A 144,179-nucleotide genomic window follows, 5' to 3' on the forward strand; every position below is an offset into this window, starting at 1 on the left:
AACTCCTCACTCTGACAACGACCGCTACGCGGCGTTACGGTCAGATGGTCCTTACGGGACACGGGAACTGGTCAACAGTCTACGACGACCCTGATAAGGTACGTTGACCCCCGTCACCCGGGTACTAAAATTTGGCTCGCTATCCAACACCCTCTGCTTCGCGCAGCTTCCCCTCAAAAAATAATTTGCCGACCATCCGGAAGTCCGTCTTGGCTAGGGAGTGGGGGACTCCCTGGTGGGCCTTGCAGGGGCCCACCCGAAAGGGTATAAAGCGTTTGCTTAGTAAATCCATGGTTGACAACGCACTGACGCTAATTATGCTGTTGCAAGTCTAGCGGAAGTAATGCTTCACATCGCCGATCAATTCCCCAACCAAGATTACCCTCCTTGACTGGGGACTTGGGGGACTTGTACCTACATGTGCCAGCACGAGCATAATTAGCTATAATGAGCCACGCTCATTGTACCGCCAGAGGTACCGACTGCCGCCAAAGGGATGACCTGCGAAGGCACGGCCAGGCAAGCTTCCGCTTAAGCCCTGGACCGCCCCCAGATCAACCCTGACGCGCCGCCACGCGCCGCGTCAAGATTGCATCAGAAGCTCCAGACGCTGGGAATCGAAGCACATCAGTCCCACATCGGAAACAAGAGGAAGATCAACCTCTTCCTCAACTATAAAAGGTTCTCTCCTCTCTCCTCATTAATTACGCAATTACTACTCATTTATTGTTATGCTGTCCGTATACAGTGACTGACTTAGGCATTGGAGCAGTGAAGACCGCCCAACGCGGTCTCCCTCTGACGCCCTGTCTATCGTGTTGCAGCAAACAGCAACCATCCAATCTTCGGAGTAGCGGTCCGCCCACCGGACCCGCGTTAAACAAGGAATCAGCTACCGCCGGACTTAAGCATTAACACATTTGGAGGGTGAGTCATTATGTTTGATTTTTGAAAAATTCTTTTATGCACTGGCAGTTGAAATGAACCAGCAAATCCAACAAATCTCAGTCATTGATATTTACATGCAACTTTTTTTGAATAACAAAAAAATATACTTAATGTTTATTCAACGGCCTAATTCTGTTGGTGCAATTGCACGTTAGTGCACTCAATACTATCTATTTATTTTTATCCAAACTATTTCTTTATGAGTCTATTCAGACTACCATTGTATTTATGTCATGATCTATCAGGATTGTCAACTCAGTTTTGGTGGGACCGCAAGAGAGGTAAAAAGGGTATGCACTGGTTGAAATGGAGTTCTCTTTGCTTAAATGAAAAGAATGGAGGTCTGGGTTTTAGAGACTTTATGGAGTTTAATCAAGCTTTGCTTGCCAAGCAGTGTTGGAGATTGCTTTCTTCGCTGGATTTACTGGTTTCTTAGATTTACAAGTGTAGATATTATCTTCAATCTTCTTTTTTAGAAGTAAGGGTTAGGAGATCTTGTTCATTGATATGGAGTCACTACTATGGGGGGGGGGGGGGGGAGACAATTGTTGCTTTCTGGCTTGAGGTGGAATTTTGGTGATGGTACTTCTATTATGATCTACCATGATGCATAGGTGCCAATCCCATACTCTTTCAAAATCATGTCTCCTCCAAATCTGCTTTTTAATTGCCCTGTCTCTAATTTAATTTCAAATGGTTCTGGGCACTTAGACTAATTTCAGTGTCCTTTTGGGAGTCAAATTAAGGTGGCAACTATCTGTTCCATTCCATTACCTATTACACCTTGTTCAGATAAACTAATCTGGCACTATACAAGAGAAGGAACTTATATTGTGAAGAGTGGTTACCAGCTCGCTCAAACTTTCAGTGTCCGAGGTGAAGGACAAGAGGGAAGATCTTCTAATCATGTAGATTTGGTTTGGCAGGTTATGTGGAAATTAAAAATTCCAGAGAGAGCAAAAGTTTTTCTTTGGAGAGTTATTCATGAAATCTTGCCAATAGCTTTGTTGCTACACCGTAGGCATCTTCTTGTTTCTTCAATTTGTTCTAGGTGCCAAGGAGAGGAGGAGACTGTTCTACATGCCCTTTGGTCTTGTCCAAAGGCTAAGGAGGTTTGGAAGCTTACTCCTTTCAAGAGTATAGTGGGCAGCGGACACTTTGGGACTTTCACATCAGTTCTTTGTTTGAATGAATTGGGTTTGGCGATTCTAATATGTAGAAGATTTGGCAGGCTCGCAATGATGCAATTTTCAACCACAAACTAGTCAGTCCTCACTTTCTTTATGCTCAGGCTCTTCATTTGCAGTATGATTTTCTAGAGAAACAGCCACAATCTGGCTACCCTTCTAATAGACCTACTGCTTAGGTTAGATGGACGCGACCTTCTTTTCCTTTTTCTGAAACTGAATGTGGATGGTATTGTAAATGATGTACGTGGTTTAAGAGGATTAAGAGCAGCCCTCTATAATGAAAATGGTGATTTAATGATTGCGGTTTCAAAAGGGATGAAGGGTGGTTTTTCTGTAAAAGCTACAAAATTATATGCAGCAATATTAGGCATTCAGACTATTATCCAAGCAGGTTTTCAATCGACACAAATGATTCTGGAAATGGATGATTTGGGAGTGATTAATGATTTGAATGCAGCAAATATAAATTGGTCGGTTCAAGGTGCTTTGGTTGAGGAGGTGCTTTGGTTGTTTGTCGACGGTTGGATAGAGCTCTTGCCCTTTCTGTTCCAATCCACCTACGATGTGCCGCCGAAGGTTCAGGAATGTTCCTTCTTGATTTTTGCTCAGCTCTCGTACTTCTTCACCCCATTTAAGGAGGAATTACACACCCTCTTCTTGTACTGCTTGAGCTCCTCCAGAAGGTCAGATGAAGTTAAGATAGCTGTGTTTAGTACTGTGGTCAATTTCATTCGGTGTTTGCCCTACTCTGAAGATCAGGAGATGTTTCACTACGTCTTGATAGAAATGATGAGAACAGTGATGGGGAATTGAACAAAGGGAAGGAGATCACGGCACAGGAGGCGATCAAGTTGTTCATTGAATTGGCCGGGACCCATCCGACATTGCTTAACCACAGGGGACAGATCAGCCAGGCTATGTTGCAGATTGCTGAAGCCATAGATGTCTCTGAACAAGGGACGAGGCACTTGGCCATTGAGTTTCTGATTACTCTGGCCGAGGCCGGAGAGCGTGCACCATGGATAATGAGGAAGTGTCGGGAGTTTGTTGGTCTACTTTTTCCCATTTTAATGAGGATGGTTTCAAATGTCAAGGATGATCCCTCATGGCATACAGCTGAGACTGATGATGAGGATGCAGGTGCAAGTGGCGATTACTGTGTTGGGCAGGAGCGTTTGCATAGGCTTGCCATTGCCTTGGGTGGCAATAACATTGTTCCAATTGCGTTAGAACACTTTACTGCCCATTTTGCTGCACCCGAGTGGGCCAAGCATCATGTAGCATTGATTGCCCTTACTCAAATCGCTGAGGATTGCTCTGAGGTATCAACCTTGCACTGATTTTTGTTATTCATATATCCTGCATAGAATTGAAACATATTGTCACTGGTCTTTTTAATGAATCGACATTGAAATAGTTATCAACTCATGAACTTCACTTGGCCATGCTGCATAATTGGAAAGACAGGGCACTGTGAAAAATAATTATTTTTGTTTAAGTAAAATGGATTGCAGAGAGAATTGTGTGTTGTATTATTGATAATAGGAGCCCTTTATATAGGGAATTACAGAGTACAAGAAAGGTAATAGTATCCGATCATAACTAAGATATCTAGAACCTTCTCTATTACAATTCTAACACTAAACCCTAGTTTGAAAAGGCAAACAAGATGTCGACATCCTTCAACACTCCCCCTTGTGCCGCTCAAACTTGGTGATAATGCTTTGATCGTTACCTCATTAAAATCCTTGCCAGGTAACAAAAACTTTGTGAGACAAAAATAATTATGGTCAAAGGACAAAAAGAGCACAACACATCCTTCACTCTTCGAGATCGAACATGTAGACATCATACCTCCCCCTGATGTCAATATCTCCCCCTGATTGCTACAATCATGGGAGTTCGAATAACTTTCTTAATCCGATACTCTTCACTTATTTCTCAAAGGTGGATTTAGGTAACGACTTAGTAAATAAGTCTGCTACATTATCCTCAGATCGGATTTGATTTACTTCAATATTTAGAAGCGCTTGTTGTTGCTGATTGTAAAAGAACTTAGGCGATATATGTTTGGTGTTGTCGCCCTTGATGAAACCTAATTTCATTTGCTCAATACAAGCTGCATTATCTTCATAAATGAATGTAGTTTCATTTGTGGTAGACTTCAAACCACAAATTCCTCAAATATGTCTAATTACAGACCTTAGCCATATGCATTCTCGGACGGCTTCATATAGAGCAATAATCTCTGCATGATTTGAGGAAGTAGCAACAAAGGTCTGCTTTGTAGACCTCCAAGATATCGCAGTGCTTCCCATAGTAAAGACATAACCCGTTTGGGAGCGACCTTTGTGAGGGTCAGAGAGATACCCTGCATCAGCAAAACCTATCAAGACATCGTTGTCATTTTGATGGAGGGGAGGAGGAAGACATCAGCCACCATGGACGGCGGCGCTGACGTCAACATTACGGAAGGTGGCATTTTGCCTTGTGGGATCCGATCTCATACTTCCGTCATTTTTTTTTCTCTCTGTAGGGATAAAACAAGCCCATATCTATCTTACATCTCAAGTATCGAAAGATTGTCTTTATACCAGTCCAATGGCGTTGCGTTGGCGCAGGGCTACATCTAGCCAACAAGTTCATCACAAATTAGGTGTCCGGTCTTGTATTGTGTTAAGTACAATAATGCGCCTATTGCACTTAGGTAAGACACTTCTGCCAATTAACACGTCTTCGTCATCATCCCTGGGACAAAACGTATCCCTCTTAGGGTCAAGACTACGGACGACCATGGGAGTGCATCTTTGACTTTATCAAAATTCAAAGCATTTATTAACATGGTATACAAGTTCTAAATCTATACAAAACCGTGTTCTCCCAAGGTCCTTCATCTCAAACTCAGATTTTAGGTGTTCAGCAGTTTCCCTTAACTCTCAAGGGTTCCAATTATGTTTATCAACATAAACCATGACAATTGCAAATCTAGAACTTGTCATGAAAACGCAGGGGCATAGTTCATCATATTCCTTCCCAATCAAGTAGTCACTTTAGTGAGCGTTGCACCCTCATTGCAAATGCGCTCCGTGATCAAGAGCCACTTGATTTGGGTAAATGAAGTCCACAAGAACCTTCATTATATTCCGTATCTAGATCCCCATAGAGATACGTAGTGACCACATTCGTAAGCTGCATGTTTAGTTATTTGGAAACTACCAAACTGACAAGGTAGTGGAGTGCAATGACATCCATTACGAGAGAATATGTCTTCTCGTAGTCGATTCCAGGGTGTTTTGTGAGAAGCCTTGCGCCATAAGGCGAGATTATCATCTCTTTTTCTCACTACGCTATCTAACGAGTACCTATTAATGTCAACAGGTTTTATGTGAGGAGGTGTTGGCATCTCAGGCCCGAAATCCTTCCTCTTCGTTAGTGAATCCAATTCAACCTGGATCACATCTTTCCATTTAGGCCAATTTTCTCTACGTTGGCATTTTTCAACGGAGTAAGGTTCGATGTCATTGGTCTCAATAATTCCACGTCCTCATGTACACTAGTGTAGTTCGTAGAGATCTCTATATTCTCAGGAATTGGTTCTAACATTCAGGCATTCCCCAACGATGTCTCTTGGACATAACCACAATCCAGAATATTCTCATGAGACAGATTTTGAGTATTAATGATCAATGGATCAAGTTGTGCCAAACTCGCTTTCTTCCTAGGGCGAGAATCCATCGAACCTATGGGTCTCCTACGCTCTCTAGCTGAACCCATGGCCTATGACGCCATTATGCCACATTGTGGCGTCACTATACAACCATCCATGGTGGGGGTGCCGTGCCCATCTCTTCTGGGTGGCGCCATGTCCTCTTGAGAGGACATCTATCCTTGCAGGCATGTTTGCAGCAGTTATATGTGATCTCGTCACTTTTAGGGGATCAAGATGAAACATAGTGGGGACAGACCACGACAATTCCTATCGTTCCTGTTGAACGTTGACGTTCTAATCTCCCCCTAACGATGGGAAGAATGTCTCATCAAAGTGACAATCCGCAAATCTAGCGAAAAAAGAGATCGCTTGTCAAGGGTTCTACATAGCGGACTTATAGTTGGAGACTCATGTCCAACACAAATATATATATATATATATGCATTTGTTACAATGACTCATGTTGATGCGTTGTGGCGGCGCAATTGGCACATGAACCACACACTCAAATATGCATAAGTAAGAGATATTAGGCTCGAACCCAGTCACTAGTTGTAACGCAAATAAAAGTTGAGTAGCTGCTATGAGTCGTAGACGAATTAGCATAGTTGCATGTGATATTGCATAACCCAAGCGGAAATATTGGTGCACATTACCAATGTTTGGGCTACCATCGTAGTCGTTTAATGGTGGCTTTTCCGCGATACCAATTGGGTGTGTACATGGGAATATGATACTTGATATCAATACCCAATGATATGCAATAGTCATCGATGTAAACTCTCTAGCATTTTCAAGTTGAATTGACTGAACGGGATGATCCGGGTAGTGAACCCATAGCCATATGTTCTGGGCTAGGAGTTCATCATAAGCATCATTACGAGTGGATGATAGCGCGACACGTGACCAGCGTGTCTGCACATTAACCAACACCATAAAACATCTAAGTAGTCCGTAAGTTGGTTGAATCGATCCACAAAATCCCCTTGGATTCTATGAAAGAATGGAATTATTTCTTTAGTGTCCTTTGCATAGGATGGTCTCAATCCTAAAAAAAAACAGGCTTTACAGAATGAAAGATTTTCCTTTTACTTTGAGAAGTAGAGAGAGGAGCCAAGTCTCCATACATGGAGTCAAAGCCATGATTTTGCCGCAGGGGGATCATGGCGCCGGTGTTGGCCGGCAAGTGGTGCATGGCGGCGGCACCCAAGGTGCAGCGGCGGTGCAATGCTCTCTTTGAATCGACTTTTGATTCTCAATTCTCTTCGTTCTGAAGAAGAGATGTCTGTGTGAAGTCTTTAGTATCACAGATCATCATATCATGACCTGGGTGTCCCAAATGGTCGTGCTAAAGCCTATATGTGTCAGAATCCCATAAGTCATCTCTCATGACATGGTTAGATTCAATAACTCGAATAGTGGTTGCATACAACCCACTAGAGCGACACATAAGTTTCTCTAATACTCGTTTATGTCCGTAGTCATTAGAGGTGATGCAAAGGAACTCCTGTCCATTCTCACAATGTGTTTCCACATGAAAACCATTGGCTTTTATATCTTTCAAATAAAGTTCGAATTAAGGTATGTCCAAGACATTAAGTAAAAAAATCGACACTTTATTAATAGCCAATGATTACAGCAAAGTTTCTTTAACCAAAGTCTAATCCAAAATGAAATCAAACTTAGACAGATTGTAGTCACTCAATCCGTTCAATTACTCCAATCAAATATGACCAGGATGTAGAGAGAGATGTTGGTGGAGCGAGGCTTTCTTAAGTACCACTAATCTCAATCACTTTCCTAGACATCATACTTCATTAGATGTGCCACTTGAGAAAGAATTAATACAAAATTGTCATTGATTGATTAAGGCATAATTGCCATTACGTAATTCTTGGAAAAATAAAAGACTTCGAAATAAATCACAGGACCTTATAGCATAGACAGGGAAGGTATTGAGGGTTTTCTCAATCAATTGTTCTTCTGTGATAGTTTTTCACAAGCATGCATCAATGTCTGATGCGGAGAGCTTCCGAACAATATTCCATAACTTTGTCAAAGTTAGAGAAGCAGAGATGATTCTATCATGCTTCTAAGTTCGGAAAATTGTGAATGTTTTTAAAACATTCACGAAGCGCTATCCAAAGGTTTCTAGCGCTATCCTCATTCATGTACTCAAACTGGAGTGTCATCTCCATGTGGCGCTTCATCAGGGTAAGTGCCCTGGAATTATCTATCTCAATTTGTGAGTCTTGAGCGGTTCCTTTAGAACAGGGCTCTTGGATTGTAGGCAATAAATATCTCGTGCCCGTAGAATCCAATGGAGTAAAATCGAGCTCGTTCAAGTTTGACATCCTAAAAAAGGGTGAAACAAGAACAAATTAGTTTCGGAGTCAATGCTTCCACGAAAACTAATATAAATAAGATTTCCGAGCTATGCTACCAAGAAATCGATTTCCAAGAATATTTGGATTAGATCGAAACAATGATGTTTTAATATGGTCACAATTTGATACTTGCGGATGCTCTTAGTTCGAATGAACACTCTTAGTTCATTGATTACAAACGCTCTTAGTTCATTTAGCATGAATCCCCACAATTCCGCTTATTAAATACTCGAACCCATATTCGTTTATTTCAAATCCTGCAGCAAATAAAGGGATTTAAAAGACAATAAAGCAGGAACTTTAATCTCAAAAACATACTTGTTGATTCAGGGTTTGAGTCACGCGCGTGTTGATGCAGGCATGATGGAGCGAAGCTAACGAGGAGATGATGCAGGCGTGATGGAGCGAAGCTAACGAGGAGATGATGCAGGTGTGATGGAGCGAAGCTAACAAGGAGATGATGCAGTGAGGCTTGCAGCGGTGGTAAAGCTTCAATCCCAAGCTAGGATTGCAGTGGTTGTTCGATCCTCAGCTAGGATTGCAGTGGTTGTTCGATCTGAATCTAGGATTGCAGAGGCTGTTCGATCCTAATCTAGGATTGCAACCAGTTTGCAATCCTGGTCGTGGTAGAGGGCTGGAACGCAGGGCTGCAGTGAGTTGTGGGGCAGCAAGGTTGCAGGCGCAAGGGAGCTTTGCTTGGCTGGCTGGCAGGCGCACGGGCGCGCTGGGTGTGAGGTAGGAGCACAGGGGTAGTAGGGACGCTGCAAGGCAGCAGCGCGCAAGGGCAGGCTGGGCGCAAGGCGCGCTGGCAGGCGAGAGTTGGGCTGGGGGCTGGGTGCGTTAGCTGCAGGGGCAGCAAGGAGGCTTGCGGCTGGTGGCTGGCGTGCAAGCGGGGCAGTAGGCGGCCCGCTGGGGCTTGCGCCAGGGCTAGAGGTTGCAGGGAAGCTGCGGCAGGGAGGCAGCGGCAGGGAGGTGTAGGGTTTTTTTCGGCTAAGGCTTGAAGCTATAGTTTTTGGTTTTAGGGTTTTTTTTTTTTCTTAGGCTTGGGTTAAAGCTCGTGTTGATAACCTGTTTAAGTAAAATGGATTGCAGAGAGAATTGTGTGTTGTATTATTGATAATAGGAGCCCTTTATATAGGGAATTACAGAGTACAAGAAAGGTAATAGTATCCGATCATAACTAAGATATCTAGAACCTTCTCCTATTACAATTCTAACACTAAACCCTAGTTTAAAGAGGCACACATGATGTCGACATCCTTCAATAATTTTGTATTTGATATATCCTGCATAGCTCTGAAAGTAATGACCTCATATGTTGTAGTAACAAATCGAGCTTGGACTAGTTGTTAACTCATAAACTTCAACGTGCCCATGCTGCGTAATTGGAAAGACGGGGCACTGTGAAAATACATACTAATCAACCAAAATAAAGATGATTGTCATGTATGAGATGCACGCATACTCGTATTACTATTCTTGATGCAGTTTCCAAGTGGTCTCTTACTCACTTCTATATCAATAATGTGAAAAGTTCAGCGCAGCAAAGTATTCATTTTGTTTATGCATCATACCACCTGTTGCAGTGAAATGTATTCAAGTTATCTTATTGTATATCTTTTCTTGTTTCTATTCGCTGCAGGTAATGATAAAAGATTTGGAGCAAGTGGTGGCAATGGTTTTGAACTCCTTTGAACATCCACATATTCGGGTAAGGTGGTCAGCTATTAATGCAGTTGGCCAGTTGTCTACTTATTTGGCCCCAGACCTGCAAGTTCAATATCATCAACAGGTGTTTTCTGCACTGAATGCCACTATATATGGTTTGCAGAACCGTTGTCTGCTGCTAAGTTAATGTCTGACAAGATTGTTTAATCCTAATCGGGAATTTTTGACTGGTGATGATTTTGCTTCTTGCCATGCCAGTTTCTATGAAGTAATGAGAATCTAAAAGTTCACTTTTGAGTAAAGAAATTGACAGCTTTTTGTGTTAGACAACATTGGTTTTTGTACTTGGGAACTGTGTGGCTCTGGAGGATCATTTTCTTTAATTGGCTCATTTCCGGAGTTCTTTTTGTCAGATGTTATTTGAAGGAAGCTTGTCCTTTTCTTTTGCTAGGAAATCAATGGCTAATAATTGTTACTTCATGTAATTTGATAACTGCAGGCACATGCTGCTTCAGCACTGCAAAAATTCATTGAGAAATATGCTAGGATATCATGTCACCTTATTTGGATGAAGTGGTTTCCCAATTGGTTGTACTTCTGCAGGTAATTGCTTATATAAACTGTACCACATTGATGATGCAGGACTTGCATGTTCTTTTGAAGTACTATTTTACATGTCTCAACTTTTATGTCTTATGCAGAGTGAGATACAAATGGTGCATGTAGAAGCATTGACTACTTTGGCATCAGTTGTTGTTTCATTCCGGTATTTTTTCTCAATAATGTGTTCTTCTAGTTCAATGTTTGTGTTGTGGATCGGATGATTCAATTGGATGGTAATGGGATCTGCAGGACCAATTCCAAAAATACTACGAAGATGTCATGATTCCCCTGTGAGTTATGTTGTTGGATGCCACTAATAACCCGGTTTGGTCCAAGTCCGTGGAGTGTATTAGCCTGGTTGGTATGGCTGTTGGAAAGGAGAAATTCAGGTCCAAGTAAGTCATTTATATGAAACCACTCGTTGCATCGGTGCTTCCCAATTTTGGAATTTACATGAGATGTGTATCTTGCTACCAATGGTTATTGTTAGGACGGATTTAATTTTCTTCTTCATGCATATTTATTGCACATAGTATATTCTGTTTTCCAGATGAGAAATTAAAACTTGAGCATCTTCATTTTTACTTGACCTAGAAATCTGCAGCTGTTTTGTTTTGTTGGGTTGTTGAAATCGGCTAGTTAATGTACATACGTACCAAATGATGTTTAAGCGGTAAACTTCTGTAAGGTCATGGAAGTGCTGATGTCTTTTCAAGGATCTCAAACGGAGTCAGATGAACCAACTGCAAGTTGCATGCTACAGGTATTTTATCTTAAAATTACCCTGCTCAGAAAGTGCAATTAATACCATCTTATAACAGTTTATCTACATTGTTGTAGATATGCGCTGACCTCTGCTAGTGTTTAGGACAAGATTTCCTTCCGTACATGGGTGCTGTTATGCCTCCTTTGCTTCAGTTTGTTCAAATTAAGCCTGTTGAAACCGTTACCTCCGCAAATGACAATAGTGATATGGGTGAATCTGATGATGAAAGGTTTCAATTTCTGCAAGTTCTGTATTTGAACGCCTTCTGTAATATGCTTCCATGTGCCTGAACAACCTGTTTATTTATTTAAACCTTCCATCCTCTTTGCAAGCAACCACACACAAGTTAACGAGTCCAAGTTCACATGAACCCTGCATGCCATAAAAACTAGTCTGCATGGATAACAACCATGGCCCTTAAAAAAAAAAAAATATATATATATATATATATATATATATATATATTGTTTGTAGAGCTCTGTGAAGAGTGGATGGTTACTGAGTTTATAAGATGTAGCAATATTCATGCTTCCCTTTGGTTCTTGATGTCATGCTAAAAGTTGGTCTGTGCTACAGTACGAAAACAATTACTCTTGGAGATAAAAGGATTAGAATCAAGACTAGTGTATTGGTGGAAAAAGTTACAGTATGCAATTAGCTGTGTTGCTATGCTGATGAACTGAAGGAAGGATTCTTTCCATGGATCGATCAGGTCTGTCATAGTGTAATAATAAGTTTTCTTGCCAGGCCTTCAATGATTGCCAGGCCTTCAATGATATTTCTAAAACGGGTCATTTAATTGCAGGTCACCCCAACATTAGTTCCACTTATATCTTATATCCATGAAAAAGTGAGGAAGTCTGCTGTTTCAGGTAGTATTCACTGATGATGTTAGATGGTTTTATTTGCTCCTTCATCTTCATATGTCAGTAGAGGTTTAATTGGTAAATCAATTTTTTTCCCTCTAGCAATGCTGAAGCTACAGCTTACTGCAAAGTTAGCTGTAGACAGAGGGCAAGCACAAGGTTGTAATGAAACGTATTTAACGCAATTGTCTGACTACATCGTTCGAGCTCTGGTAGAAGCATTACCTAAGGTGATTTACTGTTTGTCAATTATACCTTCCTGATCATGGTGAATGATATGAATCTTTTTCTGATTCTTTTTGTTTGGTGCTGCCCTACTTAGAGAATGCAATTTGTGTGCAGGAAGATGATTCTGCAATCTGCACAAATATATTGGATGCTATATATAAATGAATGCATACAGGTCTGGATGCGCGCGCGCACACAGTGGCGGATGCAGAATTGGAACCTTGGACAGGCTGGATTTCTTAAACAAAAAAAAAATTATATATATATATATATATATATATATTATGGAGATTCTCGACGGTGCGAGAGAATTTTATTAATTTTAAAAAAAAGCTAGTCAGGGGGGACGTAGTGAGCCTTACCCCTCAAATGCATATCTATACAAAACTAAAAAACAAAATCAACAATCACCTGGTCAGAAACCACATTTGAACTTGAAGACTCAACATTTGTTCTTTTAAACATGTCAATGAATTTTGATCGCTTCGGTTTTGGCTCATGATTTGACATTTTACCCCAAGTCTCTAACACCTATAAATTAAGAAATTAATTTTGAATTAACTACTTTTCATAATAACTAATTTAACAAAAACAAAAGCCACAAGTTTATATGCACAATGAAAAGAAAAGAAAAAAGTACCTTGGAAAGCATTAGATTGTAGCTACTCTAATAATGGAGTCCAGAAGACCAGAAGTACTTCCATCCTGGCATCCTGCAGAAGATCATACATAGATGCACACCTGAACAAGAAATTAAAACAAAGAAACCCCAAGAAAGCAGCGAATCTTGAAGTAGAAAAGGTGCAAATCTTCAAGTCACCGAATCAGCCCACAAATCTAACTCAAATTCCAAGAAATTGAAACCGAAGACGAATCCTTCACAAGACGAATCATCCTGACTACAGCCTACCTGATTTCCAGTCTGCAACCTTCATTCTTCAATCCACAAAAGCTTCAATCCAAATATCCAATACAACCTACAAAATTGAATTTCACATCAATCCTTAACCCTAAAAATTGCCCCAAATTGGATTGATTCAATTAAACAAAATTGAACTTACAAAATTGAACTTGATCAGTTCATCAGTTGATCTCTGACTCTCTGAGAGAAGTGGAGAAGGGAGAACCGGCTGAGCCACAGGCGGCGAGAGGAAGAGGAAGTGGGAGAGAGTGAGACTGTGAGAGACGATTGTTGTAGACCCGTAGTCGATGAGTAGACTAGTGGATTCGGGAGAGCCGGCTGAGCCGCAGGCGGCGAGAGGAGGAGGAAGTGGGAGAGAGTGACTGAGTGAGACTCAGAGACTGTGACTTTGTGAGAGACGATAGACGATTCATTGGAGATGAGAGGTGACCCATAGTTGATGTCGATGAGTAGAGTGGGGAGTTAGTTCGGGTCGGCTATTGCGAGCTGGACAAACCCCAATTAAAAAAAAAAAATTCATACAACTATTTTTTTTTTTTGGGCTTCAAAATCTCGTATGCATGGATCCGCCACTGCACACACACACACACGCAAATGCATGCAGTCTGGATCAGAAGTGGATGTTTGCAAAGATGCAAAAGTGCGGACGCAGCTCAGGGCAGTGTGGATGGTGCTGGTCTTGCAGTGCCGATCCAGGCCTCCATCTTTAGTTTCTTGCCCTTAGACTTGTGTCGATCTCAAAGTCGAGATTCAGGTGCATGAAATTTTGGGTGAACTTCCCATGTGGACCTTCAACCTCGATCACTTTTTCCTCCATGATGGTGACGCCATCCCGGATGTTAGTGGTCTCCGAGGATAGAATCTGCACACCATCCGCACCGCCCTGAGTCCCGTCTGCATTTTTGATCAGGTTCTGACATCTGCTTCTGATCCAGCCTTTTATGTATGTATTTTTTGTAGTTGAACATAAGACATCTCATCATGAACGTACATTGGATATAAGTATATATGCAAGATAGCACATGCACAACCAAAATGTATGGTCAGAAATCAAAATCGCATTCTTAATCCTGAAGGGCTTGGTGTGTTGCCTTAATTGACCACAAGGGACAAACAAATCTACACACATACCTGGTTGGATGCTGGGAAAATGTTCGCTTCCCAAACCTAAACTCCAAACATGGGCAAAATGGTGCAAAGATTGGATGAGAATTTGAAATTAGAACATACATATTAGGAGTTTTTAGGGTTTTCATTTTGATTAGGTCATATTATTACCATATAGGAGAATTTCATGCTTGAAGATGTTCAAAAGGAGTTTTTCTATTGGAATCTCCAAATTTACTCACTTGACCTCTATGCCTTTTACACCTCCTATCAAATTTTCAAATACTAAATTTACTCATTAAACCTCACTAAAGTTCCTCAAATAACCTCACTCATATAATTTACAGACAAACTAAGATCTTTATAATAAAAAACTTAGTCAAACACAAGGTATTGAGTTTTAAAAATTAATAAAAAATAAAATAACGTGAACTATTATGTGATTTTTTATAATTTATTTTTTCTTTTTTAACTGTGCCCAAAAAAAAATCAATTTTTCTTAATGTTTCTCTATTTTCAGTACCTCATGATTAATTATTTAAATATTTTTTATTTATTTTTATTTGCTAGCTCTTTTTTTTTTCTTCTTCTTTTTTTTATGACAGGACCCGCCCCGGATTTCACCCTGAAATCCGAAGTGGACCTGCGGGGGCCCACCTTAGAAGAAATTTTGCCAAAAATTTGGCAGAACTTCCCCTAAAGTGGACAACCCAAAACCTGTAGAAAGAAAATTTACACTTCTAAATCACCCATCCTTATTCTCCTGAAGCCACCCTGCTCCCCCAAACAACATCAACCAAAATCATATGACACAAAACACAACTTAAATAACATTAATTTCCTCAGGTAATCAGAGCAAATCTAATAGCAAGGGTGATCAAGGAAAACCTAAATCAAATAAAAACGCGGAAGCCACGCTGTTGTCTATGCCTCAACTCCAATGTACGCCCGACCTCAACTAATTTCGCCTGCAAACTGGGCATTTGAAACCGAAGGGCCCAGGGGAAAGTAATTGAAAAACACGTTAGAGTGAGTGGACAAAAATAAATAATTTAATATGAAAAAAAACAAAATAAAACTTCATACTTTCCCACATTTTTTTATATATATATAATCCGGATGCATGCAACATTTATAAAACACTTAAGAAAATAATCCGGAAAACGTTGAACTCCAAAACACCGACTAGCCCCGCTAGCCACAACAACAGAGTAAAAGATTGAAATTTCAATACTCGAAAATATAAGACCAGCCCCGCTGGTTAAGAAAACTCAGACTAGTCCCCGCTAGTCAAAAATAGTATAAGTAGGAGAAGATGATGGCCATACGAATGAGCCTCCCAGGCTCGGGTGATAGCCTCCCAAGCTAAAGTACTCCCATTATTCTCGTAATATACCCTTACGCCACTAAGTGTAGCGATAGGATACCGGGCTACAGAATTACTGTCACACAGACAATAACCTGCGCCACAAAGGCGGAGGGTTACGGTGATCCCATCACCGCGCCACAAAGGCGGAAAAATCAATGCTAGCATGATAAAATCACCCCTCAGTATGGCACAAGGAAACATAACCGAAAATCCAGTAAATCCAAAATACATAAGGCTTCCCCCATCTCTCGTAAAAGAATTTCCAACGACGTGTCCCACACGCCAAAAGTATCTCCAAATCAATAACAAAAAGGTGAGAAATAATAATAAATCGTAATCCCCGTAAACCGAAACAAAACCAATTCTGAAATCATCATCAAGGCATTCCCAATGCCAAAATCGAAAGTCGATAAATAAATAGGAAAGATCAACAAATCAACGGCGTGTCCCACACGCCAAAATATTCTCGGGTCAATAATGAATAAGCAAGGAAGTTCAATAATGAACTAATATTACGTTTTGGAAAATACCCTGGAAAATACTTTATTGAAAAACAACATAAATCATAATTTCAAATCCGAGCATAACAAAATTAATATCCGTAATGCACAACCTGTATAAATCATAAATACTTCATGAAAATCATTATTGAAAACAAATCCATGAGATAAATCGAAATCAAATTCCGAAATCAATTCATATGCTCGGAAAATAATATGTTAATTAAATAAAGCATTAATTCAAGAAAATAAACGCATGCATCATTATTTAAAACAAAAGTCCACTCACGGTACTATTCAGGCGATCACGCATACGAGTTCCTTCGTCGAGCAATAGCTCGGTACATCGCCCTGCACACAATTATATTCCGTGAATAGTTATTCAACAAATTAATACGATTCCTAAATCAATTCCTCATAATTACATCTCCACTTCTCCTCGGTTGCAACCCAAATTATACCACTAATACCAATTCGTTTATTTAAAGGTTCCAAGGCAGAACCGAGAGATATCCGACGGTCGGATTCTCGTAAATCGATAATCGAAATCCTAAATTTTCAGAAATTCATAATCGATTAAAAACTTCTCCAATTCCAACCAAATTCACATATTCAACCTCTACAAAAATTATAGGATTTAACTAGCTAAAAAAAAAAAAGAATTTAAATTACTGTTTAAACGCCACCACTGTTCACGAACCGCACTATTCACGATTGACACTGTTCATGTGGCAGCCAACTCCTCCTCCGGCCACCAAATTTCAACCACATAATCATCTCAACATTCTAAGCATTTTTCATAACTGTGACCAAGTGAGAAAATACGTGCTCTGATTTTGCCGATGAACACAAACCCGGAAATCTCCAAACCCACCAATTTGGAAATCCTTCAAATTCACCTTCCAAACGTGGAAATTTCAGCTAGAAGTCTTGAGGGAAGATGATCAGTGACTCGAGGCGCTTCTAATAGAGCCGATTTCCCCGCCGGAGATAGCCGAAAACTGGAGAATTTCACCGGAGAAGCAAATTGCTACAGTAACAATGATTGCATAAATTTGGGGTTTTCCGGCCAAATCACCGATACCCACTGATACCATCGTATGGAGGAGGAAGAGACGGTCCAAGGACAACTGGAATCACGTCAATCGGACGCCGGACGGTGAAGAAATCGGAAAAAGAAAAAGGGAGGGCGACGCGGGGGAAGAGGGAGAGGAGAGAGAGAGGGTCGGGGTAAGTTCTGAAAATGGGAACTTATCTCGGTAAGTTTCCTTATATATAGAGAGTTACCATGAACAGTAAATTCACCTTTTCACTTATAACTTTCACATACGAACTCCGATTTTTACGTACCACATATGCACGCGCTCGGTTTAAAGTCCTCTACAACTTTCATGAAGGAAATTTTCTCAAATTTTGACCCGAACAAAAAGTCAACTTTTAGGGCCACTAAAAGTATTGAAACGATAGTAAAAGTGAAAATAGTTGTCGCTTACAGTCCAAATGACTAGTAAACGGGTAAATTAAGATACGGGACGTTACATTTTACAAATATAATGGATAGATTTAGATTTAGGTCATAATACAATTTATTTTGTTCTCCTTGACCAATATGCGTTCAATATGCATAAGATACATTTGTATCTTAGTCATAATTTTATTGATGAATGCTTTAATGAGTATGTAGTGAAATTGGAAAATAAAAATAGATAGGGAAAATAATAAAAAATGCAATCTAATATTATTGAAGTGGAAAGTCTAGAGAAAATAAATATAACAATTTTTTTTTGTATAATTATTGTCCTTAATAGTCATTTTATAGTAGGTTATATACGTCATTTAATAATTCATAATAGAGTGAGGTCAAATGAGCAGATTTGGAGATCCCAATAGAAATTCTCGTTCAAAAGTTAATCTGTTACAACAAATCCATTTATTGTCGAACAAAAAAAAGTAATTGTATTAAAAGAGCAAAATTATTGGTCAATAACCCACAATTTAAATTTTGGTTTGGGAGAAAATGTAGCTCCTCGAAATGAAGTGTTATTTTGGTTTTGTCCACCAAAAGTAGTACTTATAGCTTTGGCAAATCCATTTTTACGTGCCACATTATTTCTTCTTTGCATTGCTTATTTGTATCATTTCTTTCAGCTCTTTGGATCCACTCCAGATGCAAGCCTTGTCAAATCCATCAAGGAGATAAAGCAGGTGATTACTCCTCGTTCTAGTAAGAAAAGAGAGAGCAGAAAGGACCTAAGCATATGATTTTGATGATGAGGAAAGTTATGCGATGAAAGTGGAAAATTAACAAGAGGACCAAAGTTTTTGATCAAGTAAAATAGACACATAATTATTGTAATTGCATAATTTGTTTGCTTGTAATTCCTAATTTAAATTTAGTTATTAAGGCAAACCACACCCTCAAATTATTGTCATGGTTGGAACTTGGAAATAGTATTTTTATCAGATAATAAGCAAAATTTCTAATTAGATGATTTTTTTTATAAAAATTTGTCTAATTAATCAACACAATTTACCGTTAATGATTTTGCGTTTGTTAAACAATAATTCTTTTTTTATTTTTTTTATTTAATTTTTTTTCTTTTTTCAATTATTGAACAGTGACCTCTTCATGAGCTACCCATACTTATGCTGTGAAGCTTATGGTTTATATTGGGATAGCTCGAATTGAAAGGATTGCGGAATGGTGGGAATTAAAAGAAAAAGATAAGTGGGTGGGAATTCAAAAATAAATGTAATAAATGACCCACCCACTATGTCTGGAGAGCAGTTATAGGCAGTGAGAATGTTTTTCATACAACTACCATATTTTTTATTATTTTATTTATTTATATTATTTTGTTTTCTATTATGCAATTTACTATACTATCTCTATTAATTATATTTCATAGATTTTTGATATATAAGGGTTAAATTGGTGTAATGATAAGACTAAAAAAGAATATTTACCAAAAATATACGATCCTTTCTTAAATGGACTCTATTGCGGACGAATAAAAAAATGGTTTTCACTCTCAATTAACAATGAAATTTCTAAAAAAATTATATAGATGTTTTAGGGAATCAGAAATTGAGAGAAAATCGATGTATATTCTCATTGATAATAGGGGTCTCTTTATATACAGAATTACAATACATAGAGTCTGAATCATACAAGGAAAGATAATCTCAAGATTCTTCTAATTAAATCATATTACCACTAGGTCAAGTAATCTAGAGTTTGAGCCAAACACAAATTAGGGTTTTACTTTAACACTCCTCCTTGTGTTGCCCAAACACGGTGCTTCTCTCGTTGCCTCGCTAAAAACCTTACCGAGTTACAAAAACCTAGTGGGACAAAAATAACCTCGGTCGAAGGGGAAAAAGAGCACAACACACCCTTCACGCTTCGAGACGAACATGTAGACATCTCCCCATGATGTCTGTGCCTCCCCCTGATAGCTACGATCATGAGAGTTTAGATAATTTCTGCAAGTCAATTTTTGCCACATGTTTCTCGAACGTGGATTTAGGCAATGACTTAGTAAACAAGTCTGTCACATTGTCCTCAGATCGAACATGGTTCACTTTGATCTTGAAGAGCTTCTGTTGTTGCTGATTGTAGAATGATAAGAGCATATTTATGCGATGTTAATAGCGTTAATCTCCATACTTTCTTTGTTAGTTTAGTGTATTTTCTAGTTATTCACTTTGTTTATTCGTTTTATACGTATCTTGGAGTAAAGAAGAAGAAAAGAAGTAAAAGAGGGATTGAAAAGTAAAATCGGGAAATCTGCCTGTGCAGATCAGTTAACTTCGACAGAGCACTGAGACCATCTCATAACGATCCAGAGGATTGATGGATAGCCTCGGATGTCTAGTTTCTGAATCTTTTTACGGCTCATCAATATCATTTTTTTAGAGGAAGTTATGGCCGATTTAGTATAAGAGGTCAGGCTGCGCGTGAATCTGAGGTTGGACGGAAATTTATGTTTCGAGGCCCAAATCACACCAAGAAGGCCGAGGACGAGTTTGTACTTCATATTCCGACTTCTGATGGACAAATGGCCTGATGTGAATGGTTAGAATAACTCATCAAGTTCAAGAGCCAATAGGAAAACTCCACCTGAGCACGTGAACCCTAATTCTTTTAGGTTTTGGACTTCCTAACCTCTAAGCATATAAAAGGAGATCAATCTGCAGCAGCTCTGGCTCTCTTCTTCTTCCTCCCTTTTTCATTATTTTGTGTTTTTGATTCCAATTATGTGTAACTAAATTTCCAGTAGTTAGGGGGCAGTTGAAGCCCCTAGACATGATCCATAACATGCTTTGATATTCAATTTGTTTTCCAATTAATAAAGTTGAGGTTTTGTGTACCGATTTTTCATTGATGAATTCTATGTTTGTGTGCTTTGGAGGCCTACTTAGTATGCATGCAAGCGTTCTAATACTTTGATTGTTTGATGCCTGGATCGATAGTTGGATTCCTCAAATTGTCTAGAGAAGTAATTGGTAGTTTTCACTAGCAAGTAAACAAAACCCTAGGTTTAGCAAGGCTCTAAGTTATTTACGATGTCTAGTGATTGCTCAAACTCTTTTCAAACTTAATGATCTCTGCATGTTTAATCTAATAAGCGTACCTTTAGGTTGCATTGCTTGGGAATAGTCTAGGTGTAGAGCACTTCCTGCCTAGCTTACAAAGTAAGAAAGAGTAATAGGTTGTGTTCAAGCGTACCGAGCCAATCTGAGTGTCTTCAACTAAATAATTGGTAGCAAATTGGACAAAGTGTGTTGTGTGTGATTGTTGGGGGTGGATACTTCCTTCCTAGCTAGTTTCATCATCTTGATATCAACCAATCTCAAATCTGTCTCATTTTCGTTTCTCCTTCTGTCCTCTGTCTTCATGTATTTTACTTTTATAGTAAACGAAATCCAAAAATTCCCAAATTTTGTGTGCTGGACGCCTTACGTGTCTAGTACGTCTCTGTAAATTTTCATATTTTTCTGGATTGTTTTGGTTAGGTTTTTAGTTTGTTTTTCGACTACTGTTCTGCAGGAGCTGCAGTCACGTTTTTGTGATTTTTCTTGAAGCACTTAGTTTAACTTAATCCTCTGCGAGAGACCCTTATTTCTCTATACTACGATTGACATATTTGTAGGAGAATAAGGAAAATCAATAGCTTTAAATTTAGCTATCATAGAAGAATTTAGGCGATATGTGCTTGGTGTTGTCGCCTTTGATGTAGCATTGCTTCATTTGTTCAATGCAAGTAGCATTATCCTCATAAATGCTTGTTGGCTCATCTGTGGTAGACTTCAGACCACAATTGCTTCGAACATGCGTAACTATGGATCGAAGCCATATACATTCACGAACTGCTTCATGAAGAGTAATAATCTCTGCATGATTTGAAGGGGTAGCGGCTAAGGTCTGCTTTGTAGACCTCCAAGATATTGCGGTCTTTCCCATGGTGAAAACATAACCAGTTTGGGAGCGACCTTTATGTGGGTCAGAGAGGTACCCAGCATCAGCAAAACCTTCTAAAACACTTATATCGTTTTGGGATGGGGAGAGGGAACGTAGTCCACCATGTGTGGTGTCCTTGGCACTTGATGGGTCCAAATCCATCGTCTCTGTATAGGGATAGAACAAGCCCATATCAATAGTACCACTCAGGTATCGAAAGATATATTTAATACCTGACAGGACCCGCCCCCGAATTTCACCCTGAAATCCGAAGTGGCCCTGCGGGGTCCACCTTAGAAGAATTTCTTCAAAAAATTTGGCAGAACTTCCCCTAAAATTGACTACTCAAAACCTGGAGAAATGAAATTTACACTTCTAAATCACCCATCCTTATTCTCCTGGAGCCACCCTGCTCTCCAAATCACAACATCTTCCAATTCACATTACACAAATCTCAACTTAATAACATTAATCCCACAGGTAATCAAAGCAATTCTAATAAAAAGGGTAAACAAGGAAAACCTAATTCAAAGGAAAACACGGAAGCCATGCTGTGACTATGCCTCAACTCCATGTATGCCCGACCTCAATTAATTTCGCCTGCACACTGGGCATGTGAAACCGAAGGGCCCAGAGGAAAGTAAATAAAAACATTAGCGTGAGTGGACAAAAATAATTAATTGAAAAGATAAAGGATTTTATACTTTCCCACATTTATTCCTTTAAAAACTCGATGCATGCAAGAATCGTAAAATATTTGTCTTTAAAAACAAGAACCTAGTAAAGACAAGCTAGCCCCGCTGGTTAATTAAAAATCAAACTAGCCCCGCTAGTCAAAATAACATAAAAGTAGGGGAAGAAGATAGCCATATGAATGAGCCTCCCAGGCTCGGGTGATAGCCTCCCATGCTAAAATACTCTCATATACTCCTGTTATATACCCACACGCCACTAAGTGTAGCGATTAGGATACTGGACTTCAGCATTACTGTCACAAAGACAGTAACCAGCGCCACAAAGGCGGACGGGCTTCGGTGATCCCATCACCACACCACAAAGGCGGACATCAATGCTAGCAATGACAATAGTCACCCAAAGTATGGCAAAAGAAAATCCGAAAACCACATAAATCCATAAACCTTCCCCAAACTCTCACAGTAAGCCGAAAATATCATCGACGTGTCCAACACACCAAAAGTATCTCAAATCAATAGCAGAAAGGCGAGAAATAATAATAAATCATAATCTCCATAATTCGAAACAAAACCAATTCCAAAATTATCATCAAGGCATTCCCAATGCCAAAATTGAAAGTCGATAAATAAATAAAAAAATATAACTCCATCGAAATCCCATTTCAAAAATACTTTAAAAATCTCAAATCGACGAATGAAAATATAATATAAAATTCCAGAAATCACCTCGGAAATATATTCGTCGAAAAATCAATATAAATTATAACTTCGAATCCGAGGATAACAAAATTAATATCCGAAAATCACAACCGGAATAATTCATAATCACTTCATGAAAATCAACATTGAAGGTAAATCCACGAGATGAATCGAAATCACTACCGATAGCAAATCATCATATACTCAAAATATAAAAGATGATAATTAAATAAAGCATTACTTTAAGAAATAAATGCATGCATCAATATTCAAAATCAAAAGTCCACTCATAGTACTATACAGGCGACCACGCATACGAGTTCCTTCGTCGAGCTATGTACATCGCCCTGTACACAAATATATTCCTTGAATAACTATTCAACAATTTAATACAGTTCCTAAAATCAAATCCTCATAATCACATCTCCACTTCTTCTCGGATTCAACCCATATTATACCACTAATACCAATTCGATAATTTAAAGGTTCCGAGGCATAACCAAGAGATATCTAACAGTCGAATTCTCGTAAATCGATAATGGAATTCTAAATTCCGGAAATCTCATAATCAACACAACTTTTCTTCAATTCTAACCAAATTCACATTTACGAGCTCTATATCAAATATAGAATTTAATAGGCTAAAAATCAAAGCCAGAAAAATGCCCTACACGCCACCACCACCGCCATCTCCAATGGCCACCAAATTTTGGCAGCAGCACCTACTCAACAAACCCAAAAACTTTCTCAACTATGTCAAAGTCAGAAAATGAGTAGAAGTACCTCAACAATTAAGGAGAAGTTTGAACCCGATTTGTGAATAGTGACCCAGAATTTCAAACCTTCGATTCTTCCTTCTCGCTTCAAATCGTTGTAAAAGGTTCATGGAGCATCATCTACGTCTCAAGGCACTTCCAATGGACTAAGGATTACCGCCGTAGGTGGCCGGAATCGGGAGATATCGGCGTTGACTCAAAACTGCTACAATAACCGTCCTCTTCTTCTCGTTGCTGCACCTTCTATAGTTCAAATTAAGCTACCAAACGAACCCAGAAATGAAGATAAGAAAGAGAGCTTTCCAATGATAGCTTATGCGTTAAAATCCGTCACCGGATGAAGAAGGTGTTATGGCCGGAAGAAGGTGAAGAGGTCGGAGAGGAAGAGAGAAGAGAGAGAGCTCGGTAAGTTTCTGGAAAAATAGAAACTTACTACAGTAACTCAGCCATTTATAGACAAATTACCATAAACAGTAACTTTGGTATTTTAGCCATAACTTTTGCATACGAACTCCGATTTTTACTTATCATATATGCAACGCTCAGTTTAATGTCCTCTACAACTTTCATAAAGGAAATTTTCTCAAATTTTGACCCGAACAAAAAGTCATCTTTTAGGGCCGCCTAAAAGTACCGAAACGACAGTAAAAGTAAAAGTCGTTTACAGTCCAAATGACTAGTAAATCGGTAAATTCAGGTTCAGGACGTTATAACACCAGTCCAATGGAGTCGTGTTGGCGCATAGCTATATCTAGCTAGCAAGTTCACAGCGAATGAGATGTTTGGTATTGTGTATTGTGCTAAATACAATAATGCGCCTATTGCACTTAGGTATGGCACTTCTGCCTCTAGCACTTCTTCATCGTCATCTTTTGGACGAAATGGATCCTTCTTTGGATCAAGACTACGGACAACCATTAGGGTGCTTGAAGGCTTAATCTTGTCAGTGTTGAAACGCCTAAGCATCTTTTAGGTATAAGCTGATTGATGAATCAGGATACCATCTCTACGGTGCTCAAGTTCCAAACCAAGGCAAAACTATGTATTCCCAAGATCTTTCATCTCAAACTCAGATTTCAAGTGTTCAGCGATTTCCCTTAATCTTTAAGGGTGCCAATTATGTTCATTTCATCGACATAAACCGCTACTATTGCAAATCCGAAATTTGTCCGTTTTATGAACACACATGGGCATAGTTCATTGTTGACATATCTCTTACCAATCAAGTAGTCACTTAGACGGTTATACCACATCCATTTGGATTGTTTCAATCCATATAGTGACCCTTTCAATCTAATCGCAAAGGCGCTCCGTGGTTTAGAGCCACTTGATTTGGGTAATTGAAGTCCATCTAGGACCTTCATGTATATTTATGTATATAGATACGTAGTAACCACATCTATAAGCTGCATGTTCAGTTTTTCAGAAACTACCAAACTGACAAGGTAGCGGAACATTATGACGTCCATTACGGGAGAATAGGTCTCCTTATAGTTGATTCCAGGGCATTGTGAGAAGCCTTTCACCACAAGGCGAGCTTTGTACCTTACAATCTCGTTTCTCTCATTATGCTTTCTAGCGAATACCCATTTGTGACGAACTAGTTTGGTGTTGGGCTATATTGGTACAACTTTGCCAAATACCTTTCTTTTCGCTAGATAATCAAGTTCTGCCTAGATCACATCTTTCCATTTTGGCCAATCAGCTCTACGTTGGCATTCATCAACTGAGCGTGCTTCGATGTCATTGGTCTCAATAATCTCATGCGCCACTGAATACGCAAATACATCATCAATGATGATGGAGTTTCTTTCCCACGTCCCATGTACACTAGTGTAATTTATAGAGATCTCTACGTTCTCAGGGATAGGTTCTGACATTGAGGCGTCCCACAATGACATCTCTTGGACATAACCATAATCCAGAACATTCTCATGGGACGGATTTTAAGTATCGATGATCAAAGGATTTGTTTGTGCCTCATTCGCTCTCTTTCTAAGGCGAGAATCCTTCGAACCAATCGGTCTACCGTGCTTCCTTGCGAGACCTGCGGTCATAGAAGCCACATCATTACTATTCTGGGCAATGGCACCATCTCTTGGTGTCACAGGAGTGGCGTTATGTCCATTATTCGGGACATTAATCCTTGCAGGCACGTTTGCAGCAGGTATGTGTGATTTCGTCACTTTGACAACATCAGAAAACTCATCAGGCAGAGTGTCTGGGCAGAGTGTCTGCTACGTTCTGGAGCTCGATTATTCTTCGCACTTCAAGTTCGGACTGTGTGGTACGGGGATCGATATGAGACATATATAGTGGGGACAGACCACAACAATTCTTGTCGTTCCTGTTGAACCATTGTGTTCTTATCTCCCCCTAACAATGGGAAGACTGTCTCATCAAAGTGACAATCTGCAAATCTAGCAGTAAAGAGATTGCCTATCAAGGATTCAAGATAGCGGATGATAGTTGGAGATTCATAGCCAACATAAATTCCCATTCGTCATTGTGGACCCATCTTAGTACGCTGTGGCGACGTAATAGGCACATAAATAGCACACCCAAAAATGCGTAAGTGGGAGATATCAGGCTCGTACCCAGTCACTAGCTGTAACGCATAGTAAGATTGGGTTGCAGTGGGTCATAGACGAATTAGCGTCGCTGCATGCAATTTTGCATATCCCCAAGCAGAAATGGGAAGATTGGTGCGCATAACCAATGTCCGTGCTATCATCTGTAGTCGTTTGATAGCGGCTTCTGCGAGACCATTTTGGGTATGAACATGGGGAACTGGATGCTCTACATCAATCCCCAGTGACATGCAATAGTCATTGAACATTTTCAATGTAAACTCCCCAGCATTATCAAGTCGAATTGATTGAATAGGATGGTCAGGGTAGTGAGCCCGTAGATGGATAATCTGGGCGAGGAGTTTAGCATAAGCAGCATTTTGAGTGGACAACAGCGCGACATGTGACCAGCGTGTCGATGTATCAACCAATACCATAAAGTATTTAAAAGGTCTGCATGATGGTTGAATTGGTCCACAGATATCCCCTTGGATTCTCTGTAAGAACTTAATGAGTATTTTAGGATCTTTTGCGTAGGACGGTCTCGGTCCTAATTTCCCGAAGGAACAGGCTTTGTAAAATGAGCGAGGGGCCTTAGAAGTAACCAATGAGGATTTTGGTTGGGCATGAGCGTCTGTAGCGCTATTGGAAGCAAAATGTGTAACTACATCTCCCATCATGGCGTTGGAGCCATGGGAATTAGTATGTACGGCGTCATGGCCATTGGGAGGAACAACCATGGCATCATGCTCATGGTTGGCGCCATTTATGGCATCGTCACGAGGGACTTGGGCGGCCCTATGGCTTCCCAAGACAGCTGCAGCGCCAGATGCTGCAGTGGCTGCTGTCTTACTAAGTCCGGGAATCAATTTTCGATTCTTGCTTCTCACTCTGAAGAATGGATGTTCGTGTGAAGTCTTTAGTATATGGATCATCATATCACGACCAAGATGTCCTAGTCGGTCATGCCAAAGCCAGTATGTGTCAGAATCCAAGAGATCTTCTCTTATGATATTATTGGATTCAATTGGTCAAATTGTAGTGACATAAAGTCCACTAGATTAACACATAAGCTTCTCTAAGATGCGCTTCCGTCCGCAATCATTAGAGGTAATGTAAAAGAACTCTTTTCCGTTCTCATTATGCGTTTCAGCATGGAATCTGTTGGCTCTTATATCTTTGAAGCTTAATAAGGTTCGATTTGCCTTAGGAGCGTAGAGAGTTTCAATGACTTTAATCAAGGTGCCATTTGGAAATAGGAATTGGGTCATTCCATGTACTTGAACTAAACCTAATGGCCTAGCCATCGTAGTCATAGAGGAATATGTAGGCAACATCTCTAAGAATAATTGCCTATGTCGTAGAATGATGTGCGTAGTCGCACTATCCGCAAGACATTGTAGTTCATCCATTCCTAAAAGAAAAGCTCGTAATTAAAAATGAGTCATAAAGAAAAGAACTCAACTTTTATTAATAAGTCAAACGGAATTACATCACCATTTCTTTAACCAAAGAAAATCTAATCCAATAGACTAGCAAATGCAAAACAATGGCGATCATCCAACTCCTTTCAGTAATTTCAATGCACAAGTGACTAGGTGAGTAGAGAGATGTCGGTGGAGCAAAGCTCGCTTAAGTACCACTTATCTCAAAACATTCCTAGACATCACACCTACATTGAGTACGCCTACTTTGAAGAAAGATTAAACCATTAGCATCTACTAAAAATTATATGGCAATTGCCTACATCTCTTGGAAAATAAAAAGACTTAATCAAAATCACCAGTTTCTGGTGATTCTTGAAGTCTTCCATCCTTAGATCGAGATCGCCATCTTGATCTTCTTGTTCCATGTAATTTGCCTCCCTTGCTTCACGATACATCTTGTATGCGTTTGCAACATTTTGGGATGCTTTACACGCCCTTGCCTCTAGGTAGTCCACATCTGAGACAAGCATCATTATGGTCATGTTCCCTTGATCGAGGAGCTTTGGGAGTGCTTTGAGGACGGTTATTGCCTTTGGTGGCGTCACCACCATAACCGGAGGCTTGGCCTCTTTCTCTCTTCACACGTTTTCCTCCACGGTTTCGTGCACGCCTATCATGGCGGTTTCCTTCCTCTTTGGGGCGAGAATATGGACCAGAACATCCAGAATTATCCCTATTCTTAGGGTTTCTCTCCTTCCGTCCTCCCTTGGAGGCGCGACTATAATTAGAGTCCAGAATTGACTTGGTTCCCACGGGTCTAGAGTTATAGTTCTTCACAAGTATGTTATCGTGCTTTTCAGCTACGTTCATGGCACCAATTAACTCATGAAATCTTGTGATGCATCTAGCATTGACATCAATCCGATAGTTTTTAGCTACCATCAATGCAGAGATGGGGAAGGTGGAGAGAGTCTTCTCGATTAACATCGTATTAGTGATTTTCTGTCCACAAAAGTCTATCAAAGACTTGATATGAAGTGCTTCCGAATTGTAGTCAAGTACAGACTTGAAATCACAGAAGCGAAGGCTATGCCATCTCACTTCTAAGTCTGGAAGCAGGGAATCATGGACGTTGCCAAAACGCTGCTCGAGTTCTACCCATAGTTTTCTTGGGTCTTCCTCATTGAGGTACTCATTTTGGAGCGCGTCATTCATGTGCCTTGCCATGAGAATGATGGCTTTTGCCTCATTAGCCTCTCTCGTAGCTCTATTTGCTTCAAAAGCAGCAGCTTGTTGAGGAGTAAGCACGTCCTGACTTGGCTCTTGGATCGTACTCAAGATCCCATCAGCCTTAAGATGCTGGCGCACATGACGGACCCACTTGTGGTATCCTGCGCCTGTTATCTCTAGTAGAGTGAAGCTTAACTTATTCAGGTTACTCATCCTGAAAACAACAAGAAAATAGGGTTAGTTTCGGAGCGAAAAAGGCTACCACGAAAAACTATAAAATTTCTGAGCATAGTCGCTTCTAAGAAATTAGGGATTTTTTTAGCGTAGTCGCTTCCAAGAAAATCAGATTCCAAGAGGGGTTTTGGATTACATTGAAACAATGATGTATGTGATCGATCGTTTTTCTTCTCAACAAACTCTAAGTTTGGAGGACTCTACAAGCTCCAAGCTTGGACTGAGCACAAGCCCCCATAGTTCAGATTTTGGTCTCCCCTATGAAGAAGAGAGGGGGGTGGGTAGAAGAAGGGAGGTTGGAAGTCCTCGAGAAAAGTAGAAAAGAATAAAAAAAAAACTTTTAAAACAGGAACTTTTAGAAAAGTTTACCTTGAAAAATTGCCGGAAATCTTGACCGGAAAAAGTCGCTGGAAAAAGGTTGACCGACGGTGTTGACCGATCTATTGATGTGGCACCGGTTGCTGACATGGCAGTCTGATGCTGACGTGGCAGGCTGACTGGGTGCTGATTGGAGGCTGATTAGATGCTAACGTGGCTCAGCTGCTGGGCTGATCTACTTCCGCTTCTGGGCTTAGGGCTTGCGTCTACTGGGCTGGGTTGACTGAAGCAAGGTTGAGGATGCAGGCGGCGGTTCGATGGTGCAGTATCTTCAGGCGGCTGGTTCCAGTGATGAATTTTCCAGTTCCCGGAATCTGGTGGTGGAGTATGGCTGCAGGAGGCGCTGAGGAAACCTTCGAACCAAGCAGAGAGATTTGCGTCACTTCAGGTGGCCGGTTTGGTGTTTTTCCAGCAGGTTCTGGTGGTGGCGTTACCAGTTCTGGACTCTTGGAGTTGAGAGCTTTAAGGTGGGCGGCGGTGGTTTCTGGGATTTGAAGGCTACGAATTTAGGTTCTCAGAGTTAGGGTTCCGGTGGTCATAAGACTAGATAGTCTTTGTATGGAGACTGATATATGTAAGAATGTGGTGAGTTCAGTTATTTATTTATTTATATTTATTTATTATATATTTATGGATTAATTTCAGTTTACCCCCCCTAAGGTTTGGGGGTGACATGTCACCCCCTCTACTCTCAATTTTCAATTTTTACCCCCCAAGCTTTCCAATTTTAATCAGTCGTGTCCAATTTCTCAGATTCCGTCCAAATTGGACATTAACTCTCACGATCGGACCCACTTTAAGGGCTAAAATAGTCACTTGAAGACAGAAAAAAAATTTAACACACAAAAAAAAAAAAAACTTTTTCTTCTTCCTTCATCCTCCTATCCCCAATCTAACCTTGATTTCCATTCACCTCCCTTCGAAACTCCAACTCCTCCAAACCCTAGATTCCCAATCCCCAAACGCTTCTTCCTCTACCTCAATCCCACAAATGGACCGGCCGGACTCCTCTTCCAACGGCGACGACGATCGCCAAAACCTAATCGAACAGAAAGAGCGCAAGCAGCGGCAGCTCCCCAGTCCTCGATCCACCACCACTTTCCACATCTACGACGGCGATGTTGACCACCACCGCGACATACGACGTCGTTTCGCCACCCTCAAGCTCGGTGACTTGTTCAACAAGCTGTTCCTCATCTTCTTCAACTTCATCCCTCTCGTTGTCCTCATCCTCTTTTCACCACCGACATCAAGAGCCTCTTCTTCTCCCACCTCTCCGTCCCTCTCTCCGATTCACTCTCTGATAAGCTCCACAAGTCCGAATTACAAGTTGTCTTCTTGCTCCTCCAGCAGCAGCTCGGTCTCTTCGACCTCAGGAACCAAACGCATCCCAATTCCACTTTGAATCACTCCAATTCTGAAATTCAGGATTTCAAATCCTCAATTTTGAGGCAGATTTCGTTGAATAAGGAGATTTAGCAGGTGTTGTTAGCTCCACATAGCTCCTGGAACTCATCATTGGAATCTGGAGATTTCCGAGAATCTAAAGCCTCAGCGATTGCTGCAGAGTAGTGGACCAGCGGTTTTCAGAGAGAAGAACAATTGAGTGGAAGCCTAATTCCGATAAGCACTTGTTGGCGATTTGTGTTTCGGGCCAGATGTCCAACCATTTGATCTGCTTAGAGAAGCACATGTTCTTCGCAGTTCTTCGCAGCATTGCTGAACTGGGTTTTAGTGATTCCTAGCTCTAAAGTGGATTACCAGTAATGGTGATTCGTAGCAAAAGCCCATTCATTCTGCTATTGAGTCTTCAGGAATTGATAGAGTAATGGTGGTCATCAACCAGTAATAAACTTTATTCATTCTGCTATTGAGTCTTCATGAATCGGAGGTGGGTCTTTGGGGCAGCCCATCTGAGATGAGAGCAAGAAGAAGAAGAGGATCTAAGGAAGAAGAAGAAATGAGTTTTTTTTTTTTTTTTTTTTGCTTCAAAATTTTTCTGTCTTGAAATGATTATTTTAACCCTTGAAGTGGGTCTGATCGTCAGAAGTTAAGTTCAATTTGGACGAACTCTGAGAAACTGGACACGGCTGACTGAAATTGGAAAACTTAGAGAGTAAAAATTCAAAATTGAGAGGTTTGGGAGTGACATCGTTAAACCTCAGGGGGGTAAACCGAAATTGATCCTGACTTTTTCTTTTAAATAGCATTAGGTTTAGCACATTCAGTGGTCATAGGGTGAGATAGTCTTTGTGTGGAGAAAGAGGCATTTACTATCCTTGACATGACCATAACAACGAAACTCAAAACATATCATTGAGATCCCCTTATACACCACTCACCCATAAGCTACTTCCTCAACGTCTACAAAGGGCCTAAGAGGTTTAGAAAGATCTACTCAACAGACTCCAGCAAATTTGCCCCTAGTTTGAGCAGTGGTCGCCTGGTTAACCTTTACCACTTCACTAAGGAGATTACCTAGTTTAACCACAGTAGTCTTTGAAATACTTCACTGGAAGATCACAAAGTCGCACCCACAAAGCCATTTTGCAAATGATTTCGGTGAGGGTCAAACTCAGGTCTCCATCTCTGAACAACCAGAGTTTGTCCAGCCAGAATCCATGGGCCACCACACAAGACAGCATTCATGTCCTCCTCAAGATTGAATTTCACAATGACGTAATTATATGGGAATATCAATTAGACTCCAGCCCCCTTTAAGCTTCCATTTTCTTTGTAGCCCTTTTAGCATAAACATCAGAATTAGGTTTCCCCATTAGTTTCACAACTACTGCACAACGCCAATCATACTTTAATTTGTTATGAACTTTCTGAGAAAATGATACATTAGGTCCAGGCTTACCAGCAGTATAGGAGCAATCTTCATATGTCATTTCAAAGTCATCCAACACAGTTTGCTTGAATCAATCCACCAGGTTCTTCAAGGTGCTTGCATAGCAGATCAGCGTCACATTGGTGGTTGTCTTCTGGTATCCAGATCTTCCATTCTCATGGCTGCCAAATCAGAGCTCAATTCATCCCCATTTTGAATCCGTTTGTGCTGGAATAGGCACTACCTTATCGAGGTAGCCACAAAGTTCTGAACAAGGTTCACCGGTACTAGAAGAGTACAGGTCCACGCCGCGAAAGTGAGGTCAAGGTATTGTACCAGTTACTTTCGTAGAGAAAAAGAAAAGTCAACCGTGAGGCGCATTTTTCTTCACACAAGGCATTTACATATTGCAACATTGAATTCACTTCTAATAGGTACAAAACTTTCTAGAAGGCATTTACATATTCCATCAACTCCCTTTTCCTACTGGAACTAGGAGTGATCCTACTCGCTTTTCCTACGTAAATTAGGGAGTGATCCCTGCTTTATCACCTCGACTAGGTGCATGTGACATGGCTTCATCTCGAAGTGGTCCAGATATCTGAAACAAAAGATAAGCAACAAAAGGATTAAGAGTGTCTGTTTCCCACCTATATCCAATGTACGATCATGAAATACCATACATTCAGCTATAAAAAATAAAAATAATATACAGACCTGTATGCATTCATTTAAAGCATCCAATATTATTGCAGTGATTTCTCTATCAGTTTCCTGCTCAAAAATTGCACTCTCATACTTCAGTGGCACAAAAGACAAACATATCATGAGAAGATTCAGAGCATTGCGCCATGATCATGAGTTCATGACAAACAATAAGCAACCTGATGTGATGCTTCCACCAGAGCTGGAAGGATGTGGTCAGACAATTTCTTTATATAGGTTTCATTACATCCTTGGGATTGTCTTTTCTCTATAGCTAACTTTGCAGAAAGCAGTAGCTTCGGCATTGCTTGAAAGACAACAGAAATAATTCTTTATCAAGATATGGATCAAAACCTCCACTGACGTATCAAGAGGAAGGAGCAAAATAGGAACATCTAATATCATCAGTGAATACTACCTGAAACAGCAGACTTCCTCACTTTTTCATGGATATAAGATATAAGTGGAACTAACGTTGGAGCAACCTGCAATTAAATGACCCTTTTTAGACTCATATGATTGAAGGCCTGGCAAGAAAAGTTCTTATTACACTACGACAGACCCGATCGATCCATGGAAAGAATCCTTCCTTCAGTTCATCAGCATAGCAACACAGCAAATTGCAAGCTGTAACTTTTTCCTCCAACACACTAGTCTTGATTCTAATCCTTTTATCTCCAAGAGTAATTGTTTCCATACTGTAGCACAGACCAACTTTTAGCATGACATCAAGAACCAAAGGGAAGCATGAATATTGCAACATCTTATACACTCAGTAACCATTCACTCATCAGGGCTCTAAACACAATTTTGTTTTTTTAAGTATGGAGGTCAAGGCCGTGGTTGTTATCCATGCAGACTAGTTTTTATGGCATGCAGCTAAAGGTTCATGTGAACTTGGACTCGTTAACTTGTGTGTGGTTGCTTGCAAAGAGGATGGAAGGTTCAAATAAATAAACAGGTTGTGCAGGACTTGCAGAAATTGAAACCTTTCATCATCAGATTCATCCATATCACTATTGTCATTTGCGGAGGTAACGGTTTCAACAGGCTTAATTTGAACAAACTGAAGCAAAGGAGGCATAACAGCACCCATGTATGGAAGGAAATCTTGTCCTAGACACTTGCAGAGGTCAGCGCATATCTACAACATTGTACATAAACTGTTATAAGATGGTATTAATTGCACTTTCTGAGCAGGGTAATTTTAAGATAAAATACCTGTAGCATGCAACTTGCAGTTGGGTCATCTAGCTCCATTTGAGATCCTTGAAAAGACATCAGCACTTCCATGACCTTACAGAAGTTTACCGCTTAAACATCATTTGGTACGTATGTACATTAACTAGCCGATTTCAACAACCAAACAAAACAAAACAGCTGCAGGTTTCTTGGTTAAGTAAAAATGAAGATGCTCAAATTTTAATTTCTAATCCGGAGAACAGAATATACTATATGCAATAAATATGCATCAAGAAGAAAATTAAATCCGTCCTATCAATAACCATTGGTAGCAAGATACATATCTCATGTAAATTCCAAAATGAGGAAGCACCGATGTAACGACTGGTTTCATATAAATGACTTACTTTCTTAGCATCATCCCTGAATTTCTCCTTTCCAACAGCCATACCAACCAGGCTAATACACTCCACGGACTTGGACCAAACCGGGTTATTAGTGGCATCCAACAACATACCTCTCAGGGGAATCATGACATCTTCATAGTATTTTTGGAATTGGTCCTACAGATCCCATTACCATCCAATTGAATCATCCACAACACAAACATTGAACTAGAAGAACACATTATAGAGAAAAATACCGGAAATGAAACAACGACTGATGCCAAAGCAGTCAATGCTTCTACATGCACCATTTGTATCTCACTCTGCATAAGACATAAAAGTTGAGACATGTAAAATAGTACTTCAAAAGAACATGCAAGTCCTGCATCATCAATGTGGTACAGTTTATACAAGCAATTACCTGCAAAAGTACAACCAATTGGGAAACCACTTCATCCAAATAAGGTGTCAAGATATCACTAGCACATTTCTCAATGAATTTTTGCAGTGCTGAAGCAGCACAAGCCTGCAGATATCAAATTACATGAAGTAACAATTATTAGCCATTGATTTCCTAGCAAAAGAAAAGGACAAGCTTCCTTCAAATAACATGGCCTTGACAATAAGCATGTCTGACAAAAAGAACTCCACAAATGAGCAAACAAACAAAATGCCAGCATATTCAATATCCTCCAGAGCCACACAATTCCCAAGTACAAAAACCAATCTTGTCTAACACAAAAAGCTGTCAATTTCTTTACTCAAAAGTGAACTTTTAGATCCTCATTACTTCATAGAACCTAGCATGGCAAGAAGCAAAATCATCACCAGTCAAAAATTATTAGGATTAAACAATCTTGTCAGACATTAACTTACCAGTAGATGACGGTTCTGCAAACCATATATAGTGGCATTCAGTGCAGAAAACACCTGTTGATGATATTGAACTTGCAGGTCTGGGGCCAAATAAGTAGACAACTGGCCAACTGCATTAATAGCTGACCACCTTACCCGAATATGAGGATGTTCAAGGGAGTTCAAAACCATTGCCACCACTTGCTCCAAATCTTTTATCATTATCTGCAGCAAATAGAAAAAAGAAAAGATATACAATAAGATAACTTGAATACATTTCACTGCAACAGGTGGAATGATGCATAAAAAAATGAATAATTTGCTGCGCTGAACTTTTCACATTATTGATATAGAAGTGAGTAGGAGACCACTTGGAAACTGCATCAAGAATCGTAATACGAGTATGCGTGCATCTCATACATGACAATCATCATTATTTTGGTTGATTAGTATGTATTTTCACAGTGCCCCGTCTTTCCAATTACGCAGCATGGGTACATGAAGTTTATGAGTTAACAACTAGTCCAAGCTTGATTTGTTACCAAATAACATGTGGGGGTCATTAGTTTCAGGTCTATGCAGGATATATCAAATACAAAATAATTATTTTTCACAGTGCCCCGTCTTTCCAATTATGCAGCATGGCCAAGTGAAGTTCATGAGTTGACAACTATTTCAATCTCGATTCATTACAAAGAACAGTGACAATATGTTTCAATTCTATGCAGGATTTAGGGTTGATACCTCAGAGCAACCCTCAGCGATTTGAGCAAGGGCAATCAATGCTGCATGATGCTTGGGCCACTCGGGTGCAGCAAAATGGGAAGTAAAGTGTTCTAACGCAATTGGAACAATGTTATTGCCACCCAAGGCAATGGCAAGCCTATGCAAACACTCCTGCCCAACACAGTAGTCACCACTTACACCCAAGGCAATGTCATCATCAGTCTCAGCTGTATGCCATGAGGGATCATCCTTGACATTTGAAACCATCCTCATTAAAATGGGAAAAAGTAGACCAACAAACTCCCGACACCTCCTCATTATCCATGGTGCACGCTCTCCGGCCTCGGCCAGAGTAATCAGAAACTCAATGGCCAAGTGCCTCGTCCCTTGTTCCAAGACATCTATGGCTTCAGCAATCTGCAGCATAGCCCGGATGATCTGCCCGTTGCGGCTGAGCAACGTCGGATGGGTCCCGGCCAATTCAATGAACAACTTGATCGCTTCCTGTGCCATGATCTCCTTCCCTTTGTTCAATTCCCCCATCACTGTTCTCATCATTTCTATCAAGACGTCGTGAAACATATTCGGATCTTCAGAGCTGGACAAACACCGAATGAAACTGACCACCGCACTAAACGCGGCTATCTTAACTTCATTTGACCTTGTGGAGGAGCTCAAGCAGTATAAGAAGACGGTGTGTAATTCGTCTATAAACGGGGTAAAGAAGTCCGCGAGCTGATCGAAAATCAAGAAGGAGCATTCCTGAAGCTTCGGCGGCGCATCGTAGGAGGTGGATTGGAACTGAAAGGGCAAGAGCTCCGGCCAGCCTTCGCCGCCCAACAACTCTAACTCTGCGGAGGCGAGCTCCGACACGGCGTAGCAGATGGCCTTCGAAATCGATGTTCGGGTGTCCTCGCGTTGAATACAAGATAATAGAGTATGTTTGAGGGTGGATATGGTGTTAGGAGAGAGTCTTCGCCACAGGTCACCGGTGAGTAGTTGCTTCCGGAGGAGAATGGAGCACATGGCTCGGGTCTTATCGTCGGGAGAGACCTGGAGAAGCTGAGCGAGTTTGAGAGAAAGCGACTCGTGATCGGCTTGCTTGCAGATGTTGAAGACGAGCTCGGCCTCGGACCGCTTCTCGGAGGAGATGAGGTCGGAGATTAGGGTTTGCAAAGAGGAGGGGGAGGAGATTAAGTGGGAGATTACGGTTTGGAAAGTGGCGGCGGGCTCAGGACCGAGAATGGCCGCCAGTTGCTGATGCTCAGTAGACTCCGCCATTCCAATACGCTGACGGAGAAAGGAAGAAACACGAGGGGAAGAAGAAACAAGAAGAAAGAAAGGAAAGAAAGGGAGGAGGGAGGGAAGGAAAAAGTGTTTGAGATTTCAATTAGGGAAAATTTTGTAACCAGTATACCAAATAAAGACCACTAATAATTTTTAGGGTTATTATCACAAATGATATCTGAATTTTTCCTCGATGGTACCTGAACTTCAATTTTGATCACAACCAGTACCCAAACTTTTCGATTTTATTTTAAATAGTACCTAAGGCCACCTTTGGTCACTATTCCGGCTAAAAAACCCAAATCTAAAAAAATCAAAAAAAAAAAAAAAGTTCAAGGCAAGTCTATTACCAAAAAAATCATCACTATATATGATCACAACCCTTGAAATCATCAAAAATCAACACTATGATCGCCTCTCATGCTGTTTTTAGTCAGAATAGTGATCGGAGGTGGCTCTAGGTACCATTTAAAATGAAATCAAAAGGCTCGGGTACTGGTTGTGATCAAAATTGAAGTTCAGGTACCATCAATAAAATTGAAGTATAATTCAGGTACCATTTGTGATAATAACCCTAATTTTTATACATAAAGGTCGCGTTTGTTTGCCTGGATTAATAATTGGATAGGACTAACAAAATTCCAAGCTAGTGTTTGGTGGTTCAGTTTACTCAAATGATTGGAAATTAAATCTTGTCAAGGTAGGATATAACTCTCCTATTGGAGAGGTGGGAAATGCACAATCATACAAGATTATAACAATGGGCATTCTGGATCTTGACCAAATTACCACCATCCTTCTTCAGTCAAAATATGAACACCGGCCAGCCTTGTATCCTCCTCAGTGCGATCTGATCTAACCCAAACATCCCACGCTCAATCCCTCTGTCTCGGGCAGCGGCGGCAGGAGCTCGACATCCCTCTCAGTCTCTCTCTTCCACTGCGTCGGCCCACTAGCTGCACTGAATTCGACTTCAATTTGCCTACACTCAACGGAGCTATCCAAAACGAACGAAGACCGGAGAGCTGCGACGTTGTGGCTTTGACCTCAAAGAGAAACCTCTGCCGGTGTGTTGGGCTTGAAGAGTGAAGCTTTGGCGGTGGCTTGGAGGAGAGTGAGATAGAGAAGGGTCGGGTTGGCTGTGGAGGCCCTGGGTCAGGGTTAAGTTGGGGTAGAGAAGAGGAGTTGAGTTTGCATCTGAGTATTGGTGGTGGTAGAGGAGGAGTTGACAACAGATCTGGTTTTTTTCCATTCCAGCTGTAATCCTCTTATACCAAACACATGAAAACATTAAAACAAATCTAATCTTATCCTAATCCAATCCAATTATTATCTGAATCCATTCCTATCCTGGATGCCAAACGTGGCCAAAGTTCTAAACCGAGCATTTTGGTACACAAAATCTGAAAGCCGACCCACTATTCGTATAATTCGTTAATGACGCCGTTAACTCTATGTCATTAGTCATTTATTTAAGGGTAATTTAGTACTCTTTGACTCTCTCCTCTCCACAAACCCAAGTCACCCAACCACCTCTGATTAGAATTTCGAATAGATTTGTAGAGGACAACGGTGCTGAGTTCGGCCGGTGGGATTGACCGGAATAACAAGATCTCTGAGACTCCAGTGGTCTTGAATGTCTACGACCTCACCCCTATCAACAATTATTCAGTTTCATTCGGTCTCGGAATATTTCGCCCCAGTATTGAAGGTTTGGGTTTATTTTTGTTCTTCATGTTTTGGTGATCGATCTGGGTGTGGTTATGTATTGGTTTTCAATGTTTGCAATGGTTCTGAGAATAGGAAAACAATACTGGGTATTGTTAATTATGATGGATGCATCTATATTTTGGGCCAAGATTGGTACTTTAAACCTTGATGTAATTGAATGGAACACAAAGTGGTTAGAATAGCCCTAGATTCCAAGGTGGAGCTGTATGGATCTTCTGGGTCTTGAAGTTTTCACCTTTTTCAAGTAATTTAGTTTATGGGTCTTAGTTTACATTTTTCAGTATTGGTTTTCTTCTGGGACTCTTCGATCTTCTGGGACTATGGGGTTTATGGGTGTAGTTACTTTACAATGAGGTGGGTTTGAGCTGAGGAATAGAGAAGAAAATCTTATAGAGTTGTTTAGAGGTTTTGATCCTTGGTTCAGCCTATCTGGAAGTTGATTATGGCGCAGAGAGGCCGGGGAGCAGTGGCTAGGCAGTTGGCGAGGTGGTAGTCGAGGTCTTGGGTGGCTTGGTGGCGGAGCGGATCGGGGAGGACCAGAAGAGGTGGTGAGTTGGAGGATTTGGGTGAGTGGATTTTGGGAAAAAGATGAGGGGATGGTGGACGACGGAGTGGACGGAGTGACGATGATGGTGCTATAGTGGCAGGAGAGGAGGTGGTTGCAGTGGTCCATCCATGTGGCAGAAACTGATGATGAAAGGGTGGTGCTGCTGCATGGAGCAAGTAGGTGTGTGTGTGTGAGAGAGAGAGAGAGAGAGAGAGAGAGAGAGAGAGAGATGGGTGGCAAGAGTGAGAGAGAGAGAGAGACTGATTTACCCCTCAATTTATGCCAGGTAGCAGAGGATGAAACGTCTTTAGTGACGTCGTGTTTAGATAGTGGGTCGGGTTTCAGATTTCGTGTACCGAAATGCTCGGTTTAGAACTTTATGTATAGAAATTATTAGTGGCCTTAGTTCGTGTACTGTTTGCAAAATTTTCCCTTTCAATTATATATAGTAGTCTTTCTCCACACATGCTCTACATGTGCAAGTTATTATTATTATTTTTTTAGAAAATAAAAAAAGAAAAGAACGGAGTTAGTTATTGTAGAAAAAAGATAATAGAGAGAAAAGTGGGTTGTGGATACTTTTTATTTTATTTTTTTAATAAAAATATATTTTGGAAATATCTTAATTATTCTTCTAATTTAATTAATTCTCAAAGTTTATTAATCTTTTAGGGTCATTTATGTTAAAATTCTAAATTTTGGCTAACAAACCATGTTCTCTTAATAATAGTATAGATAATACAAGATAGGCGACAAGATAAGATACATTGACAATGGTTTTCCATAATAGATTAGGATTTCTCATCCCTAGTTGAATACTAATATGTAATTTGTTTTCTACAATAGATTAGGATTTCTCATCATAGTTGAATACTAATTTGTTTTCCCATGTAGATTAGGGTTTTCTATCCCTACTTGATAAGAATATCGGGGGGCTTAAAAAACTACTATACTCCGTGGATAATTACGTAGGAAGTTTTTTTATTTTTTATTTTTTATTTTTTTTGTTAATTTTTTTTCTTTTATTAGTGAATTGATCATTTTATCTTTCTCAAATATTTCAGTTTAAATATTTTTTAATAGCCCAGTACCATTTGGTCTTGTGACATAAGTTTCCTTTTTGTAAGTGGGAGGTTGTGAGTTTGACTCACAAAAAGACTAGTTATTAATATGATAAAAATATATATATATATATATATATTTTTTTTAATATTTGAGGGATATTTTGATAAAATTTTTCTGTTTTGACTGACAAACTCTATTCTCTTATCTATAGGGGAAATGATCATTTACCCAATTTTAGGCACCAAATTGCCCACTTGCTCCACTAACATTTTTTTAACCTCATTTACCCAAAACACTCTAAGGGATTATTTCCCTAATACCCAATTAATTTTTATTTTTTTATTTTTTTGGGACTTTTTGCCCTCTCCTTCTTTCTCACTTAGAGAGAGAAGTCATCCTCCGCCTTGCTGTGCTTCGGTGACCAGTGGCCGGCCGCGGTCTCACGCGACCGGTGACCGGAATCCGGCGACCAGTCACCGGAATCCCAAATCCGACTACCGGACTGGTGACCAGATTCCGGCGTCTGAATTTATTACCCCCCAATAATTTTATTATTGCCCCCCAATAATCATATTATTGCTCCCCAATAAACTTGTTATTGGGGATCAATAATTAGTGAAAAATGAAGATGTTTTGAATTTTGAAAGCTTTCGGAGGTTTATCCATATAAATAATTTTATTATTGCCCCCCAATAATCTTATTATTGCCCTCCAATAATTATATTATTGCCCTCAAGTGAATTGCATAAACTCCCAAAATCAAAATGAATACACTAGAGACACAATTGATCAATTTATATGTTTAATTGTACATGTTTTTTTTTTTTCCTTCCTCATTCTCGGAGCTCAAAGTATACAAAAAAAAAAAAAAAAAGTATTCTGGGCACCCATCGGATTGTGAGGCCAGCTGTTTTTTTCGCCGGTGCTTCCCAGAAGACAAATTGGAGGTCGTGACTGGATTGGGAGGCGGAAGATGCTACCGGGGGTTGGAGAATTATATATAATTAGATTTATGTTTTAGGGAAGAGGATGCAGGGTAGATAAGTATGTCATTCTCATAAAATAATAATAATAAAATAAAATAAAATAAATAAACTAGTCTCTTCTATATGCCATTGATCCAGAATAACCCGTTCAAATTTAGCAAGAAAAGGTAAACAGTTCGGGTGGGAAGGCAATAAAAGGCGCAGGATCCTAAAACATTTGGGCCCAAAAGGCCACGCATTAGTCTTTACGATACGATCACATTCAATCCGGAAAATCTTTTATCTCGGAAGTTCATTCCTGCAGTCTCTCCCACACCATGGACTCAGGATCCGTCCACAGCGAGAATCCGGTCCAAGCTGAGCAAGAGACCCACACTCAAGGTATGCATGCTTTTTTGAGCTTTTTGGGTTTGTGATGAGGATCATCTGGAATTTCGTATCTATATTATTCTTTGGCTATGTTTTTGTGTCCCAAAATTCTGATTATGTATTTTCTTTTGGTTCATGTGGTTGAATTTTGTTCATTTTGGATAATTTAGGGTTTATGGTCGGTTGGGTTTAGTTCCACAAAAGTCCCGAGTAAAACTTTGGGTGTCTCTTGCGTTGGTTTCTGTCGTCCAGCGGCGCCCCAACGCTGACGAAGGCTCTCTGCCTAGTCGGAGTATGGTGGTTGCAGCCAGGCGGCTGGTTTTTATTTTTTATTAGGGTTATATATTTTTTGTTAGGTTTTTTGGTTACTGTTAATAAGGCCCAACTCCTTTGAGCTGGGGTTGGGTCACGTTGCGATGCCACGGTTATGGCGTCATCCGGGGGACGATTAGACTTATGTTTGGTTTACTCTTGTGGTCAATCTGCTGATATGCGATCCTTGCATGTGGTCTTGGTAGTTTTGAGACGTGGTGTAGAAGAGGACGTAGTCTTTTATGCTCTTGATTATAGGATTTTACTAAGAATCTCGGGTATATGTGATTTAAGTAGCCTTGTAAATGGGCATATAGTGGTTATAGTTCAGCCCTTATTGGCTCATCGTACCTGTAACTGCCTTCTCTTTGGGGTTTTGGTCTATGTCCGAACCCCAACCACCCCCCTCCCCGAATGTATGATTTCCGTGATTGAATAAATTTCTTTTTCTCTGAAAAAAAAGGGTTTTTTGTCTGTTTGCCAAGCCTGAAATGGAACAAATTCATTCTTTGCTGGGAATAAGTCAGATAAAAATTATGCCCACTTGTAAAAAAATGGCTAAGGACTTCAATCTAAGCTTGAAGCAGTGGTTCTTGTTAAGTTTTCAAGTGTTTGAATGAGAGAATAGGAAAGATAAGGCCTATGCTTAAATTCATATACTTCCTTATATGCTTCTCAAGCTTATGCTGGTGCTCCAAACTCTTGGAGAAAAAACATAGCTCTCGTATGGGTATGGATCCCCAGGCGAAGTAATCATACCAAATAGGGGTTCTTCCGAGTATTTGTCTATTTGGCTTAATGTTGCAACTTCATACATGTATTTAAGTCTCTGTTGCAAAAAAATATTTAACTGTTCCCCTTGAGATGCTTCTTATTTCTTCCCCAACACTAGTACAGTAAGTACTCGAGTCTTCTAATTAGGTGTGTTTTTGAATTTTGTTTTAGGGTTTGTGCTGAGGATTATGTGAGTTTTTCATCTATAAGTTTCCTTGATAATGTTTTCTACCTTGTATTTTTGTATCAACATTCTCCCTTTAGAAGATATTTACTATTGGTCTATGTAGGAGGTAAACTCAAAGAGAAACCCACTGACCAGCAGGGCAAGTATAAGGACCTAAAAATCTACATAGAAGGTATGCTTTTGATCTTTGTTTTAGGGTTTATAATGAATATTATCTGGACTTTCATAACCATCTTTTTTGTGTGGTTAGGTTTTATACCTATACTTCTGTGTATTAAGATTCTTCCTTTGGAATAAATTCACTTTTGGTTCTTGTAGAGAAAGAACTCATAGGGGTAGAACCCAAAGAGATATACAAATTTCACCTGGGACCAGATGACGAGAATCTAACCCTGCGGATTGATAAGGACCTGTTGATTCATATTCAAGGTATGCTTTTGATCTTTGTTTTGGGTTTTGTGATGAAGATTATCTGGAACTTTGTACCTATATATTTCATTAGTTTTACTTTAATTTCAACTATAATTTTGTGTATGAAGTGATTGAAGTCTCTTCCTTTATAATATATTTACTTTTGGTTTATGCAGGAAAAGAAGTCAGGGTTGTACAACTCAAAGAGAAATTTAGACGCCCCATAGGATCAGCCTGGCAGGGCGAGAATCCAGCCCAGCAGATCAATAACGAGATCCATAATCCAGATTTGTTTTATGGTTTGTGATTGACATCATCTGGAATTTTATGCATATACTTTTATTTTGTTGCATTTTTATTTGTGCATATCAAGCCCTTTAGAATATATTTTACTTTTGGTTTAAGTAGTAGAATTTTGTTCATGTAGGAGAACATCATTATTTTATTTGATTAAAATAGTTTTTAATTTATATGTTAGGAAAAAGCTAACCAGTATCTTTAAAAATAAATGGTACAAGTTCCTTCTCCAGCAATAACAAAGGGGACATTAAATGTCCATAACCGCTAGCACATAATCTGACATTGAAGAATAGAATACGGTACCTGCAAAAATGACTCATTGATTTATAGAACGTTGCAGAAAGAATTCCATTACTTATGTGTTCGGTTGTGCCCCACCCACATCCAAGTTTGTAATTAGTAGTATGTGCTCCAGAGTATGAATTGATGGTGGTAGAGTAGGGAAAATAAGTTTGGTCTTTTTATAGTCTGGAAAGCTTGGGTTCCAAGTTCTATAATCATACATTTTCTCTAATAATCACAATCATCAAATTATGGTCACTTGAGTGGGATAGTTAGCCAATTTGAGTTGGGACTTACTTCCTTGGCTTTCAACTTCCTGATCTCCACTAGTCCATAATTTCACTCTGGTCATTTGTGTATATAGTTACCATTTTAATTGACCAGTCTCCCTGCCCTCAATTTTAGGTTTGCCTAGAGGTTATCTAGTTTTGATCTGCAACGTTGTAATATTGATATGTTTCTTAACAGCTTTTGCAAATCATCCGGCAAAGAGGTTCCGTTTTGCAGATGATGATGATGATGATGATGATACTGACCTGTGTCACATATCTGGTATGCTTTTGATTTCTGTCTTGGGCTATGCGAGAAGTATTGTATGAAATTTGCTTGGGCTCTGTGTGTTGAGGAAAAGAAAGTGTTGTGTTTGTACTTTGTAGTGGTTTGTGTATGAGAATATCTCTCTCTCTCTCTCTCTCTCTCTATATATATATATGTGTGTGTGTGTGTGTGTGTGTGTTTGTTTTTCCAGATTGCTAATTGAGTCTAATTCTCAACAAAATTTCATTGTTAAAGTTTTGCTTTTATTTTTGGGAGTGACTATCCTTGAAATCTAATTGCTACTAATTTTTTTCCTTTCGTTCTGGAATACTTCATTCACTTTTCTATTCGAACTTGAATTAGTGCATTTCCTTTTTGCAGTATCGTGGTATGACTTTCCTAATGGCTAATACATTATTTACTGCTTACTTGATGGGAATAGTAGTGGAGTATTGAGTAGTTGGCTTGATGTTTAACAACTCTGAGTAATGTTGGCTATTTTTTTTTCCTTGCACTGGACTTATGATGCAGATGGTCCGAAGATCAAGGTTCGTAAGCTGTCATAGTATGATCAGCGCCTCTGTTGTTTTAGGGTAGCTTTGTTTTGACCTGCTTTTTATAAAAGCTTGATCTATTTCTTCTTCTGTTCTGTGCTGTAAGAATGTCAATAATTATGTTGTTCTGTGTCAACTGTAAATTTGTAACAGCAGTTGCATTTTGACTAGGTGCCTTGAGAATACGTTGGTGCTTCTATGTTTTCTTCGGTACAAGAAAAAAGAACAAGGCTATAAAGAGCCTCCAACATCCTAAACCCAAACCATTAAAGACGAGCATTAGCAGCAGACAAAGGAAGAGAATAAATCCAAGTAGCAATACCAGTAGAGTGGGTTGCATCAATCAGAAAATTTGCTTCACTCCAGACATGATTTTTTTTTAATCAATACATAGTAGTTTTTCATTCATCTCAAGCCAAAATGACACGAATACATACCTTTCATTGCCAACACAACGGGCAAGTAAGAAAGTGGCATGCTAGCACCATTGATTATACAATTAATGCTCACTTATTAAAAGTGAGCCTATAAAACTACGAAATAACATAGACCCACCCAAAACATAAAGAAAATAGTGATTAGTTGAGTCAATCTTCTGTCTCCTAGATCCCAAATGTGAAACCTCTTAGGATTTGAACTCATCACATTGGCCTTCATATTAGAAATTAGCTTGAGTACCTAAATTGGTTTGGACACCCATACTGAATTGGAATTCCAAATTGATCTGGACACCCAAACAACTGAGGGCACCCAACACTGGTGCCTTGCTCCACCAGTACTGCCACTATCTTCCGGTCAACGCCAACGTCGTTAAAGTGCATTGCCGCAACGTGCAACAGTTGTGGTCTTCTCCCTGCATCTAGACGTAACCTCCCCATGGCGTGGCCATCACATTGGTGCCATTGAGCTTGAGCGCGTCGTGAAGTGTGTCAAAAATCTCCGACGGGATGAGCTTCCATGACATGAAGACATTGGCGGCGTTTTGAGCATCGTGGGCGGCAACCAGGATCAACCCTGAGCCTAGGCGAAGCAGGCCCAGGCCTAGAGCCTCAAATTTTAGGGGCCTAAAAAAAAAATATATGTAAACCTGTAGATATATTTTAGGGGCCTCAAATTCCAAAGGTCTTATGTGCCATGTTGGCAATCCGTGTGACCTTGCTCTTAACCAATCAGTGCACAACATCGGGTCCTATAGATTAGAACTCCACTGCTTTTCTAATTCCATCACAGAGCAACTCCCAACCCACACTCTCTCTCAAATCAGGTCTGTGTCCAGGTCAAGCAAAACTGGGCTTCAATTTCCGGTAGGTAGGATCGCCTGGTTTCTTAAGTCCTGCCAATACGCCGAGCGTGTCGGCGCTAGAGCTCTGGTGTATCTTTCGGCTGTCCTTGAATACCTGGCTGCCGAGGTGAGTTTTAATTTTTCTTAATTTGCTCAATACTTGTTCAATTGAGAAATTACGGTTTCGGGAATTGGGGATCTGGATTTTAGGGATTTTGTATTTGTTTTAAATTAATTGGTTTTCAAATCGGGAGTTTGGGTTTCACATTTCTAAGTTTAATTTTGATATTTGTAGCTAAAGATTGGAAATTTGATTTTGGGTTTAAGGTTTGTTGAAGGGTGGAATGATGTTGATTTGGTTTTGTTAGCTTTATTTTTTGATGGGTTTTGCATTAGATGCTTAAAGTTTTGATCTTTAGGTTTGTGCTGATTTGGTTTATGAATTTGAGAATTTTGGTTTTGGAGCTTGCTGGCAACACAGCTAGGGACAACAAGAAGAACCGTATTGTACTGAGGTGTACAATCTCAAATCAGCTATGGTTTCTTGTAGAACCACCCTATATACTCACAGATGTAATATGTATACAAAGGCTATGTTGGCCGTTTCTATCTAAATTATGCATCATAAAATATCAGAATTTGCCCTTTTCTATTCTCAACATTACGAGTTTTACTTTGTTCTTTGATGAACTTGCAATTGCCCAAGGCATGTAGCAGTAGAGTTTCGGGGCCTCGAATTTTTTCTTGCCTTGAGCCTCCTTGAGCCTCCAAACTCACAGGGCCTGCTCTGGCTGCAACGCCGGGGATATTTTGAAAATTGAATTGGGGAAATTGAGTAATGGAAGTTGGAGTGAATTAGGGTATAAGAGTGAGAACCTGTAAGGCATTGAATTAGGGAAGGAAAGGGAAAAGAAGAGAGGGAGAAAATAGCAAGAGAAGCCGCCTCTACCTTTCATCCCCGCCTCCAGTTACTCCAACTTTAGGGTTTCAACCCCGGCTTCATCGACACCGTTGGCCCTGCTGTCTCCAAGTTCAGAGTCAGCGACGCTGTTTGCTCAGTCGCAGCTGTAACGCCCCAAACCGCACCTCACCAGCTTGGGCACGTCACAGTGTCGCGGGGCTCTAAAATATAAACTGAAAGCTCGATTCACATTCTAGAGGACCGCTAGGCATTTTGTTAGAAAACTTTTTGCAAAACACAACGGAAGCTACCAATGTTTTTGAGGTGAAAATCCTTGAATCGTTAGGCTCAATTTGTTCGTCTAGACTTGAAACTGAATGCTCACTCAAGAGGTACAAAATTTAAGGAATAAGAATTTAGCTAGATTTGACCCAAGAATAGTTTCACACAAGTTCCGGGACACAAAGTTTGAGAAATGGAAACCAAAATAAAGCCCAGAAGGTGGTTTACCAAACTTGTTCTGCACACCCAGCTCCGTCCGCCATTGTCCCGTCACCAGTGCACAGTACCTGCATCCATACTGTTGTAGGGGTGAGTTTTTGTCCTCGCTGCTCAACAGGAACTCTACCTCAACTAGACTCAAAACCAATAAACAAATATTTGGGCTGCCCAGTATGAAAACATATTTAAACCAAATATTTAAAAGAACGACAAACTTTAATGTTTTTCAACTTGAAAACCGATGCATGATGCTTATATAAATACGGCGCCAAAACCAAGTATTACCTGATGGCCGGTCCCATAGACCCACTACAAGACCTTACCTCAAATTTATTTATCACCAGGTAAGCGTAGCGAGAGCATCCACTACCTAGCTACACACACGTACCGGGCCCGTTATTACGATCGGAATACCCGGACGACCGGCGTAACTAACCCTCCGGAGGTTAAGGGGATCGAACCCAAGGAAGTCAGAGCCACCCTTCGCTCTCAAGCCATCACACATTTTCTCACGGATTGGTTAGTATGTATTGCATTTTACATAACCAAACCATACCACTTATCATGCATCACATTAATAAAAATATAAAAGAAAATCACCAACCGAGGAGAGTCCTGAATCCCTACCTGGATTCCGATGCTTTCTCTCACGTACTTCGAGAGTTGCGAACCTTCTGTTCCTCGGGTAACTGAAGTCCTAGATTTCGACATTCCGATAGTTAATAACTTTTGAATAGTTAAACGAAATCTCGACGATTAGTATATCGTCCAAACCAACTTTTCCTGGTTTTACCAGGAGTTGACCAAGGGTTGACCACTTTGACCATTTGACCATGTTTGACCAATCGAGGTAGACTCGATAATTACCTAAATTATTGAACATTGACTTGAAGTTACGTTATCGACCAAACATATATTGAGTGCACCCGATTACTAAGGCCACCCAATACATGTATAAACATTAATTTCTTTCCTCACTTATTATCAAACCACGAAATACACAAGCAAACCAATAACGACTTTACTAACGAAAGATCTCGAATTTACTTAACCGTTTTGCCGCATAGTAATTCCACGGAATTTACTATGGACACCCAAGCTTTATAGCTTCACCATATTTTTGATTTTTCCACAACCAATTCATTAATCATAACAAGACTCAATCCACAATTGCAAAAGCAGCAACAGATTCCACAACTTAGTCAAACTTACTTCCTAATTCAAAAATAAACTCTAAACACCCAGATTAGGACACTCTGACCAAATCGATAACCAGAGGAGCTCCAATTTCAACCGAGCTAAACCAAACTCATTTCAATAGCTTCTGATCAATACAACAAGAACAAAGCTCTGATTCAAGGTACATAATTACCTTTGAAAACGATTCCAGCCATACTTAGTTTCCTAAAACACAGCTGGAACTGGGTTAAGGGTGAACTGATGAGTTTGATGTCCACAGCCCAGCAACATTCATGATCTTTGGTCTGTAAGTGAAGTCGAGCGAGAAACAAAGCCCAGCAATGCCGGAAAAGCTACCGGCGTCGAAGAATTTCGACGGAGCCGAAGTCACCCAAGAACGAAAAACATCAAAACTTAATCCAATTCGTAAACTATGTACACAAACGTGTAGAGCATGACGAGGGGATAGTTTTTCATACCACTTGCAGCTCCGACGGTGGCTGGAAATTGCAGAACTCGCCGGAGAGACTCAGACCTTCTCACTGACATTTCTCCCTCCTCGTCCGGTGCATGGGCAATCGAAGACCATAGGCGTGACGGCGGCGACGAGACGAGGCGATAGACATAAATTTCTCGGCCAACGGTGGCCGGACGAAGTAGCGCTGGTCGGACCCTGTTGCCGGTTTCTGGGTTTCGTTTCGGGTCAGAGAGAGAACTCTGATTCTCTCCTCTCTCTCGATCCTTCTGGATCTCCCAACAGAGCACACATATATAAATAGACTGACCCCATTTAAGGATGAACGGCTAGGATCAAGAGGTGGAGTCGGTGGATGGCTAGGATCGCGCCATCTGTTTCCTATTTTCGTAATTTAATTTCTAAAATTCCTCAACTTCGGAAAATAGTAAAAATAATAGTTCGGGTCACCGGAAAATTCCCCGAAAATTTCCACGAACTCGTCGTGACGTGTACTTCATTATCCAACTTCTAAATTGAGAATTTCACTTCACGAAATTTTCTGAAAATATTCTCGAGTACTTTAACTTTTATCGAAATCGATAAGTAAATTATCGAACTATTTCACTTAAGCTCGATAAATTTTTCCGGGGCTCACAGCAGCGCTCGGGTCTTTTGCCCAGTTCATCGTCGTCGATCAGTCACTTCGTTGAGTTTTGAGTTGCGTCTTGGTTATATACGCAACTTTGATAATTATACTTGAGTTGAATTTGATTGCGGTTTGATTGTGGAAATTTTTGGTGATGGAAGGTTTGGAGTGCCGGAGGGGTGTAATCTAGTGGCTGCTGGGGCCACAAGCTATGTGGCCACCATATGAGTCCCAGAGCTACCAGCGTTGAGGAGAGAGATAGAAGAAGAAGAGGTAACAACAAAAGAAAAAAAAAATTAAAAAAATATATATATGTGAGGGTATAATAGACATTTTGGCGAAAGGGAGGCCACGTCAACAATTTAACTGAGATTTTGACAGAGAGTTAACGGCAAAAATTTATTGTGTGAAAATTGAGAGTTGGAGGAACATTTTGGTGAAATTGAAATGTCGAGATTCTATAAGTATTGTATTCACTCCCCTTTGAAAAACAAGTGTTAGACTAAAAGTGCACCTATCACTATCTATTATTCAGTTTGCAAATTGGATTTGAACTTTGATCATAAATAGGAGATGTATGTCAAGTACAATACCTAGAAACCTATTGAGATAATTAGATCAGCTCATGGGTTAGGAATCCATTAGTTCAATTGCAATTGTAATCCAAATTAGTGTTGCATTAGGCTTCTTGTTATTGGTGACTTGTTTTCTAAGAAACACTTTTATGGGAGGATTCTTAGGATCATTAACCTATATATATATATATATATATATATATATATATATATATAGATGGTATTGGTCCCTGCTCTCTCTGTAACAAAGCATAAAGTCCAGAAAGGAGCTTGAATCCAGAGTTGAGGAGAAGATCAATCGTAGTATCGTACTCGTTGTCAAGGTCAATTCGTGCAGCTCCAATGGCTCCCAACACAGAAGAAGGTTAGCAAAATAAATCTTGTATTTTAGTTCATATGGTGTTGATTAACATTAAGTGTGTTTATATTCTTGTGATTGATCATGGGATTTGATTTGCTCATTCAGTTTAACAATTGGTATTAGAGCATTAGGTTTTCACAAACATAAATCAATTTTTGGAAGAACCAAAGTTTTATTTTCAGCAAAAATTTACAAAATCTTGTTCTAAACCTTGCTAAAGAAAAAGGCCACGAGTGGGCCAGTTTTCAGAAAACCTTTTCGGCCCAAAACCCGCAGGCGCTGATCAGGACCCAATCCCATTTAGAACTTATAGGAGCATAAATGATACAAATATAATGTGGAATCCTTTACACTTTTCTTAGTTATTTCCTTTAAAAAGTCAGTTTTAACTTTGTTTTCTTTTTAGGTAGTTCGTGGAGTGATTCAAGAGAAATAAGAGCTTAAAGGGAGCAACGAGGCTATGGAACATAAAGTACTGATGTAGAGGACTAATTTTCATCAACCTTTTGGCCAGAAATTACAAGGGAAGTCCACGGAAATTGTTGTGCAAAACAGTTGCTGCACAGCAGAAAACTGCAGTTTCAGAATCAGCTTTCTGGGAACAGTTTTGAGGAGAAATTCTTGCATCCTTACAGCTGCACGTATGAAGAAAGGACCAGCGAACCTTAAAGACATGATGTTATACTTCAACAAGAGCCAAAGAACTGGTCAGAAGTGTCAACGAGGCAGCAGGAAATCAAATGCAAAGCAGGCTTCCCGATAAGGTAGAAACTGTCAGGTTTTCACGAAGCTTTTTGGGAGATCTTTTCCGGCTATTTAATTGAGTTTCTCCAGAAATTTGTTTATCAATATAGAAGATATGATTTCATAGAACATGTAGGAGTCAAGAACCATCCAGAAACTTGTCAAGACGAAGTCGTTTCTTGTCCAAGAATGAAGCTTCAGAGTCAGAAATCGAATCCTAGTCGAAACAGGACTGTTTGGCAGAAATCTTTTGTGGACGAATTTTGGGTGCATTTTTGGAAGGTTATTGCTGCTGCAAATATGAAGGAGAGTCCTATAAGGATTCCTCAAGTTTTTTAGAAGATTATTAAGGCTTGGAAATCATTTAATTGTGCACCAATCAGAGTAATCCTCAAGCAACTAGGGGAGGCTTTCAAAGCAGAATTGGAAAAGGAAACTTGGGCAGTGTTTCTCATACACATAGGGCTTCTGAAAACGTTGAAAATTACCACCCTACAGAACCATCTTCTGCCCTAAACCCTAGCACACAAAGTCTTGAAATTCCCAAGTCCTCCAAGAGCAAAAACCGTGCACACCATCATCCATCTTCATCAAGCCTTGCCGTGTACCATCTTGAGGGGGGTTCTTGCGTTCAAGGCTGCCTAAAAGTGAATTCGTGGCTCTCATCTTCTGCCCTTTACCGTTTTTATTTTCTTGTAATTCAAACTTATATGTTTCTAGTTGTGAATTTTGAGACAATGTGTGGCTAATCTACTTTTGTTAGGGGCGAGGTTTGAAGCCCCTAAGATATGTTTTTGACAATATTTTGATTCCTAGTTTCGTGATTGCTTTGTGGTGAAATTGTTTATTTGGTTTTGGTTTACAGATAACTCTTGCATGTTTATGTTTTATGAATGCGCACATAAAATATTATGATCATGTGAGTGGGGCTAGAAATAGGTATTTTAATCTCCTAAAAGGTTAATAATGCTTGTTTCAATGGTAGTAAAACCTATAGGACAATAGGTGAAACCAAATAAAAAGGATTGCATGCTAGGTAGGCGTTCCACACTAGTTTTGCGTACTTGTTCAATCAAACTTCCACATGTGATTAATGCTTAGAATAAATTGTTGATAGGATAGCGTTCTATACCTTGATTGTTTATTCTAAAGGCTTAGTAATGGTGCGTTCATCTTGCTTAAGTAATCTAGGGAAGTAATAAGAACTTTTGCATGCGTTCATGGTTTGTTCTTGATTGAAACCTTTTTCACAACTTAGTAATTGAAACTAGGATGATAAATTTGTCTCAAGCATATTTTGGTGGTGGATTTCCGAGTTCCTAACATCTTCATCCATATCTTTCAAAACCCCAAATCAGTTTCATTTTGAGGATTGCAGTGCCCTCTTCTATCCCCTATCTGTCCCTCCATCTTTCTCTCTTTTCTTTTTGTTGTGTGACGTTTCTTTTAGTGTTAGTTTTGTTTTGTTTTGTTTTCTTTTGTTTGATTAATATAGTTATCCTCAATCTCTGGCATCGAACGATCCTTGCTTATCCTTTACTACTGACGACTACATCATTGTAGGGTTAAATTGAGCGTCTATTTTGGGCGTATCAAGAACCCTGCTGCAGATGACCGTTATACTCTAACGATCATGTTCGATTTGGGGATTAGGGTTTTTGGTCCGAGATTGAAAGCGCAGAGGATGTTATGTCCTTATGGAATTCAAGACTCCAATCGCTGCGGATTAAGAAGCGGAACTGATCGATTGCTGCTTTTGGTTAAAAATTCATGCTTCTGCGATAAATTTTGCAGCGAATTAAGAATGAACAAGGTTAGAATTTCTGGAAATTCTGGTTTTAAAATTTGGAATATTTTTTATCATCGTAATGTACAAGAACAATAGAGGCATTCCCGGCGTGCACCTAGGCTCTAGATGGTGACCGGATGAAACTTAATTTTCAGAATTTGTTTTTGTGATGTGATGGTTTCCGGAATGAGCATGTTTTGAATATCTTGATGTCTTGATATGATTGTTTTACATGTAATGAAATTTCTATATATGATGATCCATGATGGTATAATATGACATGTGTTTAAATTAATCTCCATGTACATGCTTATTGTGCTAAAATGGCATATTGAATAGAAATTTTTTTTCATGATCTGAGAATTTAAAATGTTTGAAGGATATGTTGCACAAAGCAATTTTCTGTCTATTGTTCAAAATTCATTAAGATGAAGAAAGTTCAAGAACTTGTTTTTTTCTTGTAAACTGTATATGTATATTGTCTTCCAAAGAAGTGTGAGCTATATGGTTTAGAACGTGAAACAGCATTATGCATAATTTTGAGTTCAATTTTGGATTCTATGGACTTTTCATCTGTCACAAAGATGTTGATTGTCTTTAGAATAACATGAATTCACTGCTTGTGGCATAATGATAAAGAAATCTTCAGAATATCCTGTTATCTACTATAAAAGTGATATTTGATATTGATTACAGTACTTGGGGCTACATTACACTACTTTGGTATTGTTTTTTATTGCAAATTGTTTTTGTTTTCTGCTTGTGTGTTTATATGAATTGCTTTAGAATTAACACATGGATGCAGAACATTTTTTGACAAAACTTGTTTTGAGAACTGTTAAAACTAAAACTTACACTTTTCTTTTGTTTTGCTCCCTAGGAGTCACCTACATGAATTTGAATAACATCCAGATGCTTACTGGATCCAACTTTAAGGCCTGGAGGAGTGGTGTAGAGTTTTATCTCATGATGCATGAAAATATGGACTTATATTTTACTGATGTAGAGCCTTATGGAATAGATGCCAATAGCTCACCTAATGAGAAGAAATACTATCAAGATTGGCATAGGGCAAATTATAGAGCTAAGAATGTGATGGGGACTACCATGACTGATACTGTGAGGGGTATCATAGATGAACCAGCCTTAGCAGTGGACTATATGGATGCCATAGCTGAGAAGTTTAAAAAGAGCAATAAGGCTGAGGCAGCAAGGCTCTCTAAGGAGATGAATGAGTTAAAATATACTGGCAGTGGAGGAGTTAGGCAACACATTCTGAAGCTTACTGAGTTAAATGCTAGACTCAGGGATCTTGATTTGGGAGTTAAGGATGTCCCAGCTTGTTCACAATGCCTTAGATTCTCTACCACCTAGCTTTAATACCTTGAGAACTAGCTATAATGCACAGAAGGAGAGCTGGACCTTGAATGAGCTGATAGCTATTTGCGTGGATGAGGAGAGTAGGATGAAGAAAGAGAAGCGGCCCTCCACCTCTGTCAACCTAGTAGAGAAGCCAAAGAAACAGAACAAGCTCAAGCCTAAGAAAACTATAGCTAAGTCATCAGGAAATACTACAGCAGCTAAAGTCAACAAGCCATTTAAGTTCAAGTGCTACTTTTGTAAGAAAGTGGGACACATGAAGAAGGACTGTACATGTTTTAAGGCATGGCTTGTGAAAAAGGGTAAGATTAATTTATTTAATCATTTAGATACATTGTCGTTAGAAGTTAATTTTGTTAACATTGAACCTCATTCTTATTGGTTAAATAGTGGCAGCCCCTTATATATTACGAATTCTTTGCAGGGATTCATAAGGAAGAGGAAGCCAAGAAGTGATGAAGCTAACATTTACATTGGGAATGGAATGAGGATTGCAGTCAAGGCAGTAGGATCTTTAAGACTAGATTTGGGATTAGGAAATTTTCTGGTTTTAGATAGTGTTGATTATATTCCCTCCATTAAGAGGAATTTACTTTCAGTTAGTCTTTTGATTAAGAGTGGATGTAATTTTTACATTGGTTCTAATGGAATAAATTTTTTTAAGGATTCTCTTGATTTCTTGCTTAAAGAGTATTCTACTTTTGGCTCTGGTGTTATTGTGAATGATTATTTTAGACTGAATTGTTCATTAAGTCAACAAGAAACTTTACTTGTTTAAAATAACAGTAACACATCAAGCATAAATACCATTACCGGTGTAAAAAGAACTCTGCATAATGAAAAATCTGCATACTTGTGGCACAGGAGACTTGGCCACATATCAAAAGATAGATTGAAAGTACTTGCGAAAAATAAAACACTTCCAGAACTAGACTTTGAGGATCTTGAAAATTGTATTGAATGTTATAAAAGAAAAATGACAAACTTAAGAAAAAAAAATGTCAATAGAAGTAAGAAATTGTTGGAATTAATCCAAACAGATATATATATATATGGACCATTTAGACATAAGACAATATGTGGAAATATTTACTTCATTACCTGTATAGACGAATTTTCCAGGTATAGCTACATCTACTTACTGTCAGAAAAATCACAATCACTTGAGGCTTTTAAAATTTTCAAAACTGAGGTTGAACATCAACTGGGTTTGAAAATTAAGGTTGTGAGGTCTGATTGGGGGGGGGGAGAGAGAGAGAGTTTTATGGCAAGTATACTGAGCAAGCACAACAAAAGGGTACTTTTGCATTATATCTGCAAAGTGTAGGCATAAAAGCTTAGTATACAACACCATATAATCCCCAACAAAATGGGATAGCTGAAAGGAAAAATAGAACTCTATTAAATATGGTAAGAAGTATGTTGTGTACTTTTAGATTGCCTAAGATGCTTTGGGGAGAAGCTTTAAGAACTGCAAATTACCTTTGCAACATATCCCCAAGCAAAGCTGTAGATAAAACACCATTTGAATTATGGTGTGGTAGGCAACCAAGTTTATACCATTGTCATGTCTGGGGTTGTAAAGCTGAAGCAAGGATTTATAATCCAAATTTAGAAAAGCTTGATCCAAAGTCTGTAACTTGTCATTTTATTGGCTATTGTGAAAAGTCTAAAGGCTATAAACTTTATTCACCTCATTATTCACCCAGAGTTTTTGAAACTAATCAAGTTAAATTTTTAAGTGAAAGTGTCTGCAATACAAATTTTGAGGACTTATCCTCATATTTTGAAGAAATTGTCGAAATTGTGGATAACCTAGCAGTAAGCCAGGCATTCAAAATAATTTATTAAACTCAGGATTGGCTCAAAGTCAAAATCTAGTTGAAGATAAAAATTCTGTAGATGAAAATTTAGAGGCTAATGATCATGTTTCTGAAATGGCTAAACTAGACTTAGGGCAGGAGCAAGCACAAGAAACCTCAATTGAACCTCAAACTGAAACACAACCTGAACCTTAGCCATAAACTAAACCTCAACCTCAGCCCGAGCCACAACAAAACCAAGTTATGGTACCTAGAAGATCACAGAGAGTGAGGAAACCAAGGTTTGGAGGGGAGGATGATATTTATGAAGTTTATTTAAATGAAGTTGAGTCTGCATTATCTGATGACAATGATCCCACTAGTTTTAACAGGCAACTAACAGTAAAGATTCTGATGCTTGGACTCAAGCAATGATTACAGAACTTGAATCAATGTATAAAAATGGTGCATGGGAGCTTGTGAAGCCAAAAGAAAATCACAAGCCTATTGGCTGTAAGTGGGTGTTTAAAACCAAAAGAGATGCCAATGGAAACATAGAGAGACATAAAGCTAGACTAGTTGCTAAGGGTTTCACACAAAAGGAAGGGATAGACTTTACAGAAACTTTCTCACCTGTTTCAACTAAAGATTCATTCATAACCTGTTTCAACTAAAGATTCATTCATAATCATAATGGCTTTAGTGGCCCATAATGACATGGAATTACATCAAATGGATGTAAAAATAGCTTTCCTGAATGAGGAGCTGGAGGGAGAAATCTTCATGGTACAACCCGAAGGTTTTATTTAAGCAGGATACGAAAATATGGTCTGTAGACTTAAGAAATCCATTTATGGACTCAAACAAGCTAGTAGCTAGGCAGTGGTATAAGAAATTTGACTCAGTGGTTTCATCTTTTGGATTTTCTGAAAATCTTGTTGTTGAGTGTGTTTATCTTAAAGTAGTTGGAAATAATTTTATCTTTCTTATCCTGTATGTGGATGACATTCTTCTTGCTAGTAGTAATGTAAAATTGCTTAAAGATACTAAAGCCTTCTTGTCAAATAATTTTGACATGAAGGATCTGGGAGAAGCATCATATGTACTAGGAATTGAGATTAAGAGAGATAGGAAGCAGGGATTGTTGGGATTGTCTCAACAAAATTATATTTCAAAAATTCTGAAAAGATTTGGAATGGAAACATGTGCTACTAGTGAAGTACCAATGTTTAAGGGAGATAAACTAACCAAAAATCAGTGTCCTAAAACTGATGTTGAGAAAACTGAGATGGAATCAATACCATATGTTAGGCTAGTAGGGAGTTTGATGTATGCACAAGTCTGTACAAGGCCAGACTTGTCTTTTGCAATTGGAATGCTATCCAAGTTTTAGTCAAATCCTGGACATGAGCATTGGACAACTGGTAAGAAGGTTCTAAGGTACCTGCAAAGGACCAAAGACCATATGCTTGTGTATAAACGTGTGAAAAAGCTTGAATTAGTTGGCTTTACAGATTCTGACTTTGCTGAAAATTATCGTACATTATGAAGTCAACCTGTGGCTATGTTTATATGCTAGCAGGTGGTGCAGTAGCTTGGAAAATAATTAAGCAGTCATTAATAGCTACTTCCACCATGCAAGCAGAGGTGATAGCTATATATGAAGGAGTTTGTGAAGGTTTATGGATTAGAAATTTTATTTTGGAAACCAAGTCTTGAGTGATCTAGTTACTGGTAGTTTGAAAGTGTTTTGCAATAATGAAGCTGCTATGTTCTTCAGTAAGAATAGCAAAAGTTCACACAACTCTAAACATATAGATTTGAAATTCTACAGTATCAGGAAGAGAGTTAAAGATGGTGAAGTTGAAATTGCTGGAATAAAGATAGTTGACTAGCTTGTAGATCAATTTACTAAGGCATTGTCAGTAGCATCTTTTAAAGAGCATTCCAGGAATATGGGAATTCTGTCGAGTTTTGAAGATGCTTAAGTTCAGTGGAAGCAAAATGTTTTGAGAAAATTGTTTTCTAGTTTAGTTTTATTTAGACTCAGTTCTTGATTTTCTGTTTTGAGTTATGTAACAGAACTGCTTGTACTTCATGTTTTGATTTAATAAAATGAGGTATTTTTCAGTTAATGGTTTAACAGCTTTATTTACTTTGTTAAATTTATGGCTGCTGTACAATTTATCAGTTCATTTATTTTATCAAGTGGATTGTAATATATGCATATATTCAGTTAGAAGCAAACATTGATCCACTGTGTGTAAAGAAAATTGTGTTTGCATTGTCATTTTGATATTCAGAATGCTTAGGTTGACTGGTGTCAAATAACAACTGCATTTTGATATGTAATGTTATTTGATTGCATCACATTAAGTTTGAATTCATGTGAAGTGCATAAATTGTTGCTTTGTGATCTAGAACGAGTATGCTCATTTGAACATGCCTATTTCTTGATTCTAAAATGGTTATGCATTTTGACATAATTGAATGGATTTAAGGTACACTTACATCTCAGTGCACACTTCAGCTATTTCTGGAAATTGTTTTGATTCAGTTTGTATAGACAATAATGGTCCAAGTGGGAGAATGTTAGACTAAAAGTGGACCTATCATCATCTATTATTCAGTTTGCAAATTGGATTTGAACTTTGATCATAAATAGGAGATGTATGTCAAGTACAATACCTAGAAACCTATTGAGATAATTACATCAGCTCATAGGTTCGGAATCCATTAGTTCGATTGCAATTGTAATCCGAATTAGTGTTGCATTAGGATTCTTGTTATTGGTGACTTGTTTTCTAAGAAACACTTTTATGAGAGGATTCTTAGGATCATTAACCAATATATATAGATGGCATTGGTCCCTGCTCTCTCTGTAACAAAGCATAAAGTCCAGCCCCATAGAAATGAGCTTGAATCCAGAGTTGAGGAGAAGATCAATCATAGTATCGTACTCATTGTCAAGGTCAATTCGTGCAGCTCCAATGGCTCCCAATACAGAAGAAGGTTAGCAAAATAAATCTTGTATTTTAGTTCATATGGTGTTGATTAACATTAAGTGTGTTGATGTTCTTGTGATTGATCATGGAATTCGATTTGCTCATTCAGTTTAACAACAAGGTCAAAAACTGTCTTGGTATCCCAAAATGGGTTGTTTTCTGAAAATTTCTCACGTTTTAAAGTATAAGTGCCTAATTGATCATTTTCATCAAGTGTTTGCACTCGATGGTAATGTAAAGTCGACAATTCTTCTGGCACAGATCAGTAGAAATAATTAACAGGACAAAAAACTGATTTAATTTACATTCACGGCTTCAGACAGAACGGACTAATTAATCTAGACCAAACTGGCCCTAAAACAAAGGGGCCGATCACGCCATTTATACCTTTCCCACCTAGTGCATCGGACCGTCTGCATCACAAGTATGCAAAATAAAATAAAATCAGCCATATACTTGATACGCGTACTAATAAAACATCAGGCCAACTCCAAACACAGTAGGTAAGCCAGAAAAAACTTTATGATATAAGCCCTTCCATATTTATATAATGGACTCCGACCAAAAAAATTAAAATTAAAATTTATATAATGGCCCTTTCTCTTTGTATAGTCCCAAAGATAAGAGAACAGCTTTTAGGGCAAAAGTAAGAAAGTCCTTGTGGTTTTGGGTCACAAACAATTTTGCCTCTGCGGTTTCAAAATGTTTAATTATAGTCAACAAGAAAGCTTGTGCCTCTGACATGAGCGATTCAAATCATCTTTTCAGCATTATGTAACACGTTGGTTTTATCCCTCCTTCAGTGTTGAGTTTGCAAAATATTGATGACACTGGTTATATCCCTACCACTGTAACCAAATCACTTTACTTGCATCTCTCCTTGGCCAGAAAAATGGCTCAGGAAGGGAACATACCTGACAGCATTTCAATTAAGCTAGAAACCTAGTTTTTTTATTTATTATTATTATTATTTTTTTAATCACATATTGGTTCATACATTGGTAATAAGCAAGAGGATATGCAAAGAAGAAAGAACAGATTCCAAAGAGAATGACTTGGAGGATTTCTGCTAATTGTCACTTTGATCTTGAACTAGGAGGAACCCATAGTTTCAAAACCAGCCCAGACCTTTTTCAAAAAATAAAATCACCCAGTGAAAGAGAATAGAATGAGAGAAGACGTGGATATGTTTGAGTGTGTATAAGTGCATGATAAAATTAACTTTAGTTGATCATATTCATCATACGCTTGTTTTAACTTTTTGGGTTGATCATGTGCTTGCTCAATTGATAACCTGCATATAAAACCAGAACGACCAAGTTGGAGATGAAAATCTTCATAGGTCTAAATGGGATGAAGGAGGGTTCTGATGTTTAAATACTGAGAGGACGATTTCAACACCTCATCGTGAGGGGAACATGTCTCTATTGACAGAATCGGGAAAGGTTTAGGACCAAAATTGAGTAATAGTTTAAACCACAAGACTATAATCAAATATTAAAAACCACAAGGACAAGATTGATTATGACCCCAGACCATAGGGACCATTTCAAACTTTCACCCAAACTTAATTGTTGAGAACTAGACATAATTAACAAACAGGAGAAACAAAGACATCAATTTTTATTTCCTAATTTATTAAATAGTTTTCCTAAATCAAATATATCAAGATAATGTATTTCACAATTGTATTTAAAAAAAGAGGGGGAATTCTCAAACACAAGATGGCAGAAATAAAAAACATACCAGATGGCATCTCATCATCTGATGCATCTGGCAGATAAAACCTTGTCGCGGGAGTAGCATCTGTACTCTTACCACTACCACCAGCTGTTGACAAATACATTGATATTATGTTATTGAAGAACATAAACAGATAATCTCTAGGCAAACCAACAGTTAAAGGTATAAAGAGTACGGACTGTACTGGTTTTCGATATGAATAATATAGGACAAAGTAGGGGTATTGTGTTGAAAGTCTTGTACGGGTGAAGTTTAGTGTTGTAATCTGTAGTGTGAAGGAGGGTGTTGTGGATAGATGTCTGGGATAGAAAGAAAAGAAACTAAGAAAGAAAAATTCTGGAATATCACCATAAATATTCTTGGCATCACACCAAGAATTCTCAAAACATTAACACAATCAATCTCATTCACTCTGAGTTTGAGAAGTCAAAGAGGCTGTTTTATATAGAGCTACAGTGGATACTTGAAACACCCACATTAATAGCTCTTGGATGCCTAAAGCAAAATGTCTTGGGAAAACTAAAACATGACTCAATACAAAGAACATGCAACCTAAATGAAACATCTAGAAGACACATGAAAGACTACAACAACTAGAAAACTCCAGCAAATCTACTTCTTTTATTTCTTCGTCATTTCAATATGTTCCTAAGTCAGCCTCTGCTCTCTATTAATGAAGGAGGGAGCATCTCAAGGCCCCCTAGAGTTGAACATTTCATGCGATGCAAACTTAAATGCATGTATGAATTGTAACATTAGACCAAATAGAAAAAAGATAAGACAACAGGATATAAACCCGACATAGGGCTTCAAACTTAGAAATGTTAAAGAACTAGCCAGGTTTGGAAGACCCCAGACTAAAATTGATTTTGAAAGCAGAAGAAAAATAGAAAGGGAGAGTTTGAAGCAGCAAACCAGAAAGGAGACTCGAGTAGAGGACCGTCACTAGTGTTGAGGGAGAAGAAACTGCAGTCTGTTCATTCCTATAATTTACATCTCCCTTTTTAAAGCACCTCTATCATGTATTTAATGACAGTTGTCTCTATATCTAATAACTAACCCCCATTATGTTCTAATTTCCAACATAACAACACTATTTACTTCTTTCCAAAATTTGGATGTTCCAAACAGGTTGTACTTTTCCAAATATATATAAAACAAACCAAAAAGGGACACAGTAGAAATTCGTGCCCATTTCCGATTCCAATCAATAGGTAACATTGGTAATGATCCTTAATATCAACATTTCAAGTCTTTTCCCCACCAACACATAATGACTTGACTTTGACAGATAAATGCGATTATTTCCTTTCACAGAATGAATTAAATCAGGCATGAACTGATGCCTCTAAGGGCTAATCAGCTCAATGGCCGGTGGACTGGTTGGTTAAAACATACTCATATACACATGATTAGAGAGAGACATCATCGACTAGTGGAAATGAAGAAGTTGATAGCCAAGAGAATAATTCCATCATCGAATTGGCTGACTATCCCACTAAAGTGACCATAATTTGATGATGGTGATCATTATAGAAAAAGTGGGATGATGAAACTTGGAACACAAGCGTTCGTGCATATAGAAAGATCGATTAACCTTATTTTCCTCTATACCATCATCAACTAAGCATATACTGCCAATCATATTCCAAACACGGATGTGGGTGGGCACCGGGCTATTGAACACAGAAGTAATGAAATTCTTTCTGCAACATTCTACACATTAAGGAATCATTTCTGTAGGTATTCATTCTTTTCTTTGGTGTCAGATTATGTGCTCGTGGTTACGGACATTTAATCGCTCCTTTCTTAAAATTGAAGAAGGAATAAGTTCCGTTTCTTGTTGAAGATACTGGTTATTATATTGACACATAAGGAAAAAAAGTTTGCTGATCGAGTAATAATATAAATAATTTGACATGAAAACTAAGAATTCGACATGACATATAGAAAGAAAAATATATATATAAAATTCCAGATAATTCAAACCCTAAAACAAATATCAAAAAGCATACCTGGAATATGGATCTCCTGGACCCTGTTGATCTCGCTCTTGCTGGGTCCTGATCCCAGAAGGCAACTGGGTTGCTCTTTGAGTTCTTCATTCATTGGTTCTCCTACATAAACGGAAAGTAATTAAACATGAAGGGAGAATCTTGATATACAAAAACATAGGAATAACATGTAACGAAAGAAAAAATATACGAATATAATTCCAGAAATTCTGCATCAAACCTAAACAATAACAAAAGCATACCTGGAATATGGATCTCTTGGTCAATACAGATCTGCTGGGCCAGATTCTCGCCCTGCCTGGCATCAGCCAGGGGAATCCTGAATTTCTCTCTGAGATCTACCACCCTTACTTCTCCTCCTACATAAACCAAACGTAGATATTTTTTAAGGTTAGAAACTTTATAGTTTATACTTTATACACACAAAAAATAGGTTTAAACTAACCAAAGAAATATATATAGGTACAAAATTCCAGATAATCTTCACAAACCCAAAGACCAAAAGCATGCCTTGAATATGGAACAACAGGTCCTTATCGATCTGCAGGGATAGATTCTTGTCTCCTGGTCCCAGGTGGAATTTGTATATCTCTTTGGATTCTACCGCTACGAGTTCTCGTTCTGCATAAACCAAAAGTAAATATGTTGCGAAGAAAAAATGTTGATACACAAAAATATAGTAGAAAACGTAAACCAAAAAAAGATGGGGCTGAAATTCCAGATAATTTCCATCACAAACCCTAAAACAAAGATAAAAGGCATACCTTCAATGAAGAACTTTATGTCCTTATTCTCGCCCTGGTTGGATACTGATAAACCAATAGTAAATAGTAAATATAATCTAAAAGGAGAATCTCGATAATCTTCATCACAAACTAAAACTAAAGCAAAGGCGTACCTTGATTAAGAATCTCCCAGTCCTTATCGATCTTCTGAGGCAGATTCTCGCCCTGCTTGACAGATCCTGATTCTGGGTGGCGTCTAGGTTTCTCGTCTTTGAGTTCTCCGCTCGCCATGGTGTGAAAGACGGGGGGAGATCGACCGATATCATCGCAAAATCCCGCTAGCACCTTCTTATTGGGCCCTCACACATTAAAAAAAAAAAAATATATATATATATATATATATATATATATATCTTATTTATGGCGAGTTTTTGTCGCTGCAGAAGCAAGACCCATAAAAAAGGGGCAGGATCTTCAATTCCTCACACTTACGAGTTACGGCAGGATTTGAGTGCGAACCACTTTGTTCACACCTTGTAACTTTATTTATTGAAAAATTAAAATATTCTAAAATAAAATTACAATAAAAGAGTTTTATTAAAAATTAGGATTAATTTCAGTTTACCCCCTTGAGGTTTGGGAATGACATCCCATTTATTCTCAATTTTAAATTTTTATCCCCTAAACTTTTTAATTTCAATTAGCCGTGTCCAATTTCTCTTATTCCGTCCAAATTGGACGTTAACTCTAACGGTCGGACCCACTTTAAGGGCTAAAATGTAATTATAATAGGTTTATAAAAACAAAAAAATACTCTAGGGGGTTGAAAGCCGCTCGCTAGTCTACTATATTTGTGATATATCTCTGATAAAGTGAAGAATTTTAGGATAAAACCCCAATAAAGTGAAGAAATATCTGTGTAAAATCATTTTTTACATATATTTACAAATAAAGTGTAAAATCGTGAAGAAATATCTGTGTAAAATAATTTTTTACATATTACATATAAAGTGTAAAATTGTTTTTTACATATATTTCTTCACTTTATTGGGGATATATCCTAAAATTCTTCACTTTATCGGAGATATATCACAAATATCGTGGACCAGCGAGCGGTTTTCAACCACCTAGAGTATCTTTTTGTTTTTGTAAACCTATTATAACTTGTGGTGTATAGGCTAAAGACAAAATAAAAAATAAAAAAAATAGGAAGAAAAAAAAAGGATTTTTTTAAATAGTTTTTTTTGTCTTGAAATTACCATTTTAGCCCTCAAAGTGGGTCCGATCGTCAGAGTTAACATCCAATTTGGACAAGGCTAATTGAAATTGGAAAGTTTGGGGGGTAAAAATTCAAAATTAAGAATAGAGGGGGTGACATGATGACACCCTCAAACCTCAAGGGGGGTAAACTGAAATTAATCCTAAAAATTACAATTTGTTTTCTTATTTTCTATAGAACACATACTTAAACTTGAAGCTTGATCATTTCAATCATCTTTAAACCCTAACACTTTCTTTTTTAGCATTCATCATTTTCAATTGTTCTCATGTTATGTTAACAACTATGCCTAAAAAATATTAACGCTAATAGAGTCTGAAAACATCTACTTAGAGCCTGAAAATGAGGTAATGACGTTTTTGTTTTCTTTTTTTCAGGTTGGATTCTCTTGCTATATGAAAACATACATACACATATAGGTCATTATCATAGAATTGAGTGTAGACACCAATTTTTTTCATTTTGTAAGACAGTTGGATTATTAAAGAAGGTTGGACTAATGCTAGGTATATTGAGTTGAATGTAGTGATGGCCGACAAATTCGTATGAGGTGACAATGAAAAGTGTAGTCTTTATTGTGGTTTTTGGATTTTATAAAGCTTAAAAGACTATCAAGCAGCTTTTTTGCTATATCCTTTGTTGACAATTTCATGATTATCATTCAAACCTGTTCATTTTTCATGGACCAAATAGGTAATGTTTGACCATCCAGCAATTGGTGAGTAAGGCGGCAATTGTTAACTAATTGTATCACATATTTGATTTCCTGTTGGTTCTAACATATAGTTCTTTTTCTTCTTTTTTTTGATCTGGAATATATGGTTCATATATATATTTTTTTATATCTGAAATATATGGTTCATATTAACAATTGGTTTCCTCTATTTGCTACAGATTTGGTTTCCTCTATTGGCATCCTTTTGCCATATCCTCTGCATTTGTGTTAGAACTAAATAGTTGTGAATAGGTTTCTCGATTGGTTGCATATTGACTTCCAAACCTACTAAAAGTTGACTAAAGCATCAGATTAGACCCGGTAAGTCCGTTCATTTATTGTTTCCCTGGTACTGATCTAATCCATGATCTGAGATGCATTACATTGACCACGGCTTCCCTCTATGTATTGAAGCAGAGAAGGTAGTGGGGAAGCTGGTGGACTTGAATATTGATTTCTTGAAGAGCATATATCCTAAGATCGAGTTGGAAGGCCCTCGTCTTTGCTTCTTGTATAATGGGTTTTGCAGAGCTCCCTGAGGAGGTTGATCATTTAAGCTTGATTATGAGGATTTCCTGCATTCTAAAAAAAAAAGAGCATGTAGGGTGAACAAAGCAAACTTGAAACTAAAAAAATATATGTAGGGTGAGAAGAGCATGTAGGGAAAATGGTATTTTGGGTACTATAAATGGGTGATCAAAGTAAACTTGAAACTAAAAAAATATAGGGTAATTATCACAAATGGTACCTGAACTTATCATCTATCTTATCGATGGTACCTGAACTTCAATTTTGATCACAACTGGTACCTGAACTTTTCGATTTTATTTCAAATGGTACCTATCACTAACTTCCGTTAATGTTCCGTTAAAAACTGACATGTGCTAAACATGTAACTCATTTTTCAAGGATAAATTTGTAAAATTACCTTCTTCTTTTTTTTTTTTTTGTAATATCACTTATTTTCACTTATATTGTGGCAATATGGCTATAAAAAAAATGAGACTATCAAAAGGAAAAACTTTCAACTTCAATTAAAAATATATATGAATGACAGGAAAAAAAAATTACGAAAGTTTTGATAAGTTTTTGGTTTTAAATATTTTATAGTTTGTCAAAAAAAATGTTTTATAGTTTTATTTGAAATGTTTCGTCTGTATCTATAAAAAATTAATTTTTGTTGAGATCTTATTTTTAAATTTTATTTTCATAAGAGGGTAGAGATACATTTTTAATTTTATTTTTAATTGAACTTATATTTTTATGAACATATTAATTGATCAAAATATCTAGTAAACAAAATTATTTTAATGGGTATTTTAGTCAAACTACTCTTGAATATAGGTCATGTGTTTTACACATGTTAGTTTTTAACGGAACATTAATGGAAGTTAGTGATAGGTATCACTTGAAATGAAGTCGAAAAGTTCAGGTACTGGTTGTGATCAAAATTGAAGTTCAGGTATCATCGATAAGATAGAGGATAAGTTCAGGTATCATTTGTGATAATAACCCAAAAATATATGTAGGATGGGGGGAGGATTCAATGCACCGACGTGCACTTGCACCGACATAAATGGATTGTTAGATTATATTAAATATACTCTTAGGTTATTAATAAAATAATAATTATAAATATCAATTGTTGAGATCATCTTATAAGTTTGGGTCATTTATGTGCATAGAATAATTTTCAGTAGGTTGGGAAGAGCATGTAGGGTGAACAAAGTGGTTCCTAGGGTGGCAATACCGCACCCTTTAGTTTTTGTTCCATCCTTTTCTTCCTGCAACTAAACCAGTCTCTCCATCAATACAAGACCAAGCCTTCCACACCATGCCCACGCAGATTAGCTACAGCAGGGGGGCACGAGAAGTCAAGGTGGAAGAAGTCATTTTGAAATTAAGATCCGACCTGAGCCAGAAGAGTTCGAATTCCCTGCAAATCTCTAGGCCCCGGGAGATCAATATTCAAGGTGCGCTTGTGTTATTATCTGGAATTTCAAACCCGTATTGTTGTTTGGTTATGTTGTTTCTTTTATACCTTATATTTGTGTGTATGATTCTTCCTTTGAATATTTTTACTTGTGGTATATGCAGGAGGAGTACTGACGGTGGAAGACTGGCAGGAGAAATTCAGATACGTGAAATCAGGTTACGGTCATGGTCACGGCGAGAATCCAACCCAGCAGATCGATAAGGACCCGGACGAGAATCCAACCCCGCAGATCAATAAGGACCCGGAGATCAATATTGAAGGTATGCTTTTGCATTTTTGTTTAGTACTACAAGTGGTTTTTTTTTTCCTTTTTTTTTTGTGTGAAAATTCTTCTCTAGAATATATTTACTTTTGGAACAAGTTCCTTTGTTGTGATCGGTTAGAATTAGGAAATCAACATCAACTAAAACACAGCTAATAGAGAATCAAACATAGAGACAGGAACACCACTAATATCCTGGGCACTTTGCCCTCCAATATTCCCGGAACTCCTTCACTCAACCTTTGAGTGGTAATCTCCTGCAGAGCTTGCTCCTCAGTTTCTCCTTGAAGTGGAATTTCATCACTCTCATTGCAGTGGTATTCTTGGCATCCTGCCTGCCGCTCCTGCTGCTTGCCTTGCTAGTCGCTCTATTCTCCCTCACTCTCTCTTTGGAGGGGTATTCTGTAAGTCTCCCATTGGAGCGGAATTCCCTCTTCCTTGCAGCATGTGCCACAGTTCTTGATTGCCTTGCTTGGCCTCACTCTCTCTCCTTGAATGGAATCCCATGACTCTCAAATTGGAGCGGTATCCTCAGCAGCCTGTGTTCTGCTCCTGCTGTTTTCTATTGATTCTATGAGCCTAACCTCTTTATATAGGAATAATAACTAGTTCCTATTGGTTGTAGGCAGTGACGCCTTTTCCCTTTCTCTGACCTGCAAGGTACAAAAGCAACAAAAACTAATTGCAGTAGGAAATCATTCATTGGCTGGAACTGTAGTCCGCACAACAGGCTTCTTAATGATGGGGACAATTATGTAACCTATAGCACATAATTCAACATCCAAGAGGAGAATGGGGTACTTGTGAAAATGACTCCATACTGTTGCGTGAAAAATGACTTTACTTTTCTGGTTAACCGTCTGGCCCCCCGCCATACTCACCCATATCAAGGTTTGGAACATTTGATTGTGGAATATGCTTCAGATATGAGTAGGATAGTTGCCAATTTGAGCTAGGAGTTACTTCCTCAGCTATCCCACCTGGTCCATGATGCCAGTCTCTAGGTAGTGGGTATATTGGTACCGCTGCAACCAACCATTTGCTCCTGTTGAGCTTATTGGGCCATGAGTGGCGTTGGGTCATGCGTGCTTTATGCCGATTTACTTAACCATGTTGACAATACATACAGGTTGGAGTTTTCAATCCCACCTTCTCTCTTTCTTACATGTGCTAGCTACTGTGCACTATGATACTGTACTGCTACTAAGCTTTAAGCAGTAATTTGTCTTTTCTTGTTCCTTTGATGTATTTCAATGTGAGAACAGGAAAGTTTAGGCTTATAATATACTCACTGTATGAGTCAGTATGTTTGCCCTGTATGCTTTTCTTACCCAGTTGCCAGGCATTTGTGTTTTTGGCTTAATCTTACAACTTCATGCATGGTTTTTTTTTTTTTTTGGTGGAAGAACTGGTTTGCTGTTCCTCCTTCTAGGGGGCTTGAGGTTCCTTAATTCCCAACAGAATTACAGTCAGCACTCGAGTCCCTCAATCTCAATTTAGGCTTGCCTAGAGGTTGTCTGTTAATATTCTTCACTGACTTAATATTGATATGTTTGTTAACAGCTGGTGGCAGTGGTAAAAGTACAGATAATCCTCCTGCAAGGAGTTGGGAAGATGAGTCATATGATGATATGCTCCTTCACATATATGGTATGCTTTTGGCTTCTGTCTTGGGGTTTTCAAGGAATCAAGGAATATTATATGACAAAGTTTTGCTTGGGCTCCGTGTTGTACGTTGGGGAAAAAAGTGTTTTTTTTTTTTAATTGGTTTGTGTATGAGAATCCTGTCTCTCTTTCTCTCTATTGGTATGTACTAAATTTCGTTTTTGCAAAACAGTTTGCTAACTTGATTATATTTGGAAATAATTTTTAGAAATAGATTAGGATTCTAGGAAAATTTCATCTCATCTCCTCTAGCTTTACGCTCAAAATCGCTTTTATACCTGTGCGTCAATTTCATCAATGATACTCCTACATTTCACATAGTCCAGCCGTGTATGCTTCCATCAAATGAACTCGTAAATACTGACGTGTGTTGGGCACCTTGGCACTGATGTTGTGAGACTCATCAAGTCAACTTTTGCAATGTGTTCACATCAGGTTAATATTCAAAACCTGGTGCTGACATGGTGAGTCTTGTGCACTGCTGAAAGTTTACCTGATGACGCTTGCCAAGTGGGGTCCCCCACATACGTGTCAGCATTTAGTTGCTAATTTGATGGAAACACAAACAGTTGTAAATTAAGTGAAATTGGAGAGCATAGGAGTGTCATTGATGAAATCAAAAGCACAAAAACAGATGATTTTTGGTGTAAAGTTCGAGGAGGTGGATTAAAATTGATCCAAATTTATTATTGCATGTGCTTCTCCATTGGCTTAATCGAGTCTAATACTCAACAATGTTTTCCTGTTTCAAGTTCGTTCTTCTATTTTGTTTTTGAATATATGGACTTCCCTTGAAATTTTAATTGCTACCAAGTAAATAGTGCCTTTTCTGTTTGTATTATTTAACGAAGATCTCACAAGTAAAAGATAATATAAATGTGAAATTGCTTTTTTTTTTTTTTTTTTTTTTTTTTGGGTCAAAGATACTTCCATTGAAAACACTCAAAAGGGTGGAAGTGAAATGACTTATTTGATATGTCATTTCTTGGATGCTTGTTGTAGTTGGAATATTTGCCTGAATATCGAAGTTGGCTAAATGTTTTATAACCATACAATTATGTATATTAACAATAACAAACTGATCTAGATAGCAAATACTATGCAGGAGTACCATTTGCTGATGACGAGTTTGACGGACCTCTTGCAAGATGTGAGCTTTGTGGTCAGACCGTATCTCACTATGCTGCAAGCTGCCCCTACTTGGTTCATTTGCCACACCACATAACTCTTCCTCGTGGTTATGACAGAGCTTGTAAGTGTTGTGGTAGAAAGGATGGCCACCCTGGTCAGAAGTGGGAGGGATTTGCTATCCGCAAGTATTGTTTTAATTGTTGTCAGGGAGCTGACCACTGGGATGGTGACCCAGAATGTCCCAATAAAAAGCAACGTGTTTCGTAAGCCATCAACAAAATTATGGGGCTTTGTCGTTTTCTGGGCCTGTTTGTTGTTGTATTTCTAGCCTCACGCTATGAGTATGTCAAATGTTTTTAGTTTAATTCACTTATGTTGTATTTTGGGTTTTTTGTTATTATATAAGTTGAGAGAAGAAATTAGAAAAATTCAGTTATGTTATATTTTGGGTTCTTTTGTTCTTATATAAGTTGAGAGAACTTAAAATATAGTTTTTTTTTATCTCACCTTGAGAAACCCTAGGCTGGGCTCTCCGTTTGCAAAATTGTTCTCGTCCGGTGACGCCGGATGTTGAGACTGCCCATGGGACTTTGTCGGAGGGATTTTCTCAAGTTTTGTCAGATGGTTCGGATGGCAGGGTGGTGAAGGTGGTGGTCATGCGGTACAGGATGGTAATCGATCCCTGCTGATGGGTTCTTGGATCGACGGCGGTGGGGGATTGCGAGGCCTGGATCGGGGATGGTGTTCTGTGGTGATGCAGGTTGCGGCGGCGTGGGTTGGGATGTTTTGGATTGTGGAACTGAGATGGCGTGGTGGTGCGAATCGTAGCGACGTGGGTTGAACGAAACTTGGCCAGACTGTGATGTACGACGGGGGTGATGGGAGGAGCTAGTGGACTTGCCCGAACCAGGATGATGGGCCTGGGTGATCTCCTTGGTGACTACCCTATTGGGCCTCAAGTTTTAGGCTGGGGTTCTGCCCTAGTCTGTTGTTAATTTGGGCTAGGGTTTAGGCCCTTGGCCCAACCCTATGTTTTTAGTTTTTTTTATCTAATTACAATAATTTTTCTTGTATTGGGAACCTATATCTCTAGCACTTCCGGCGTAGTACCAATGGAGGATCCCCGCTACCTCTACGTATTTGAATGTATAATGAGTATGTCTATTTCTATGTACCACTGTGGATACTAACACTATCTTCTTGTCTGTCTATATCCGTAAATGGCAGCGGAAGGGTATGTAACGGCCTATTCTGGCTTGTGATGGATATATTATTTCACCCCCGGGCTTGACAAAAAAAAAAATTGAGAGAAGAAATTAGAAAAATCTTATGAGAAGAAGCAAGTGGGCAAGTGTATGGGAGAGGAAATCATCTGTCCCAGATTTCTGTGTTTTGTGTCACAATTTTGTCACTTACATATTATCACGACACGTGTCATTATTAACACCAGGTTAACCCCGTTTACTAAAAATATTATTTATTTAACAAAAATTTGATATATTAATTAACTAGAAGTTATCTCCTCCCGTGCAAAGATTTTCAATGGCCATTTTTTGATGATGATGATAACCTTTGTCTTCTCCTTCTTCAACAAAAAACCTTCATCTTGCCAGATGACGATCATATATTTGACCTAGATGAATCAACTTTGTCCTCCCATTCAACGAAAAACCTTTACGGTGCGTTTGGATGAGAAAATTATAAAATCTGTAAGAATTTATAAATGACTGAATCTTTAACTCCATCAATCTAAAATTCCAGTAATTACAATTTCTATTGTTTGGTTGCATCTATTTAGGATTTGAAATGTGTAATAAATTAAGAAAGTTTAAAACAAATAAAAAGATAAAATAGAAAAAAGTCTTGTTTTGGAAATAAAAATTGAATACTGCAAAGGAATTCGTAAATGACACCTATTTTGGTGGAAATTGAAGTGAGGAATTTAAATAACGAATTCCTTCGTTTTTTTCCACAGTGAAATTTAAAATTTCCAATCTGATAATGCCAAACGAGGGAATTGGCTTTTAGGAATTATGAAATCCTCACTTTCAATTAAATTCCATCATTTTTTCCCTCATCCAAACACACTCTTAGGCTCTGTTTGATGCCATGGATTGGATTGGATTATATCCAATCCTGATCAGACTTGATTTAGATTGAATTGGAGAAGTCCTGCACCTTTCAAATACCATGTTTGGTAGGCATATATTTAGGCTGATTGGATAAGTCAAAAACAACCATTTTGAACATTTTCTTTAGGATTAATTTTAGTTTACCCCCCCCTGAAGTTTGGGGGTGTTATCATTTCACCTCCCAAACTCTCAATTTTACTTTTTTACCCTCTGAACTTTCCAATTTCAATCAGCCGTGTCCAATTTCTCCTATTCCGTATTCCGTCCAAATTGGACGTTAACTCTGACCTTTGAGGGCTAAAATGGTCATTTCAAGATAAAAAAAAAATTTAAATAAAAAAAAAAAATTCCTTTTTTTTTTTTTGTTTCCCTATTTCTTCGTTGTTTTTTCTTTTTTATTTTTTAATTTTATCTTCAACTTATACACCACAAGTTATAATGGGTTTATAAAAACAAAAAAAATACTCTAAGTGGTTGAAAGCCGCTCGCTGGTTTACCATATTTGTGATATATCTCCGATAAAGTGAAGAATTTTAGGATATATCTCCAATAAAGTGAAGAAATATCTGTAAAAAATAATTTTACTCTTTATTTGTAAATAAATATCTGTAAAAAATGATTTTACATAGATATTTCTTCACTTTATTAGAGATATATATATTTACAGATAAAGTGTAAAATCATTTTTTACAGATATTTCTTCACTTTATTGGGGATATATCCTAAAATTCTTCACTTTATCGGAGATATATCACAAATATTATAGACCAGCGAGCGGCTTTCAACCACCTAGAGTATTTTTTTTGTTTTTATAAACCTATTATAACTTGTGGTGTATAGGTTGAAGACAAAATTTAAAAAAAAAAAACGAAGAAACAGAAAAAAAAAAAAAAAAAAAAAAGAAAAAACGAAAAAAAGAGAAAAAAGAAGAAGAGGATTTTATTTATTTTTTTATTTTTATTATTTTTTTGGTCTTGAAATGACCATTTTAGCCCTCAAAGGTCAAAGTTAACATCCAATTTGGACGGAATAGGAGAAATTAGACACAACTGATTAAAATTAGAAAGTTCAGAGGGTAAAAAAGTGAAATTGAGAGTTTGGGGGGTGAAATGATGATACTCCCAAAACTAGGGCTGGCAAAATGGGCCGAAGCAACCGAACCAACCGACATCCGAGCCGGCCCGAACCGATTTGGGCTGAAGATTCGGCTTACCGACTTTTCGGCTCGGCTGAGCCGTACCGGAAGTCAGCTTCGGCTCGGCTACGGTATGCAAATCCTCATACCGTCGGTATACCGTACCGACCGTATATACGTATACAACCGAATAGCATACAAAATGTGTAAAACTTCGCAAGAGATAGGAGTCGAACCCTTAACCTCCTGCACAAGATCTACACCTCTTAGCCACTCGAGCACACGCTACTCTTACTGTAATATGCACAAACTTTATATTTATTCCCTCAACACCACATAATTAAAACAAAACAAGTTCCATTCATCGTTTGATCCTCATTCATCGTTTTTTTTTCTTTCACTTTATTTTCTCATCTTCTTTCCTCCTCCTCTTCTTATTTCCAGTTCCTTCACCGTCTTCTTCTTTATCAGTTCCATCATCATCTTCTTCTTTTTGTTTGATTGCCACACAACCCTAAACCTGCAAAGTTCCACATCCCCCATCATCTTCTTCTTTTTAGTATATAAATCACAGCCACAAGCTCTCAATTCAATTCAACCCCAAAACCCCCAATTTCACGATTCAATTTCTTCTGCAAATCGATCAATAACCCTAATTTTCAATCCAACCCCCAAAACCCAACTCGATTCCCTTCTGACCGAATTTGCAATATCCCTCCCAATCAGACCCAGAACAATGACGATGGAGATTGAGGTAATCTGGAGGAAGAGATTAAGGTAAACTGGAGGAAGAGCTCCGTGTTTCTAATTTCAATTAGGGCTTGCAGATGGAGGAAAGTGTGATCAAGACTGTGATTGGTGTTATCTTGGTGGCGGAGGCCTAATGTCAAGATCCGGCAAATTCTCCGAATTTGAGCCGAAATTCAAACCGAAATTTTGTATACCGATATGTCGGTAACCGACGGCGGCGGCTCGGTTTCGGTTGCAGATTTGGGAAACCGACCAACTTCAGTCGGTACCCGGTTGATGGAATTTGTCGTCGGTTTTCTACGGAATCCACCCCTACCCAAAACTCAGGGGGGTAAACTGAAATTAATCATTTTTTTTATTATCTTGTCAAGCACTCATAAAGATTTGATATAAAAATAAAAATAAATGCAATATGAAATTTACAACAATAATTATGGACATAGGATTTAATAAATCAATCTCCTAAAAAAACAAATATGATATACCTTATACTAGCAAGTACAATTACTAGCTTAATATTATCAATAAATTTATGATGCCCAAACAAATGCGAAGCTGTAAATAATATAACAAATCAAAAGGATTTCACCATACCAGGTTACAAGAAGGAAACATATCAATAGTATAGAATCATTTCAAGAGAGATAAGCTAAAGAACTCCAAGTACTTTCTTGAAAATACTATGTCATCTAAGATCATGGAAAGAGGACATAAATCAATATGATTAGCTTTCAGCTCAGGTTTTCAAGCTCTTCATTAACTTCCTCCACTATTGCAGCGGGTATTTTGGCAACCTTTCCAATAGCATGGTCCACTCCAAATATATGAGCAAATGTTTCATAACGTGGGAATGGTTTGCCCCTTCATCCAAGGATGCTGAAAACAAAAATGATAAATTCTTCATATGGAAAATTTTACAATCAGTAATCATGTACCATCAAGCATTACAATAGCACAAACCCAAGTTACAAAGAAAAGAAAAAAAGCTTTTAAGAGTGAATCAACAGAGTGAATTTAAGATCTTTTCTCATACATAGTGAATCAACATCACAAAGTGAATTTAAGAGTACTAGATGGAATATTTACTTTTAAAAAGCTTGAAACAATAGTCCTACCAACTTGCCAAGATCCAAGACTTATTGTTTTTGAACTATTTCCAAAACCCAACAAACACAACCAAAAGCAAAACAGTTAGCTCAATGGTTAGAGCACCCACTACTTAGGATCGAGGTCATGAGTTCGAGTCACTATGGGGGTAGGAGTGAAATCATTTGATTCTCTTTAAAAAAAAAAAATATAAAATAAAATGAAAAACAATCAAAAGCAAAACAGTTTCTGCCTCAAGTAGAACCCCTATATATCAATGGGCAATGATATAGGGCCTCAATGAGGCCTAAGATTTATGGCCTCAAATTCTAGGTGTCATGCCATATAAGCAAATATTAATTTTATTTTCAATTTCACATAATATATCTTGCCACATCATACTATTGCAACACCAATTTTACCCTTTTATATTTCCTTTTAGATGTTAGGGGTGAATGAATATTATATTAATGAATTTAATTAGGTGACGAAATAAAAATCAGCTAGTAATTATGCATTAATTTAAGAGATATGTCTACAAATTCTTTAACCAATATTTTTCTTCATTTATTTAAATTCTTTCCTATAATTTTTCTTTCCAAATAGCATAAATATATTGAATTAGGTGTCAAGAAATAGGTAATAACTTTATTGATTAATTTCATCCAAAAAAATAGCATTAATAAATTGAATTTGGAAAATACATATGTCTAAATTAAGAGGTAAGAAAAAAAAATTCGTGTTAGTAGCATTCATTAATTATCATCTACAATCTAAATATAAGGAAAATAAACAAACAGAAAATAATAAACTAAAATATAACGTTTAAACCCTAGCTACATAAAGAGAAAAGAATGAACATAAGAACATATATAATGATATAACTATGTATTTTTCACATTATATTTTCAAAATTTACAGAAACGCAACAAAGGTTGAACTCATATACATGTATTATGCAAATCTATTGATTGAATTACATGAAATTTTTTCTATTCTTGACATTGTTATTTAAATCTAAGCATGAGTGTAATGAAAAGAAAGAAAAAAAGACAAAATAATTTTTTCTTTTGGAAAAAAAATCAAAATAACTTGGAGTCATTACATTTTGGAAGGCTAAAATTGTATTTTTCTCAATAATTACATGGCATGATTTGACAAATAGGTGATGTGTGTAGGTGACATGGCATGACACCTAATATTGAGGCCATAAATCTTAGGCCTCATTGAGGCCACAAATCATTTTCCTATATCAATATATATATATATATATACACACACACACACACACACACACACAAAGAAAAGCCCAAAAAGATAGACCGTAACTAAACCACTTGTATACGTGCATCCAAATTATTGGCAGTATATGATCAAAGTGTTTCTCTGCCACAATAGAACTGGAAATAAATATACACACAGAGGACCTCTCAAAATTACCATCCATTGTTTGTCGCATTTGCATGACAAGTTTGTGAGCATATCATATCGCCCACATTTTCTTTGTTTTCGCAACATCAAATTTCCAGGGCCTTAAAAATCTGTAGCATCCTACATGAAGGCAACAAAATTGCCATAGTCAGACAATAGCAACTCAACCACTCAATCATCTCTAGTCGCAATGCCAACCAAGGTACTTTTACTTTGTAGGCCATATATAAGTGCCAAGAGAACGGGACAACCACTTTACCCAATTTACCAGTAAAGAAAAGAGGAACTCAAGATCTTAGAAGACAGAGAGTAATGGTGTACGTAACAACATACCGAGAACTGACTAAATCGACATATGGATGTATCCATTGCAGCAAAACTAGCAACCAAGAATGCAAAGTCCTCTTTGAAGCCACTTGTCCACCGTTATACATGCTTGTCAATTAAGTAGGTAATCCGCTTGCCCTGGGATACTAATTACTTTGAGAATAGACAAATGTCCACTTAGAATGCAAATCTCTCAATTGACCAACCTAATATAGAGTTCAGTAAGAAACAGTTACCCGTCAATGAGTCAATCTATCGGCAAATTTGGACCATCTAGTTTCATCTCAACTCTTGTTAAGGCCGATATTAGCGTAAGGGTATTTACCTAGTAAAACATGCAACAACTACAATGATAAGTTAAGAGTAGGCACAATCATTAAGTTTAAAATCAAGCTATTAGTGTCGACTTTACCAAGTCTATCTGCCATGTAGACAACCTAAATCCTTATCTACTCCATGATGTCCATATGGATAGCATTCCAAGACCCCATCAATTCAAACCCCTTGACAAAATATGCAAAGGAAAAAAGTTCAGATACATGTAGATTTCCACTTCAAGGCACGTTTAAATGTTTTTATAAAAACCTCCATAATGTGATGAAATCAAATTTGACAGGAAATAGCTTCAACATAAAGAGAGTACCTATGAACAAATAAATTTTTAGGCTTGAATTGAATTGTCCTGCTAGGCTGAAAATACAAGGACAGAAAACGTTTTCTGGGAAATGAGGATTGCAGTATATAGATCAATCCCTACTGGGCAGAAATCAGAAATAACTAACCAAACTCCAGATTTTGGTTACGCAGTGAAAACCTCAATTATGAGATTAAAAACACTACGGGGCTCTTACTCTTGACAACCCAAAATAATAATCATCTTATTCAAAAGGATATGTTCTTATACAAACATTTATAGCACTTGCTCGACTATAAGAATTAGACAAAAGCTAACTCTAAGTTTGTCTTCCTTCTAGAACTCCTTCACTTGAATGATCTTCAAATCTTGTTCTTCTTTCTTCACCGTCTCTCTACTGATCTCGAGAGAGTATTATGCATATGAAACTGTGATCACAAACACTTATACATGGACCAAGTGTTTTTACTCTTTGTGAAGACACAAAACTCAAACAAGCATGCAAGACCCTATCACCAGTCCTTGCGTTTTTTAATACACTTAGCCGAGTATATTTCTGCAATCTCTATTCAACCAGCGGCAACCACTCAAACAAACCAGAAACAACCCTAATTAGACTTCTATTAGGAAAGAGCTTTTAATCCAAGATATCCACAAAATCCTAGAATACCTAGGACTTAAAAACTACCCTTTTATTAATCAGAGAAAATCTTTAAGAATGTAATTCCATAAAACCCAAACTCAACTTCCTAAAAACTGACTCCACATAAAACTGACTGCAGATGCAAATACATGTATACCTGATTCTCCAAGATCAGTAAAGGGACTCTTTGTATGGGAATGCCAATACGACATGTACAAAGGTTGTACCTACAATCTCCCCCTTTGGCATTCCTATACAAAACTATTCTATCACATGAAACTCCCCCTCAACAAGCACTTGAGAAAAATCACTTGAAGAATTCATCAAACCTGAAACACTAACCACACACACCTTGTGAAACAATCATGATAGTAATAAGGACTAATTTCAGTTTACCCCCCTGAGGTTAGGGGTCGTCATCATGTTAGTCCCTCGAATTTCAATTTAATCAGTAACACCATTGTACTCTCCAAATTCATCAGCCGTGTCCAATTTCTATTATTCCGTCCAATTTGGACCGTTAAGTTTGACTTTTGAGGGCTAAAATGGTCATTTCAAGACAAAAAAAAAAGAATTTTTGTTTCTTTTTTTTTCCTTTTTTTTTTGCATTAAAATTTTTTTTTCCATTTTTTTCTTTTTCTTCGCTTATTATTATTATTATTATTATTATTTTTATAATTTTGTCTTCAACCTATACACCACAAGTTATAATAGGTTTATAAAAACAAAAAAAAACTCTAGGTGGTCAAAAAGCCGCTCGCTGGTCTACGATATTTGTGATATATCTCCGATAAAGCAAAGAATTTTAGGATATATCTGTAAAATATAATAGGTTTATAAAGTGAAGAATTTTAGGATATATCCCCAATAAAGTGAAGAAATATCTATAAAATATGATACATATATTTCTTCACTTTATTGGGGATATATCCTAAAATTCTTCGCTTTATCAGAGATGTTCCACAAATATCGTAGACCAGCGAGCGAAGAATTTTAGGATATATCCCCAATAAAGTGAAGAAATATCTGTATTTATTTTTTTAATCATATTTTACAAATATTTCTTCACTTTATTGGGGATATTTCCTATTATTTTTCACTTTATAAACCTATTATATTTTATAGATATATTTTACAAATATATCCTAAAATTTTTCGCTGGCTGGTTACAAATAAACCCTATAATAGGTTTATAAAAACAAAAACAAAAAACAATACTCTAGGTGGTTAAAAAGTCACTCGCTGGTCTACGATATTTGTGATATATCTCCGATAAAGCAAAAAATTTTAGGATATATTTGTAAAATATATCTATAAAATATAATAGGTTTATAAAGTGAAGAATAATATGATATATCCCCAATAAAGTGAAGAAATATTTGTAAAATATGATTAAAAAAATAAATACAGATATTTCTTCACTTTATTGGGGATATATCCTAAAATTCTTCGCTCGCTGGTCTACGATATTTGTGAAACATCTCCGATAAAGCGAAGAATTTTAGGATATATCCCCAATAAAGTGAAGAAATATCTATAAAATTTCTTCACTTTATTTGGGATATATCCTAAAATTCTTCAGTTTATAAACCTTTTATATTTTACAGATATATCCTAAAATTCTTTGCTTTTTTGGAGATATATCACAAATATCGTAGACCAGTGAGCAGCTTTTTGACCACCTAGAGTTTTTTGTTTTTGTTTTTATAAACCTATTATAACTTGTGGTGTATAGGTTGAAGACAAAACTATAAAAAAAAAATAATAATAATAAGCGAAGAAAAAGAAAAAAAAAATTTAATGAAAAAAAAAACAGAATGGAAAAAAAAAACAAAAAAAAGAAATTTTTTTTTGGTCTTGAAATGACCATTTTAGCCCTCAAAAGTCAAACTTAACGGTCCAAATTGGACGGAATAGTAGAAATTGGACACGGCTGATGAATATGGAGAGTACAAGGGTGTTACTGATTAAATTGAAACTTGAGGGACTAACATGATGACGACCTCTAACCTCAGGGGGGTAAACTGAAATTAGTCCTAGTAATAAACATAAACTGGCAATTTAAGAGATCCATTGTAACATTAGTTCAAAGTCAACTACTAGCTTAAAGCATGACAAAGAGCACACAACCACATTAGCCTAAGCCATCTAAGTCAAAATAAGGCTTCTCCCCCTTTTTGGATAGGTATGCCAAAGCTCACAAAGAAGCGGTAATAGCGTCGCGAAGAGAGTGAAGCTCCCCCTCAAGGTGATCCACTCTCTGAAGAAGAGCACCCACATCAGTTTGAAGCTGATCCAACTTGCGGTTCAGCACCGTGAAATGGTCAAGCAAGGTCCGAGAGATAGATGTGGTGTCAACATAGATACCCTTGGTCTTGCTATGACTAGAGCTGCGAAAGAGAGAGCTCCGGGAGAAAAACTTCAAAGGAGGGCCATTTCATCAGAGTCCTCAAATACAACTCCCTTGGCTTGGCAGACAGCAGTGATCACAGAGGGAAAAACTAAGGCTGCCTTTTTGTGACGACGATCCTCAATAGCAGCTTTCCGGATAGCTGTATACATGTAGTGCTCTGGAGGGAGATAGGGACCCTTGGCATTGAGGACATATATGAGACGAGCTTCCTCCAAGGTAAGCTTGCTGCTTTGAGTGGAAGGATAGAGCAAAGTACGAACCAAATGTCCCAACAATCGACAGAACTAACTAAGAGCACCAGCTGAAAGCTCCACGGGAGTGGCATCTGGATGATCCTCATAAAGGGCAGCCACAACAGTATCAATGGACAAAGCTGCAAGCTCTTGATCAATCTTAGACATCTCAGAAACAGGGGCAAGGAGACCCAATGTGTCTCAGATGGTGGTTGGAGTTAAAGGGACTGAGACACAGCGAATATCCACATTGCATCTAATCAGAGTAGCAGCATTGAGTAAATCAACCTGCGCAGGCATATTGGGAGAACAACAGGCATAGAACTCTCTAACCACAGTAAGGTTAGGAGCAGGCAACACATCTAAGACAGAGTTCCATCAAAAAATTCGCACAATTTCAACAAATAAGGAACCCAATTCAGCCACATTAAAACACTTTTCATAAACCACAGGACGCAAGAAAGTATATTTTTCATAATCAACCCGTTGAGTATGCGTCACAAATCGAGAATCCTTATGGGTTTTCGGAGGTTTGGTCGGCCGAGAAGAGGACGGGGTAGAGCAGCCGAAAGATCGAGGCCTCTTGGATGGTGGAGCTGGCAAGAGAGGACTAGACGAGCGGCGCTGCGATGTGGGAGCCGGTGAAGGAGAGGCAGGGGCAGGCTCAGAAGCAGCTGAATCGGAAAATGCAGCGGCGTCGGAGGAGTGCTCGGACCCAGAAAGCGACGATGGAGTGGGGACCGGAGACTGAGATGGCGAATCCGGCAAGGCCTGAGGATGCTCAGCGGAGCTAGGAGGGCCAGAATCCCGAGGGCGTAGGAGGTGATTGGAATGCCGAGAAGGACGGGTGGCCGGAGGCAGAGCTGGAGACGAGGCGGTGGCCGGAGCTTTTGGGCCCCGAACGGTTTGCTTGATGGGAGCCATGGGGAGAGGAAGGAGAGAAAGGGCGGCCTCGAGAGGGAAGGGAGAAATTGTGGGAGAACAATTAACCTCGCTAACACACTTTAACCAAACCGTGAAAAAGAAAATATAACTTTTTGTTTTTTTTTGTTTTTTTTAAGTGTGAGGTAGGACAAAGAGACTCAGAGACCGAAAATCCATAAGTATAACGACAAGAATGCAAGGGGAAGCAAAAGAATGCGGCAAAGTGACCAAGTCCTGAAACTCCCTCATAATGTAATATGATATGAGTGATGCAAACATGAACTCCCTCATAATGTAATATGATATGAGTTACGCCCCGTCTTCGATTTATCCTTTATCTGTGTCGAAGTGAATTTCTTTATGTTTTACCGTCCTTGGTTCAGTTTTTATCATTTAGGGGGTGCAAGAAGTTGACTTTTTATGGGTTAACAATTTGAGAAAATTTCCTTCATGAAAGTTGTAGAGGACGTTAAACCGAGCGCGTGCATATGTGGTACGTAAAAATTGGAGTTCGTATGTGAAAGTTATGGCCTAAAATGTGGAAGTTACTGTTCATGGTAATTAATATAAATATGGAAGTTACTGTTGGTAGATTTCCATTTTCGGAAATTCTACCTAGCCCCCGGTAACTCTCTCTTCTTCTTCCCCGACCCTTCCTCCTCTTCGGCCCCGATTCTCTTCCTTCGATTTCTTCCCCCTCCGGCCGACCCACGATGAAATCCGGCTATCCCCAAGCTCGTCTCCTCCCCCTTGATGCATCTGTGGTGGTATTTTGTGGAGATTTGGCCGGAGAAGCTCGATTTTGAGCTGGGAAGGTAACTGTAGCAGTTCGCAATTTTTGCCGATTTCCGGCGATTCCGGCCATCTCTGGTCACCAAACAGGCGTCGAAGGCTCGGTTTTTGACGGAGATCATTTCCCCTAAGGTCTTGCATCCCAATTTGCTGTGTAGACGCCGAATCGACAACCTAGGGTTCTTGAGTTTTCTGGGTTATCTTCACCGGTTGGATTCAACTGTTTAAAGGTAAAATTGGAACTTGTTGTAGTTGAAAAAGAGGTTGGGTCTGTTGAGTAGGTGGTGCTGCCAAAATTTGGTGGCCATTGGTGGTGGTTACCAGTGGCTCGTGGGTCCCACGTGCGGCCACTGTGGGTGGCGCGTAGAGTTGTGTTTTATTTACTGTTTTGGCTCCATAAATCCTTTATTGATTGTAGAATTTTATACATGAAGTTTGGTGGAAATTGGAGGAATTACGAATTGAGCATGAATTGTTAATTGTTGATTTACGTGAATTCGATCGCTGAATTTCTTTCGAATTCACTTTAGAATTTATATAGCGATGAATGAAAATTATTGGAGAATTACGGATGGATTCGATGTGAATTAAGGAGTTGGATTTTGAAGGGGGACGTTATGAATTTCAATTTCTAATTATCGTAAAGTTAATTTCCGTCCTGTAAATATATTTTTACGAGTGCTATTCGTACAGGACGAGAGGAGTCTTCGTACGAGGAAAATACTGAGCGACGTCAGGATTGACCATATACTGTGAGTGGACTTTTATTTTCAAAGAATGATGCTTGCATTTATTTATTTGTTTCCGTGATGATAATTTGTTTATCGTATTACTTTCTTGAGCATATGGTTATTTTCGGAAATGGTTTTGGATATTTGATCATTTGAAGATTTTATGGCGTGCGGGGTCACGTCATTGGAATATGCTTATTTTCTCTTATTTATTTTTGAATGTGAGTTTATCTTGGCGTGTGGGACACGTCATGGGAATTCTTTTGCAAGAGACGGGGAAGCCTTATGTATTTATGATTTTACTGTGGTTTTCGGATTTTCTTTTGCCATACTTTGGGTGACTTATCATGCTAGCATTGATACGTCTGCCTTTGTGGCGAGGTGATGGGATCACCGAAGCCCTCCGCCTTTGTGGCGCTGGTTACTGTTTCTGTGACAGTAATTCTGAAACCCAGTATCCTACCGCTACACTTAGTGGCGTAAGGGTATATTACGGGAGTACTTTAGCCTGGGAGGCTATCACCCAAGCCTTGGAGGCTCACTTGTATGGCTATCGTCTTCCCCTACTCACTTTACTATTTTGACTAGCGGGCCTAGTCTGATTTCCGTTTAACCAGTGGGGCTGGTCTCGTTTTGTTGAGTATCGGAGTTTCAATCTTTTCTTTCAGTTGTTTGTGACTAGCGGGGCTAGTCGGTTTTTCTTGTACAGAACTTCTCTTGTTTTGTTTTCCTTAAAACATTGCATGCATCAGGAGTTTATAGAGAAATAAATGGGGAAAGTATAAAATTCCTTTTGTTTAAAATTGTTTATTTTTGGTCCACTCACGCTAACGTGTTTTTCAATACTTTTCCCCTGGGCCCTTCGGTTTCAAATACCCAGTTTACAGTGTTGCTGCTCGGCGTTCAGGGGCGTTCAGGAGTGAGCCATAGTGACCGCATCCGCTTCCGTCATCATATTTTGTAGGTTACCTGTTTAGCCTACTGTACTCTATGTTAATTTACGTTCCTAGAATTGCTCTGATTACTATGGGATTTGTGACCCAGACTTGTAAGGAATTATATTTGAGGTCCACGACCTAACTTTGGTGAATTGTAGTATCTTTAATCTTGGAGTTTCTTAGATTTGAAATATTTGATACACTATTATTATTTTTGAGTTTGAGTTGGTGGAATTATGGGAGCAGGGTGGCTCCAGGAGTATGTGGTTGGATTATTAGAAGTGAAATTTGTTTTCCACAGGTTTTTGGGTTGTCCATTTTTAAGGGAGGTTATGCCGAAATTTTTGGTAAACCTTCTTTAAAAGTGGGTCCCGCAGGGCCACTTCGGATTTCAGGGTGGAATTCGGGGTGGGCCTTGTCAGTTTGTATCAGAGCACTAGGTTTCTAGATTCTGTAGACTCCCTTACTTCCTTGCTACTTTATATGCCTAATGATGCCTAGTACCTCCCGAGTGATGGCCCGACCGCGGCGGATCCGCATCGTTTGCTCTTCGGTGCTAGTGTGTTATTATGCATGTAAAGTAGATACCTTGTTGTACTAATCCTTGAACTTCTTAATACTTTTCTTCAGGTACTATGGCTCGAAATCGCCGAGCACGTAGGGGAACTCCTCCGGTTGAGGATGATGAGCAGATACCTAGGAGGTTTGCGGATACTTTTGGGCAGTTCTTTCGGCAGATTGCTGCAACGCTCCCCGGGTCACGTACTGACTATACTTGGAGCGTGCTAGGAGGCATGGGGCTTAGACTTTTGCTTCTATTGCCTCACCTGTAGAGGCTCAGCAGTGGCTTGACAGGATGGAGAGAGTTTTCTCCCAGATGGACCTTCCAGAGGACAAGAAAGTGAATTTGGCAGTACAGTTCCTTGAGGATACCGCCTGGCATTGGTGGACTGGTGTTGTCAATGACCCTGTAAATGCTGGCCCGATGACATGGGATATGTTCAAGACCCATTTCTATGGACGGTACTTTAGTGATGCCCACCTTAATCGGATGAAGGACCAGTTCTTGAGTTTGGAGAAGAGAGATGATCAGTCAGTGTTGGAGTTTGAGCAGGAGTTTCTCTCCTTAGCTCACCATGTGCCGGATTTGGTTCGTACTGAGCAAAGTAAGATTCGTAGATTTGTCTTGGGTCTTGGAGGAAAGTTTAAGGATAAGATGTTAGGCACACTGTACCGTAGTTTAGCTGAGGCAGTATCTTATGCCATGGACATTGAGTCGGACTCACCTGCCGGATTTCACCCTAGGGATCCTGGTGGCCCTAGCCAGGGCCCATCTAAGAGGTCTACTTCCACATCTGGTTCTGGTTCTTCAGTTGGTAGTGGAAAGAGCAGTGGTTCTAGTTCGAGGTCCCGTACTAGATTCAGGGGACGTGTCAGGAGATTCTCTCGGGGTCAGTTTAGTGGACAACAGTCTGGGCAGCTTGAGAGGTCCAAGAGTTATCATGGTGGTTCGGGTGGGGCTTCGACTAGCCAGTCAGCTCAGTTTGGGCAGTATCAGACAGTGGGATGTTTTATGTGTGGTCAGCAGGACCACTTCAGGAGAGACTGCCCTCTTTTGACTCAGGGAGCTAGATCTACCCCCACTCAGACTGTTGGTCAGTCCTCTACTGGCGGGTCGACTAGCGGTGCCCGCACTAGCTCGGTAGGCCGAGCTAGTGCTCAGCAGGGCAGGGCTCAGCGAGGTCGTCCTGTGACACATGCCAGACTGCACGCCATGACCCAGCAGGAGGGCCGTGATTCACCAAAGGTTATCGTTGGTACGTTGTTTATTTTTAATCAACCTGCTTTAACCTTAATTGATCCTGGTGCGACGCACTCTTTTATGTCAAGTAGATTCGCATGTTTTGCAAATGTGCCGTCATCACTCCTTATAGGCGAGTGGTATGTTTCTTTACCTGCGGGAGAAGCACTTAAGATAGAATGGGTTTTTAATAATTGTGGGGTAATGGTTAATGGTTTTTGCCTGGAAGCCAACCTAATTCCTCTAGATCTTGTTGAGTTTGATGTAATTCTGGGGATGGACTTTCTGGAGACACATGGTGCATTGGTTGATTGTTTCCGTAAAGAAGTAGTGTTTCAAAGTCCAGGAAAACCGGAAATCACTTTCCGTGGTGAGCGGAACGTTCTCTCCTCTTGCCTGATTTCAGCCATTACAGCTGAAAAGCTTTTGAATAAAGGTTGTCAGGCTTACTTGGCACATATTGTGGATACAAAGAGGGAGGTGTTGAATATTGAGGATATTCCTATGGTCAGGAAGTTTCCGGATGTGTTTCCCGATGAACTACCTGGTTTGCCTCCAGAAAGAGAAATAGACTTTACCATTGAATTGCTCCCTGGTACTACACCTATATATCAGGCACCTTACAGAATGGCCCCAGCAGAATTAAAAGAGTTAAAGACCCAGTTACAAGAGTTGTTGGATAAAGGTTTCATTCGGCCAAGTGTGTCTCCTTGGGGTGCTCCGGTGCTTTTTGTTAAGAAGAAGGATGGCACCTTGAGGTTGTGTATTGATTATAGAAAATTGAATAAGGTCACAGTGAAGAACAAGTATCCATTACCACAAATTGATGATTTATTTGATCAATTGCGGGGTGCCAAAGTCTTTTCTAAGATTGATTTGAGGACAGGTTATCACCAGTTACGGATAAGAGAGTCCGACGTACCCAAGACTGCTTTCCGATCACGCTATGGTCACTACGAGTTTGTAGTGATGCCTTTTGGGTTAACCAATGCTCCTGCAGCTTTTATGGATCTCATGAATCGAGTATTCCGCCCATACTTGGACCATTTTGTGATTGTGTTTATTGATGACATTCTGGTTTACTCCAAGAGTGATGAGCTTCATATTAAGCATTTGAAGCTAGTACTTCGGACTTTGAGGGAGGCTAGTTTATATGCCAAGTTGAGTAAGTGTGAATTATGGCTTAACAGCATAGGATTCTTGGGTCATGTGGTGTCAGCTGAAGGTATTAGTGTGGATCCTCAAAAGGTGGAAGCGGTTTTGAATTGGGGAAGACCCACCACCGTGACAGAAATTCGTAGTTTCTTGGGTTTAGCCAGTTATTATCGGTGGTTCGTTCAGGATTTCTCTGGACTTGCGGCTCCCCTCACTAAATTGACCTAGAAGGGTGTTAAATTTGTTTGGTCAGAGGAGTGTGAACAAAGTTTCCAAGAACTCAAAGGACGTTTAACTAGTGCCCCAGTTCTGGCATTGCTTGATGATAGAGGGGAGTATGTGATTTACAGTGATGCCTCAAGACAAGGCTTAGGTTGTGTGTTGATGCAGCATGGAAATGTGATTGCCTATGCATCTAGGCAGCTGAAACCTCACGAAATGAACTACCCGACTCATGACCTTGAGCTTGTTGCTGTAGTACTTGCACTTAAATTATGGAGACACTATCTTTATGGGGCACGATGCCAGATTTTCACGGACCATAAAAGTCTCCAGTATCTACTTAACCAAAGGGACTTAAATTTGAGGCAAAGGAGGTGGTTAGAGTTGATTAAGGATTATGATTGCACTATTGAGTACCATCCAGGAAGGGCCAATGTGGTAGCTGATGCACTTAGCCGAAAGCCCTTTAGCTCTTTAGCCCATTTGAAGGCAGTTTGAGTTCCTTTACTATATGAATTGCGATCTATGGGGGTTAATTTGACGATTGAGAAAGAGTCTGGAGCATTGATAGCTAGCTTCCATGTGAGGCCGATTCTCATTGATAGAGTGCGGGAGGCACAAGATGAAGATGACTATCTGAGACAATTAAAAGAAGCAGTGAGTAATGGCACTAGAACGGACTTTACTCTCAGAAGAGATGGAGCCTTAATGTTTGGAAATAGAATATGTGCACCTAATCTTCGTGATATTAAACGCGAAATTTTGGAAGAGGCTTATAGTTCTGCTTATGTTATGCATCCTGGCGGGACAAAAATGTACCGAACTTTAAAACCATACTATTGGTGGCGAAATATGAAGAGAGAAATTGCAGCATATGTGAGTAGGTGCTTGGTGTGCCAACAGGTAAAAGAAGAAAGACAGAAACCTTCGGGATTGCTATAGCCGTTGCCTATTCCAGAGTGGAAGTGGGAGCACATCACCATGGATTTTGTTTCGGGTCTTCCATGAACTCTCAATGGTCATGATAGTATTTGGGTGATTGTGGATCGACTCACTAAGTCTGCTCATTTCTTACCTATCAACAAAACTTACGGAATGGACAAGCTAGTAGAACTTTATGTGAATGAAATCGTAAAACTTCATGGGCCACCTGTTTCTATTGTCTCTGATCGAGATCCTTGTTTTACTTCAAAATTTTGGAGGAGTCTACAGGAAGCTTTGGGTACTGGGCTGAGTTTTAGCACGACATTTCATCCACAGACTGATGGGCAATTAGAGAGAACTATCCAAACTTTGGAGGACATGTTGAGATCTTGTGTTATGCAATTCAAAGGAAGTTGGGATAGCCATTTGGCCTTGATTGAGTTCGCTTACAATAATAGTTATCATTCCAGTATTGACATGGCTCCTTACGAAGCTCTCTATGGAAGATAGTGCCGTACTCCATTGTGTTGGAATGAAGTAGGAGAAAGAAAGCTCATAGGCCCAGAGATAGTACGGATTACCACTGAAAAAGTTAAGTTGATCAAGGAGAAACTCAGGGCAGCTCAAAGTAGACAGAAGAGTTATGCGGATAACCGCAGGAAAGACTTGGAGTTTCAAAAAGGTGATTGGGTATTCTTGAAATTGTCCCCTTGGAAGGGCGTGGTAAGATTTGGAAAGCGGGGAAAGCTCAGTCCTCGATATATTGGACCTTTTATGATTAAAGAGCGAGTTGGCCCAGTTGCATACAAATTAATACTACCTTTAAGGTTGTCAAAAATTCATGATGTCTTCCACGTGTCCCTGCTCCGCAAGTATATTGCTGATCCTGCTCATGTCCTAGAAGAACAGCCTATTCGTTTGAAGGAGGATCTGACTTATGAGGAGAAACCGATCCAGATACTCGATAGAAGGGAGCAGGTCCTTAGAAACAAGACGATACCTTTAGTTAAGGTACTGTGGAGTAATCATTTGGTGGAAGAAGCTACTTGGGAACCGGAAGACCTAATGAGACGACAGTACCCCCATTTGTTCTGATAGGTATGTAAATTTCGAGGACGAAATTTTTTTTGGGGGGGGGGGGTGTGAATTGTTACGCCCCATCTTCGATTTATCCTTTATTTGTGTCGAAGTGAATTTCTTTATGTTTTACCGTCCTTGGTTTCAGTTTTTATCATTTAGGGGGTGCTAGAAGTTGACTTTTTATGGGTTAACAATTTGAGAAAATTTCCTTCATGAAAGTTGTAGAGGAAGTTAAACCGAGCGCGTGCATATGTGGTACGTAAAAATTGGAGTTCGTATGTGAAAGTTATGGCATAAAATGTGGAAGTTACTGTTCATGGTAATTAGTATAAATATGGAAGTTACTGTTGGTAGATTTCCATTTTCGGAAATTCTACCTAGCCCCCGGTAACTCTCTCTTCTTCTTCCCCGACCCTTCCTCCTCTTCGGCCCCGATTCTCTTCCTTCGATTTCTTCCCCCTCCGGCCGACCCACGACGAAATCTGGCTATCCCCAAGCTTGTCTCCTCCCCCTTGATGCATCTGTGGTGGTATTTTGTGGAGATTTGGCCGGAGGAGCTCGATTTTGAGCTGGGAAGGTAACTGTAGCAGTTTGCGATTTTTGTCGATTTCCAGCGATTCCGGCCATCTCCGGTCACCAAACTGGCGTCGAAGGCTCGGTTTTCGACGGAGATCATTTCCCCTAAGGTCTTGCATCCCAATTTGCTGTGTAGACGCCAAATCGACAACCTAGGGTTCTTGAGTTTTCTGGGTTATCTTCACCGGCCGAATTCGACTGTTTAAAGGTAAAATTGGAACTTGTTGTAGTTGAAAAAGAGGTTGGGTCTGTTGAGTAGGTGGTGCTGCCAAAATTTGGTGGCCATTGGTGGTGGTTGCCGGTGGCGCGTGGGCCCCACGCGCGGCCACTGTGGGTGGCGCGTAGAGCTGCGTTTTATTTACTGTTTTGGCTCCATAAATCCTTTATTGATTGTAGAATTTTATACATGAAGTTTGGTGGAAATTGGAGGAATTACGAATTGAGCATGAATTGTTAATTGTTGATTTACGTGAATTCGATCGCCGAATTTCTTTCGAATTCACTTTAGAATTTATATAGCGATGAATGAAAATTATTGGAGAATTACGGATGGATTCGATGTGAATTAAGGAGTTGGATTTTGAAGGGGGACGTTATGAATTTCAATTTCTAATTATCGTAAAGTTAATTTCCGTCCTGTAAATATATTTTTACGAGTGCTATTCGTATAGGACGAGAGGAGTCTTCGTACGAGGAAAATATTGAGCGACGTCAGGATTGACCATTGATACGCTAAAAGCAAGCGCATAATTTAACCCTGAAATGTCATCGTTAGTATATAGTAAATAGGGATCGTTCTATTCCGGGGATTGAGGGTACACCTGTAATTGCAAAAACAAATTAATAAAAGTGAAAAGTATTATTTACAAAAATAAAACAAAGAATAAAAATATACAAATGAACACAAAAAGGGGTTTTAGGATTATTAAATTAAAAACTAAAATAAATAAAATAAAGAAAATGTAAAAACATATATACAAGGGTGGAACGCAAGGAACAAAGATCAAAACCAATTCCATGTAATCAAATTCGATTCAAACCCTATAATTGTTCATCTAAGTCATGAGAAAGGAGTTGATCATGTGAAACATTCGAAAGCAAATGATTTCCCATATTTTACTTTTCAATGCTAATTAACCTAAGCGAAAGCACCTAGATCAATCCTATCAAACATGCATTCAAGCACTAGAAAGCTAGTTAATCATAACATGTTTAACGCATTACACATAGAGAAAGGCTATCAACTCAAGTGTACAACTTAGTTATGAAAAAGTCCACCTAATTGCAATCCTCTTCAATTAAATTCGACCTTTGTCCAAAGCCTTTACTACTTTTGATTCAAGTTACACAAAGCAAAAAGTTGATTCATGTTCTTAAACCTAGCACCAATTACATGCAAATCCTATAAGTGTCGACCCAAATAAGATAAACATATAAAAGTTTTCTGTAAAGCAAATTTAATCGAACAAACTCACATAAGCAACTTAGAATCTCAATTATAGAATTCGAAAACTTTATTTAAACATAGAAATTGGGCTTAAACTTTGCCCTAAACGTTATTGTTAACTAGAAACAAGTTCATACGAAATCAAACAAGGAAACCAAAAAGATTACAAGGAAATGGAACGAATTACACCGTGAGTGGAGATGGAGATGGAGAGCTAGATGGTTGGATCTTGAATCTTGGAAGCAAGCCTTCAAGGTGGATGATGGAGGATATGATCTTCACGGCTCATTCTTCTTCTTCCTCTCCTTGCTTGAAAACGCAGAGCTTTGCAACTAGAGAATGGAGAGAATTTTTCTGAATGAAGAGGTGTTGTGGTGTTGTTCTTCTCTTTGATGGTGTGTGTAAAACGTCTAGAGAGGAGGGTATATATAGGGGAAGGCAAGGCTTCATGAATTTAATTTCCAAGGAATTTTCTGGTTGCACCACACAGCTCCAACCAATGAATTAATGCCACGTTAGCTCTGCCATGTCATTCAACCAATCAGGAAGCTCCAAAATCAATCCCTAATATATTGTTGCTGATTTTCCCAAGATTAATTCTGATTTTTCTCTTAATTTTCGGCCAAATATCTAGGCATGAACCTAGACAATGTATCTGGATGCATTTTGGACCTTTCTTCCCTTAAATCTCTCCATGGCTTTATCCTTAATGTCCTCCCCTTGATTTTCTCTTGATTCCCACATTAAAATTGCAGATTTTATTCTCTAATTTCAGCCAACATATCTTGAGGGAATTAAGGAACGAATCTGGACTTGTTTTGAGCCTTTTCTTGTTGCACAATCCCTTGAAACTCTCCCTTGATTTTCTCAACGTAATCTCCTTGATTTCCACATTATCTCCATCATTTGCCACGCAAAAATCAGATTTAATCTCCCATAATATCTTCAAGCCATGTAGTCTCCTAATGCCTTTAGGTTTCCTAGCCTCATCAGGATTCCTGCGTTGACTAGGATTCCTAGTTAGACCAGGAAAACTCCATTTCTTCATTTCAGCTCATTTCCTTGTCATTTATTCCAATGTACCTAGAAAATAGAAACTTTTATTAAAATTACTAAAAATAGAAACTTTCTAAAGATGGAAACTTTCCTAATCAAGACGGATTTATTTAAGGAAATAACTAAGTAAATATGAGGAAATAACAGTTAAAACGTCGCATTAAAATGCTCCTATCAACCATATACTGTGAGTGGACTTTTTGTTTCAAAGAATGATGCATGCATTTATTTATTTGTTTCCGGGATGATAATTTGTTTATCGTATTACTTTCTCGAGCATATGGTTATTTTCGGAAATGGTTTTGGATATTTGATCATTTGAAGATTTTATGGCGTGCCGGGTCACGTCATTAGAATATGCTTATTTTATCTTATTTATTTTTGAATGTGAGTTTATCTTGGCGTGTGGGACACGTCATGGGAATTCTTTTGCAAGAGACGGGGAAGCCTTATGTATTTATGATTTTACTGTGGTTTTTGGATTTTCTTTTGCCATACTTTGGGTGACTTATCATGCTAGCATTGATACGTCTGCCTTTGTGGCGAGGTGATGGGATCACCGAAGCCCTCCGCCTTTGTGGCGCTGGTTACTGTCTCTGTGACAGTAATTCTGAAGCCCAGTATCCTATCGCTACACTTAGTGGCATAAGGGTATATTACGGGAGTACTTTAGCCTGAGAGGCTATCACCCAAGCCTGGGAGGCTCACTTGTATGGCTATCGTCTTTCCCTACTCACTTTACTATTTTGACTAGCGGGGCTAGTCCGATTTCCGTTTAACCAGCGGGGCTGGTCTCGTTTTGTTGAGTATCGGAGTTTCAATCTTTTCTTTCAGTTGTTTGTGACTAGCGGGGCTAGTCGGTTTTTCTTGTACAGAACTTCTCTTGTTTTGTTTTCCTTAAAACATTGCATGCATCAGGAGTTTATAGAGAAATAAATGGGGAAAGTATAAAATTCCTTTTGTTTAAAATTGTTTATTTTTGGTCCACTCACGCTAACGTGTTTTTCAATACTTTTCCCCTGGCCCCTTCGGTTTCAAATGCCCAGTTTACAGTGTTGCTGATCGGTGTTCAGGAGTGAGCCATAGTGACCGCATCCGCTTCCGTCATAATATTTTGTAGGTTACCTGTTAGCCTACTGTACTCTATGTTAATTTACGTTCCTAGAATTGCTCTGATTACTATGGGATTTGTGACCCAGACTTGTAAGGAATTATATTTGAGGTCCACGACCTAACTTTGGTGAATTGTAGTATCTTTAATCTTGGAGTTTCTTAGATTTGAAATATTTGATACACTATTATTATTTTTGAGTTTGAGTTGGTGGAATTATGGGAGCAGGGTGGCTCCAGGAGTATGTGGTTGGATTATTAGAAGTGAAATTTGTTTTCCACAGGTTTTTGGGTTGTCCATTTTTAAGGGAGGTTATGCCGAAATTTTTGGTAAACCTTCTTTAAAAGTGGGTCCCGCAAGGCCACTTCAGATTTCAGGGTGGAATTCGGGGCGGGCCTTGTCATAGCAAACACACAATGATGTTGGGATGTATCCACGAGCAATAACAGACTGAATTTGCATAGCTTTTCCAACAAGAGCAACACCACTTAACTAGAAATAAGAGTGCAACAAGATAAGTGTACACTAGTGAAGTTATTCCGACAACCACAAGGTAAAATAGAGGATGAGCGAGTATTATATACCGCTTATGGTGTAGAGTGGACATATCTCAAGATGGGGTGTGTACTATTTGTGGAAACCGGAAAGGCAAAGCTCACATACGAAACACATTTAAGCACATAAACTTTATTCCCCCTTATAACACCGTGTGGGCATGATTTTGAATTTTTCTTTTGGTCTTTCACACAAAGTAACATTTTTGCTCAAGAAAACTACAACCCATGTAATGAGTATTATGCTAGCAACTCCCAAGTCAGATGACTTTAGGGTACTAGATGTAACAAGGACATCCCAAAGAGCACATCTACTCGAGTCAATAGTTTCACAATCCACCGGGGTGACCAAACCATTCCCGTTTCTTCTCAATCCTCATATTGTTGGTCACAACCGAGGCCTGTTTACTTTGGGAATAGCCTGGCCATGCTCCATAAACCAACTTTTTTTTTTTTGGTGATATCGAGGCGCAATCATCATGTGTGATTTCATACATGAGCAATGAGAACAAGCTAACCATCAAGGAAGACGTACCACCACTTAGAGTATGTGTGCATGTGAGTGTTCAAGATTGTAGAGAATATGTTGTTCAAGCTTACAATTACAAAGTGACGCAAGTTCAAAACGTGCTAGGCACCTTATTGCACACAGATTTAAAGAAAAGAGTATGGCCCTTGTCAATCTAAGTTCAAAATAAGCTGTCAGACACTTGGGGATACAAGCCATGACTTCAATCCTGAAGTTTCAGAAACTGAAAGTAACAATGCAGAAACGAAAAGAAAGTGCACCTATGCTACCATGAAGACATACAAAATGAATGCATGCTGATAGAGGGAAATTAAGTGAGAGTTTCAGAACTTAGAACACCAATGACACTTCTAAGTGATTCAAATCGTGCATTATCCAATGGTTTGGTGAATAAATCTGCTAATTGATACTCAGTGGGAACAAATGCAAGTTCAAGTATGTCTTTCTCAACTAAGTCTCGGATAAAGTGATATCTCATGTCAATATGCTTAGTGCAAGAGTGCTGCACTGGATTTTTGGAGGTATTGATAGCACTTGAGTTATCACAAAATATGGTCAACTTACCTTGGGAAATTTTGTAGTCACGAAGCATTTGCTTCATCCATAACATCTGAGTACAACAGCTACCTGTAGCCACATACTCTGCTTCAGTGGTGGAAAGAGATATGCAATTTTGCTTCTTGCTGTGCCAGGCCACCATATTGTTTCCCACAAAGAAACAACTTCCAGATGTACTTTTCTGATCTTTCAAGTTTCCTCCCCAATCTGCATATGAATAACTTGCAATTTCAACGTTAGTATTAAAGGTAAAGTAGACGCCACAATTCATTGTACCTGAGACATAACGTATAATCCTTTTCACTGCCTCCAGATGAGATTCCTTCGGATTTGCCTGAAAACAAGCACAAACTCCAACACAATAGGATATGTCAGGCCTATTAGCAGTGAGATAAAGAAGACTGCCAATTATACTCCTATAGAGAGTTTGATCAACAGACTTACCTGTGAGATCCTCACTAAGTTTGGTACTTGTACTCATTGGATTAGTGACAATTGTTGCAGATTCAAGGCCAAACTTTTTCACAAGATTCTCAGCATATTTAGTTTGTGACAAAAACATACCTGCTTTCAGTTGACGAACTTGTAGACCCAGAAATTAATTTAGCTCCCCACACATGCTCATCTCAAATTCACTTTCCACAATATTAGTAAATTCTTTAACATAAATATCAGAGGTAGAGCCAAATATGATATCATCAACATAAACCTGAGCAATCATGACATGGTTTTTTATCCCTTTTTACAAACAAGGTTTTATCTACTGAACCTCTATGATATCCTTTACTCACTAGGTAGGTAGATAAACGCTCATACCAGGCTCTTGGAGCCTGTTTCAAACCATACAAAGCCTTTTTAAGTCTATACACATGATCAGGTTTACAAGGGTCTATGAATCCCTGAGGGTGTTCAACATGAACTTCCTCTTGCAAGATACCATTTAAAAAGACACTTTTTACATCCATTTGGTACAACTTAAACTTAAGATGACAAGCAATAGCAAGAAGAAGTCGAACAGATTCAAGCCTTGCAACTGGGGCAAAGGTTTCATCAAAATCAAGTCCTTCAACCTGTGTGTACCCTTGAGCAACAAGCCTAGCTTTATTCCTAGTAACATTACCATGCTCATCACTTTTATTTTGAAAAATCCATTTGGTACCAATAACATTGAATTCATTAGGCCTAGGAATAAGATACCACACATCATTTCTTATAAACTGATTCAATTCATCATGCATGGCGTTTATCCAATCATCATCATTCAAAGCCTCTTCAACATTCTTGGGTTCAATAAGTGAGACAAAACCACAATTGGAAATTATGTTTATGTTCACTTCATTTTCAGTCAGAAAACAAACAAGAGCAGAATCAATACTAACCTAGGATGTAGCTTGTCTACGCGTTTGAATTCTCCCATGTAAGTCCCCAATAAACATCCTGAATGGAGTGATCTTTCTAAACTTGTTTGAACCCTGTTCTCTAAACTGGTGGAGTATCAAAAATAGGATCATTTGAGGAATCATCCATTTCTTCATTCAGTTCCACATTCACTTGGCTTCCTGAGGGTTGATCCTCATCTAGATTAACTTGAACAGTACTCACAACACAATCATCAATAGATACATTAAAGGATTCCATTACAGACATGATTTGCTTGTTGTACACCCTGTATGCTCGACTATCCAAAGAATATCCAAGAAATATGCCTTTATCACTCCTAGCATCAAATTTACCAAGATATTCTCTATCTCTATAAATATAGCAAGGAGAGCCAAAAACACGAAGATGATTTACATTGGGTTTCTTACCTTTCCATAGCTCATATGGAGTTTTGTTAGTACCTGATCTCAAGAATGCACGGTTTACAGTATAGCAAGCAGTGCTAATTGCTTCGGCCTAAAAGTTTGGAGTAAGTCCAGCTGAGTGTAGCATCACTCTTCCCATGTCTAGCAATACCCTGTTCTTTCTCTCAACTACACCATTCTATTGTGGGGTAATTGGAGCTGAAAACTCATGTGAAATTCCATGCTCAAGGAAAAAACCAGCAAACAAAGCATTCTTAAATTCAGTTCCATTATCAGTCCTAACTCTAACAATGCATAAGTTTGTGGAATGTTTTTCATTTGTTATTCTTTTGCACAATCCCTTAAAGCTTTCAAATGTATCACTCTTCTCTCTAAGGAAATTTACCCAAGTAAAACGTGAGAAGTCATCAACTACAACCAAAATGTATTTCTTACCACCCATGCTTTCGGTTTGTGAGGGTCCAACAAGGTCCGTATGCATAAGTTCCAATGGATGAGTTGTAGTGGATGAATTGATTGCTCCATGTGAGGCACGAGTTTGCTTACCTGCCTTGCAACCGTCACACATCTTGTCTGGCTTACCACTCAGAGAAGGCATATCTCTTACACTTTCCTTGTGTGAAAGTTTCACCAGGTCTTGAAAATTTACATGCCCCAGACGTCTATGCCAGAGTTCAAGAACATCATCTGATGTCTTGGCTTTCAAACATGTCTGCACTTCAACAGATTTATTAGCATGTACATGATAACAATTATCTTTAGAACACAAACCACCCATAATATTTTTGCCATTGTTATCAGTAACAATACATCTTGTTTTATTGAAATTTACATCCTCATAATCATCAGCCAATTGACTAACACTTATGAGATTTGCATGAAGTCGTTCAACAAACAAGACATTTTGGAGATTAGGAATACCTGGAGTTAGGGGTCATCATGGGCCGGGCTAGGGCCGGCCCTACCCTAAATTTTAGGGCTTAGGGTCGGGCCGGGCCGGGCCTAGTCAAAGTCAACAAAATTTAGGGCCGGGTAGGGTCGGGCCAGGGCTTAAATATGATAACCCTTACCCGCCCGAAAAGCCCGATCCGTTAGGGCCGAAAGGGCTGGGTCGGGCCGGCCCTCAAATATGGCCAAATAGGGCTGAAATGGGCCAAAAAGGGCCTTATTTTGTTTAACAAAAAAAAAAACATTATTTTTTTCTTCTCAAAATATGGCTTAATGGTATATATTGGTGATAAAAGACTCATTATTTTTTATTGAACATATTTTATATTAATGTAATACTTGTAACTTATAACATTTATTAATCTTACTTAAGGTGGTTATATTCAATTAACTATCTATATAAATCTCCCAATATTAATTGTTGTCTAACAAAGAAAATAGAAATTAAAGAAAACAAAACTTATGAAATCAATTACAAAGAAAGAGATAAATTGCATATTATAGAAAAAGAGAAACGTAATTAAAAAATAGAAAAAAATATATGGCTTATTCGGGCGGGCCAAAAATTTCGAAATGGAAATTGACCAATCTGACAATGCTCATGGAGGGTAACAAGCCTAATAAACTAGTTATACTACATTACAAGGCATATAAGGATTATGTGCGATCCAAAAATTTTGAAATGAAAATCGACCAATCTGAAAATTCTTATATGTTTATACAATAGTGATAGGTATTGTGTAAAGAAATTAGGCCGATCCGCCGTGAATAAGGCGTCCAAAGTAGCGGTCAACGCTTTGCACAAGCAAACTTCCCTAAGGAGAGAGGCACCATGCGGGGACAAACGTTGCGGAATTTTGACATCCGTAAGTAGACCCCCTACCCATGAGAGTGTGGGAGCTGAAAGATAGAAAAAAATGAATTGCCAAGGACCGATTAAGAGCATATTTGTTTTATGTTCTATTTAGGGTATTAAGTTGACCGGGTAGATCGAGGTCCAACCGAAGGCGGAAATTGCTGAAATTTCTACCACTAACATATATTCATATGAAAACAACATCCAACGGTTCATTTTAAAAAATTCCATTTCGTCCCCCATTTTGCTCATGGAGGGTAACAAGCCTAATAAACTAGTTATACTACATTACAAGGCATATAAGGATTATGTGAGATCCAAAAATTTTGAAATGAAAATCGACCAATCTGAAAATTCTCATATGTTTATATAACATTGATAGGTATTGTGTAAAGAAATCAGGCCGATCCGCCGTGAATAAGGCGTCCAACGTAGCGGTCAACGCTTTGCACAAGCAAACTTTCCTAAGGGGAGCGGCACCATGCGCGGACAAACGTTGCCGAATTTTGACATCCATAAGTAGACCCCCTACCCATGAGAGTGTGGGAGCTGAAAGATCGAAAAAAGTAAATTGCCAAGGACCGGTTAAGAGCATATTTGTTTTATGTTCTATTAAGGGTATTGAGTTGACCGGGTAGATCGAGATCCAACAGAATGCGGAAATTGTTGAAATTTCTACCACTAACATATATTCATATGAAAACAACATCCACCGGTTCATTTTAAAAAATTCCATTTCGTCCCCCATTTTGCTCATGGAGGGTAACAAGCCTAATAAACTAGTTATACTACATTACAAGACATATAAGGATTATGTGCGATCCAAAAATTTTGAAATGAAAATCGATCAATCGGAAAATTCTTATATGTTTATACAATAGTGATAGGTATTGTGTAAAGAAATTAGGCCGATCCGCCGTGAATAAGGCACCTAACGGAGCGGTCAACGCTTTGCACAAGCAAATTTCCCTAAGGGGAGCGGCACCATGCGCGGACAAACGTTGCGGAATTTTGACATCCATAAGTAGACCCCCTACCCATGAGAGTGTGGGAGCTGAAAGATCGAAAAAAGTGAATTGCCAAGGACCGGTTAAGAGCATATTTGTTTTATGTTCTATTTAGGGTATTGAGTTGACCGGGTAGATCGAGGTCCAACCGAATGCGGAAATTGTTGAAATTTCTACCACTAACATATATTCATATGAAAACAACATCCAGCGGTTCATTTTAAAAAATTCCATTTCGTCCCTCATTTTGCTCATGGAGGGTAACAAGCCTAATAAACTAGTTATACTACATTACAAGACATATAAGGATTATGTGCGATCCAAAAATTTTGAAATGAAAATCGATCAATCTGAAAATTCTTATATGTTTATACAATAGTGATAGGTATTGTGTAAAGAAATTAGGCCGATCCGCCGTGAATAAGGCACCTAATGGAGCGGTCAACGCTTTGCACAAGCAAACTTCCCTAAGGGGAGCGGCACCATGCGCGGACAAACGTTACGGAATTTTGACATCCATAAGTGGACCCCCTACCCATGAGAGTGTGGGAGCTGAAAGATCGAAAAAAGTGAATTGCCAAGGACTGGTTAAGAACATATTTGTTTTATGTTCTATTTAGGGTATTGAGTTGACCGGGTAGATCGAGGTCCAACCGAATGTGGAAATTGTTGAAATTTCTACCACTAACATATATTCATATGCAAACAACATCCAGCGGTTCATTTTAAAAAATTCCATTTCGTCCCCCATTTTGCTCATTAAGAAGTTAACATTACATTGGTAAAAAGGTTTCAACTCGACCAATTGATTATTTTTAGTTATGTTGATTACTTGATTTATTTCAAAATTGGTATTACATGAATATATTGTCCAATTTGAAATAATAGCTTTGTAATTATTACAGTTAATTAGTTAACAGTAATTATTGGTAAATATTAAAATACCCATAAGATTATATTAAAACGGCGGCGTTTTTGCCCGAATTAACGGTTAATTCTTTAAAAAAAATTATTTTTTTCTTCTCAAAATATGGCTCAATTTAAAAGACTCATTTCCTAATATGGTAGATTGAAATAATTTTCTACACTTCCATAGTTTTATTACTTTTATACATATAACACATGTAATAGAAAATAACAAAAATAAAATATAAATTTTAGGGCCGGGTTAGGGCCGGGCTTTAAGGGCCGGGCCGGGCCTAGCCCTTACGGGCTCAATCGGGCCGGGCCGTAGGGTAGGGCCGGGCTTTATTTGTGTGACCCATACCCTACCCTAAATAAAAAAGGGTCGGGCCGGCCCGCCCTAATGGAAGGGCCGGGCCGGGCTTCGGCCCTACGGGCCGGGCGGGCTTAGGGCGGGCTTAGGGCCCAAGGGCCATATGATGAGGCCTACCTGGAGTATTTACCGTTCCCTTACCCATTACCTTTGCCTTTTTTCCATCTCCAAAAGTGACTGATTCACTTGTAAACTCATTGGAAAAGGACACAAACCAACTCTTTTTACCGGTCATGCGTCTTGAGCAACTGCAATCAACGTACCAAACATCACCTTTCTTATCTGCAAGTGCAGTCAAAGCCACAAGACAAGTGGCTTCCACATGTTCAAACTCATTATTGGAACTGTAAGATGAAATCAAACACATTGCATCAATACATTCAGAAGATATGTCATAATTATCAATCTTAGTTGAGAAGCATTTAGTTCTTTCTTAACCCAAATCTATTTTGTTTTCGTTTCCAGATCCACGGGGATTGAAGCCAGCTTTGCAATCCTGGCTATCAGGTTCAGACCTTCTTTCAACTCAGCTTGCAACGAGGCAGGTGAGTTAAATCTCAATGTTCTTCTCTGACTTTGAGTGACCCTACGAAGCATGTTGCACCTAGGACGTATATGTCCTAATTTTCCACAATAATGACAAGTAGGAATGAAATTTTTGGGGTTGGGAATATACCTAGGCTGACGCACAGAGGTGTGCTTGTCAGAACTTACCGAAAGATTTTTCTGATGTGAATGAATGACTTTATGAGGTTCTTTTCTTTTAGCCAACTGGAAGCCAGATGGTTTGTCACCAGAGCTTTGTGAATTGCTTGATGAGCTCTCACCTTCCACACTTTTTACAAAAATCAAAGGTTTGCATGACTCACCATTATATCCTAATCCTTCCTTATTACCATAGGCTTTGCCAATTCCCATCATCTTAGAGACTTTTTCAGAATCTATCGAGAATTTGTTAAAGCTCTCCTTGACCCTCAATAATTCTTCCTGCAATTTTTCATTCTCAAAGGTTAGAGAAACATTTAAGGAGGATTGAGCCTTTATTTCAACCTGCAAATCCTTGATTTTGTTAATAAGCTCCTCATGCTCCTTGTTCCAGTCTTGAGACTTGGACTTTCCTTGCAAAACTTTAATCTTATCAACAAGGTCAGTTCGTTCATCTTCCCATTCTTTCAAAGAAAATTCAAAGTTTTGCTCAATTTTTTCTTTCTCACTCCTTAAGAATTCAATTTCCTATTTGAGTTTATTATTTTTCTTAAGAACAATTCTTGAGGCATTGTACAATTGCTTGCATTTTTCATTTGTTTCTTCATCAAAAGAGTCATCTTCTAAATCAGAAACATCAGACAGTTCATAATTAAAGGAGGAATTAAGAGCAAGATTTACCTCTTCATCATCGGATTGAGTGCTATCATCACTGTCACTCCAAGTAGATTTCAATGCCTTGTTACCACACAAATTGTACCTCTTATTGCCACAATCGGCATCAAGATGTCCAATGCCACAACACTCAAAACATTTTGGTTTTTCAGGAAAATTTTTCTTTTGAGGGAATTTAGCAAACTTTGGATTTTTGTCAAAAAAAATTTCAGACATTTGATCCCTCTTTGAATTAGAAAATGTTTTTGAAGCATTCCCTGAAGAATTTTTGTTTTTCAAAAAATTCTTAAATTCTTTAGTTAGCAAGGCTAAATCAACAGAATCATCAATAACTTCTTTCTTTTTGATAGAAGAAAATGCAACACTTTTTACCTTCTTTTCAGGCTTGAGTCGCATCTCAAAAGTTTTGAGATTTCCTGCCAGTTCATCCAAGGTGTATGTGTCAAGGTCTTGAGCTTCCTCGATGGCAATCCGCTTGGCTTGGAATTTTGAAGGAAGAGCCCTGAGAAACTTCTTGACAATTCGGTGCTCCTCAAATGGATCATCAAGGCTGCGGCATTGGCTTGTAACATTGAGAAGTCGAGCATGAAAGTAATCAACCGATTCATCTTCCTCCATGGTCATGTTTTCAAATTCCAATACAAGTCTTTGAAGCTTCTGACCTCTAACCTTCTTGTTTCCCTCATACGTGACTTGAAGCAAATCCCAAGCTTCTTTGGCTATGTCATAATGACTAATTCTCATTCTCTCCTTTTTGGACAAGGTTGTGAATAGTGAATTTCTAGCCTTAAAATCACAATTTCTGTTACGAACTTCCTCTTCTGTCCATTCCTTTCTAGCTTTAAGAATTCTTGCAGATGACCCTTCCACTTTCTTTGACTCTTCGGACTTGGTTGGGTGTTCCCATCCATTCTCAACAACATTCCACATGTTTTCATCCTGAGAGTAGAGAAACGCTCTCATCATAATCTTCCATTGTGAATAGTCTTCACCGTCAAACAAAGGCGGGCAATTTATAGAACTGGAGGCCCCGTCACGTTCACGTTCCATCCTTGACCACATATCAACTAAATAACTTTAGAACCCGCTCTGATGCCAAATGAAAATACAAGGACAGAAAACGTTTTCTGGGAAATGGGGATTGCAGTATATGGATCAATCCCTATTGGGCAGAAATCAGAAATAACTAACCAAACTCCAGATTTTGGTTACGCAGTGAAAACCTCAATTATGAGATTAAAAACACTACGGGGCTCTTACTCTTGACAACCCAAAATAATAATGTTGTTATACAAACATTTATAGCACTTGCTCGACTATAAGAATTAGACAAAAGCTAACTCTAAGTTTGTCTTCCTTCTAGAACTTCTTCACTTGAATGATCTTCAAATCTTGTTCTTCTTTCTTCACCGTCTCTCTACTGATCTCGAGAGAGTATTATGCATATGAAACTATGATCACAAACACTTATACATGGACCAAGAGTTTTTACTCTTTGTGAAGACACAAAACTCAAACAAGCATGCAAGACCCTATCACCAGTCCTTGCGTTTTTTAATACACTTAGCCGAGTATATTTCTGCAATCTCTATTCAACCAGCGGCAACCACTCAAACAAACCAGAAACAACCCTAATTAGACTTCTATTAGGAAAGAACTTTTAATCCAAGATATCCACAAAATCCTAGAATACCTAGGACTTAAAAACTATCCTTTTATTAATCAGAGAAAATCTTTTAAGAATGTAATTCCATAAAACCCAAACTCAACTTCCTAAAAACTGACTCCACATAAAACAGACTGCAGATGCAAATGCATGTATACCTGATTCTCCGAGATCAGTAAAGGGACTCTTTGTATGGGAATTGTGAAGACCCGAAATTTTCAGTTAAATATTTTGTAATTCAATGTTTGTTTAATTATATGAATTATGAATTGTGGGCTTGAGTCGTATGAAGTTGTATGAGGAATTTGGTTTCGAATGATTTTATTTTCGAAACGAACGTTATTTAGGGGGTCGTGAAAATCGACTTTTTATACGTATGGAATTTGGGAAAACTTCCTTCATGAAAGTTGTAGAACCCGTCGATACGAGTTTGTACATATGCAGAACACAAGAATCGGAGTTCGTATGAAGAAGTTATAGCATTTAGAAAAGTTGCCAAATTGGGTATATATATAAATGGAAAGTTTCCAAATTTAGGGTTTCCATTTCTGTCAGCCGCACCGTTCACTTTCTCTCTCCTCTCCCCGAGCCGAAAACAGAGCATTTCTTCTCCGGCTCTTTTCTTCCTCCTCCGGCCACCAAACCACTTCCTTTAGCTTCGCCTCAACCTTGCGCAGCTGCCGGTGGCAGCCTTGTGCCGCGGCACTCCCGGTATCGGCGGCAGGAATGAGTTTTCCATTTACGGCCGAATTGAGTTCCAACCAAGATTTCTCCTAGCTATGGCCACCAAAACTCGAGTTCTTTGGCTTGTTGAACTCCCCTTAAGTTGCTAATCAAACTCCAAGAAGACCCGAACCGGAGGTGAAAGTTTTCACCCTCGTCGGAGCTCTCGCCGTTTTCTGCAAATTTTCCGGCCAAACCGGACTGTTTGAGGTATTTTTGATCACTTGCGTTCATTTTCTGACTTCGAGCTAGTTATGAAAGTTGCTCAAAATGATTAAACGAAGAGGAAAAGCTCGACCCCGACACCATAGGCGGTGGTCGGCGGCGGTACTGCCTCTAATTCCGGCGACCATTTCCGGCCACTTCCGGCCACCTCAAGGGCATTTTCTGCCCATTTTTGTGTTCTACATGTCGATACGATCATTTCAACATGCAACACTTAAATTTTGGATATCGTATGATTTAGTTATGAATTTTACGATTTCGATAATTCGGTTTGTGATCCGTGAGGATTAGGCCGTCCGATCGACTTGTAGTTCTGTTATGAAGATCGTAGGACTGTCCCGATGACCTTGTGTGGTCATGGGTGAAAATCTAACCGTTGGATCTTCGTATAAGTGCATTTCTTGAATTGTGCATTAAGTTAAATATCGTTTTGATTAGGTGTTTGACGGATTTGTTAGCGGACGATTGTGAATCGTATTTTGAGTTGTAAGAAGACGCAGTGGGAGTTTGGAGGTGAGTAAATCTCATGTGGTTCATTTAGGAGCCGAATTTCATTAGTTTCATTTAATTGCTATGTGTGAAAAATGGTTTTGAGAAAATAAGTTTTTAAATATATAAAAAAAGAAGAATTTCACGGTTTTCTGACGTGTGAACTATAGTTGGTATTAGTGATCATTCCTGAGTGGATGATTACGTATATATATATTTACGTGATTATATATTGAATGGTGTGACATTGAGGTGTGGAATTGTGATAACATGATTTTAATATGTTGTTGATGAATGTTGATAAATGTTGATAGATGATTTTATCATGTTGTTAATATTTTGATAAATGTTGGTGATAAGCATGTTGATTTTCTGAGTTAAATAGAAGGTAGAGAATGTAGGATTCCGAGGATCGAATGGTCTAAGGATCTTCAGTTAATGAACCGGAGTGTATGTGCTCTGAGGACAGGGGAAGAGTCCAAAGAGCGACGGGTTAATGTTAACCGAAGTATATTGTTCTGAGGACAAGGAGGTCCAAAGTTCGAGGGTTATCAAGTTAACCTGAGTCGTTTACTTGAACCTAGGCCAAGGTGACAGGTGACGATGTGGTTAGACCTCTAACGTGTGGTGGGATAGGACCAAAGTGGTGATATATGTGATTTGAGGATTTTGAGATTGTATTCCTTGTTGTTTTCCCGTGAGTTGGTTTGACGTTTTCTTTGTGGTTGTTGAGATTGTTGGTTGTTTACTTGAGTTAAAAGAATTGTGATTTATTAAATCAATAGTTCATTTTTTTATTTACTCACAAGCTTTGCAAAAAGCTTATCGGGTTTTGTGTTGTTGCAATCCTGGTACACTATTCAAACGGTGTAGCGGATAATCCTGCAGGTTAGGATAATCAAGGTGGAGAGCGAGCTGAGTAGGGCAGCAGGGTTGACGTCAGCACTTGGTCTATTTTGGTGTGTTTTATAGACTCTTTTGAGCGTAACTTTTATTTATGGTGGTATTGTAATATTTGACTCGAGAGATAGTTTGCTACGAGATTAGTATTATGATTTGCGAGACGCTGGTTAAGAAAAAAATTCAGGACGTTATTTGTATTGGTTATTATTCATGTTTCGGATTTGAATTTGTTATTCAAAATTCGGGGCGTGACAGGAATGCCAATACGACATGTACAAAGGTTGTACCTACATAGGCTATGATGTTTATTAACCTGTAATAACTACAAAAACAGGCTAGCCGTGGCCAATGCCAGAGAATCTTGCTTTGCACTTAAAATATCAACTACACGACTACAATGGCGATCAAAAAGTGTTGTTTCTATATAATGGTGATGATAAGTGCCGAGACTAAGAATATGTTTTATGCCTGAGAAAGCAACAAAAACCAATTTACATCTTAAAGAATGATGCTGGCAATTAACATATAGAACCAAAAACTTACATCAAAACAATATAAACCACGACTATTAAGCTAGCACTAATACAGTCACAGAGAATCAGGAAGAGAGAGCTTACCAGAAGATAAACCATTGCGAGAACTTGATGCCATGAGCCCAGACCCTGTAACCAACAGAACACAAGCTTATTTCAATTCACCGTGGAATAATTATAAACAAAATCTCAATTAATCAAAAATTCATATTTCCCATGAATTAAATTTACAATCCCATATAAAAGGGAAAGAAAACCCATCAAATTAGAGAGAAAGATCCATTACATATGACTAAAATTGAATCTCATAGAGAAAATATATAGCAGCTACAGATCGAGAAACACAAACAAAGGTTAAAATCAAAGAGAAATTTACTTAAAAGACAGCAGAATGAGATCGGAGACGGTTGGAAGCAGTCGAAAATAGCCTGAAAATTGGGATGGAGCAGGCAGTGGCGGACGCAGGAATATATATCTCTAGGGGCAAGCTGGAATATACTCATTTATTAACATATTTGTACCAAATGGAAGCAGAAGAGTGCAATCAAAGAAACCGAATGTAATAAAAAATTTCAAGTGAAAAGCAGAGTACATACCTAGAAAAGTAGAGTACTTCCATATCTATTGTCCTCTACGAGGTGCCATTTTTTGAAAACGCTGAATAATAGACTCATTGTCAATGGAATTGAATATATCCTTCTCAAAATATACAACTAAGCTATCATTCATTCATTGATCTCCCATTCGATTGCGAATTCAATTCTTTATAATATTCATGGAAGATAAAGCTCTTTCAACAGAGGCCCTTGCAACGGGAAATACTAGAGCAACAACAACGGGAAGTACTAGAGCAATAACAACGGGAAGTACTAAAGCCAAAGTGATCAGCAAATAAACATAAGGATATGTCTTATGCTTTCTTGTCTCAACTAATTTCTTTGCAAGATCAGCAATTCCTTGCAATTCTTGGAACTTGTTGTTAGATCGCATATCATCAATATAAGTCTCTAACTGACATTCTAGCAACACCAACTCTTATGCTGAAAAATCGTAAGGATAAAGCTCAGCAAGATGCATCAAATTTTGCTTATCATAGGCTGCAAATGAATAATTAGGACTTAGAGATACCAAACAAAGGAGAAGTTCAGTAGTAACCTCATTGAAACAATTATCTAGCTCCTGAAGTTGGAAATCAATCACTGCACAAAAGAAGTCAAAGCGATAGTAATGCATATTTGTCATTTCAAGAGTTCTACGCCATGACTTTCTTGGACATACATATTGATCATCCATGTTTGAAACACTAATATTCTCTTTTTGATAAAATAGAACAACCTGCTCAAACATAAAAAAAAAAAAAAGTCATCCACTCTCCCTTAAAGTCTGTAATTTTTTTTTACACACTTTCACTAAATCCATAGCATTCACTATGTCCTGATCATCTTTTTGTAGGGCTTGTGATAACTCATGAAGGGCACGTTGAAGATCATCAATCCAAGATTGAATTGCAGAACGGCAGAGATTCAACACTCAAAGAGTCGAAGTTGGATTCTATATAAGACCGGAAGTCTGGAATAATTGAGTATGGTTGTTTGGGATTCTCCATAGAACAAAAAGAATGAGAAATGCTGAAATGGGAAATGGGGTCGTCTAGGAATGGCAAAAGGCATGGCAAGCTTCAGCCTTTACATATATACAATTATATATGAATGACAGTACGTGGCATCAACATTTACATATATAAATACAATTATATATGAATGATAGTGGTATCAGCCTTTACATATATACAATTATATATGAATGATAGTGGCATAGTGCTTTGTGAAACAACACCATACATATCAATTATCTATTATATATTATACCTCAATATATATATTAAACGTTGAAACATAGCTGACATTTAAAAAAAGGGAAAATCGTCCGTACAGTACCTGACATTTTCCCCATTCTAAACTTCAGTACCTCACGTTCAGAAAATATCAGAATGGTATCTGAGGTTTTGACCCCGACCGAAGATTGGTACCTGGTGCCGTTAACTCCGTTATAAAAATTGACAGCTGGCATATTTTGATCATTAAATGACCAATTTACCCTTTAATTTTTGTTTTCTTTATTTTTTTTCATATAATAATTTTTTTTTATTAGTTCTGAAAAATTATTTAAATTTTTGGTTTGTCAAATTTTATCTTTCGAGCCTGTAGGATTGAACTAGGTGTCGTTTCAAGATTGTAGAATTTTCGGAGGATTTTTTCATACACTCGAACTTTTTTTAATAATTTTTGGAAGTTGGTAATATCTAAAAATATAATTAAAAATAGAAACTAGAGGCAGTTTAATTTGGAGCGTCCATTTTAATCACCGTTTGATCTCAGCCGTTGGTTTTGAGTATATATAAGTTGAACCAGCTTGAGGAGCACCAGATTAATAGCCCAGACCGATGGTGTCTCCACTTTCCGGCCAACACCCGATGTCAGACAGGCCTTGTTAGACTCCTCTCGGCGTCGCTAACCGGAGATCGATCGTCCCTGCTCGGAACGACCAGCGACGGAGGCAGGAAGAAGCCCGAAAATTTCTCGGGTTCGCCGGCGGGTTTTCCGTTTCCGGCTTGGTCATAGCTTCTCACTGGTGTCAGAAGCTTCCTTTTGACCTCGCCGACCTATCCATATTGTTGGTTTGTCCAGATGATAAGACATGAGAGAGAATCGAAGGGGAGAATCATTTTGAGATTTCCGGCATGTTTCCAAGCTTCTGGCCGACCAATCTGTTTTAGTTTGCTTTCAATTATTGTCTTTTGAAGATTATGCTTTCTGGGTTTTGATTGTTTCAGTGTATAATTGCTAGATTTGGGTACTGTGATTTGTTGGGCCACTGTGTTCTTAAATTAGAATATGCTTTGGATTTTGATTTTTGTGTGAAATAAATATATAAGAGAGATAGCTGATACAGATTCATTGATTGAGGGAAGAGAGATAGAGTAAACTGATAGCGGAGCAGTTAGTCCATAGACTCCAAACTTGAATAGACCAGAGGGGACAAGAGAGAGAGAGAGAGTTCTGGGTTTGAATGGGGACGCAAGAGAGGAACAGTAGGGAGAGAGAAAGGGGACGAGAGAGAGGAACAGTAGGGAGAGAGAAAAAAATAGAAAATTTTTTTTTAGATAAAAGAATAATGGATTAAGACATGAAAAGACAAAAATATCCTTCAGCTGTCAATTTTTGTAACCAAGCTAACGGCACCAGGTACTAATCTTCGGTCGGGGTCAAAACCTCAGGTACCGTTTTGATATTTTCTGAACGTGAGTTACTGAAGTTTAGAATGGGGAAAAGGTCAGGTACGTACTGTACGGATGATTTTCCCTTAAAAAAAAGAATACTCAGTTGCCAATTGTCAAAAGCTCACTGGGGGCAGCTGCCCCCACTCATCCCTATGTGCGTCCGCCATTGGGAGCAGGTACGATGAGATTAGCAAGATGAAGGTCTCGAGCTTTTTGAGTTGTCGGGATGATTCGAAAGAGAGAAATAAGAAGCTGGATTTGTTATCCATCTCTGATAAGACACAAGATTTCCGGCTCAACCATATCTGGGCCTCAAAACATGAGAAGTGGTCAGACTTGATTTTTGTTTTCCTTTCTAGTCCTTATATGAAGGAAAACAAATTAACAAGGCCTTGAGGTTTATAACATAGGTTGGATTCCACATTTGATAGTTTGCAATATGGTTTCTTTTCAATTGATCACTGTTCATTAGGTCTAATGGAGCGTTATTAGTAATGTGCAAAATGCAGGAAATGAAAATTGTCATACAATTGATTTTATATAATAACAATGTCACGTTGTCTCAATACACAAAATCTGGATACTCACACAATGCATTCTTATATATAATGTGCAAAATGCAGGAAATGAAAATTGTCATACAATTGATTTTATATAATAACAATGTCACGTTGTCTCAATACACAAAATCTGGATACTCATACAATGCATTCTTATATATCACAAATATGTCTTCTCATTTACACTAACACAACTATAAAAATTGAAATACGTTGTCTAAAATTAAGCCACATAACAACCACAATCTACAACTGAAGTGTGAGGAGAACTCAGAAGATAGTGAAATTCTAAAAAATGTTGTTTGAAAAGGCTTTCCAACAATAGCTTGGAAACAAGGTTTGTTATCTGAAGCATTCACCTACTATGCGTGGCAGTTGTGCCTAGAATCTGCCGAGGGAAGGCACAATGCTGATAACAAAAAAATGTTGAGTGTTTATGTCATACAACGGTGCAGTACTGTTGTGCCATTTTTCTACATACAATGCTTCGATGCACAACGGAGATTGTCCATATGGCACAACGTTTTTCCCCAGTCGTCTGTTTCGTTTTTTGACCTAGTGTATTCAAATTCAATACTTGGTAAAATTAAGTCCCCAATAAAGCCTTGTGAAACGATCAGCAAGAACTCTGTCACATTCAAAAATTAATCCATTTCTCAAAAAACAACAAAACACAAAATAAAAGTCAATCTCAATCATCCTCAACATAAAAATGTTTCCATGAGCCTAATAAAAACAACTATTGCTCTCCAATAAACTTATTAGTGGCCCCCAATAAAATCTATCAAACCTATTACTGCCATACACCCCCCCCCCCCCCCCCCCCCAAAAAAAAAAAAAAAAAACATGTACTACTCCCCCCAAGAGGTTCTGTGCAGGTCAGCTTGTTATGGTTGCCCATTTTTCTACAATGACTGCAACGAGTTGACTTCTTTTCACACTCTCCACTAGACTTGAACCTTTTTACCCTAGGCCTCCCAAGTGGCCTCTTTGTAAGAGGAGGTAATATAAAGTCAGTAGAAGATTCAAAAGATGACATATCAACATTCGTTAATGGACGAATAACAAATCCATAGCTCTTCTTGAACTGATCAACATGAAAATACTTATCAATATAGTCATAGACATTTGCAGAGGCAGCTTGTATTGTAGCAAGGCCATGAGGACAAGGAGGAAAGCAATTGATTTGTCATTTCCTACATGAACATGAATGATTAGAAATGTTAATTAACTTCATATGAAAATTCAGATAGAACCTTATAAACACCATTACTAGAGTAATGAACACTAAAAAAGACAAGATTTCTCCATCTCATCCTTAAGTTTGTCCTCCATTTTAGGAGTAATTTTTTGGGTCCAACTTTCTGCCTCTTATCTCCTCTCCCCTATCTGCTGCATTTGTTTTATTTTGGTATGATCCAACAGACAGTATACCCAACGCTCAAGTGCAATCTAAGAATTAAATGATTCGACTATCCCATTTGCCATAATTCCATAACGGCAACGGGTAAAAAATGAACGACACCAATTTTCTACTGAAATTTCAGCAAGAAAAGTGTCAATAATCTCAGCACCACCATCTTCTCTAAGCAACTATAATTAAAATGATATTCCTTCTCAACAGAGGAATAAGCCAGCTTAAAAAACTAATTTCTAATCTCTTCTATCAAAACAAAATCACTTCGATCCCTGTATCTATTGGTAAGGTTAAACATCGAGTGCTTGTAGCAAAACAGATGAGGATTACCAGGAAATACCTCATCAAAAGCACTCTAGAATCCATTACCCCGATCACTAATAAACATAATAACTCTTCCTTAAGGTTCAAGCATACTCTTCAAATGCTCAAAAAAGAATGTCAAATTTGCATCTGTCTCATAATCACAAACACACATGACTAGGTAGAAACTTGCATAAAGCAGAAAACAAGAAAGTCAGTTTATTGGGCAATAAAAAATATTGCAGCATGTCATTGCATCTCCAAAGGGAGCGTGCTGCTCCTAAATTTGAAAAATAACAATGAAAAAACCTAAAACAAGAAAAAGAAACCAAAAGAAAAAAAATTATTGGGGGCAGTAAAAAAACTAAATAGAGTTTATTGGGGGGCAATAAAATATGAAGTTTCCTTGATTTCCATTCCTTCCAATTGCAGTAAGAATCTGACTCTTGTAAATGCTCTTAGCAAATGTCGCATCCACATACAATACTGGCAAGCAGAATTGAAAGCCTTCAACACAACCTCCATAAGCGAAGAAAAGCCTCTTAAACAGATTAGTAAAGGGATCAAACCTTCCAACACAAAAGAAGAGCCTGGATTACTCCCCAAAATAGCTTCCTTATACCTAGATAACATGTTGAATGAATCCGCATCATAATCATATATATATAAATCCTTTCCTTAGCCCTTTACTTTGCTTTCAAAGCAACCTTGTAGTAAATATCAAACCGATATGTTGACTTGAACTTATTCATAATTTCCTTTGGCTTCAATGAAAGATTATAGCTAATGTCCAAAGTAATGCATGTCTTCACAACCCTGGATCTCAAAATTTTGTGCTTTTGAGTCCTAAATACACCTTTACAACTATGTACATTATTCAACTCTCTTATATAAAGGCATCCATTGGCAGATAATATGCAAGAGCAAGAACATGGCAATGACAACATTCTATTCCAATATCCGAACAAACTGCATGAATACGGTCAAAATCATTTCTCAAAAACACAAACCGGAAACCAACTTCAATTGCATACTTACTAAGTTTCTCACGAAACTCAGCTGCACCATGATATTTCTGCCCAACATGATAAATATATGAACTCCCCTCATCAGAAAAATAGGACTTGTAAACTTCAGTCCTAAATATTTCACCCAAATAATCGTCTTCATCAAATACCCCAGAACAACTATCCACTGAACACATTCGGCTGCAACTTCCACAAATCTTCAAAACATAAATCTCAACATAGTCTAACTTTACATATCCTAGCACCATAGAACAACGTGCATCTGAAATCACCATCAAAATGAAGAAAACAAACTTCACAACCAGGAAGTGAATACAAAAGCTCAATAACAGCACTTGCCGAAAACTTGAATCTTTGTAAAATGTTTTCATAAAATCTAACATACAAGTCAGAATAGCACATAGATTGATTCAGATGAATCATAAAATCTTTTTCAAAATAATTACACCTAACAACCAACGAACCATCCATATTCTTGCAAAAAATAACAAAACAAATCTATTATTGCCCCCAATAAATATTATTACCCCCAATAATAAAGTTAAAACTACCCAAACCACTTCAAAAGTAGAAAAAATTACTCTAAACATGAAACAAAATACTGCTGAACAACAATCATTGACATTGCATAACAATTCAACCATATTATTGGGGTATATTCTTGCCCCTAATAATAATCAAATCTACCAAATAACTTCAAGAACAAGAAAAAGAAATACTCTGAATACGAAACAAAAAATCACTAAACAACGTACAATCATTGACAATGTATAATAATTTGTATATATTATTGGGGGCAATAATATAGTTAGAACTACCAAACCACTTCAAAAACAGTAACAAATTACTCTGAACACAAAGAAAAACATCATTGACACTCAATATTATTGCTCACCAATAAAATAAGTAACAGTTCATCAAAACTAAAAAATATAGAATCTAAGTGTTTCAGAACAAACAGAATCAACAAATACATCCAAAAGACAGCAAAACGAAACGAATCAAAGATGAAATTGAAAAAAAAAAAAAAAATCTAGTTCAAACTTAACATGAAGCTCAAATTCACCAAAATCAATTTGAAGTTAACATAGCAATTCAAAACTAACAAACTGTAGAAATTCAAATCAAACAGATAAAACCGAGCTAAAATCAAAAAAAAATTATTACAGATCAAAGAAGAAAAATCAAACCGCAATGAAGGAGGAAAACAAACAAGAGCTCGATCGTTGTCCATGGTGACAATCATAGAACACTTCTCTCTCTAGAAATCGCAGAGCTTCTCTCTCTCTCTCTCTAAAATGGCATAGCTGCTTTCTTTAAAACGGTAAATTCTATTTCAATTTAGTACACTGACGGTTATAAAAAGGGCAAAACAGTCCAATAATTTTAAGAAAATAGGGTCATTAAGAAAGAGTTGGGTATTAGGGATTTATACATGTAATTTATTGTTTAAATAGTCAATCTAGAGGGGGGGGGGGTCTATTTTATATGAAATTAGTGGAACTTTTAAAGAAATTCATGGCTGGGTGTATTCAATATAAACTTTTAGCAGTTCATGAAAGTCTCAAGGCACTCAATCAGGATTTTAAAAAAACTTCATGAAATCAAAGTCTAGGGGTATTCAATTAAGACTTTTAAAAATGAATGAAATACAAAGGTATTCAAAAAACTAATATTAGCTACAAGAGCACCCTATAAGAACACATTTTTATCTGAGTGTCCTAATAATCTTATGAGAATGACTAAAGAAAAAAAAAAAAAACAGGAGCCCTTGCTGAATTTTTTTGCCAAAAGTTAAACTTCCCACTTCTTTTTCCCACACATATTCTTAAGTTTACTCCTCTCTCTCTCTAATTTAGACTTGAGAGTCAGACCTAAATGAAAACCAGATCTACCAAAAGTGCAACCCCCTCTCTCCCTCGTCCACCCTCTGTTTTCGATCCATGTCTCTCTCTTCTCCATTGATTGGCTAGCTTCTCGGCCTCTACCTCTCTTACTTTGATTTCTCACTCTTGAAACCCTAAGCCAACACCTCAAAAAAGCCAACCCAAAATATGAATGCAAACCCCTCTCCCACCACACTCTCTGTCTTCCTCCACCGTCATTCCCCATCTGTAATTTCTCCATGCCCATCTCTTTTATCTCTTACCATTTTTGTCTATAAATGCCAAACCCCCATCATACCCTTTTCCATTTCCCTTCCAAATTTCCCATCTCTTTCTCAATCTAACACCCAATTTTCTCTGCCCAGCATTTTGATATGCAAGTAGTTTAATCTATTTGATTTTTTTTATTTCATTCAAGAAAGTAAAAAAAAATTATGGGTTTGGGTTTGATTTGGTGGTGAGTTATGGGTTTGTAGAAGTTTAAATATCTGTTTATTGGGGTTGTAGTTTTTATTCAAGAAAAACCCAGATGTCTATTTTATTTTAAGGGGTTTCAATTGCTTAAGGGGTTTATTGGGATTTATGCATAAGATTGATTTGTGGTAAAGAAAACTAGGGTTTGAGTTTAAAGCCAATTTTTTAGGCTTTTGATTAGCATGTGTTTTGTAGGATTGTAAGACAAGAGTTTGAGAGTTTTGTAGTGCTTTGTTATTTTTAGGGTGTTGGGGATCATGGGTTCCAAGGATCCTGCTCCGTTGGTTGACAAGGTGAATGGGACAATGCAAGCACCGATGGACCGGTAAGTCATACAGATCATAAGTTTGATATGGATGCAGAAGTTTTTATGTGATCGAGTGCTAGGAATGTCAATTACATGTTTTGAAACTGTTCATATATGTGTGATTAGGAATGGTAAAGCTTGTCTTACTTTAGAAACTTGATGTAAGATATTGTAACCTTTAGAATAGAAAGGGTGCAAGTTGGAAATTTCTAAATGGGGTTTCTGACGGAAGGGATTCAAGGGTCAGGATATATAAACAAGTACGCCGTGGCACCGGTACAACCTGTGTAGCTGTTGAAATCTACTCAACTTTTTGGTCATTGTTGGATGCGTATATGTTTTAGCCATCTTGATCAAGTTTGCTTTTGCATCAAAAAGAGTGATGTAATGAATAGATTATGGATTAGAAATTGCGTTAAAAAGGTTTGTGTTAATTAAGAAAGAATACCCAACTGTGGACTATTAAAGGATTTTCCTGGTCAAATCGAATCCTTGAGAAACGAAAATGTATCCTTGTTGTCTGAATAAAGGAACGCATTCTTAACATCAAATTGTCGGAGTAGCCAATTTAAACTAGCAGCAAACGAAAGCAAAACCCAAATAGTGTTCATCTTGGAAATAATAGAAAACATTTCATCGTAGTCTATACCATACGTCTGAATAAACCCCTTTGCTACAAGGCGTGCTTTGTATCGATTCACTGATCCATCTGCATTATGCTTCACTGTAAACACCCAACGACAACCTACAGCCTTCTTGCCTTGTGGTGGAGGCACAACTTGCCAAGTATTGTTCTTCTGCAACGCCTCCATGTCTTCCTCCATTGCCTTCCTCCACTTTGGATCCCCCAATGCATCCTGCACTTTGTTAGGTACTGACATAGCAGAGATTTAATTCACAAATGATTCAAATGACTTAGACAACCTCCTAGTGGACATATAATTGGCTACTGGGTATTTTGATTTGGCAGTAAGAGTAGGTTCATATCTTTTCGTTGATTGACCTCAAGTTGTCCCATTTGGTAACACATATTGCCCAACATCAGACTCACTACTATTAGTACTAGTGGGTGGACATACCTCAAATGAGTGATCTTCAGTACCAAGGAGCTGCGGAAAACTCCCAACCACCAAAGGTCAGTTCAAATATATAATCGTGGCCATCGATTACGACAGAAAATGGATTGAGGCTGAACCATTAACGGCCATCACAACCGCTAAGGTCTAGCATTTCTTATGGAAAAATATATACTGTCATTATGGAGTGCCCGACAAAATAATCACCGATAACGGAACGCAGTTCAACAACGAAGAACTCATCAGCTTCACTGCTAAGCTAGGCACCAAGATGCATTTCGCTTCGGTGGCACACCCCCAAACCAATGGCCAGGTTGAATCCGCCAACAAAATCATCAAGAAGCTGCTAAAAAGGTAATTGGAAGACAAGAAAGGCCTGTGGGCTGAAAAACTCCCGGAAGTTCTTTAGGCTATCCAGACAATGCCAACATTTGCAACGACGAAACTCCATTTTGCATGATGTTTGGCACAAAAGCAGTCCTCCCTATTGAAGTAACCCAACCAACAGTTAGGATTGACGGATACGACGCCACAACAAACGTTATGGGCGTTAATCTCAACAAGGACCTATTGGAGGAAAAGTGAGACAAAGCCCACCTGCACAACTTGCAAAACAAGCAGCGGGTGTCGCGCTTTTACAACAATCGTGTGAAGGCCAGAAACCTACAACTTGGCGACTGGGTCATGAAAGAAGTCATACTGTTGATATAACTTATATTACATACCGCCAAGCATAAGCAACGACCTCATAGGTGGGCCCCGTGACATGGTTAGTCCAGCCTACGACATGCATCCGGTAGTCCGACACCTGAGCTACCTCGCTATGGTGGAGGTCGGCCGGTACCTCGTAGGGAGGCCACCCTCTCATAATCTTCAAGAGGCTTCAAGAGAAGTAAATATGTGTATTATGTCCCACATCTGAAATATAGAATAGAATAAGACTTCTTTTAGCTATAAAGGGAAGTCCTCCCCTTCTTGGAAAAGGATGGATCCATGCCCATACTTGTATCACTACAAAGGCTACTTGGCCAACTCATAGTAAAATATCTAAGTGGACGTAGCCTTGCCTCAAGGGCAAGGTGAACCACTATACATGCTTGTGTCAATCTCTCTCTCCATCATGCTTCTTACTTTAGGTCCCATATTCTCACATAGAAACATTGGCGTTAGAAGGAGGGTCCCTAAGTTTGGGTATGAACCTCTGACCTTGAGCAAGAGTCATGTACGGGTACCATGAGTCACCGGGTACATAGGTACATGCAGGACACCCCTCAACCTCACCCAAGCCTTCGAGGAGTCAGCGGATGCTACGAGCTAGCGGGTACGTGCACATCCCACTCCCAAGTACCTTCAACTCCACTCCCAAGCCTCACTCTTCTCCGGGACTCTCATGAGCCAGCGGGTACATGCACATCCCACTTCCAAGTACCTTCAACTCCACACCCAAGCCTCTTCTCCGGGTCCCACGAGTCCGCGGGTACTTGAGTCAGCGGGTATGCGGGACCGAAGCAAAAAGCCGTGTCGCTCACTCACGCAACTCTCTTGCTTGGTCATGCATACAAACTTGTCGCAAACTCTAGTCTCGTACGTGGTACCCGTCTATAATTAACCCACATGGTCACTCTTGGGTCCACCAGCAACTCTTGCTCATCACATGTATCACGTTGTCATGCAACACCATCACCCATCTTAGGTGGGTCCCGGACAGAGCCGCTGGCCTCCTTCATCAACTCAGCCCAGAGACACTAACTTGGACTTGCTGGAATCATCTCTTCACCTCGGCCTTGACCACTACAACCCAACACCACTTGGCCGCGAGCTCATGCCAGAGCCAAGGTCACCCAAAATTGATCTAGACACCCAGATTTCCACTGGGTACTCGTACTCTTCCACTTCTCTCACCGGGTACGCACACTATTTCATTGTCACGACGGAGCAGAAGGGGATTCCGCTCTCACAGTTTTGCTCCACATCGTGGGTCATTAGATTCTGGGTTGAATCTCGACTACAAGTTTGAATAGCACGACTTTGGAGACCTTTAGGGGATGCTTTTCTTTCTCTAGTCAAGTCTACATCTCGGATTCTCTCCATGGTCGACAAACCCGCAGCTCCCCTATGGAGCTCAACCCTCAGTAACCCAATCCCGGGAAACTTGTTTGGACGACCACCCTCCCAACACCATCTTGACAGAGTGTCACCGGTACCCTCCTCAGCTCTTGGTGCCTCGCTTCACCCCCACTTTACCTCTTGGCAATGAGGTCGTAAATCCATGCACATTACAAACATGATCCCGATCAAGAAGCCATCTTTCCTGCACTTTGGGTACTTGCACACTTCCGGGACCTTTCTGACTTCTTCCCCACCGGGATCATCATCATCATCATCTTGGTCACAGTTACGGGTGGTGGAGTTCATGGCCCTGGCGGATATGGTTGCTTTAGTTGCCTGACTAACTTGGTGAACCACCTTCCATGCAGAGCTAAGTTGTCGTATATCAATTATGTTGTTGTTCTGCTAAAGTCTTTTGAATCCATGTGCCCATTGGCAAATATTCTTTACTACACATCAATTACTTTCTCACGGTGACCATTATGTGCATGCACTCGTGCACATTGCAAATAGCTACACATATTTTCTGGGCATTATACACATAGACCATAGGAAAGTTACTACTCTCTAAGCTTGCTGCCATGCATGGTACAAAGTTTTATAACCCTTCACCCTTCACCCATGCCAAATGCTACTAGGCCACAGTAATTTACTTGACAAGTAATGACTGTTCTGTGAAGCCTGACCAGTTGTGCTTTTCCTTCATGTAAAGCAATTTTTACATAGATATTATATCTCTCATACCATCTCAAAGCATACAAAAAAAATTATCTTTATATTCGTCAATTAAATTATATAGGTAAGTTGCTAATCACTTATCTATTTTTGAGGAAGTACACTCGCCCAACAGACCACTTGCCAATGCAAACAAGGCAAAACGGACCACTGACACTCGCTAGCCGACATAGAGCGTCATACTTGGACAACTCCAACATAATTTGGTATTTCCAACAATTACAATATTTATACAACTTCACGGCTCCAGATAAGTTCTCATATACGCTCATTCAATTAGAGCTAATGTTATACTTGGCATGCTTCAATAATGGTTACTATAATCTAAGCACGCCTACGACACTTGATAATTTAAGTAGCATATTCATTATGCCTACGTGTTTATGTCATGCTTCAATTTCATTGCAAATAAATTAAATTACTACATATATACATATGGCACTAAATCAGTGTAAAATGCGGCACTTAAAATCCTCGCCCCGAGTGAGGTACCCCAACGGGGTTAGGAGGCTTACAAGCCCTCATTCAACCCCATTGGGTTAAGGAGGCTCATGCCCTCACGTGACCTCACCGAGTCATGAGGTACAAGCCCTCATTCTACCCGAGGCCACGCCACCGGGTAAAGAAGGCCCACAGTTCTCATTCAACCCCATTGGGTTAAGGAGACCCACAGGCTCTCATTCTACCCCACCGGATACACGAGGCTCAAGCCCTCATTCACCCCACAGGGTGTTGATAGGAGCATAAAATGCTATGAATTTATAGTTCAAACCTCTATACTTTTGCTTAGTTTATTCCTTAAAAAGATCAATTTAACTTTGTTATTTTCTTAGGTACTTTGAGAAGCAGTTAAGGAGAAAAGAGAGCTACAATGGGGAAATCAAGGCACTTCACATGAAGTAGTGATGCAAAGGATGGATTATGATGATTCAGTTGGTCCTAGAACTCAAGAGAAGATGGAGAGAGTTGGCGTTAAAAACAGTTGCAGAGAAGCAGAAAACAGAGTACAAGTCTGCCTTATTTTCTTCTGTTTTGGGAAGCTGTTTTGAAGAACCTTCGGGTGGAATTATGAAGAAAGGCCTGGCAAAATTTGAAGATCACATGTTCTACTATAACTGAAGGCAAATATTTGGTCCAGAATGATAAGGAGGAAGCCGGAGGCTGTGCTCAAAGTTGGTTCCTCGAGAAGACTGTTTCCATCAGCTTTTTCAAGGACTTTTATACTGGACTTAAGAGATGATAATCATGAATTTCTCTGCCATAATTTAAGAATATATGTTTTAGAGCAGTATAGAATCAAGAATCATCCAAAAAGGTGGTGTAATGAAGAAGTTACGATGCTGCATAGATGAGCAGAGGATAAGGAAAATCTGGAATTTCTGACAAGTCTTTATGCGAAGCATTTTCAAGACTGTTGTTGGGCCACGTTTCAAGAAGCTTTCTAGAAGGTTTTTGCACGGTTTTGAAGGGTGACATCAGAAGTATTATGTGGCAGAATATCACCTTCGAATCTGCTGGGAACCCTTGTCAAACATGGAGAGGGAAATCAGTCCTAGTTGAGGAAGGAAAGTGAATTAAAGGCTATATTTTCTGAAGATATTCTTGGCAGATTTTGGGATGAATTTTATTGGATTTTTGGCTGCATTATACTTATGAAGAGACTATTAGAAAGACTTAAGGAAGGTTCAGAAGATTGAGGGGCAGCCAAGCAAGTGGAATTGGAGAAGAATAAGGAGAACTCAACCCGGTTTTGAAGAGAAAAGTTAGGGGTTTGTAAACAATAAAAAGGAGGCTTCTTGGCGTCATTGGAGACCATACCATACAGATTTCACGCCTCAAAAGAACCCTAGCTCTTTGATTTTCGAAGCTCCATACAAGCATAAGGAAAAGAAGCCGCCAAAGTCGCCATCTGCCACCACCGTGACCATCCATCTTCAAGCAACATCCACCGTGCCTCTTCACTCTCTTTTTCTGTGACTTTGCCCTTTTATTTTCAATATGTTACTCTGTGTTTACCTTAGAACAATGAGTAGCTAAATACTTTTGTGTTAGGGGCTAGTTTGAAGCCCTAAACTATGGTTCAAGTTTCATAATAAATTTCTATGTTTTAGTTACTTTGTCGATGAGATTGTTCTTTGGTTCTGGATTAGATGAGTCTTTTATATGTATGTTTTATGTGGTTGCAAACATATAGGATATGCATGTAATTGGTGCTAGGTTAAATAGCAATTCACCTAATAGTTTTGTGATTTTAACCGAAGTAGTAAAACCTCTCGCCTAGGTGTGTACCAAAGATGAGGAATGCAACTAGACACGCTTGTTGTACTAGTTTGTACACTTAGATTGACATCCTTCCATATGTGCGTAATGCTTTAGAACTTGCTAAATGTAGAAGCTGCTTGTGATCTCTATGTTGCATGTTTTCAAAAGGTTCTAATAACGGCGCTTGTTCTTGTTAGAACATGATAGGGAAGTAATATAAGGTACTTAGCTTGCTTCTAGCTTTGTAACTTGGTCAATCTCTCTGTCATGACTTAGTAATAAAAATAGGAAGAAAAATTGGAACTTGGATTGTGTTTAGTGGTGGATAACGAACTCCTAACTGCTCATCATCATATTCACAAACTTTACTTTAGTTTCATCTTTTGTTCTTACTTTATTTTAAGCAAAATTAATCAACAATCCCCCCAATTGTGTTTTTAAATTTGTTTTATTATAGTTTCTAGTTTTCTTTGTTTTCTAGGTTACATAAATTGAAGGTGAACCCTTGATCCTTGGCGTAGAACGATCCCTTACTTTCACTACTACAACTTGACAACAAAAAGGGTTTTAAATTGCGTGTTATTTTTAGCAGAGCAGGTATTATGGCTCTGAACCTATCTACCCCACCGGGTACACGAGGCTCAAACCCTCATTTACCTCAACGGGTACAAGAGGCTCTAAGCCTATCTACTCCACCGGGTACACGAGGCTCAAACCCTCAGTTGACCCCTCCGGGTCAAGGATGCTCAAGCCCTCATAAATCCTCCACTCGAGCGAGGTATCCCACTGGGATCACTAAAGGGTAGCTCCCTTACATTAAGCCAAGGTCCAGTCCCTTGCATCAAAATCCCCGCCCCAAACGAGGTACCCCCAACGGGTGAGCCGAGGTCTAGTCCCTTGCTTTTCAGTCATCTCACCTCTCGAGTGATCTCTACACTTGGGGGACTTATTCATACCACTTATCACAAGTGGAGGTAGTACCCGACTGAGACTATCATTGAGCTTCACGCTCATACCTTTTGTGGCAGGTCTCTATTAATGAAAATATTGAAAATTTTCACCTATTGTTGATCGTAACTAAATTCATTTTACACACTATATCACAAAGTTAAACAGACGACAGTTCATTAACTGTCGTCTGAATGAAAAAGCTGCGTTTGTCTAGTAGCCTGTTGTCTGATTGACCTCATTCAGACGACAGTTAAAAACCATTGTCTGTTCAAAATTCACACAACATATATAGCTAAGCATGTGTCATCTGAATATTTCCAAATGAAAATAATTAGGTTAAACTATTGTCTGTTGTGAACTCATACAACAGTTCATTTATTAACTGTTGAGAAACATTATATTACACCAACAGTTTTAGGAAAACTGTGTTGTATGTGATGAATCTCAGACAACAGCAACACAACTATATGATGTTTGAAATGAATATCACACCACACTGTTGGAATGACTCTGTTGTCTGAAATGAATCTCCAACAAGTGTTAGTGTTGTTTTTGTTGTGTTTTATGCAAGTAAAACATCAGAAGATTTAGGAATATGTCGTCTGATAGGAACTCAGACCACAGTTAGTAATTTGTTTGTGTTGTAGGATTTGCATAAGCTATAACAGTCCGCTGATGGGATATGTCGTTTAATAGGAACTCAGACCACAGTTTTTATTATATTTAGTTGTGATAAATGAATCTTAGTCAACATATCATTATTATATCTGTTAACTGATTTCAGTATCAGATGACAATAATTTTATTATACATGTTACCGGAATGGAGAACACACAACGTTGATTTGTTATTTCTGTTGTCTGAAATGAAGTTCAGACAACATGTATTACTTGTTGGTTTTAGATGTGTTATATGAGTGGATCTCAGACAATGGTTTTGTGAACTTTTCTGTTGTGTGATACCTTTGGAAACTACAGTTATCATAACTAAATTGACTTTGCATAATTGTTGCAAGTATTAACATTCATATCCCAAACAAATCTAAAATAAGACATCATCATATATCAATGCCATATGTCTCTTACATTGCCAATCCAAAACATTTCCAAAAATACATATCTATATCTAGATATGATCAAATCCAGCAATCCTAACCAAAAGTAACCTCAATCTAGAAAGTAATATTGTCTATCTTGTACAATCAAGGAGGTTACCAAAATAAGTCACCAACTACTAGATATGATAGTACTATTTACGCACAGCAACTAAGCCAGCAGTGTTGTCAAGGCAAGCTTCCTCTGTATGCCTTTATTATTATCTCCGTATACCAACCTTCTTGATCCTAATTTTTAAGCAAAGCCCACATTGATACCCAATCTTGATGAAGACACAATGCAAAGTGCCTTTTAGTATTTGCATGGCCTGCAATAAAAACATTGTGCTCTCGAATCAAAAAACTCATACCGAATAGTTCAAATATAAATCTTCTAGCATTCCAAGCAATACGAAGCAGTGATAAAAATACAACCCCGATCTTACCCAAGCCACTACTTGAAATTATTTAAACTAACAGAATAGATCATTAGTCAATAGGTAAGATAACCATAACAGTAAAAATGCTTAATGCTGCATCACACTTATAACTAAATAGACTCCAGAACCAAATATCAAACTTAAGACTACTAACATTGAGTCTACGATTCAACTTTCATTCAAACTAGAAGCTAAAACATAAGCCATAAATATCCATAAAATCAAATGGTATCGAATCAAATTGTGTTCAAATCTAAATATGATGGCAGTGACATTCAAGCTTACCTAGAAAAGCAAAACTGTGTGATCTGTTAAAAGCACTATAATGCTTGTGAAAGCATTTGGTGTGTGCCCTTTTTTAAATTAGCTGGAGCATGGATTTGCTGCCTACAAAAAACACATTCAATCCAATTTAAATTAGAGAACACATTCAATCCAGCACACTTTGCAACAATAATGATCACCTATATATACACTCAGAAACCAGTTCAATACACTCAAGTCCAATTCCAACACTACACCAAAAACTGCATCACACAACGGTGATCACACAACGAAGAACAAATCCTCTGTTGTCTGTTGAAGACAATTGAATCATACAACACATTTAATAAATCTTCGTTGTATAAAGATGCTCAAATTCTAAAACTTCTAGTTAGGAGGTGACAGCACAACGGAAAGAAAGATTATTCGTTGTCTGAATGAAAAAAAAAGACCGGCATATTTCCCTCCTACCATTGAGTCAAATTTGGCTCCAAATTGTACCCTAGATGCTATTAAATTAGACAACAGTTTAGTTACTTCCGTTGTAGGAGTATACCTGCAAATCATCATACAATGGTTTTTAATGTTCTGTTGTGCAAGTGAGTACCAAAATTTGGAGATGGCTCCAAAATGACATTCGTTCCCCCCAAAATGAGAAAATTTGGCTTCAATTGTTTGTTATGCTTGCAAGTTCCAACAACAGAATGAACTATTTCTGTTGTGTGAATGAGAAATTACTGGCCTAAGCGCAAAACCAAACATTTTGATTGCAGAGGCGGGAAATTTCCATCTTTTATTCCCTCAGCTATGTAACAAATCAGACAACGTAAATGTATCTATACGTTGTCTGTCAGAGTTATAAAAAAAAAAAAAAAAAAAGTTAATGCCTATTGCCTTAGCCAACTCGAGAGCACACTCAAACAAAGTTAACGCCTTGGCCATTTTTCCTATCTGAGAGAGAAACCTCGAGCTTTTCTCCATCTCCAAACCGAACCGTCCTCTTCTTCCTTCTCCGCCCTTTGACTAGAATCCGACCCTTCTCTGGCTCTTCCCCCAAACCTTGTCCCTTTCTCTCACCCGTCCTAATCGAACCAAAACCTCAAAGCCCCAGAAAACAAATTCGTAGAGATCTCTTTGTGGCTCATCTCCGAGGTGCAACCTAGCGTTGACTCATCAGAGGAAGGTGAAGATTATGGTGGCCACGGTGAGCCCACCCCGGTGATTGGAGATCAGTGACGGAGGAGAGAGTCCTCCAGATCCACTTTCTCTCTCCTCCCTCTCTCTTTCGTATGTTCTTTTCTCTCTTCCTAGCTTTATAAAGGGGGCCATTCGGCACCAAATTCTTATTCATTCTTTGAATCGCTTCTTCTTCTTCTTCTTCTTCACAGTGAAAAAGATTGAAAGGATTGATTTTGAATCAAAGATTTAGGAATGGCTTCGAGAGTCGTTGATCAACAACAAGCCAGAGGTATTGCTTTCTGATTCTAATTGGGCATTTTGTTGTTCTTGATGATTGTTCATCTGATTTGTGAATCGAAATGTTCATAATTGGGTGATTTTGATGAAAAGGCTTAATCTTTAGACTTTGTGTTTGTGTAATTACATAACCCATGTATGAGTCTGGTAATTGCATAACCCTTGTGTTTGTGTAATTGCATAACCCATGTGTTTGTGTAATTGCTTCAACGGATTTGGGTGATATCTGGTATGAGTCTGGAAATACATCCTTTTCATATGGCTTGATTATTGGGATTTTGATTCATTTGTAAATTTGTAGTTTCTAGAATTGAAATACATATAATATTCTGCTTGTTTTAGAACTAGGTTGTGTTTAGAGCGGTCTTCTTTTTTCTAGCTCACACCACCTGTTCAATGTTATGCCTCATAGAACCCTTCACTTTAATTGGGTGGGAAAAACAATATTTTTTAGCTTTCTTATTACTTGGGCGCTGGAAATTAATATATTGTAGATGAGGAGTAGAAGGTTGTTGGTGTGCTTTATATGAGTTTTGATTGTTGTACTTATTCTGATATTTCTAAGTAATTGTTGGGAGCTTAACATCTGAAGGCTTATGGCTAATGGATGATGCAGTCCTTTACATGTTCCTGAAAAATAACTGAGCACAACCTACAGCTATATCAGACTTGGTTTGTGCTTTGATCGATCTTCAAAAGTCAAATCTGCAATTCATAGGTTTTAGTGTAGGACCAACTCTGCAGTCTTTCTTTGTAGTGAAACTAGAATGGCTTGGAACCCATTAGCAAGTAGCAAGGCTTCGTTTTTCTTGTATTTCTAGTTGATGATGCCATTTTTGCTCTTTGAAAGCTATCATTATCGAAAAGATATGAACACGATTAGTATTGCAATCAAAGGATGAGCTGCATTAAATCTTAGTAACAAAAAACAGAGAAAAAGTATGGCATGCATGCTTATATTTAGATATGTTCCCTTGATATAGATATATTCCTAGGACTGCAGATGTAGGAGTGCTGCAGTACATGAAGAAATTAAAACTACTGCAAACACATAAGTATCAAAGAAAAAGAAAAATAAAAGGAAAAGAAGAATATAAAGAATAAGAAAATTATATACCAGATTTGAAACAGAACGTACTACATTGTGTTCTTCATATGCACTTTCCTGATGTCTTTTTTAGTTGTGGGTTTTTATATTCGGTTTACTTTTATTCATGTAACTTCTTGCGTAAGGATAGAGGTGTGATAAATATATCATTTTATCTTAAACACTTCTCTAAATTATTTAGCAAATTTAATTCATTGCCAATAGAGGTGTGATAAATATATCATTTTATCTTAAACACTTCTCTAAATTATTTAGCAAATTTAATTCATTGCCATGTTGATAGCAGCATTTCAATAGAGTTTATAGAGAAACCACCTTGCCTAAGATTAATGGTTTTCTCTTCAAACTAAAATTCCTCATGCAGGATTGTGTGTAGTAGGAGATCTTCCAAAAGTTTGTTGACAAATTGAATGAGCACTATGAGAATGTTCTGATTGAAATGTGTTATAGCTTAAAATCAAATATCTAAGGAACAAGTGAGGGTGAAAGTGTTAGTAATTACTTTTCGTTATTTTAAAATTGATGCTTACTATATGTTTAATAGTTTGCATAAGTGCCTTAAATATGTAATAATAGATTCATTTACTGATGGTGACATGGTGCAGCTCTTTCCGGTCATCTTTTAGTGGTTATTATACTATTTGATGGATATTGATCAATAACACATCAATGTATTTGCAACTCTGTATCTTACTTTATAATTCAAGGTCAAGGTGAAATTATTTTTTTCTTTTGAAGAATTTGTTGGTCCTCTGGTATTTATGTTACTTATACATAAGAAATCAGGTGGTTACTTTTGCTAGGGGTTTCTATATAGTCATAATTGCATTTACTTTTGGTTGGTAAATATTTGTTGGATTTGATCATCTGCTACAAGCTTGGCCAAGTGGTTGAGACTTGCTGTGAATAAATGGGACAACATCATTGCTGGTAATAAGGTGGAAGTCTGGGGCACGAGTTCTTGTTGTCGTGGACTAGTGAGCTCACTCTCTCTTTTGAAGGCGAGGTTTATGTGTTTTTTGCTGTTATGCCTCAGAAGGTCACTCTCTGTTTCTTTCTTGCTTGTATATTATAAATTGTTTAATTCTAAAATGCTTGTATATTATGTACATAGTAAGGCATTATCCCTCTTGTTTATTGCATTTGTTAATTGTGTCAGGAACTACATGGTGGAATGTTGCATAAAGAGTCTTTGGGAGATCGAGCGTGGAGTACCAAGCATTAATGCAACAAGCTATATTTTGTTTCATCATGTAAAACTTAACCAGGAAACTTAAATGCTTTTTAGTCTATCCAATGTATGAATGCTTTAGAAATCTTCCTTAAATTCAATATTTGATGAATTGATGTATCCCAATGACTTTGGTACAAATGTTGATCATTTGATGGTTTGCATTCAATTTGTATTCCAATTGTTCACTATTAATTTATATCCATTCAAAATTTGGGTATTCACACAACGGAATTATATATATCACACAATGGATTTTAATAACTAACATCATTTAGTTTTAATCTCATACAACAGAAAAGGCTAGAACTCAGTTGTCCCAGTTTAAATCACACAACAGAATAATTAAAAAAACGTTGTATGAGAATCTTAACCCACAACGGCATAAAAACAAGTTCTGTTGTGTGAACTGCTGCGCATGACTGCTGCACATGGCTGCGCCTGGCATCTGTCGAGTTCTAGGACAACGGTGCAAATGAATATATGTCGACTGATTGCATCTCACACAACGGTGAATTCACCGTCGTCTGAGTTTTCATCAGACAACATCGAGATAGACGACGGTGAGTCTCCAAATCACACAACGTTTTTTCACCGTCATGTGATGCAGTTTTTGGTGTAGTGCAACTAAGTGAACTTAGAAGCTAATTCAACATACTCAATCGAACCAAATATTACAAATCAAACAGACACCATCTTAGATTACCATGCCAATTCAATCAACAAGTTAAAATCTAAAATGTGAAGTCATATACTGAGAATCAATAAAATTCACAGCAGTTTATAAAAACTATACACTCCAAAAGTAGTGGCATTGAGTAAAAAATTCTTCATCTTAAAGTGTTAAATTCACTTGACAAAACCACATACTCAATACCAAGTAAAATTCTAGAATTCCCATCAAGAAGCTCACGATAACATACACATCCCGCCCCTGGCACCAAAAATAGTCAAAGAACTTAGTTTGAATGGCTTTGGTCAATTTAATGTTATTTCACAAATGCAAATGCACATAAACTGAGAAGTAAATACCTTCTTTTCCTTTTGTGCAACTCCAACCAAAGACTTTGCACTCGTCAGGTGAATGCTCATAACATTGCAAACAAACAAGCACCAAGGGAAACTCTTTTAGATAGATACTATATAAATAAGTAAGAAAATGTGCATGCAAACTAATCTTACTTTACAGTGGCCTCCACAACCCAATCACCAATACAATTAAAATTAGTCCCCTTGGAAAGTAAATCAACCTGTCATTAGAAAGTCCAATTAGAAAGCTGCATGCATCAATATTGAAATAATGAGATTTGCAACAGCCAAATCACATACACAAGCCAAAAAGCTACCATTGAAGTCTATGCTCCAGTACATGCTGTTCACAGAGAAAGGTAAAGCAGTAAAGAAAATTCAATACATAATATTTGAAGCTTTGAATGTTAACACAAGGACATGCTGACATGTTAACACAAGCCACAAGGTTTGTGGTTTCAATCTCAATAAACAACAAGCTTTTCATTATGTGCAAACAAAAGGAGGAAATTTGTTTTGTCAAGATGGAGGTAAGGAATTTAAACTTAATCAAGCAAAGGCATGGTTCCCATCAAATTAGTTAGTAACAAAGATTTGTTTTTGTGAAGCAGACAAGGTTAGTTAACTTCACTCAAAAACTTGGTGCAATGAGATCCAAAGCTGACAAAGCAACATGGCACTTTGATTTTAAAGAAGAGGATCCAATCCGAGTCTTCAGCTTACAAGAGTGTACTACCTAGAAGAATTCAGACAAAAGGAAAATGAAAAAAAAAAAGAAAAGTGAAAACGAACTAGGAACACTTAGAAACAAAGCCATAGACAAACAACATAACTATAAATTGCGATTCCAGCCACAACATAACTATACAGCCACAGAGAGATTCCAGTAACAGAATCAACTAACAGAGGTCACACTTCAGATTCTATATTGACAAGTGGAATCACCATTATAAGGATCCCTTATTCCAACATGTCCAAAATAATGGTCCCTTATTCCAGCATGTTCAGATCTAAATATGATGGCAGTGGCATGCAAGCTTACCCAGAAAAGCAGAGCTATGTGATCTGTTAAAAGCATTATAATGCTTGTGAAAGCATTTGGTGTATGCCCTTTGAAAGAAATATTTAAATTAGCTGAAGCCTGGATTTTTGGCCTACAAAAAACACATTCAATCCAATTTAAATCCGAGAACACATTCAGTCCAGCACAGTTTGCGACAATAATGAGCCCCTATATATACACTTGGAAACTGGTTCAATACAATCAATTCCAATTCCTACAGATCCAATTCCAACCAAGTGAACCCAGAAACTAATTCAACACACTCAATCGAACCAAATATTAAAAACCAAACAGACACCATCTTAGATTATCAAATAGCTAGCTATAAATCCTAAGCTTCAGACAGGCTCGGTTCACTTTTGATTAAAAACCTAAACAAATTTACCAAAATCCATATGAATCCACAATATCATATGGTCATACCTGAATTTTATTATTAAAAATAACAATCTGAGTCGTTCATCGTTCTCCTCAACCAAAAACACAACGCCGATACACCCAACCCTTGTCACGAAATCTGATAGCCCAACAGAAGAAGACCAGGAAGAGTTAAGATTTTTGCAATAAACCCAATCATATCAGTAAACCCAATCAAAGCCCAATGAAATAAAACAAAGAACTGAACTGAATCTGAAAAGAGAAAAACTTACAAGGAGAGAGAGATGGAGGCTGAAGAGTAAACCCGTGGATCCTCAAGGGGGAGGGGGAGAGAGAGACATATATGGAGTCGTGATTGAGGGAGACTGACGAAGAGAGAGCCGTGGAGGAGAGACTGAAGGCGCGCACAACGGAGAGAGACGAGGCTGAGTGAGAGTGAGGCTAAGAGGCTCAACAAGGGTGAGAGTATGAGCGGGATTGAGGCTGAGAGCGATAGGGAGTGAGAGAGAGGCTGTGAACAATTTGGGTTTGGGTTTGGGAGGGAGAGTGACCTAATTTTTTTAGCTAAGGAGGGAACACGGGTTTTTCAGATGGGCTACGTTTTGAATGTTTTGAGTAAAATAAATAAATGTAAATTAATTTTTTGTTTGTTTGTTTTTTTTTTTTCCAGACAACAGATCTCCTTGTTAGTGTTGTCTGAAATTTCTTAAATTTACCAAATGACGATGTGTTGGCTGAGTAGAGATGAGATGACCGATTTAAAAACTCATGGCTGAGTAGAGATGAGATGACCACAGCAAAAACTCATGTGTCGTGTGATGAGTGTCATGTGATTAACTTATTCTTGTAGTGACATCCCATTAATAAGACCATAGGACAACACTCTAACAACCTATCACCCGCTCAACACGAGCGAACTCAAGTCCAAACTTCGATTTTACTAACTACATAACTTGGGGGACTCGGCGAGTAACCACACTCCCGATCCTAACATGTGCATCATATACATACAACATATACATATAATTATGTACGCGTCATCGCATTCATCACACATCTATGCATCATATGCACTTTGTTATACTTTCACAACCACATACATTCTAGACTTATACGTTGTATGTCAACACTACATAATACGTGCATACACGCAATGTGTAACATGCATCTCATATAAACATTCATGCACCTCGATGCATTTGACTCAAATGTCCCTTAGATCGCCCTAGAGCAATCAATGTGCTCTTTGTACACTCTTATCTTATTCACAGGTACTAGCTCGATGATGAGGCCCCCGCGGCACCAATCTAACATGAAATCTTTACAAGACCCGAAGAGTCCATTCTTGCTTACGGAGTTGGGGGACTAGTATGAGTATGGCGTTCAACGAGGTCATCACTCATACTTGGCGGCATCATATTTAAACTCCCCAACCAAGAAGCTCCTCTTACTTGGGGACTTGTTGATATCACTTATATTACATACCGCCAAGCATAAGCAACGACCTCATAGGTGCTCCCCGCGACATGGTTAGTCCTGCCTACGACATGTAACCGATAGTTCGACACCTGAGCTACCTCACTATGGTGGAGGTCGGCCGGTACCTCGTAGGGAAGCCACCCTCCCATGATCTTCAAGAGGCTTCAAGAGAAGTAAATATGTGTATTATGTCCCACATCGGAAATATAGAATAGAATGAGACTTCTTTTAGCTATAAAGGGAAGTCCTCCCCTTCTTGGAAATGGATGGATCCATGATCCCCATACTTGTATCACTACAAAGGCTACTTGGCCCAACTCATAGTAAAATATCTAAGCGGACATAGCCTTGCCTCAAGGGCAAGGTGAACCACTATACATGTTTGTGTCAATCTCTCTCTCTCCATCATGCTTCTTACTTTAGGTCCCGTATTCTCACACAGAAACACATACCACCACCAAAAGCACTCCGCCCAACTTGGGAAGGACCTTATCAAATTGTAGAAGTAGTGAGTCCCGGCACATTTTACTTGAAAAGCAAGGAAGGCGTCACCATCCACTCACCGGTGGAACACTCAACATCTCCGCTACTACTATAAGTAGCGCTGCAACATACCCACGAGCATCTTCACTTAGCTAATTTTTGCAAAGTTTAGCTAAGAAAAGCTACCCTATGGGTACATATTTTTGTAAGAAGCTGGGTCCGCCCAGTCGTCAATGAAACGAGGAATTATTCAAACCATTGTTCCACACATGCACCAAAAAAAAAAAACATAATAACAATTCAAATATATGAAGTCTGGCCAAGCCAACACCTTTGCTCCTCAAAAGGACAAAGGCGATATATGTGCAGTTAACGGGCCAATCTTAATCCCTTTCATGTTTCATTGACGTGCAAAAATAGTTCCGCCACAACCCCAAGGGAATTAGCGGACAAACATCCAACACAACACAGGAAAATAAACCAAGCGTCATACTTAAGAAATTGGCACTCCCCAAACAAAAGTACCATTCTGATTACAAAAGGCATGTGTAAACCGCCACAATACAAAAAGGAGCAACGACAGAAATAATATCAACCTATTCTAATCTTACCCAGCATTGGGGGTGGACCCCGAAATAACATCATTATGACGGCGTTTCTCGACAGGCTGGCGAACACCCATCTTCTTCTTCTCAGCTTTACTTGTTGGCGTCGGAGTCTCAGGATTACCATCAGGCCTCACATCTTCTCCAGAAGAACCACTCTCTTCACTACAATCGGAAGAGCCACTTTCTTGGGAACCGTCGTCTTCAGATCCCTCAACATCCTCCACTTCGACATTCCCGTTAGGTGTGGGTTGTTGTGGGGCTTGATCAGCCATTATCTTATCAAAGTTCAGATAGCCGTTATCTTTGGGCTTCTTAAAGTTGGCGGCAGCACCTTGTTTACCAGCATCCATCAGAAGCGCCTTAAACTCTACCGACTTCTTAAAAGCATCAACTGCCTCTAAGCGCACCATCTCCTTTTTGTCCTTCCCCGGCTTAGCCATCTCTTCTTGCCTAGCAGACTGGAAGTCCGCTAACTCTTTCTCTTTGGCGGTAAGCTCCTCTTGCAGCTGAGCGATGGTATCTTCTCTCTCAGCCTTCTCTTTCTTCAGGGCCGCTAACTCATCATTTAGGTTGGCAATGGTGGTACCATCGGCGATAATTTTATCCACCGCAAGCTTGAACTTCTCTTTTACATCAAGAAGGGCACCATCAAACTTGGCAATGTCCCCAGCGGTGGATTTGTTCTTCTCCCTCTCTGCCGACAAGTCACGCTGTGCCTGCAAAAGTTCTTCTTTTAGCTTGCGCTCTTCCGCCTAGCCTTGGGGAAGATAAAGATCATAAGCACCTTTCAAGATCAAATCCAAGGATGTATCCAACTTTGACGATGCCACTGGAGGAGAAACTCTCTCATTGCCGCCAAAGCCAAGGTGCTCACAGACCTTGTGCAGAAAAGCATGTTGACTGGCGGGTGCACTTTGCACCAACACAATGACAGGATTATCGGAGGCAAACATGGTGCCTCCGACATCCTTACGGCCAACTGCAACATGCTTTTTCGCCACATGCTTCTCTCTAACTTTCATCTTCTTCAAAGGATCTGGAGGAACGGCTGAGGCGATAATCTTCCTCTTCTACGACACACCGGACTTCCCTGATAGCTGACTTCTGACATCCCCACCAATACCGCCGATGACTTTCTGACAGACATGTTTGGACACTCCTCTGTCTGCCACCACTTTTGTTCTTCTTTCTCTCTCAGTATCGACCTCCGCCACTTCCGGCTCCCCGACATCAGGTATCGCTTTCTCTTGAGGCTTATCAGTGGCTACCTCTGGCACAAACCCCATATCTTCTTCATTCTTTTGCTCACCCTCATCCACCACATCTTTTTCTTTGTCCCCTGCCTTCTTCTTATTCAGTTTGGCACGATTCAAGTGTAGCGGAGCCGCCAAAATTTTTGCCTCTCCCTCAGTCATTATCTTCCTTATTTGCGGATCAATAGTTTGTTTCAGCACCTTAGCTGCCTCGTCAATCATAAAGTTGACAAAGTCTTTGATACTGCCAATATCCGCCATTGCTTTCTTCAGAACTTTGTTGGTTCTCTTGTTCGTACAAATTACCACTACAAAAAAAAAATGGGGGACCATTTATCGGTGTACCGTCAACAACAACAACGTAACACAGTTCCAACGACAAGTCTAACTTAAAAGGCTCACGAGTCAGGCGTAGATGAATAAGCAACGACCTGTGCGATAGGACGTGCAAATCCAGACAACTTTTGTGAGTCCAACAGTAGTGCACCCAACACACCCTCTGTCGTTTGATGTCCGTCAACTTCGGTCTCCAACCTTCTGCAAATAGAGACAAAATATCACATAACGGAACAAGCACAATGACAAAACATGGCGGCATAGATAAGTAACAAAGAAGTAATTATGACGTTCAAATACGAAAGTCAAGCCTCAAGCACGTAGACAACCTTTTATTGATTGAAACTTTGAGGGAACACGGAACCGCGAAAATTTTGCCCCCTCTGGCCTCATATCGTATTCCCAACCTTCCGTAGGAACGTACCCGGTGGCCCACCACGTTGTAGAGGAATCAGGAGTATGCTCCAAAAGTTTTGGGGTCCCAGGTTGACGAGTTAGTTTAACAGTCCCGCCACATTTTTTCCTTTCGTTATACGTCAATTCGTAAAAGAATAATACTTCCGCTACCATCGGAAATTCACACACTGACAAATCCCACAGGGCAGTCAAAGCCAGTAACATCTTCCTCATGTTTATGGACACTTGACCTACCGCAACATTCAACTCATGCAGCAGGTATTGCAGGATCGGAAGTAGCGGCAGCCTTACTCCGTGATTCAATATAGCTTCATGGATTAACCCTCCGACAAATCAGTGGCCCTCTCACCCTTCTCTAACGGCCGTAACTTCACGATGTTGGGCAAGCGAAACCTATCTTTCATCTGTTGTATATTTCGCCACGACATGATGGAGGAATGTTCATCTACTTCGACACCATCGCTGACGAGAAGTTAGTAGGTCCGAAACTCTGACCTTCGTCCCCAATTTCAACCCCGTCGTCACTTTGTCCAGATGCGCCAACACTCTCTTCGCCACTATCAGATACCTCCTCCTCCCTGGTATGACGAACAACTTCATGTTCTTCACTGTGACGTGCGGCCATAGGTGGCGGAGAAATGGTCCAAAGAGGGACAATATCTAGCGGTTCTTCCAAGCTAACTCCTGCAGAAGTGGGACGATGCATTGAATCTATAAAACCCCTCTCCGACGAATTAAGCGACGACACGTCTGATTCTTCACTACTTGAGATATTGATAACGGCCGGCATGCCGCACAAACACTCTAAACCTAGAAGTTAACAGTCAAGTTAGATCTAAACCTACCCTATGCCATCAACCACAAGAACTCATTCAAGAACAGCAACTCCAAAATCCAAGAAAATCCCGGAAAAAGTCCCAGAAAGGCCAGAAACCCTCAGACCCTCAAAACATAGAATAACACAAACCATAAACATATATTTTCGGTACAAACAAAGTAAATGCATTCACACAAAGCGGACCAAAACAAGAACACAAAAAAAAAACCCAGAAACATAGAACATACCTCAGTTCCGCAAAAACAGAAGATGCAGAGCAACGAAACGGCAAAGCGAAGGGCGATATCGCTCTCTTTTTTTTTCTTTGCTTGAGATTTTGTCCTATCTGTTCTCACCGGATCTTTTGTTTTCCTCTACTCAACCAAGCACTGCTGTAACATCTCGTATCTTCACTTACATGTTTACTAGTCATTTGGACGGTAAATGACAACTACTTTCACTTTTTACCCTAATTCGGTTTTTTTTAGTGGCCCTAAAAGTTGACCTTTTGATTGGGCCAAAATTTGAGAAAACTTCCTTCATGAAAGTTGTAGAGGACGTTAAACCGAGCGCGTGCATATGTGGTACGCTAAAATCGGAGTTCGTATGCGAAAGATTTAAGTTACTGTTCATGGTTACTATTTACGATAACTTTCTATAAATAGTTGAGTTACTGTGGTAGATTTCCATTTTCGGAAATCTACCGAATTTTCTCTCTCTTCTTCCCCGATTTTCCTTCCCCTTCTGCTCGTTTTCTTCCACCGGCGAATTCTTCCGTTTCCTGCCACCTCACGATGGAATCCGGGCACCGGCAGGCTCGCGTCCTCCTCCTTATCATGCCTGGGGTGGTATTTTGCGGTGGCTTGGCCAGAGGAACTCGGAATTGAGAGGCGAAGTTTACTGTAGCTGAACGGAGGTTTCGTCGATTTCCGGCTATTCCGGCCGTTTCCGACCACCAAACCACTGTCGAAGGCACAGTTTTTGCCAAGGATCGTTTTGCCCCTAGCCTTGAGCCACGATTTGCGGTGTAGAAGGAGAATCAAGGAGAACCCGATTCTAGGGTTCTTGAGTTTTCTGGGTTTTTCTTCACCGGCCGGATTCGACTGTTTAAAGGTAAAATTGGGATGTGTTGTAGTTGAGAAAAATGATCAGTGTGTTGAGTAGGTGCTGTTGTCAAAATTTGGTAGCCATCGGAGGTGGCGGCCGCCGGCGAGTGGGACCCACGCGCCTCCACTGTTGATGGCGTGTGGAGGCGTGTAGGGCAGTGTTTTAAATTCCAGTTTTTAGCCCATTAAATTGTAGAATTGTTGTAGAACTTGTATGTGAAGTTTGGTGAATTTTGGAGAAGCTTGGAATTAACTATGAAGTTTTGAAGTTTAGGGTTTCGATTATCGAATTACGAGAATCCGACCGTCGGATATCTCTCGGTTCTGACTTGGAACCTTTAAGATAATGAATTGGTATTAGAGATAAAATTTGGGTTGAATCCGAGAACAAGTAGAGGGATGATTTGTGAGGATTTGATTATGGGATTTGTATTAAATTGTCGAATTGTCGCTTACAGAATATAATCGTGTACAGGGTGACGTACTGAGCTCTGGCTCGATGAAGGAACTCGTATACGTGATCGTCGGAATAGTACTGTGAGTGGACTCTTGTTTTTAAATAAATGATGCATGCATTTATTTACTAGAGTATGCTCTATTTAACTATCATATTACATTTCGAGCATATGATTAAATTTCAGAGATTGATTTCGCTTTATCTCATATAACTGCTTTCAATGGTGATTGGTTTCCGAAGTTGGTTATGATTTATAATCCTATTTGACGAATTATTTATTTCCGATGTGATTTCCGGAATTATACTATTTATATTATATTTATATTCGTCGATTTGGGATTTTTAAGAGATTTTCAAAATGAGATTTCGATGGAGTTAGTCTTCATATTTATTTATTTATCGACTTTCGGTTTTGGCATTGGGAATGCCTTGATGATGATTCTTGGAATTGGTTTTGTTTCGATTTATGGAGATTATGTTTTATTTTTATTTATCTCCTATTTATTTTTGAACTTGAGATTATCTTGGCGTGTGGGACACGTCATTGGAAATTTTTGTGCGAGAGTTAGGGAAGCCTTATGTATTTATGGATTTATATGGTTACGGATTACCCTTTTGTCACACTTTGGGTGACTATTATCATTGCTAGCTTTGATCTTCTGCCTTTGTGGCGCTGGTTACTGTCTCTGTGACAGTAATTCTGAAGCCTAGTATCCTATCGCTACACTTAGTGGCTTAAGGGTATATTACGTGAGTAATGGGAGTACTTTAGCCTGGGAGGCTCACTTGTATGGCCATCATCTTCCCCTACTCATTGTATTATTGCTGGGCTAGCGGGGTCTAGTCCGATTTTCACTGTAGCCAGCGGGGCTAATCTTATTTTCTTTTCTTGAGAAACGAGATTTACGTTTTTCATTATAATTTTCGAATGTTGTCACGAGCGAGGCTAGTCAGTGTATCATTTTGAAATTCTTGGTTTTAAAGCTAAATGTGTTTCCTTATTGCTGCATGCATCGGGTTTTTAAAGGAATAAACGTGAGAAAGTATGAAATTCTTTTCTTTTTAATTTGTTTATTTTTGTCCACTCACGCTAACGTTTTTTTCGTACTTTCCCCTGGGCCCTTCGATTTTCAAATGCCCAGTTTGCAGGCTAGGTTAATTGAGGTCGGGTGTACATGGAGTCGAGGCATAGCCAACAGCATTGCTTCCGCGTACTCATTCTATTTCTGTGTTCTTTGTTACCTAATGGAATTGTAGTGCTTTGATTACCTGTGGGATTTATGTTATTCAAGTTGTGTTTTGTGTTTTGTGAATTGGACGATGTTGTGATTTGGGGAGCAGGGTGGCTCCAGGAGAATAAGGATGGATGATTTAGAAGTGTAACTGTTTTCCTACAGGTTTTGGGTAGCCTACTTTTAGGGGAAGTTCCACCAAATTTTTGGTAGAATTTCTTCTAAAGTGGGCCTCGCAGGGCCACTTCGGACTTCGGGGTGAAATCCGGGGCGGGTCCTGTCAACTGCTATCTGATTCGTCTTCTGCTTCTCTTTCTCCCTCCAGAACTCTCTTGGCAAGGAAGACGAAGAAGGCAAAAGGAAGCAAAGTGAGGGAAGCACCACTTCGTTTCCCCCTTAAATACAAACTCTGGCGACAAATCTCAGCCGTTGCTGAAAAAGTAACCGCCCGCCATAATCACCCCACGTGCCCCCACTAACAGAGACGACGCCTCGGTAAAAACGACGTGCTCATAAATGCAACATTTATGATGAAGCGACAACGGCTGCGCAGCGATGTTTTCGCACACGACATCCCCATCAACAGTTCCCACGTGTCACCCACTATGTCAGAAGATCTTTCAAAATCTGACCAAACAGCTCCAAATTTCAAAAATTTACCGCCATAGTTAATTCTTGTCCGATAAATAGCTATATTCTCCACTAAGTCGCTTCGTCCTTCGCTAAGTAACTTGGTCATCTGCTACGAGTCGCCGGACAACAAATCAACTATCCGCCGCAACTTAAGTGCTACCCCTCTTGACGCCGTTGTATTTCTCTTGACAGATTAGTGGGGTTTCGTGAACTCTATACATATCGGAAGATTGGACCCACATCCACGTTATTAGAAGCCGACATCATATGGCGGTATTCTGAGCATTAACAGAACCATACCCATGGCCGGGGTATCGTTAATTACGATTCTACTAGAGCTCTAGTCTGTCTGCCACTGTATATCATGGGGATAACGAGTAGCTACTTGCGACTCATTAATACATGTTTTTAAAAGAGAGTTTGGGGTGTATTCTTTCTTTTGATTGTCCGAAGAAGGACTTAATTTCATATTAAATTGTGAGTTGAACATAATATGATTTTGTCACTTTAGTGATGTACCCTTATGAGGTAAGGTTGTCGAGTTTTGAAAACGAGTCATTTTGTGGGTTGTTTTAATGGAGTTGAAATGGTGGTTTCTTGGTTTTAACGTGAGTTGTTTGATTTTATTATTGATTTTTGTTTTATTTGAATTGTATGATTTTGATGTAACATTCTGAACTAACATATATGCAGGAGTTGCTATGATTGAATTGTGTGATTTTAAGTATTCTCCTGAACTCATTTGCTATGCAGGGATTACAGATTTTTACCTTATTTAATTGTAAGTTCAGTTGTGTACCGTGAAATTAAATGTTGTTGCTTTAATTTATCTCATAAGTTGAGAAATTATAAGTATGTGTTGTCTGAGTCATTTCAGTTGAGTTTGCTCATACAAGCTTGCACCGGGTTTGTTGTTGCAACCTGGTGCACTATATGGTGCAGGGGTTTTTCCTGCAGGTCAAGCCAACAAGGGTTGAGACCACGGCGTGCTATTGCAGCAGCATTAGGTTTAGAATCTATTTTGTGTATCTACAGCTGTTTGTAGGTATGCTCCTTGTGAGCGTTTACATTAACTTTAATACTATTGTTTCTGTGTGAGAATACGGAACAGTAACTGAGTGTGGATCATGATGGGGAGAGAGATAAAGAGAGACACAAGCATGTATAGTGGTTCACCTTGCCCTTGAGGCAAGGCTACGTCCACTTAGATATTTCTACTATGAATGAGGCCAAGTGACCTTTGTAGTGATACAAGTGTGGGGATCATGGATCCATCCTTCCTAAGAAGGGGAGGACTTCCTCTTATAGCTAAAGGAAGTCCCCATCTAGTTTACATTTCCGATGTGGGACATAATACATATATTTATTTCTCTTAAAGGCTTTTGGAGAGCATGGGAGGGTGGCCTCCTGGCAAGATACCGACCGACCTCCACCATGGCGAGGTAGCTCGGGTGTCGGTCTACCGAATGCATATTGTAGGTGGGACCTACCATGTTGCGGGGCCCGCCTACGAGGTTGTTGCTTATGCTTGGCGGTATGTAATATAGGTGGTATGTACAAGTCCCCCAAGTCCCCGAGTAAGAGGCGCTTCTTGGTTGGGGAGTTTAAATGTGATGCTGCCAAGTATGAGTGATGACCTTGTTGAACGCCATACCCATACTAGTCCCCCAACTCCGTAAGTAAGAAGGGACTCTACGGGTATGTTGGTGCCCCGGGGCCCTCATGAAGCTAGTACCTGCAAATAAGATGAGAGTGCACAAAAAAGCATATTGATTGCGCTAGGGCAATCGAAGTGATATTTGAATCAAATGCATCAAGGTACATGAACGTTTATGAGATGCATGATGCAAAGATGTGTGATGAACACGGTAAAACATAATGATAAGTAAGTGTTGTATGTACGTGATGCACATGTGTTAGGACCGGGAGTGTGGTTACTCGCCGAGTCCCCCAAGTCACTTAGTAAAACATAATGAT

General features: G+C 38.8%; 8 protein-coding genes and 1 pseudogene across 12 annotated transcripts; 6 read left to right on the forward strand and 3 right to left on the reverse strand.

Moving 5' to 3' along the window:
- Positions 1–2,558: 2,558 nt before the first annotated feature.
- Positions 2,559–30,193, forward strand: LOC112163709 (annotated as a pseudogene).
- Positions 30,194–31,610: 1,417 nt separating this feature from the next.
- Positions 31,611–37,763, reverse strand: LOC112164492 (importin-5). The gene is made up of 14 exons (XM_024300708.2): positions 36,442–37,763; positions 35,719–35,922; positions 35,264–35,368; positions 35,100–35,165; positions 34,864–35,019; positions 34,496–34,570; positions 34,264–34,418; positions 33,837–33,972; positions 33,693–33,759; positions 33,454–33,581; positions 33,287–33,343; positions 32,600–33,170; positions 32,215–32,478; positions 31,611–31,649 (listed from the first exon to the last, which is right to left on the reverse strand). Exons 1-12 carry the CDS (start codon positions 37,702–37,704, stop codon positions 33,096–33,098), a joined length of 2,487 nt encoding a protein of 828 aa, XP_024156476.1. The 5' UTR covers positions 37,705–37,763; the 3' UTR covers positions 31,611–31,649; positions 32,215–32,478; positions 32,600–33,095.
- Positions 37,764–42,159: 4,396 nt separating this feature from the next.
- Positions 42,160–46,147, forward strand: LOC112167436. Of its 2 annotated transcripts, none has more exons than XM_040506992.1 (7): positions 42,160–42,420; positions 43,785–43,853; positions 44,000–44,110; positions 44,269–44,391; positions 45,143–45,226; positions 45,743–45,759; positions 45,919–46,147. In XM_040506992.1, exons 1-7 carry the CDS (start codon positions 42,357–42,359, stop codon positions 45,934–45,936), a joined length of 486 nt encoding a protein of 161 aa, XP_040362926.1. In that variant the 5' UTR covers positions 42,160–42,356; the 3' UTR covers positions 45,937–46,147. The 2 variants fall into 2 exon arrangements, with proteins under 2 accessions (XP_040362926.1, XP_024160225.1); XM_024304457.2 differs by having other exon boundaries at positions 42,161–42,420; positions 45,937–46,146.
- An 8,944-nt stretch (positions 46,148–55,091) lies between these two features.
- Positions 55,092–55,574, forward strand: LOC112163710. Its single transcript, XM_024299989.1, has one exon. The coding sequence runs from the start codon at positions 55,092–55,094 to the stop codon at positions 55,572–55,574; it is 483 nt and encodes a 160-aa protein (XP_024155757.1).
- A 4,963-nt stretch (positions 55,575–60,537) lies between these two features.
- LOC112202234 lies at positions 60,538–65,228 on the reverse strand. 3 transcript variants are annotated; one of them, XM_024343183.2, is made up of 7 exons: positions 65,044–65,226; positions 64,910–64,954; positions 64,656–64,766; positions 64,388–64,504; positions 64,146–64,247; positions 62,134–62,217; positions 60,538–60,800 (listed from the first exon to the last, which is right to left on the reverse strand). In XM_024343183.2, exons 1-7 carry the CDS (start codon positions 65,159–65,161, stop codon positions 60,784–60,786), a joined length of 594 nt encoding a protein of 197 aa, XP_024198951.1. In that variant the 5' UTR covers positions 65,162–65,226; the 3' UTR covers positions 60,538–60,783. The 3 variants fall into 3 exon arrangements, with proteins under 3 accessions (XP_024198951.1, XP_024198952.1, XP_040361321.1); XM_040505387.1 differs by lacking the exon at positions 60,538–60,800 and adding an exon at positions 61,533–61,681 and having other exon boundaries at positions 65,044–65,228; XM_024343184.2 differs by lacking the exon at positions 62,134–62,217 and having other exon boundaries at positions 65,044–65,227.
- Positions 65,229–68,591: 3,363 nt separating this feature from the next.
- LOC112166780 lies at positions 68,592–73,106 on the forward strand. 2 transcript variants are annotated; one of them, XM_024303681.2, is made up of 4 exons: positions 68,592–68,837; positions 68,962–69,120; positions 70,686–70,772; positions 71,879–73,106. In XM_024303681.2, the coding sequence occupies exons 1-4, from the start codon at positions 68,699–68,701 to the stop codon at positions 72,010–72,012; spliced, it is 519 nt and encodes a 172-aa protein (XP_024159449.1). In that variant the 5' UTR covers positions 68,592–68,698; the 3' UTR covers positions 72,013–73,106. The 2 variants fall into 2 exon arrangements, with proteins under 2 accessions (XP_024159449.1, XP_024159448.1); XM_024303680.2 differs by having other exon boundaries at positions 68,596–68,837; positions 71,893–73,100.
- Positions 73,107–82,753: 9,647 nt separating this feature from the next.
- On the reverse strand, positions 82,754–83,626 carry LOC112163711 (mucin-1-like). Its single transcript, XM_024299990.1, has 3 exons — positions 83,116–83,626; positions 82,991–83,064; positions 82,754–82,870 (listed from the first exon to the last, which is right to left on the reverse strand). The coding sequence occupies exons 1-3, from the start codon at positions 83,624–83,626 to the stop codon at positions 82,754–82,756; spliced, it is 702 nt and encodes a 233-aa protein (XP_024155758.1).
- Positions 83,627–86,722: 3,096 nt separating this feature from the next.
- On the forward strand, positions 86,723–89,763 carry LOC112163712. Its single transcript, XM_024299991.1, has 4 exons — positions 86,723–86,849; positions 86,921–88,651; positions 88,775–89,113; positions 89,297–89,763. The coding sequence occupies exons 1-4, from the start codon at positions 86,723–86,725 to the stop codon at positions 89,761–89,763; spliced, it is 2,664 nt and encodes an 887-aa protein (XP_024155759.1).
- A 27-nt stretch (positions 89,764–89,790) lies between these two features.
- Positions 89,791–91,284, forward strand: LOC112163713. Its single transcript, XM_024299992.1, has 2 exons — positions 89,791–90,168; positions 90,700–91,284. The coding sequence occupies exons 1-2, from the start codon at positions 89,791–89,793 to the stop codon at positions 91,282–91,284; spliced, it is 963 nt and encodes a 320-aa protein (XP_024155760.1).
- The last annotated feature ends 52,895 nt before the right edge of the window (positions 91,285–144,179 follow it).

The sequence above is a fragment of the Rosa chinensis genome, chromosome 5 (genome assembly GCF_002994745.2).
Source record: "Rosa chinensis cultivar Old Blush chromosome 5, RchiOBHm-V2, whole genome shotgun sequence".
NCBI lineage: Eukaryota > Viridiplantae > Streptophyta > Magnoliopsida > Rosales > Rosaceae > Rosa > Rosa chinensis.

Coding starts and splice junctions, on each gene's coding strand:
- LOC112163711 (XM_024299990.1), bottom strand. CDS start 83,626: ATGGCTCCCATCAAGCAAACCGTTCGGGGCCCAAAAGCTCCGGCCACC. Junction 83,065..83,115: donor TTTTAATGTGGCTGAATTGG/GTTCCTTATTTG, acceptor ACTCTGTCTTAG/ATGTGTTGCCTGCTCCTAAC. Junction 82,871..82,990: donor CTCCCAATATGCCTGCGCAG/GTTGATTTACTC, acceptor CCTGTTTCTGAG/ATGTCTAAGATTGATCAAGA.
- LOC112202234 (XM_040505387.1), bottom strand. CDS start 65,161: ATGGCGAGCGGAGAACTCAAAGACGAGAAACCTAGACGCCACCCAGAA. Junction 64,248..64,387: donor CCAAGAGATCCATATTCCAG/GTATGCTTTTGT, acceptor CCGTTTATGTAG/GAGAACCAATGAATGAAGAA. Junction 62,218..64,145: donor CCAGGAGATCCATATTCCAG/GTATGCTTTTTG, acceptor ATTTGTCAACAG/CTGGTGGTAGTGGTAAGAGT.
- LOC112166780 (XM_024303680.2), top strand. CDS start 68,699: ATGCCCACGCAGATTAGCTACAGCAGGGGGGCACGAGAAGTCAAGGTG. Junction 68,838..68,961: donor CCGGGAGATCAATATTCAAG/GTGCGCTTGTGT, acceptor TGGTATATGCAG/GAGGAGTACTGACGGTGGAA. Junction 70,773..71,892: donor TATGCTCCTTCACATATATG/GTATGCTTTTGG, acceptor AATACTATGCAG/GAGTACCATTTGCTGATGAC.
- LOC112163710 (XM_024299989.1), top strand. CDS start 55,092: ATGAATTTGAATAACATCCAGATGCTTACTGGATCCAACTTTAAGGCC.
- LOC112167436 (XM_040506992.1), top strand. CDS start 42,357: ATGGACTCAGGATCCGTCCACAGCGAGAATCCGGTCCAAGCTGAGCAA. Junction 43,854..43,999: donor CCTAAAAATCTACATAGAAG/GTATGCTTTTGA, acceptor TGGTTCTTGTAG/AGAAAGAACTCATAGGGGTA. Junction 44,392..45,142: donor TAATCCAGATTTGTTTTATG/GTTTGTGATTGA, acceptor GTTTCTTAACAG/CTTTTGCAAATCATCCGGCA.
- LOC112164492 (XM_024300708.2), bottom strand. CDS start 37,704: ATGGCGGAGTCTACTGAGCATCAGCAACTGGCGGCCATTCTCGGTCCT. Junction 33,344..33,453: donor TGGTGGAAGCATCACATCAG/GTTGCTTATTGT, acceptor ATTTTTGAGCAG/GAAACTGATAGAGAAATCAC. Junction 33,171..33,286: donor CTTTAAATGAATGCATACAG/GTCTGTATATTA, acceptor CTTTTGTTTCAG/ATATCTGGACCACTTCGAGA.
- LOC112163712 (XM_024299991.1), top strand. CDS start 86,723: ATGGCTCGAAATCGCCGAGCACGTAGGGGAACTCCTCCGGTTGAGGAT. Junction 88,652..88,774: donor GGATGGCACCTTGAGGTTGT/GTATTGATTATA, acceptor ATTTGAGGACAG/GTTATCACCAGTTACGGATA. Junction 89,114..89,296: donor TCATGTGGTGTCAGCTGAAG/GTATTAGTGTGG, acceptor TTGTTTGGTCAG/AGGAGTGTGAACAAAGTTTC.
- LOC112163713 (XM_024299992.1), top strand. CDS start 89,791: ATGGGGGTTAATTTGACGATTGAGAAAGAGTCTGGAGCATTGATAGCT. Junction 90,169..90,699: donor GGTGCTTGGTGTGCCAACAG/GTAAAAGAAGAA, acceptor TATGGAAGATAG/TGCCGTACTCCATTGTGTTG.